The following is a 136,971-nucleotide window of genomic DNA, read 5'->3' as shown; positions in this document are numbered from 1 at the left end:
ATGTCAGCATAAGTGTCCCTAATTTGGGCCCATACATAAATTCAGCAATCGACTAAATTTTCAATAGCAACCAAAAATATCCGTTAGTAACGTCCCAATAACGCGTTCATCTAGAAAAAAAAATGAATAAATAGCACATTTTTAGCGATGGGCTCAATCTTAGATCCATAGGCCAACATTAGAGACATTTCCCCTACCAAGATTAATCATAAAGGAAAAGGAGGAGCTGTAAAATTAGCACCAGAGCACCAGAGAAATTTGACTTCACTCGAGTTGTTTGCAGATAACAGGCGTTGCAGTTCTGTGCTGTTTTCGTGTGTTTTTGTACCGTCACCACGCCTGTCATTGCTCATATCATCGTTCGTCCATCATCGTGATTCATCATCATCGTCGTCATCTATGTTTTGTGATAATAATCATGATGGGGTCGCTTCAATTTCGCTGACTCATCGACCACTATAAAAATTGGGGCGATCGAATAGTCAGGTCTCGAACGGTACCACTCTCCCGACACGGAACTCTGGCCCGCGATATAAGAACCTTACCGTCACAATAGTAGTTCCCTTTTCAAGAGTGGGAACAGTGATGCACAGAAGAATACCGAAGAAGAAGCTTAAGAAGGATATCGTGAAGAAGCATTCAGGAGATTTATTAAATCCCAGCCACTCTTAGATGTTCAGCAAATCAACAATGGTTCTGAATAAAAGGTTAACCTAAAAATCAAACTTTAAGCTTATTTCTCTTAAAAAAATAAAAATGTCTGTGCCCACATAACAAGTGACAAATAATTTCTCGGAATTGAACGAGTTCGCAAGCGTTTGGATTACGACGGCAGATGGACAGAAAACGCAAATCCTCGTTGAAGGTCATGGCGTGTTGTACGGATATGACGGTTTTGAGAGCGTGATTCGTATCACGTGCGAACCCGAAACAGAAGGAATAAGAAATCGATTTGCGAAAACAAGAAGAGATCGTGATGATCGTGATCCGTTGAGTGATGGATCTAAGAGTGACAAGTTCTACGAAGTTCCTGAGGCAGAGGGCACAAGGCGATGAAGTCGTTCAACCTGTGGAGTGGCTCCACGACGCTTCGAGGATCATGTATTGGACTGTGGAGTTGAGCAGGCGCCCTGTGCATTCGAAGAACCCAGCAGCTACATAGAAGCTATGGAAGATGACCAGTGGTGTCGTGCAATGGAGGAGGATCTGCATGCTTATCAGCGCAGTGAAACTTGGGAACTCGTGCGCCAACGCGACGGACGGAAAATCATAGAGTCTAAATAAATGGGTGTTCAAACTCAAGCGAAACGAGAAAGGTGAACCAGTGAAGCACCAAGCCAGAATAGTAGCACAGGGCTACACTCAGCGTGAAGGAGTTGACTGCAGCGATGTTTACGCGCCAGTTACGAGTCAGGTGTGTTCCTCGTTGTTGTCGCAAACAATAATCTTCATGTTCACCATTTTGATGTCAAGACTGCCTACCTCCACGGATCGCTTGAAGAGGAAATCTTTATGAGGCAGTACGGGGTACGAGAAGATCAGTCAAAAGCAGGTGGCCTGTAGGTTGAAACGAAGTATCTATGGTATATTATCGGCGAGATGCTGGAATCGGCGACTTAACGAAATTATTTCAGAGCTCGGATATAAGGTGTCAACGGCTGATCCTTGCCTTTACGTGCGAGGGGGTGATTGCAAAGCATATCTAAGTCTACGTCGATGACTACTGATGAGTACTCTAAGATCTTCAATAGCCTGAAGGTGGAACTCAATTTGACGTATCTGATATCTGTACGGCACTTCCTGGGACTCGAGGTAAAGCGGGAGCAAGGTGTTTTCATGTTTCGTCTACAGTATTATATCGAGAAGCTTGTCAGTAATCATGGGACGTCTGATGCCAAGAAAATTATGTCATTTATGGATCCTGGATATCTCCAGTCCTTTGAAAGTAGTGAAGTTATGGAAGATGCCACACGATACCGGAGTCTAATTGGAGGTCTCTTGTATCTTGCAGTAGTGGCCAGACCAGACATAGCCAACACGGCTGCTGGTGTTGATAGAAAATTTTGTGGTACAACACAACGCGATTGGACTGCCGCAAAAAGAGTGCTCCGCTATCTGAAGCTGACCAGTTCCTACTTTCTCGTAGTTAGTGGTAATCCAGGTCAACGGTTGGAAGGGTACTCGGACGCTGACCCTGATAATCGGCAATCAACCTCTGGATCCGTATTCTTCTTCAGTGGCGAGTCGAAAGCAAACAAGTGTTATTCTATCGTACATGGAAGCCGAATGAGTGAAGCCTGCCAGGAAGCTATCTGGTTTAGGAAACTACTAAGCGATCTTGGAGAAGCCCAAACTGAGCCGACAGTGATTCGTGATGACAATCAAGGGTGCTTAGCCTTTGTGAAATACGTATTCTCACCACAAATGTTCTGAAGCTTGACAGCCCTGATGTAGAGAAAATTATAACTTTGGATAGTCGAGCCAAGCAAATGCGATGAAGCGACATGCTCGCCGATCGCATTTGCTTTATCCTGTGGGGGTGATTAAAAGCCGATCGTCATCATTTTCCAGAGTCCCTCCAACGCTCGGTCAATGTCCTCCATAGTGTCAAGCGGTGGCTTGTCTACCTGTGCCCACTTTACACGGTGGTAGTCCTTGCGCAAACTTGTAGCAGGGGCCACGTTGCAGCCCGTTTGGTTGTCGGAGCTGAGTTCATTCAAGGCTACCGGCTTAGACAAGCCGGTATTTTTCAAGAACAGGTCAAGCGTCGATGGGTTGCCCGCCGGTGAGATGAATGTTGGCTCATCCAAGAATCAAACGGAGTACAGCCCATGCTGCGAATGGTCGAACAGCAGACGACCGTTCTGGTTCTGCTTGTAGTTCCGCCAGGCCTCATGGCGAGCATTCAGATCTCCTCCAACAACGAAGCGGAACCTGGTACGGGTGATGAAGGACAGGTTCTTCATGAATTTAGTCACTAGTCCACTGCTGGCGGCACACTGTCGAGGGCAGTAGACGGCGATGAACTGGACGTATCCAGTCGACGACTCCACCTCCCCACCAAGGGCCACGATGATAGAGGTGGGGATATGGTCGATGCTGTGCTTGCGGACGATGTCGGCAAACTGGATCTTTTTTGCTCTTACAGAGCAAGCATTCCAGTATACTTAGTGGCTTAGACGCCATACTGGATGATGAACTTACCGAGGACTTGGATCTGCTAGGGCTTGTTGTGGCACTTACTAAGAGCAGCGGTCATGTTGACAAAGATTTCCATCAGTTCATCTATTGCACCCGCGAATTTTCTTGCCTGTGCTGGGGAGGCCGAAGAGGCGAGAAATCCTCCGTCTTTCTTGCGTCCTGGTTGATGTTCCTTGTCGCCTGCTTTCGGATGCGTTTGAATTCCTCGCGTTTAGAGAAATTGCGTGTTCTTGAGCATAGTTGTTGCAGCATGACTTGATGTTACAGTTGCGGGTACCGTGTCCAAAATGTAGGCACTGGTGGCCTAATGTTCAAAATCACAAAAAGAAGGGAGTTTTCAACCAAACTTCACTGAAGTCACCAAATAGGGGATATGGCTCTAATGTTGGCTTATGGATTTAAGATTGGGCCCATCGCTAAAAATCTGCTATTTATCAATTTTATCTAGATGAACGCGTCATTAGGACGGTAGTAATGTATATTTTTGGTTGCTATTGAAAATTTAGTCGATAGCTGAATTTATGTATGGGCCCACATTATGGGGCATTTAGGCCAACATTACATCCTTTTCCCCTATATAAAACTAAAAATAAGAGTAATAGATCTTCTATCATGCTTAGTTCCCATTCTGGACCACTGTGCACTGCTATGAAGGTGTTGAATGACTTGGAGGCAAAGTAGCTCCAGATCTGGATTCATATTATAGTTTTGAAAGACAGATATGTGCCACTAGTATTTTTAAATAAAAAACGATGAAGAAGCACACTATTTCATACCGGAAGACGGAATTCCATACCTGTTTGATTCGCAACATTCATCGAACGGAATGAATCACAATAAAAGAAGCCTAATTTCTCCAAAATACATCAAACGAGTTCTTTTTCGTGACAGTTTTACGAAAAATTGATTCATCACACAGAGGAATAGTAGAGGGACACAATTTGGCGGAAGCAAATGTTCGCACCTTACCGAAATGTGTGAATATAGAAGTATTCAAACACAAACCACGACATGTGCCGATATCCTTGTCGGTCTACCTACTAGGAACGTGTAAACCATGGGTTTGGAATCACTGTCGGTACCAAAATGTGATGGTGAATTATTTCTCAATTTGAAGTTTAGTCACGATTTCCCTTCGGAAAATATCTTTTCATCAGTGCCATGTGTATCCAAACGCTGAATTGACAAAAGCGAACAGTTTGCCAGAATGGTTGAACAGATTGTCAGAATAGAATGAAGGATTACAACAGTGTTAAGTTTATTCAATGAGTAGCATCATGTCTCCCGTTCTTTTTATTGCATTTCAGTCGTGAATTACAGAATCTGTTATTTGGTCCATGTTCTAGTACATCATTGTAATCAAAAACAGATGCTGCATGTTAGTAAGTTCGTGCACCTTTTTCGAAAAAAAACTCTGATTCAACAAGCATCTTAACTATTAACAATATTAATAACTTGGAATTCTCAGTATATCAAATGAAATCATGTTTTTCTCTGTGAGGAATTATGATTAAAGTGCCAATCACAATTGACCCGGTTGTGTTGCTTTTCGCATATTTATAGGTAAACTCATGGTGATCTGACAAATTTACTGCAAAGTATCACAACTGTTTAAACAAGCAGGGTTTAATAATGTTATTTTGATAATTACTGTTCATTGCAAAAAAAATTTAAAAAGTTTAGAGTTGTGTCCAAGATAAGATCGCATTATTTGCGCAGAACTGTGCTCCATTTAAACAAAATATCAAAAGCTTCAATTCAAATTTTGGAAAATTTACAACATTCTATATCACGAAATGAATCGGATTCAACGTTTGGTAACTGAATAATGAATTACTCAATTCATAAAATACATTTCAATTAACGAATACCGTACATCAATCGATAATTGAAATGCATTTTATGAATGGAAGCGGTCGATAAATGCTTTTAATATTTATCTAAGAGCCACAAACTGTAATTTTCATATTGCAGAATTTCTACAGACAAGTGTTAAACATAAATTTATTTCAGTTTGCGGACATTAATTAACAATTATTTCTAATAGCGAAGATTGAGTGTAATTCAATAAAATAGATAGTAATAGTAAGCGGCACTGGTGGTGTAGTGGTAAGCATGATTACTTCTCACCCCAGCAGGCCTGGGCTCAATCCCAGTCGGCGCCGCCGGGATGTTCTGAGGCATAACATCTCTGATCAGGATCACGCCTTCCTTCGGAAGGGAATTAAAGCCGTTGGTTTTAAACCCAATATAGAACTGTTTAATGGGCTGTTAATGGGTGTTGTTCGTTCGGAGACTTACATGTTTGTTGGAGTCGCCGGATAACACGCACAGAAACACACGGTGGACTGTATTGACACTTTCAGAAGGTTGTAGAGATGAACTAGCCTAAGGCTAAAAATCTCTTCAATAAACCCTTAAAAAAAAAATTTCAGAAGGTACAAAATAACCACACGCGTCACATATTAAAAAAAAAACTAGTGTTCCTGCGAAAGGTTTATTGCGGAATAAATTATATAAATTTCTCGGGATCTACATACGTATGTGCAATGTTATCGGTTTCCTACTTACACTCGGCCCTACCGTTAATAGACTTTTAAGAAACATAAGCTTAAATAGATCAACCATATCACCTACTCAATTGCGTACTCGGGTCACTCATGATCGAGTGAGTGATTTTGCAGTGGAATTGTACTTGATAGGTATAACATATTAGCGGCGCCGGTGGTGTAATGGTAAACGTGATTTTCTCTCACCCCAGCAGGCCTGGGTTCAATCCTGGGCGCCGCCGGGATGTTCAAAGGCATAACATCTCTGATCAAGGGTTCATCGTTGGTCCCGGGTTCTTGAGTTGATGGGTCGATAGGTAGGGTCCAGGTGTGGGAGCTGCCTCCCTGGCGTCGGTAGCAGTGGTGCTCAGCACAGAAAACAAGATCGACGGAAAACAAATCAGGGAAAAAAGGTATAACATATTAAATTGATACGATCGGTGACCGACGTGAACAGGTGACCAAAATGTGTTTTTAAAATTACCATAAATGTTTCGGAAATAAAATCTTGAAAACTGATTTAGTTTAAGCAGATCGTATGACTCTAAGATTATCCAATACAAGCATCCAAAATGAATCTAAGCATCGATTTTCATCTGTTCTGTTCATCAACAGCAAGCATGGGAAAATTCATCCATTCATGAGCCCCACAGTAACAAAATAGCCATTCTCACCTACAACCAGATTGCCGAACGAGTGTAAATTCTTCCAGCCAAGTGATTCTGTATGTAGACTCGGAACTGACAGCAGTAGAAGGAAAAACCCGAATTTATCCACCTATGGTGTGATCAGACCCTTCTTACTTATTCAAGTTTATTTATTTTATTGTCATTATCAGTGACCAAGCCCCGGGTACCAGGAATATATCCGGGTGTAGTCTATTTGGTGATGGTAGCCTCACCTTATCATCGTATTTTAATGTGATTTAATGGGTTTTAATTCAATTCATATTCAAGCAACTTCCCCGGGGTACCCGGAACATGTCCAAGTGTGTCCAATGTGGTCTGGAACACTTAACACGACTTGCATTGATCTTATTTTTGAATTCTGTAGTAATTTGATGTGTCGCATGATGGTTTTAATACGTTTTCCGTTAAATCCAGCGTGAAGGCCCATATTCACCGGATCTTATTCCGGCCATATCTCCGGAACCGGTTCACCGATTCCAAAACCGTTCAATAGCGTTCAATGGGACCCCAAGACCTATCATTTGGCGCCGAGTTTGTCCAAATCGGTTGAGCGGTTGCTGAGAAACGTGAGCGCATTCATTTCGTTACATACACACAAACACATACACACATACACACATACACACACACACACACAGACATGTTCCGATCTCGTCAAGCTGAGTCGAATGGTATATGATGGTTTTGATACGTTTTCCGTTAAATCCAGCGTGAAGGTCCATATTCACCGGATCTTATTCCGGTCATATCTCCGGAACCGGTTCACCGATTCCAAAACCGTTCAATAGCGTTCAATGGGACCCCAAGACCTATCATTTGGCGCCAAGTTTGTTCAAATCGGTTGAGCAGTTGCTGAGAAACGTGAGCGCATTCATTTCGTTACATACACACACACATACACACATACACACATACACACACACACACACACAGACATGTTCCGATCTCGTCGAGCTGAGTCGAATGGTATATGACACTCGGCCCTCCGGGCCTCGGATCGATAGTCGGTTTTTCAAGTGATATCTATACCCTTCTTTGTAAGAAGGGTAAAAACGATAAACTGAAAGGCAGCCAAACTGAATGAATGCGTAAAAATCGTATGCTAACGATTTAAATTGCCGAGCGAGATACTTTTTGGCTCAGCGATTTAAATCAATTGAATTGGCCACATCAGTTTTACAGTATTTACGTGATGCTTACGTTTATGTGTTACAGTATAGTACTTTTCTCCATGTTAATACCAATTTAAATGTGTCAAATTATGTCTAAAGCTAGAAAATAAAAAGTGACTTTTTCTGCAAGATTCTTACTCAGCAGAAAGCAATCGTAAATGGATCAGCATGCAAAAAATATAAGTGAAGAATCATCCACACTACTACACTCAAATTCGTGTTAGGCAGAGCTGTCTGTTTTGCTCAATGGGCCCATGCATGCCCTAACATTATTAGATACTACTCTCTATATGATGCTGTACCACTCTACAGGCGTGTATGAGAGCAGCGTAGAGCAACTGAAGTGCCTAATTAATGGAACTATCTCTGAACTGAAGGGTGAAACGTCGAGATAGGTTTTAAAATGTTCTAGACTAATAATCTAGAGAGTCCGATCTAATTTTTGTATTTCTACATAAAAAGCTTGTTTTTAAAATAATTATTTACTTTATTTGTGAATTTGGCTCAATCGAATAACCTTTACAGAGTTCCCTTGGGAAGGGAAGTAAAGCCGTTGGTCCCCGGCCCATGTGTGTTGATGGGTACGATATCCTACGCAGGTGTGGAAGCTGCCTCCCTGCACATTCGATTGGCGTCAATGGATGGCAATTGATGTGAGCGTTGGTGATTGGCACTAGACCGACGTTAAATTAAGGAATTAAAAAGAAGAAGAAGCAGAAAAATAAAAAGATTTCACTTCACGAGAACTGTGAACTGTGAAAAGAGGAAATTGAAAAAGTTTCACAACCTTTTTCGCTATCGAAATTTCATTATGTTTCACTTGTTTCAAATTTACTTCGCTTCGATCTGTATACTAGGCTTTTACCGAAAACTGCAACCTTCTATCTATTAGAACAGTCAAGTTAAGTAATTAGCTAGATACCAAATGGCATATTAGCGCCACGTGGTAGTGGAAGTAAACTCCACCACCCAATGCATAGTGAAGAAAAGTGATCCAAAATCCATCTTACTTAAAAGCCGTTGCAGAGCCCTGCAAAATAACTGATCTTATGTAAAAAAAAAAACGGAACATCGAATGCGGATGGTTTTATCTTGGGCAGACCTCGATAAGTGGCTCATTTTGCACGATTTACTCCTCAATCTTTATTAAAAATCGAATAATGATAAAGTAATCATACCTGTTCTAATCATATTGAGTCCATACTTGCTGACATATTGTAAGCATGAATGGAGAAGATATCATCTTAGGTAGACCTCTGTAATTTCCATATTGCGCCAATTTGCCCACATACTGATTTCAAGTTAAAAATTGAATTTAAAGCAAACAACATGGTTTGGTTAAGGACAAACAACGAATACTAATGTATTCAATTTTGTAACATTTTATACTAACGAAATGTATCAAAGAAATTATGTTAAAGCATTATATACTGACTGTAATAAAGCATTTAATAGAGCGGATATCCTTTATTTGCTTTTATTTTTCAACTATATAGAATACATTTTTAATTTCCTAAATGTTCCAATACAATTCAATTCCATTTAGTTTACAAGATATAAAGCCATAAGGCAAGAGGAAATAACTATAATAATAGGTGCAGTCAAGTTTGAGACTTAGGTGTTATACTCGTATCTAAATTACCCTTTCTTGATCGTTATAATAACAGTATCTATAAGACAAGTAACATGCTTGGGTTTATCTAAAGATTTAGTTTTTACTTCAATCAAAACATTGTATGCAGGCTGGTAGCAGGTCACGTTTTAGTGACTGACATTATATATTATATTATATATTTACTGTCGTCAATCATATGAAGACTGTTTTGTTATATTAATAATTACATTCTTTGATTTTAACAGTAATAATGAATATAAAAAAAAACATCTAAAATAAATAAAGCAGCGTTTGCCTTACTAATATTGCATTTTTACGTAATAAAAGTACGAAGTAAATTGAAGTGGTATTTTAGTTTTGTCATTGTAAAGTCAACAGTTTCGCAGTGCTTGTTGTAAGTAGCCATCATTTGATTTTAGGGTACAAATTTAGCATAATTTGTACTATGGTGTTTTGTAAAAGAAATATTCCGATTGCGCAGTTGTCGGGAAGGCACATAAAAAATTAGTTTTGATAAGAGTTCTTCTGAATCAATACGATGTGAAACGATATTGTTGACAAATGAGACCATTGCAAATTCACGGCACTTTTTTAATGTTTGAATGTTGATTAGCATGCAGCCTGCTTTTAAGACGGAAGAGGTAATCTTGTCCAACCTAATTTACGAAGTACAAACAATAAGAATTACTTTTGTACCGATTCTATTCGTTCCTCGTGCTTTATTGAATAAGGTGATCAAACTATGCTGCAGTATTCCAGTATTGACCTCACATAGGCAATGTACAGTGTTTTCATTGTGTACGGATCATGAAAATTATAGCTAAATCGTTTAATAAAGCCAAGCATGTTGTATGCTCTGTTGATCATTGTATTATAATGACCACTGAATGTTTGTTTGGAATCTATGTTAACTCCCAAATCTCTAACTCTTTCACACTTTTCTATCGGCTGATTTCTTAAAAATATTGTAATATCTGGTATACTTCGTTTTCTACTAACAGTTATTGAATTACATTTTTTTACGTTCAGTTGTAAAAGGCTTTTGTTGCACCAAATATAGAACATGTGTATTTCATTCTGGAATGTTCTGATGTCTTCCTAGTTCCTTATTTCTAGAAAGAGCTTCATGTGGTCGGCATAAATTAAAACTTTTATGTTTTTAAGAATGAAGGATATGTCATTAACAAATAGTATAAACAAAAGGGGGTCCAAATGAGCCCCGCGCGACACTCCTGAAGTGACTTGAATGGGATTCGATTTCTTCCCTCTGTATCTAACTATTTGTTGACGATTAGTTAGATATGAATGTTGGCCTTTTGAGAAGTCTTGGCTCAATTCCCATTTTTGCAATTTGAAGAGTAGCAAGGGTATGTCAATGCGATCAAATGCCTTACTGAACTATGTATATAGAGCTTCAACGTGGTTTCCATTATCCATTGCAATCAGCGAATAGTTAATAAATTCGAGTAAATTTGTACTATTTGAACGGCCTTTGTTGCATGTTAGTGATTCAGTTTTTGATTTGATGAAATAATTTTTCATTAACGATTGCTCCAAAAATCTTTGGAATGCAAGAGATAATGGGAATCCCACGGTAATTAAGTATGTCAGATTTGTTTCCGCATTTAAAAATAGGCACTAAGAAAGAACTTTTCCATGTTTTGGGGAAGTTCCCAGATTCCAGCGACTTATTAAAACGCCAAAATAGTGGAGCCGTAAGTTCTATTGCTAAGCTTTTTATAAATACTGGTGAAATACCGTCAGGTCCTGAACCTCTGGAGATGTCTAAATTTCTTAAAGCCACCATTATGTCCTCCACTTTGATTTGATTGACACTAATGTCTCTTGTAAATTCAGGGAAGCATGAAAAATATTCTTGATCGCGATCTTCATCAGAGAAAGTGGTGTAGATTTCTTGAAAAAAAGTTGCAAATTTTTTCCGAGTTATCATTTTCCTTTTTGTCCAAATTCAAGACATTTTTTGGATAAGTTTATAAAATTGGAATCATATCTTTCCGATCAATAGATGTCACTATTTGGTCACTATTTTCGTTATTTTGGTCACTAAAGTCACTACTATTACATTACATACCAACTACCAGCCCTGTGTACGTAGCATATGTGAAGCCCCTCCTTGAATATTGCAGTAAAGTTTGAGCTATACATGTAAACATGTTTATGAATCAGTTCATAAACAGTTTCTACTGTTTGCTCCTCGAAAGTTAGGTCGTCCAGACTTTACCTCTACCATCTTTTAGAATAATTTAGAAGAGCTCAAAAATCGAAGAGAGTTCACAAAGATAGCTTTCATAAACGATGTTATTAACGGCGCCGGTGGTGTAGTGGTAAGCGTGATTACCTCTCACCCCAGCAGGCCTGGGTTCAATCCCAGTCGGCCCCGCCGGGATGTTCTGAGGCATAACATCTCTGATCACGCCTTCCTTTGGATGGGAAGTAAAGCCGTTGGTCCCCGATTCATGAGTTGATGGGTCGATAGGTAGGGTCCAGGTGTGGGAGCTGCCTTCCTGGCACGTCGGTAACATTGGTGCTCAGCACGGAAAACAAGATCGACGGAAAAAACAAACCAAAGGGAAAAAAAAAACGATGTTATTGCTCAAAGAACGGACAGTCTTCGGAACCATCTTTCCTCCAAGATTGTGCACAGACTCCCTGAAGAGATTTTCTTTACCGGAACAAGCAGGCAGTACTTAGAGAAAACGTCTAAGACGACTAATAAGTGGGCATTGCCCTGCTTGCTTCTAGGCAAAGACTGTATGTAGTCCATGCACACAATCTGGAAAGGTCTGGACGCGATACGTTGATTTCCCATCTCCGGAGCAGTTGATGTCGTTGAATGCTTGTTCTCCTTGCAAGCCTCGCATTTTCCTACGTACTTCTTAACGTCAGTACTCATCCTAGGCTAATAGTACTTTCGTTTGACACTCACGATGCACTTCTCGAATCCGATGTGCATCATGCCATCGTGTTCCTAGTGCATGATTCGTGAACGTTCGGACTCAGGTACACACTCCTTCCATTCAAATCTGTAGTCTAATACATCCGATTTGGAAGTCGATGTATTTTTCGGGTTCGTTTTCAACTGATTCATACAGATTGTGGTACCATGTGTCCGCTTCTATCACCTCCAATGCTTCAATGGATCGAGATAACGCATCTGGGACAATGTTCTCCTTCCCTTTACGATGTTTGATCTCCGTATCGTATTGTTGCAAAGTAATGCTCCATCGGCTCAAACGCGAGGAGGATCTCCATTTGGCTCTCATTATAAAAGAGAGTGCCGATGAATCCGTTACGAGAGTGAACCGAGTACCCTCTATATAGCATCGAAACTTCTCAATGCAGCGAAGGGCAGCCAACCCCTCCTTCTCTGCTGCATGATAATTAAGTTCGGCTCCTTTTAGGTGTATTCAGATCTGAGCGATATTTCACGCGCGGAGAGAGATTTTACGAAGGTACAAGAGGGAGAAAAGTACTAGTTGTCTCTTTCATTCCAATGCAAATTTTGCTCCGCTCCGCTAATGTACGCTTAGATCTGAATACACCTTTTAGCTTCTCTGAGTGGTATGCTATCACTCTTTCCACCCCACTGTGTACCTGAGTGAGAACACCTGCTAGAGCGGTATCACTAGCGTCTGTCTGCACGCAAAACGAAAGACTGAAATCGGGATTAGCCATAACAGGGGCAGTAATTAGCCTCTCCTTGATAGCTTTAAATGCATTTTCTGCTGCCTCATTCCACCGCACTTTCTTGGGTTTGTTTTTCAACAAATCTTCTCAGTGACCTTACTGACTTCGGGACCTGGTATCCCAGAGTCGCTTGGACTCGATCCGGGTTAGGCCGTAATCCTTCTTCCGAGAGGATGTAACCGAGGTAAGGCAGTTCGTAGCAGCAGAATTTGGATTTCTCCAGATTTATAAATAAATTCGCCTCTTTTAATCTTCTTGCTAATTCCCTTAACTTCTGTACGTGCTCCTCAAACGTGTGACTCGCTACCACAATGTCATCCAAATACACGAAAATGGCTGGTTCTAGTTCTCCATGCCCCAAAACTTTGTCCATCGCTTACTCAGCGTTGCCGGACTATTCAACAGTCCGAAGGGCAACCTGGAAAAGTCCCTTCCCTGGTACTGAAAAAGCAGTAAATCTACGGGATTCACGGTTCAAGGGCACCTGAAGAAACGCTTGTGATAGGTCTATCGTGGTTAGGAATTTGAATGGACCCAATTGGCTAAGAATTCTATTCTGATGGGGGAGTGGATATGCATCTCTCTTTGTTCGCTCATTGAGCTTTCTTGCGTCGAGACAAAGTCTCACATCCTCACTGTCTCGCTTCTTGACGGGAACAACTGGCAAAGCCCACTCCGATTCGGATGGCTCGACTACTCCGTCCCTGATCATGTTATCCAGCGCTCGATGGATCTTCTTCTGAATCTCTGGATTCCAAGGGTACGGATTTTTACGAACTGGATCAGAATTTATAAATTCGTCCTTTTGCTCGATTTTGTGTTCGATGAGACTAGTTTTCCCCAAGTGGCCTGGACTCGCTCATAAAAATAAACTTTTTACCTCCTTCAGTTGCCGTTTTTGGTTGTCGCTCAGCTCACTAACACTTTCTACTGATTCAATTTCAGCTTCATCGACCGCGTCGACGGATTGAGAAACTGTTGGACGAATTCCAAAGGCCTGCCAGAAGTCATATTCCAAGATGCAACGACGATTCAAGCTGGGAGCAACCAAGACCGGTAAGATTTTGGTTTCTACATTAAATGTTATTGGAATGTCGGTGGTCGCTATGACATCTAAGTCCTGTCCTCCTGCTGTTTTTAAGTTAACCCTAGTGGGTCTCAATTTTAATTTTAAATCACTCACTAGTTTCCTACCACCTATTCCTAACACTGTTCTAGCAGCACCACTGTCTAACAGTCCTACGATAGAAATGCCCCACATTTCCACTCTCACGAATGGTCTTGCGTCATCGCTGAGTGTTACCAGTATGGTTGCTATCTCCTCAGTTGTATCTCCACTCACTCGCGAGTAACCCAGCTGTTCGAGAGCTTCTGAAACTACTGGTCCTATGTGAGGTCTTGTGGAGTTGATTTGAAGACTACCTTGCCTCTCTAGACAGTCTTCGGACCGTTTTTTGACTGGCAATACGGGCAATCTCTCGTTTTAAAGCCCGGAAAACCACAACGTTCACAGAACATCTTCCGTTCCTTCGTACAATCCTCGAAATCGTGAAATCCTTCATGGCTATTGTAGCATACATTCTTTCTCAATGGAATTTACGCATTGATGATTCTCTGCAGGGCATTAGTTCCACTAGGACCTGGAACAGGATTGCTGGTTCTTTGTCTAGTGTCCGGCTTCGGATTTGGTTTGATGGAATAGATCTGCTTTTGGTGGCTTTGGTCGACATTTTGTTGCTGTTTCCATGGACGCTTCTGAAACTGTTGGTTATCACCTGGTCTAAACTGGTGATTTGAATCTCCCCTATTCTGGTTTTTGTCCTGATACCTGCCACGATTGTCTTGGAACGTTTGCTGTTGTCTAATTTCATCGATCTGTACAACCTCTTTTCTCGCAAACCTAACATCCTTCCTCTGATACATGTGCCAGTTGATCGAATCGAACCGCTTACCGAAATCCTTCATTCTAGGTATCGAATCAACGTTCGCAGCCAGCATTGCAATACGGAAATCCTCTCGAGTATTGCGAAACAGAACATCGAACTTCCGTTTCTCATCCCACGGATTCTACATGCCGCGAAAGATCCGAACAATGTCCAAGTAAAAGTCCTGGAACTTCTCCCTGGCACCTTGCTTCCGGTTTTTAGCTTGCCGTTCGTAGACGTAGTCGATGTCGACAGGTAGAAACTCCTTTTTCAACTCATCTACCAGCTCATTCCACGATCCTAGTTCCCTAATAACTTCCATAAACCAGGATCTCGCCTTCTGTGTAAACAGATGGTGAGCTCCCTGAAACAGCTCAGTGTCCGAAAACCCTTCTGACTTAGCGTTAAATTCCACCTCCTTAAGAAATTCATTCAACCTGCTCCCATTATCCATCCCATCATATCGAACTGTCCATTTGTGAATTGGAAACCTACTATGCATTGATCGATTCCTCTCTCTTTCCCTGTCATTCATTTCATTTACTTTATTTGCTACCGTTTTCCTTTCCTCTGCGCTTTTCAACGAATCATTCTTCTGTTTAATCCACTCCAGAAAATCTACTGGTTTTGGATGAGCCTTTTCTACCCTTTTCTCCTGTCGTACTCTTTCCTCAATTCGAGTGCTGTTGTTGGTTTGAAGTGGGGCATACTGTGGCTGACTTACGGATTGTTTTGATTCCAGCACTGTGATCCGTTGGAGCAACAGACTCATAACTGACGTCAGCTGCTTGATCTCATTCGCCAATTTGTTTCTCTCACTATCCACCTTCTCAGACTCACTACCACCAACAGACTCTACTACAACACTCTCCTCTCTAAGCTCAGTTATGCTCTCCTCAGCAAAACTCTGGACTGGATTTTCATTCTCGTTTTCCTCTTGCTCCTGATCAGCGTTCATGTTCTCTCCCTCGTTACGAAGCTGGATCAGACTTTCATTGATGACCGCCAACTCAGCCTCTCTCGATTTTATCGGTTCTAGAATATGGTAGTTTTTGTTTCCAGTCGGCAGCTAAAACGCACATCATCAAGCTGGAACGGATCCAGTATCGTTGTCTTCGTATCGCGTTAGGATGCATGCACTCGACTCATACTATGAGTCTCGAAGTGCTGGCGGGCATGTTGCCACTATCCGTCCGTTTTTCAGAGTTATCTCTGAGGCCAAGACGGTTTTATGACAGGTGGGCAGGAACTCACAGTCTCCCAGTGTTGGTGAGTTCTTTGCCGATAATTTTCACGAAAAGTTCACTATTTTGCTATACAGAAATTCAAAACAAAATTTTTGATCTGCGGATTTGAACAGTTTTTGACCTGTTTCATACTACCGGAAGGTGTATGCTGGTCACAAATGCCGTGCCAAACTGATTTCCTACTCAATTAATCAATCTTTGATGTGAAATTCGCTAATAAACACGAGGCGCATTTCTTATAGCAAACAGGCCATAACAAAATGGACATGGTTCATTTAAGTAAACAAACTAACACTTCTTCCGACTGTGGCACCTATGTATTAGCCGTCTCGCTCTGAGGCTCCTCACCCGTTGCGAAGTAATGAACCCACTGGTGATCGAAAACTTTGAGAAGCTTCTGGAGCTAAATCCTCAAACATGTTTTATGACTTTGTACTACCTATATTTAACACAGGATGTCAGCCCTTCAAGAAATATTCCCAATCGTGAAGTCTTCTCCGATTTCGGCAATTCAGTGAATTTTGATTTATCTATGACGCAGGAAATCCGCGGAATTCCAGAGCATCATCGTCCTATGACTGCTTCGTCATTATACGCTGCAAAGTTTGGCTATGTTGATTCTGCTAGAACGTTTTTCACAGATGGATCTCTAATAGAGGAGTCCGCTGGTTTTGGTGTATTTAATGAATTTCATAGCACCGCTCGAAAACTTGAAGCTCCTTGTTCTGTGTATGTGGCTGAACTGGCAGCAATTCACTACACTTTGGAAACTATTGCTTCACTTCTTCCACATCACTACTTTATTTTTACGGATAGTCTCAGTTCTGTCGAGGCTATCCGTTCCATTAGGCCGGTAAAGCACTTCTCGTATTTTCTCTTGAAAATACGAGAACTGCTTAGTGCTTTATCCGTGCGCTCTTTCATCATCACCTTCGCGAGGGTCCCTTCGCATTGTTCAATTTTGGGCAATGAGAAGACGAATTCACTTGCGAAGGTGGGCGCTATGGAAGGCGACATTTATGATCGACAAATCGCCTATAGTGAATTTTTCTCTATGTATCGTTTGCAGTCGCTCGTTAGCTGGCAACATCAATGGAGTGAAGGGAGCTTGGGACGATGGCTACATTCAATTATCCCTAAGGTGTCGAAGTTTGCATGGTTCAAAGGGTTGGACTTGGGTCGAGACTTCATACGCGTGTTGTCTCGTCTCAAGTCCAATCACTATTGTCTAAACGCTCACTTGTTCCGTGTGGGGTTGGGAGACAGCAATCTCTGTGAATGTGGACAAGGTTACCAGGACGCTGATCACATCCTTTGGTCTTGTGCGGAGTATCGTGGAGTCAGATCACATTTTTATGATTCCCTTCGGGCTCGAGGTAGACAACCTAATGTTCCAGTTCGGGATATTTTGGCTAGACGCGATCTGGAGTTTATGAAACTCATATATGTTTACTTTAAGGATATTAACCTTAGATTGTAAGTTTGATTAACCTTGTGTTTAGTTTGTATTTTGTACGTGTGGGGTTTTTTTTTCAATGTTTGTTTTCAAGATGAATAGAAATAATTTCATGCTTTAGGATTAATTAAATAGTTGTATCGTAAACCACATTTCAAACCTCCTTCTTCCCTTTTCCCATCCAAAAAATTGTAAATCTCCACTAACCTCGAGACAACTGCGAGTACTCGGTCCAGTTCCTTTAACTTTAAATTTAAGACAGTAATAATGTATAACGCAAAGGATAACTCGGCTCTGTAAAGTTTATTCGATTGAGCCTGTACAAATAAAGTAATTATAAAAAATAAACTCAGCCTCTCTCACTTCTGGAAGATGGGAGGTTGCTGAAAAGTACACATTGAGCAATTTCACACACTCTCCGGCTATCACAGCTAGACTGTTCAATTCATCTTCTTCTTTGACGTTGAGAGTTAACCGCTGCATTCGAAAGAGAATATGAATCAGTCTGCTTTTGTACAGCTGATCTGGGGCTTTCTTCGATCGTCGCTTTTCCAAATGGTTTTTTATTCCATTCAGCTTATCATCACAAACCTCTAACTCGTCTACTACCGATTCACAAACCGACGAAATCATAACACCTACTTTCTCTTTTTCCTCTTTCAGATGACTTCTCAGTGTTCTCTCTGATGCGCTCCGTGAAGATACAATTGCGAGACCACGGATCCTCAGCTCGTGTTCCAGCTCATCTATCGTCAGATGGCCAGGATTCAACGCATGGTACTGTGCCGACAAAAGAGACATGCTAGTCTCCGCCATGATCATTCAACAACACAGCAAAATCGTAGAATAAAAATTGAAAAGAACCTAAAATATTGCTCAAGTGGAGCTACCACTCAAAATTAATTGAAAAATCCTATTGTTGCACACTTTTGTTGCTTGAAAGCAGATTATTAAAAATTTTAATCCTAAAATTTGTTCACGCTCCCTATTGATGCAAATAATTTTAAAAAAACCTAATTTTAGCCTGTTTTTTTCTTTCAATAAACGTTTTTTTTTTGGTGTTTTATTCAACAGTCGAAATTCACACAACACTGATATATTTCCGGAATTTACCGCGAAAACTCCAACTATTTATTCAACTTATATTGTTTTAGTAAGTTTTTTTCTATGTTGGTAGCTATTCATACCATTGACTGACATCCAAGACCCCTCTTAATGAACAAATTATGTTGAATTTTTATTCATCAACCAGGTTACCTATTTTGTGTGTTTTGGTTAAGTTTATTCGCGAAGTCTGGATGTTTTCCCAGAGACTTCTGCAAAGACACGCAAATGGTATTCAAGTGTACCCGAGCACTGATATTCTACGCAAATTTTCAGTTGGGCGCCAAGTGTAACAGATGGGGTACTCCCTGCCCAGCACTAATGAGACCCCCTCTACACTACCTCAAGGTCGGCATGCGCGCTCGAATATCACGGCCAAGGAAACACTCAAATATCCAACACACACAACACTTGTTTAGCTATAGGTACCTTTATTGTTCCCACTTTCGTCCCACTTTCTTATTGGCTATCTCCTATCTCGTTTCGCCTGACGTTTCTTCTTATTCTTCAGCGCGGGCCCGCTGTTGGTCCTTCGACAGCCACTCCTTCACCTTCCTCAGCTTCCTTCTGGGCACTTTTCACAGCCCAGTCGGTTGCTTTCCTTCGACTTTGAACCCTCGACTTGGTTCGCAAGCCGGTCGCGTACTTCGGTACTTTCCGCGACGGCTCTTCGATCTCTTTCTCTCTCTCTCTCCTCACTATACTCGTGGCGATGGGCCGTTGGTTTGTATTCCCGGATACCTCCGTATCGGAAGATGCTCCGTGTCTAACCGCGCCGTATGCTGAATGACGGACACTACGGGGTCTGACCACGCCGTGGATGAATTGCCAGCGGTAAACTACGGGGTCCTGGATGGTTCTGCACCTCACTCTCCTTCTTCACTTTTTTTCACGTCCTCACGGTTTTTTTACTAGTTTTCGAACTTGCTTGAACTAGCTTTACGAAGTATCGCTGTTGAGTATCGCCAATCAAATGATTCTCAACGATGGCGGCTGATTCCTCCTCGATGAGCCATCGTCCTTCCGCCCTATTTCGCCTCATCATGGCCCCATTATGCCACCTCCTAATGGTCTCCAAATCCAGTAAACAGTGCCATCTGGTGGTAGGTAGAGGATCTTCCTGTCGTTTAGTGGTGTGGCTGTGTACTGTCCAGTGGGTGATTTTGTGGGCGATGGGTGGTGTTCGTAGCTTGTAGTCAAACCTTTCCTTGGCATATTGTTATACATAAAATACGAAACACTAATTGCGACAATCTCACTAATCTCAGACAGACAGACACACCACTGGTTACAATTGATAATCAATTATAATTTTAATAACATACAAATCTTACATCAAATGGCACATTAACATTGTAAATCCATCAATAAGGAGATTTTTAGTCACGGGTCAGTTCATCTCCGCGACGCTGCTGCGCTGAAATTCTGTGGTGAAGTAGTACCGCATACTTTCGACAAAGCTGTTGCTGTTGTTTTTCATTTGAAGAAAACTAAACTAAACTTCATTTTTTTTGTGTGAGAACCATCGAAAAAGGTCTAAACCAGGCATGGAAAATCATTTGCATTCATTTCATACATTCATTTACATTCATTTGCCTCTAACTTTTTTCATCAACAGCATTCCGCAAAATGAAATATAGAGCTTTTGTAGGTTTTGTCATTAGCTACAACTTTTGGTCATAACTCAAATCTTTATCTCTTATGCATCACGAACTAGAGCGGGCAGAACTTGTTACTGTTTTTCAGTGAATGTAAAATACATTCACTGAAAAAGAGTAGTGGCTTCTGTTCGATCTGGTTCGTCATGCATAAGAGATACGAATTTTACTTGTTTACAAAAGTTGTAGCTAATAACAAAACCTACAAAAACTCTATACATCATTTTGCGGATTGCTGTTCAAGAAAAAAATTAGAGGCAAATGAATGTAAATGAATGCACGAAATGAATGCAAATGATTTTCCATGCCTGATTGCCTGGTCTAAACCGTATTTGAAATGTAAAAGAAAAAAACGTAGGAGTTAATATAGACACAGAGAACTCTACGATCCTACATAAATGCGACGGCAAAGGTGAGTAAGGAAGGTAAGCCATAGGATACGACAGATTGTTCTCAGCAAGCAATTAATTAAACTTGATGGGCCTAAATCAGTCTCATATCATTCGCAAAATAGCTGGAACCAGCCCAACATTGACCCTACACATTAACGCACCGTCACCGTCTTATATTGACCCTACACATTAACACACCGTCTTTAAGTTATCTGGTTGCGTAGTATGGTGGTTTTTTATTTTAATATTTTAATTAGATTTAGATTAGATAGTGGTGTCCCTATAGTGGCCGTAAAGGGGTTATGCCGAAATAATGGTGGAAATCCCGATAAATTTCATTTTCATCGGTAACCCTCCTAAAATAATGTAGATTTGTGTATTTGAGTCTATAAATTTGTCTAAATATATCGTTAATTATCCTAAAGGTTTCGACTCCTTTGCGCATATAGTTGCAGTACTATTCCTATAATACTTAGTGGAATCCATTAGAAATCAATGCGTTCCACTATTATGCGAACTACCACTTTATTAAAGTGATTACCAGCCGTGGGAAGGTTCATCACTAAACAATGTTATATTTATCCAACAAAATAGAGATTTGAAGCTATAGATTGACAAAATTCTGGAAGATCGTTTATTTGTGTTTTAATAAATAAAATGTCTTATATAGTTCCTCCATTACTGGCTCACCCACCATATTCTGATGCTATGTGCCGTTCAAACGAGCTAAATACGGAATCTTTGCTTCTAACCGAAGGACCAACCGACTATTAGGTCCGATTAAATTTTATACGATTTATATTACCGATTGGAAAGTTTAACAGCCTTATGGTGACATAAATTCATGGTTTTCACAGTTTGGAGAAAAATCGTAGAGCAGAGGCATTAAATACTATTTCCAAGCTGTGTCATGATAAGTGATTAACATTTAATGTACTTATGGCTAAAAACAGGAGCGGATTTTTTGCTGGCAACGCTGGAACTTCATTTGCCGATAGTGGAAATTTGACGCCGCAATTCATAAGTCGAAGTGGTACGCTACTATATTTAATTATACCGCGTAGTTTCATGCTCTCGGATAGTTAGTGGTACTTTGTACTTGTACACGCTAAGTTGTGGACAAATTTTCCCCTCCTCTCCCCTTTCTTCAAATTTTTCTATACCTAATGCATTGTTTGTCACAGAATATTAACCCTTCTTACAGCGTGACATAATATACGCATGGACCGCCAAACAAATGAGTGATTATAAATTTGATATAACTCCAGTCTCTGGTGAGTTTTAACGTTCCGAACATCTACCAGGAATTATGCAGCTGGGATTGACAAGTAAAATTTGCAACGTTTAAGGTTAAAAGTGGCATTATACGGGAAGCTATTTAACTGAGAATAAAGAAAATAAAACTTTCCTTCTATCAGTGGAATCCGGAACCGTGCTGTGCAAAGAGTGTTTTATATATTATGTATGTAAATATCAATGAAAACAGCAAAATTGGCAAAAAGCAAAGGAAAGGGAGGAGAAAAGTTTAACGATACTTGCTAGAAAGAGCAGATTCTTGTGGTGTCGGAAGAAAACTTGAGCTATTCACTGAACGTAAAATAAACATCATAAAGGGGAAATTGATGTAGTCAATCGTTCGGAAAATTATATTCTGCTGGATAGAATTAGTTGCGCCCGGAATCCTGTCTATCAGCTTACTATGCTTTTGATGGCAAGTGTTTTTCATTGTCGTACAGTGTTGTAAAACTACATTGCCATTGATACTTAAATATTTGATATAGGGGACTATTTAATTTTTATTAACTTAAGTATCGCTAATAAGGGTTCAAGGTGTCCTTCCAATCTTCAACAAAGCTTTTCAGAAATTAATGAATAACAACTTTGTAAAACATTGTAAGCCCCTAATATGGTATCCAACTTAGTTATTATTTATACATTCGCTCTCACCCAGACGCGTCTTGGATGCCACTGGGGGAACTTATATTCATTGGAACACTCATTGAAGCAGAAACGTCCCAAATCCAGCACATCTTCAATTAGAGTTTAACCAATTATTAATCAAAAGACAAATTGATTTTGGAACGGCAATGACAACATTGTAGTCAAAACATCAAGTGTATGATAGCGGCGCTGGTGGTGTAGTGGTAAGCGTGATTGCCTCTCACCCCAGCAGGCCTGGGTTCAATCCCAGTCGGCGCCGCCGGGATGTTCTGAGGCATAACATCTCTGCCTCATGCCTAGTAAATAAAGACGTTGGCCCCAGGTTCATGAGTTGATGGGTCGATAGGTAGGGTCCAAGTGTGGGAGCTGCCTCCCTGGGGTCGGTAGCATTAGTGCTCAGCTCGGAAAACAAGATCGACGGAAAACAAATAAAGAAAAAAAAATTACTTATATGATGCAACATTGTAGAATTTATGTTAACTTGCATGCACATTAGCAAAGTTCAAACGTGACGACGGAGTAGGATAGTTCGCGCGTGAATAGGCTGTTATCCTGCATCTAGGTTCTAGTAATATACAGTATATATGATGCATATAGTACTGGTATGTTGAGACTCTAATACTTAAAACACTAACAGGAATATTTATGATCAACCAATGAAATCCGATTTTACTATTTATACAAGAAGTAAATACCATATAGATTAATGTCGCTAAAGTTGAAAACTGGAATAACACACAAGCGAAAACTGATTTTACTCTCATTCAATACGTTATACACAGTTTCAGAAGTAAAATCTGGTCCACTTAGAATCTGGACACACAAGGGGCTGCTCATTAACTACGTAGACAGTTTTTTGGGATTCTTGACCCCCCTCCCCCCCTCTCCCATGCGTAAACAATTGTCCATACTTTTTTTTTATTTGTATGGGCCGTGGATATCTTCAGCGTTCGCAAAGGTAATAGTACGTTCAGACTACAGAATTATAACATGTTATAGCGCTATCTTGATGGTGGTTTCTGTGTTGCAATTAGTTGACAACTGTTATAGCATGTTATAACTCTCCAGTCTGGACAGCGTTTAAGACTATTTCCTCATACAAGGCAACAACAACGCTGAGTGATTCCTAGGTCTGAGCACCACAACTACGTATAACGAATAGAAGAAGAGTAAAATCTATTTTCGTTAGTGGGTTATTCCAAATTTCAACTGTAGAGACAGGTTTGTTTTTTTTCTTCGCTTGCGCACCCGTTACAGAAATTTTTGGCGTCGCGAGTCATAGTTTTTGATTTCAGTTTGTTTACGCGTTGTATGATTTTGTGAGCGGTCGCTTCGTGTTTGCGTCATGGAGCAATCGACTACATTCGACCAGAGTATTGATCCCCGTAGGGCGGGTCTATGATCGGAGCTACTACACCAAGCGTGACAAAGCTGCTTGCAAGGGATTCAGATTGTTCCCTTTTTCTACTTAATTTCTATGAATGCGTATCGTTTGGAATCATTTGATTCGGATGAGACTCTTACTTTTATTTTTTTACATTGTGTTTCAATCGGTATTCTTAAGAACTTCACAAAGTAAGGTCCCAATATTTAAATTGAGCAGCTCGACTAGCCTGGTAGCTGCCGCTTTTGCTTACTGAGTAGAAGACCGTGGGGGATCCACATTGTAAAGATTCCCTATTTTCAGCTTTTCTACAGGCTGGAGTTGTTGTGTGAACCATTTAGTTTATCAATTTAATTTATCTGTATAACAATTATTCACAAGCATTCTTCCAGATTAATTCAAGAATAAATTGATGATGATAAATCTTCCTAATATTCACATTACAGTTATGACCCGATCCTGTCAACCTCTCCGAGTATCAGACTGTTATTTTTCAATAATTCCACATAATTGTAATTTCATATTTTCCTCTTTCAAGATGAATGTTTAAGGTACACATACTTTGCTAGCTGACAAAATGGGGTCATTGCTGTATAATTATTCTCTTTTTGCAGCCTTCATTCAGACTGGATCTATTGATTTAAATTATTTGAGTTTTCTTCCAGCTCTTTGATGACGGAACATCATTAGATTTATACTTACAGCTTTCACCCTGGTTTTGTCTGTTGATTTGATTTGTTTGAATTGGTTTTCAGCTCTTTGGTGTTGGCAGTCGCGGGCGATCAATTTTGCTCATGTTCATGCTCTAAGTTTATTTCCAGCATTTCGATGATGGAACGTCTTCAGATTTATATTATAATGGGGTTTATTACGGGTGTCACATCACGGTGAAAAGTTGTCACTTGTCGTCACGGTGAAGTGATTCCCATTTGATTTGTACGCTAATCACGGCTCTTATTCTGAGTATCACTTGCTTATCACCGGGTAGTGACACCCGTAATAAGGCCCATTGATACACCATTTGGTTTTGGCTTCGGGCAAAACCAAGTATAATGCATGATAACACTGATTCATTTAAAACCATGGTCGCATCACTTATCAAGGTGAATCCTGATCCAACGAACCCAACTTACTAACAAAATCTCCTTTCCTGTGTCTTTTGTTGGGGTGCAGAGGTAAACACGGCCCACAAACAACAAAGGTCACTCTAATATTCCTTCCCTACTCCCACCTGATTGCAAGGACGTGGCCGGCGCCATTATTGATCTACAAAATATAGAGTCACTGAAACTTGTACAATGAGAATGGACGGTCACTTCCAGCCCCATTCAATTGATTCATTGTACAATTTCACTGATTCTGATCAATCACAGAGTAGCAACCATTGATATGTGCAGTCAATCTAAGCGAAGCTAAGCTATTTCAAATTTCAACTGTAGAGACAAAAGACGAGAACTTATATGATTGAATATTTTAGAGTGGGAGAAAAACCCCGAACATTGAGCATGTGAAACATTTTTTTTTCCTTGATTTGTTTTCCGTCGATCTTACTGTGACCAGTAATTTAATCTATTGTTGTATATCCCGTGTTTAGTGCATTTTGTATTACTCCATCACTATAGAGAAATTATGAAGTTCAGTTTTGATTCATATTTCCGACACTTACGCTTGTTCCTTTAATTACAATCTGTTATGCTATTCGCGTCAGTACATGGGCTGAGCTGTAATTTTATTGCAGCGAATGTTCAATATATTAAGTTTTCTATAAAAACAAGAAAATATGTAAAAGAGTAAAGTTGTCATACTCAAATAGGAGTAGAAGTTGAATCTGCATAGCTTTTTAGTACTCAAGCTTCAAGAAGGCTAGATGATGCTGTGTTCCCATTGCCACATTCTCCTTCTGATTGTTTTAATAATATTGAATATATAATAAGAATATTGTATACTTGAAAAATGAAATTTAAAAAACTTAAGTATGAAAAACAAAATTTAAGGGAACTTCCATAGAAAAAGCTCCATAACTCTGAAAAAACAAGATTTAGATTTTTTACGTCTTGAGTGAAGTTGCTTGTTTTTATATTGTCTACAACTTTACTGAAGATATCGTTCCCCTATATCCTCAAAGAAAAAGTCAGTGTTTTTATTTTTTGCTTAGTAAGTAAAAATTAGTAGACTAATTTTTGGCAGTTTTATATTATGGAAGATATTCATATAAACATTTTTTTCCAAGACACTATATGGCTAAAATGTAAAGGCTAGGCTCTAGGAATAAAGTTCCACTTTTTGCCGTTTGAACCACAGTGTAATGTGTTGATGGGCTCAGGTGTGGAGTCATCGCCTTGCTGGCGTCAGTGATTGGCACTCACTTGCGAAACAGAGAGCGACAGAAAATAAACAAAAAATAAGAAAATTATTCGACTTCCCTGTGTACTTTCCACAATACACGATAGCACAAATGATAGTCTTAGAAAGTTCTAAACTAACAACTATGGAAGACTAAACTGAGAGCAGGCAAGTCCCTGTTGGAACGTAACAGAAAAAAGTAGATGAAAAATTCATCGTATGCACATTTTTAAATCCAGCGTTTGCAATAAAAAATTTAATGGAGGTTGTGCTTATCATTTTTATGGCAAGAAGTTCGGTTTAGAATGCAAGAATAATCATCAGTTTTTTCATACCTACTTCTGAACATACTACTTGATCCTATAAAAATGAGACCCTTAATTATGTTCAGTAATGCCCAGTTTGTACCAGACATTGTTGCGCTGCGAAAAACTGTTTACATCATGCTAATAACCATGAGTTTGCGAACGAAAGTCTCACCAGCACGTGAATCAGCACAAGTGTAAACACCCCATAAAGGATGTACCAGCATAACTTGAAAAAAATAATTTCGAAAAATAATCATTAACACCATAAGATAATGCTAATTTAAGTATACCCTGCAGTCATCATTGAGCAAGCAAAAACCGAGCAGAATATTTATTTCAATCAATTTACCGAAAAGGATGGCAGCCAGAATCATCCATGGAATAAATTTTCTCCATCGATAATAGCAATTACGAAACAAAATTAATAACGATTGTTCGAATCATTTTATAATAACAATAACGATGATTTATTCACATTATCTACCTAAATTGATGTTGTTTTTCTTGCTTATTATTTAGCACGTGGTCCAATGCGTCTATTGTTTCGAAGCGGTTGAATTGAATTTCCCATGTGTGTGTGCATAAATTGTGTCCCCTCAATTTAGTGCTAATTAGAAAAGCTTTTCGTACTCGGCATTCCATACGACTGACGAAAATCAATAAAATGCCATATCGCTGCAACACGCTCTTCGGCCCAAAACCCATTTAGATAGGTACAGCCGCACATTAGCCAAAACTCGCACTTTATGCAATTTAAATTACAAGGATAAATTTACTGAAAATTTTTGCATCAATTATTTAGAAAACGACCGGGAATCCCATTTTCGGAAGCTAATTGAGCATCGGAGGGTGACCGCTGCCAGGCTGATTGGCTCGCTGTGGTGCGTGTTTTTACTGCTAGGTCGGTGGCCGGACGTCATCAACAGCCGCCTATGGCACGCTCATATCGCACTGCGTTCTGCAAAATAGAACTCCGCCGGAAGGTTCTATATAGAGACTTACCATCACAATTTTCCAAATGACCGAATTTTTGACCACCACTAGAAATAATTGTGAATAATATAATGGCAATTAAATAATAATGAGATTTGCCTAATGAGTTATTAATCCGTTTTGATTTTGCCAGTTGTGCTAGCAATTTTCCTCTAATCTTTATGCGCACATATGTATACATGGTCTTTATGTTTCATGTGATCTTGATATTTCCCGTATCGATGAACATCAATTCTTACTCTGAATTTCAGATGGTTGGCTTTGTTTTGCATAAATGCTGCTGATAATTAACTTAAACAGAGACAGTTGCTGAATGAAAGCTAGGAGTATTTCAAAGTTTTTGTTTTGATACAATGTATTTCTCGCAAATTTGTATCTTCTTTGTGTGGAAATGAATTATTAAATATACAAATAATTCAATTAGCAGTTGCCAAACAAATCCACAAACAAACAATCCACTTTACGGCATGCTGTTTCGAATCATTGCATTGTTTGAAATTCGGTTTTCACCATCCATGACCTATCCAAAACTGACAGCGCCAACAGCATCCTTACCTGCCTGTGGCAGCAGAAAACGTTCCATAAAAAGCAAAAAGAGAATCAATTTATTTTTGAGGATTTGTGGTTGCTATTTTCTTTCCTCACGATTGAATCTGAAACGGGCAGATTTTTCGAGCGCCTCTTGCGGGTGTACGTGCACAGAGCGGCACTGGTATATGCATATTTTATATCCGCTTAGCCTAGGACCTTCGTAAGCCGCACACAACGTATGGAGAATGCATTTGAATACATAATAAAGGCAACTTTACCACACTCCGAAAATAAACCGCACTACTGGGTACACATACCAAATTCGGCATCTCTTCTAGTTGAGAACAGGCGGAACAACGTTGAAGCATATTTCCACAGTTTAACCCGTGTGGCTCGCGAAGTTGTGACTCATTGGTGTAGAACAAATTATGGAAGTGTGCAAAGCGGGTTTGTTCTGCGCAAGGATCAGTTGATCATAGGTTCAATCCCATACTCGTCCACTTCAAAACACAATAGGGGTATTCACTATGCGCATCGTAAACATACACACTCCCCCCTATTCTGCGAGTCACGTGACTCTCTCTCACCGGTGAGGTGACAATAGTCACCTCGTGTGAGGTGACTCTCCATTTGATTTACATGGAGAGTCACCTCACACGAGGTGACAATTGTCACCTCACCGGTGACAGAGAGTCACGTGACTCGCAGAATAAGGGGGACTATCGTAAAAATACCAAGGTCAATTGGTGTGTAATGGAAGTTTACGCATTTACGAGGGTGTATACTAGACTGACGCAAAATTTGAAATTTTCGCTCCACAGTGTTCATACGGTTTCAAATCGGGTCCTGATTAGCCTCTGAAAGTTTAAACTCATTTGATAATAAATAAACTGACATGGCACAAACCATTTGAAGTTTACATGGAAATTACTATGGGAAAACAAAACTTTTTGTTCATTGTCTTCTAGCCTTTTTTACATATTATACTGTTAACAAATTCCATTGCTATTCTAAAAAAAATCGTTTTTGAGCCAAACTTCAAATTAAATAGTTATTAATTGTTTAAGAGATTGATAATCTTATGGCAAGATTAAGCAACTGTATTGTGGGCAACACTGTATTCTGCAGTGTGACATAGTAGCCATGATTTTTGTTCTCTATTCTACGCGCCATAAACATCAATGTTGCCTGCTAAACAGTTGATTGAGCATTATCATAAGACATCAGTGACTTGAACCATTAATAATTTTTGTTCCTTGCATTTGATCGAAAAGTGGTCTTCAACAAAGTTGTAGCTTAGCTATCTATCATTTTCTAAAGTAGAGTGAACTGCTGAATTTTGCGAAATTATGGTTTCTTCATAGTAATTCCCATATAAACTTCAAATGGTTTGTGCCAAGTCAGTTTCTCACTAAATGAGTTCAAATTTTGGGAGGCTAATCATGGAGAAAGAAAACATGATTCATCATGTTTGCAAGCAACAGTAGATTTGACGCTATCTTTTTTTTTTTTTTTTTTTTTATATTAATTTATTTGTACAGGCTCAATCGAATAAACTTTACAGAGCCGAGTTATCATTTGCATTATACATGATTCATGTCTTAAATCTAGAGTTAAAGGAATTGAACCGATTACTCGCGGTCGTCTCGAGGTTAGTGGAGATTTACAATTTTTTGGATGGGGAAAGGGAGAAGGAGGTTTGAAATATGATTTATTATACAAATATTTAATTAATCCTAAAACATGAACTTATTTCTATTCATCTTGAAGACAAACATTAAAAAAAAAAACTACACGCACAATACACAAACTAAACACAAGGTTAATCAAATTTACAATCTAAGGTTAGTATTCTTAAAGTAAACATATATGAGTTTCATAAACTCCAGATCGCGTCTAAACAAAATATCCCGAACAGGGACATTAGGTTGTCTACCTCGAGCCCGAAGGGAATCGCACAGCTCAGATCTGACTCCACGATGCTCAGCACAAGACCAAAGGATGTGATCGGCGTCTTGGTAACCTTGTCCACATTCACAGAGATTGCTGTCTCCCAGCCCAACACGAAACAAGTGAGCGTTTAACGAATAGTGATTGGACATGAGGCGAGACATCAGACGAATGAAGTCTCGACCCACATCCAACCCCTTGAACCAAGGACTCTTCGACACCTTAGGGATGATCGAGAATAGCCATCGTCCCAAACTTCCTTCACTCCATTTATTTTGCCAGCAGGCGAGCGACTGTTGACGATAAATGAAGAAAAATTCATTGTAGGCGATTTGTCGATCGTAAATATCGCCTTGCATAGCGCCCACCTTAGCAATTGAGTCCGCCTTCTCATTGCCCGGAATCGAGCAATGAGATGGGACCCATGCAAAGGTGATGACAAAAGATCTTAAAGATAAAGCACTCAGAAGCTCTCGTATTTTCATGAGAAAATACGAGGAGTGCTTTACCGGCCCATGGATCGAATCGAGGGGGGCGACACATCTAAATCTCAATTCTAGATGCTCAAAAAATCTCACACTAGCGAATCAATCTTCGAAAAATCATCTTTCATTTCTCGCATCTACTTGCATCTTGCTTCATCTTTTTGCAGGAAATCTTCAAAATCGACATAAATCTTCCTTCTATCTACTCAGCGTGCGTGCAGCTAGCCACAGCAAAACACAATCTTTTCTGCATCGTAGATAGAGTCGCCCCCCTCGGATCGAATAGCCTCGACAGAACTGATACTATCCGTAAAAATAAAATAGTGATCTGGTGCAAGTGAGGCGATCGTTTCTAGCGTATAGTGTATTGCCGCCAGTTCAGCAACATATACCGAACAAGGAGCTTGAAGCATTCGAGAGGCGCTATGAAATTCGTTAAAAATACCAAAACCAGCGGACGACTCTATTAGTGATCCATCTGTGAAGAACGATCTTGCGGAATCAACTTGGCCAAACTTTGCAGCGTAAATTGACGGAACAATCATGGAACGATGATGTTCTGGGATTCCAGGAATCTCCCGCGTCATAGATAAATCAAAACTAACTGAATTGCCGAAGTCGGAGAAGCATACACGATGGGGATTATGCTGTGAAGGGCTGACATCCTGAGTTATGTACACGTAGTACAATGACATAAAACGAGTTTGAGGGTTTAGCTCAAGAAGCTTCTCAAAGTTTTCGATTACCAGTGGGTTCATAACTTCACAACGGGTGAGGAGCCTGAGGGACAATTCCGAAAACCGATCCGATAGTGGCAACATGCCCGCTAACACTTCGAGACTCATCGTATGAGTCGAGTGCATGCATCCTAACGCGATACGAAGACAACGATACTGGATACGTTCCAGTTTGATGATGTGAGTTTTAGCCGCCGACTGGAAGCAAAAACTACCGTACTCTAAAACCGATAAAATCGTTGTCCGGTACAACGTTAGAAGATCTTGCGGATGAGCTCCCCACCACGTTCCGGTAATTGTTCGGAGAAAATTGATCCTTTGTTGGCATTTTCGTCTCAGATACTCAATGTGGGATCTCCAGGTGCATTTGGAATCGAACCAGACCCCAAGATATTTGAAAGACATGGAATGAGTGATCGGTTTACCCAAAAGTTGAAGCTTTGGTTGTGCTGGGCTATGCTTCCTAGAAAAAAACGACCAACTCAGTTTTCTCCGTGGAGAATTCGATACCTAGCTGGATAGCCCAAGTAGACAAATTGTCTAAGGTATCCTGTAAGGGTCCTTGCAGGTTGACCCCTTTGGGCCCTGTCGTAGACACTACGCCATCATCTGCAAGTTGTCTCAACGTGCAGTTGCCACTTAGACAATTGTCAATTTCTCTGACATAGAAATTGTACAAAAGGGGGCTTAAACATGAGCCCTGGGGGAGACCCATGTAACTAAATCGAGAAGCTGTAGAGTTTCCATGAGAAAAGCTCATATGTTTCTCTGACAGCAAATTGTACAAAAAGTTATTAATTAATGGGGAAAGGCCACAAGCGTGGAGTTTGTCTGAAAGGACTTCAACCGATACTGAATCAAAAGCCCCCTTAATATCCAAGAACACAGAAGCCATTTGCTCTTTTTTAGCAAAAGCCAACTGGATTTCTGTGGAAAGCAACGCGAGACAGTCGTTCGTTCCCTTACCCCTACGGAAACCAAATTGAGTATCTGAGAGTAGGTGGTTCGTCTCAACCCATTTGTCGAGGCGAAAAAGGATCATTTTCTCCAACAATTTTCGAATGCACGATAACATCGCGATGGGACGATACGAGTTATGATCTGACGCGGGTTTTCCAGGCTTTTTAATGGCTATAACTCTCACTCGCCTCCAATCATCTGGAACAATATTGAACTCCAGGAACTGACAAAACAAGTTCAACATGCGCCTCTTAGCGACGTCTGGGAGGTTCTTTAACAAGTCGAACTTGATCCTATCAGCCCCCGGAGCCGAATTGCGACACGAAAGGAGCGCGAGTGAGAGCTCTAGCATTGAAAAAGGCTGACTGATCTCGTCTACCGAATTCGTCGTTTCGCGAGGAATCATCTGTGCCGGCACGGAATCAGGACATACTTTTCGCGCGAACTTGAGAATCCACCGATCCGAGTACTCCTCGCTCTCGTTGTTTGAAGACCGGTTACGCATCCTTCGCGCCGTGTTCCAAAGCGTATTCATCGACGTTTCACGCGATAAACCGTCCACGAATTGCCGCCAGTATCCGCGTTTCTTGGTTTTGATGAGGCTCTTGAGTTCGTGTTCAAGAGTCGAGTACGCTTCGAAATACTCGGGTGTTCCGCGTTTCCGGAAAAGCTTAAACGCGTCGGACTTTTTACGATAAACCTCAGTGCATTGCTGGTCCCACCAAGGGGTAGGAGGTTTCCTACGAAAAGACGTTCCTGGAACCGGCCGAGTTTGAGCACGAAGCGCGCTGTCCAAGATCAGATTGGAGAGGAAGTAATATTCCTCCAACGGTGGAAGCTCTTCTACCGACGACACGGCTTCATCTATCGCGGTCTTGAACGTTGTCCAATCGATATTACGGGTGAGGTCGTACGCGACGTTAACGGATTCCGACGAATTGAACCCACTGGCAATCGAAATGCCGATCGGCAAGTGATCACTACCGTGGGGATCCTGGATCACATTCCACGTGCAATCCAACGATAATGAATTAGAGCAAAGTGTGAGGTCTAATCTACTTCCATTTGAGGATGGACCAGCCAGACGTGTTACTTCTCCATTGTTAAGAATTGTCATATTGAAGTTGTCACAGAGGTTATATATCAAAGTAGAACGGTTGTCATCATACAGTTCCCCCCAGCCTGTACCGTGGGAATTAAAATCTCCCATAATCAACCGTGGAGTAGGAAGAACTGAACAGATATCTGAAAGTTGTTTTTGACTAATCGAAACTCGGGGAGGAATATACACAGAAGCAATACAAAGGCTCTTGCCTTTAACAAAAGCCTGACATGCGACAACTTCAATACCTGGAAATTGTGGAAGATTCACTCTATAGAAGGAATGGCACTTTTTGATCCCCAAAAGTACTCCTCCTCCACGCGAATCCTCACGATCCAGTCGAATAATGTTAAAATCATGAAAAGGAAGATCGATATCTGAAGAGAGCCAAGTTTCACATAGAGCAAATGCATCACAATCATTATTGTGAACCAAAAACTTAAACGATTCTATCTTAGGAATAAGACTTCGACAATTCCACTGTAGAACAGTGATCAAATCCCCGACCTCGTTTGGAAAATTATCCATCGAAGGAGATGATTGCTGCAAGAAGGGGCCACTTCAATGTCAACTGCTTCAAGAAGGATTTCACAGTGGGAAGCAATGTGAGGACAATGCTTCTCAGAGGATCAGAAATGTTGAGGTATTTGAGAATACCGTCCACAATGTCATCAAATGAGAACAGCCCAGATGAAGAAGGGGCTTCTGTTCTTAAAATTGGGGCATCAGGGGTTTTGGATGTCCCCGGAAGAGGTGGAAAATCCTGGGTATAATCAGTTCTGCGGAATCCAGGAGGAGTAGAAGTCTCCTTTTTTCCACCACTCCTTGATTTGGGCAAGCTGATTTGGGGTTCTTGATCTGCAACTTTCCGCGAACGGATGCGTTTTCGTTTCCGGGCAGAACCTTCCGGAAAACTGAAAGAAACTCCCTCCTCAGCCAAGTCAGAGCCAGACTCGTCATCTGACAAAAGAGCGAAGGGATTTGTTTCGTTGGTCGATGGCTTGGCTGTCTTAAGCATTTCTGCAAAAGACCGCCTGGAACGTTCTTTCAGAGAGCGCTCTAGTTTTTCCCCGCGTTGTTTGTACACCGGACACGACGAGAGACCATGAGGAGGAGATCCTTTGCAGTACACGCATTTTGGTGCCGTGACTGTGCAGGCGCCATCCTCGTGCTTCTCCCCGCATTTGGAACAGCGTGCCTTGCTGCCACAGTGAGAGGCCGTATGTCCCAACTGTTTGCAGTTTTGGCAGATCATGACCCGAGGAACAAACAAGCGCACAGGTAGCCGAAGTTTTCCCAACTCGATGTACTGAGGAAGGGCTGAACCAGAAAAGGTCACGCGAAACGAGTCTGTGGGGGTAAAACTCTTTTTACCCTCGCTGACAGATACTGAGCCCAGTTTTTGGACATCCAGTATCTTCACCGGGGGGAGCAAGGGGTTCTTGAAACGGCCAACCGCCTGCTTCTCCAAGATCTCGGGGGTCAGACTCGCTTCGGTGACCACACCTTCGATCTCCACATCACGAGCTGGTATGTAAACCCTGTACTCAATCGTAAAGAGCTGGGAGGCAGCAATCTCGTTAGCCTGCTTCAGGTTAGAAACGACAACACGAAGTTTATTATGCCTAACCTTCGTGATTTCGGTCACGGCCGAGTATCGCTTCGTCAGATCAGTGGAAATTTGCATCAAGTTCAAAGGTTTGTTTTTGGGCTGAAAGTAGACAACCCATGGCCCAGTCGAGTCATCTGGATAGGCTCGCGATCGAGGGCTTTTATGAGACGAACCATGAATGACAGGACGTTTTCGTCTTTTCTTGCCATCGAGTGGCAAACTGGTGTCATCTTCCGACAAAATGTCCATATCGTCTTCTGACGAGACGTCCATTTTGCCGTACTAGTGGGAGCGGTAAACGCTCTACCACTGAAACGATGCTTAAAACCACACAGACACAATAAACAGAAAAAAAAACTACAAACACAGAAACACAAAATTAAATTTAACTGATGGGCGAGAGAAAGAAACAGGAAAAAAACTTATCTGCTATACTACTACCACCGAGTGATTACACAGCAGCAGCGGAGCGACGCGCAGCGTGGGTGACCTTCGATGCGCGTGTGCGGGCGATCTTTGTAGTGGTGTGCTTGTATGAGGCTCGGCACTCAGCTGGACACACGATGATGGATGACCGGTATAAATGCGGAGGCAGATGCTGACACTCGATGACGATGACCTGTGTGCAGGTATGCGTGATCACGCACCGATGAAGCGCAAATTGGTTTGCGAATATCCAATTGCAAGTAAACAATTTTCTTTCCGATGACGCCGAAAACCACTTTCTTCTCAGAAAAACTCACTTTCAGATAATTGTTTAGCCGGGTACTATGCCAGTAATCACTAAGCGAGAAAAAACTGATAATTTAAACCAACCGAATACCGAGAAAACTTCCGAAATACCGGAGCGCGAAACAAGTCGACTGTACTTCTTGCTAGGTCGCAGTGGGATGATTTGACGCTATCTGCGTTGTTTGATTTTTTCTCCCGGTCCAGAAATTTGTGGCATCGCGAGCGATTAATTTAATTTCAGTTTATTTACGCGGTGATGATGTTGGTTCACTCGCAACTATTTTTGAAAAAGTGTACCAAAAGTGCTTCTGAACGTGTTTCGTAGTTGGTTGTGGTGAAATTCGTGCATTCCCGGTTGATTTTGGAAATCCGTATCACAAAATTGCCCACCGATTATTTTTTTTTTTTGCCGTTCGACGACGACGGGTGTGCTTTCGCGAGAGTGACCGTTTGATCCGTTTCTTTGCACGGGTGTGTTTTTTTTGTAACTAGCGTAAGTGTGCCTGCGATTTGCATTGAGTGTCGGAGATTGTAAGTAATCTGAAGGATGCCTCGCTGGATACGCCCAAGACTGGACGGGCAGTGGGTTTCGAGCTAGGGAGGGGCGAAAAAAAAATTACCATGGAAAATTTGGCCGAATGCCATTTCACCGAACGCCATTTCCTCGAAAGCCTTTGTGTTGCCGAGTTTAGGGGGGGGCAGTCGCCCCCCCCCCTGCCCCTATCTGGCTACGCCTATGGGCAGTGTGGCCGTGAACGGTTCCTGGGGAAAGCACTAGATGTTGCTCGGGATTTTCGGAATATTTTCTCTCGGGAAAATATTTTTGATGATTCCTGGGGGACTGATTTGGACGAAGTAAGGTCTATAACTAAAAAATTCCAAAATATGAAAGCTCCAGGTGATGATGGAATTTTCTATATCCTCATCAAAAAACTCCCAGAGAGTACCTTGTCTTTCTTGGTAAAATTATTTAACAGATGTTTCCATTTGGCATACTTTCCTGATAAATGGAAAAATGCAAAAGTTGTTCCAATTTTGAAGCCGGATAAAAATCTAGCTGAAGCTTCTAGCTACCGTCCAATAAGTTTGCTTTCTTCAATAAGTAAACTTTTTGAAAAAATAATTTTGAATAGAATGATGCTTCACATCAATACGAACTCAATTTTTGCAGATGAGCAGTTTGGATTTCGCCATGGGCATTCAACTACTCATCAACTTGTTGAAAGAGTTACCAATTTAATTCGTTCAAACAAATCTGAAGGCCACTCAACTGGAGTTGCTCTTCTAGACATAGAAAAAGCATTCGACAGTGTTTGGCATGAAGGTTTGATTGCTAAATTGAAAAAGTTTAATTTTCCACTTTACATCATGAAATTAGTTCAAAATTATTTAACTGACAGAACTTTGCAGGTAAATTATCAAAATTCCAAATCTAATCAACTACCTGTTAGAGCAGGAGTTCCTCAGGGTAGCATTCTTGGGCCTATATTGTATAACATTTTCACTTCGGACCTCCCTGATTTGCCTCAGGGTTGCCACAAATCTTTGTTCGCTGATGACACAGGCATTTCCGCTAAAGGAAGAAGTCTTCGTGTTATTTGCAGCAGACTTCAAAAAAGTTTAGATATTTTCTCTTCTTATTTACAAAAATGGAAGATTTCTCCCAACGCTTCCAAAACTCAACTTATAATATTTCCACATAAGCCCAGAGCTTCCTTTTTGAAACCTAGTAGTAGTCACATAGTCACTATGAACGGTGAAGAAAGTGAAAACAATGCTTACGCATTCCAAGTTCGTCTCGGCACGCGCGACTGTGTGAGTTGCTAGCAAAGCTGGCAAAATGAAACGGAAGCTGTTGGGCTCACTCACCAACACACTCACATAAGCAAGCAAAGCTGCAACTGCTTCAAAACGAGCACAGATGAGTGTCGTGATTGTCAGGAATGACCAGATCAATGATGGATCACCACATTCATCAGTTGCTGTTTACTTCTTTCGTCAACTTGATAGATGGTCTTGAAGAGTGCTTCGACAAGCACATTTATAGGAATGTACCAAGCGTTACAACAATCAGCTGTTTGACGATCGTGATTGTTATAGGTCGCAACTCTGCAATACGCTACGAGACGGAGCGTGGCTATTTTCTGGTCTCCACAAGTGTACCCAACACGATTGCTTTTATTGACAATAATTGTATTGTCAATATATTCTATATTGACGTCAATACATCGGTATTAACAATATGTCTATATTCACACCATCAATATTATTATCAATAATATCCGTTCACGTCAATATATTGACACGTGTGGGGGTTGCTTAAAGTGCACCCTACACGACAATTTTTATTGATAATAATCGTATTGTCAATACATTTTATACTGACGTGAATACATTGATATTGACAATATTTATCATCAATATTATTGTCAATACAATACAAGATGACAATATTTCTTACCATGCGGGGTTCACTCAAGGGATAGCAGCAATCAAACACGGAGATGAAAAACTACCCAAAATTAAGTACTTTTCCCTCAATTCCCGGGTTCAGTCCAATAACCCAAATTTGAGTAAATCCCATATAGTAGTTTACATTTAATACCCCGGACAGACTATGGCTTATATCATGTAATATAGGCTGGCTTGCAATGAGCACTAATACATCTAGTTTTCACTGGAAATCCTATATGTGAGTGCTCATTGCAAGCCAGCCTATATTACATGATATAAGCCATAGTCTGTCCGGGGTATAACACCAGGAAAAAAATTACTTGCTTACTATACACGGTAACCGAAAAATACCCAATAATGACTACAAAAAAGCATTTTCGAGGGAGACTGGGACTACCCATTAAATGAGTAAAAATATTACCCATTTATGAGTATTTGTTATTCAAAAATGAATACTTACTACTTGTTTTTGTAGTTGTAATTACACTGGAGTCGCTTTTTACGCGGGTGATACGTCCCGCGTAAAAAAAAAACTGCGTAAAAAAAACCGCGTAAATTCCGGAATCCGCGTAAAAAAAAAACCGCGTGAATTCCGAAATCCGCGTAAAAAAAAACCGAGTAAAAAAAGACCGTGTAAGAAAAAACCGCGTAAAAAGCGATATACCGCGTAAATTCAGAAATCCGCGTAAAAAAAAACCAAAATCCGCGTAAAAAAAAACCGCGTAAATTCCGGAATCCGCGTAAAAAAAAACGCGTAAATTCCGAAATCCGCGTAAAAAAAAACCACGTAAAAAAAAACCGTGTAAAAAAAAACCACGTAAAAAGCGACTCCAGTGTACTCATAAATGGGTAAAATTTTACTCATTTAATAGGTAGTCCCAGTTTCCATCGAAAATGCTTACTTTGTAGTCATTATTGGGTATTTTGCGGTTACCGTGTATAGTAGGGTCGAATATCGCGTTCCTTTTTTGACAACAATAACGAGTGCAAGTGAGAGGCCTTACTCAAAATTAAGTAAAAAGAACTCAAATTTTGGGTAGTATTTTTTCTCTGTGCATACCTACGGTCGACCGACATCGAGAGCGACAGATGAGATGATCAGAGAATAACTGTTCGAAACCTCGTTCGAAACGCCGATCGTACACACTAAGAACAAAAATTGTTCCTATAAAAATAATGAAACTTCAAATTAAAAGTTTATCATATTTAGTACTTTTAATAACAAAAATATTCAAAATGAAAATTATTTTTTTGGATTTAACGTGCTTCATTCAATTTTGATTTGTAAATTTAAAAGTGCTAAATTTTAAAATAAAAGTAGCATTAATTTTAAAAATACTTCGAAATTGCGAAAATGTTGGCAGTGTTTGACCTTTGTTTGCCGCTAAATTTGAAAGCGTGAAAAATAAACAATTGTGTCTTTTATATTACCGCATTTTTCTACCGCCGGTATATCCAAAGATGAATACTAAGATGAAACCAAAGATGGTTCTACAATTCGATTTGAAAGTTTCAACTTTTAAAAGTAGAGGGAGATCAACTTTTGAATTGAAAGTCAAGTGACTTTAGTTTTGAATATTAATTACTTTCCTCCAAATAGAACCAAAGGTAACTTTTAATTTTACCAATGGGTTTTTTTTTTTAGTTTTTATGACGACTATTTTGTGTGTGTAGGTAGTTTTCCTGGAACGTGAGATGGTGCACTTGGGCTAAGCGACCACGGGTCAACCGATGACCATCTGATCGGTGATCGAGTAATTAGTTGGTTTCGGTAGGCATTTAGAATGGAGGTGCCCCCATCGGGGATGAATATTTTAATTTGTTAGCCTTTGAGTTGTTGTTAAGTGTCATTAAACGTAATGTAGTCGATTAGATTGTACACAGCAAAAAAAGTTGTTGAATATTACATCCAAACTGCTGCAACCAGGTCGTGTAATATCACATCGGTTGTGTAATATCACATTGTACGATGTACATCGATTTTGCGAACAAAATTACATCCATTGATGTAATATTGTATCTGCTTTTTGCTATTACATCATTATTTCATACATCAGCTTGAATTACGTTGATTGATATTACTTTTTTTTTTGCTGTGTAGTTCTGTACACTGTGTTTTACACTATCCGCACGTGTTTGTTGAGTGCCTAAGGAAGATATACCCCTGGAAATATCACTGTATGAAATAGGTGAAGTTGTGCTACATCTGTGGATTCCCCGCAAGGGAAACCAACAGCAGCCGGTAATTAATTACTCGGTCCCCAAGCAGTGTTGGAGTCGACCCAAATGCTCCACTGCCTACAAATCGAAGGAGGTAAGCTGACTATCCAACAGTTGTAAAAATGGTGTTGCTATATTAATATTAGTTATTTTTACGTAAGACTACGTCTTTGTGGACTATGCTGGGGTGCAAATAAAAGCAAATGTGTGACGAAATAGTGTCAGGTTTTGAACGCTTATAACATGGTCATTTATGAATGAAATTCAATTTTAATTTCATCATTTTATTCAGATTGAATGTAAGTTATGTTTGGTATAAAAATAAAAGTTGTTTATCAATGGCTAACTATTGGTATAAAGATGATAGTTGTTTATCAATGGTTAACTACTGAAAACTGATCAATGTTTTTAGCCGTAATCAACCAATCCGTACTCGCTAAATGCCATTTTTTTTTCTTTGCTTTTTTCTATTCATTGACCTAAATCAGCAAAATACAGAAAAAAAAGGTGGGGCTTAGAATGCTTATCTAAATGAGGAAACGTAAGACATTTGACTGTGCATTCTCTGCTTGACCGTCAAGCAGTTCAGTTCGGTTTTTGCTCGCACTGTCGAGTTGCTCGATGAGTTTCTAAACGTTCACAGTTTTACCATAGAGGTAACTCTAAGACCAGAAGGTCCCGAAATAACGTGCTCAACTTTTTGGCTCAGCTCTGGTACTATCTTCGGTCCCAAGCTAGTCGAATCACCCCTCGAAACATAGGAAAAACCAATAACCCCTCATTTTATCTGTCAAACTTTCATTGCGAACCAAAACAAACATTGCGTAGTACTAGAATTTCGACTAGAATGGGATACGTTAATCGTTTGCTTGGGACCAATAGGTTAGTCAAGTAGTGAGCCAATTTAAAATCGTTAGTTTCGTATTGATTGTTGGTTTTACCATAGAGGTAACTCTAAGACTAGTAGGTCCCGAAGAAACGTGCTCAACTTTTTGGCTCAGCTCTGGTACTATCTTCGGTCCCAAGCTAATCGATTCACCCCTCGAAACATAGGAAAATCCACTAACCCCTCATTCTATCTGTCAAAATTTCATAGCGAATCAAAACAAACATTGTGTAGTACTAGAATTTTGACTGGAATGGGATACGTTAACCGATTTGCTTGGGACCAATAGGCTAGTCAAGTATTGATTGTTGGTTTTACTGCGCGTTTATTTGCGTCGACAGTAGTAGCGGTCGCATCGCGTGATGGGAAGACAGCGTTCCCGGAGCAGGCTCCGAGAGAAAACAGCGGTGAGGGTAGCTCGAGTGTACCTATTTCGAATAGGTACGCTACTCTTCCCTATGTTTAACATACAGAACAAGAGTAAAATCGATTGTCGCTTGTGGGGTTTTCCGGTTTTCAACTGTGTGTGTGTGTGTGTCATCCTCTATCCCTCACCCAGCCGGGGGCGTTGGACAAGTAGAACTGCGAATAATTTGATCAAATCTCATGCTCCGTAATGGTGCCCTTTATGTTGTGAAAACTAGTACTTCAAAAAGGGTAACTTTTGAGGCAAGACAGGGTGTCCTCAACAAGTTAAGGGAACAGGATGCACTAGATGTGCACAACAGGTACAACAAAACATCACATAGACGCCCTTATTCACACTAACTACTCAGGGGGTAGAAAGTCAAGAAGAGCCACCGCCGCCAACTAAAGCTTGAACCGGGTACCTGGGACTCCCACGATATACCCGCGGCAATGGTCAGCAGACGATGCCCTGTGCGTATTTAGTATGTAATATGTAATATTTATTTACACAAAATGTTTGAAGCCATGCGTCATCTAAACCATAATTTGCATCACCACAAATACACTTGTCAACAGTCTTCAACTGGAACGTACTCACCAAATCACTTTACCCGGGAGCGCATTCCCGATCCTTCCACGCATATTTTGCTCTCCACTCCAACCACACAACAACCAAATATCACTTTTCTTCACTTTTCTTTTTCAAGTCACTCCGTGCACAAAAGCAATGCACATCGCAAAACCCTAACAATAGATCAGCGCCGTTCTCATCACCGCGTAAATAAACAGAAATTAATTTTTTTTTTCACTCGCGATGCCACAAATTTCTGGTCCGGGAAAAAACAATCAAACCACGCAGCGCCAAATCTTCTGATGCTTAGGGTTTTCCGGTTTTCAACTGTAACGATAATAAAATCTACTTAGATTAAAAGTTACGCTAAATCTAAACTCTAAGTGCCGATGCGAAGTTTGGTGTAAAGGGAGAGAATACAAACTTGATATACAAATTGTTTATGCATAGAAGGTATAAATCGTATGTGTTCTTTCGATGCATACTCGGTATTTATTTGCTTTTAGGTTTTGCTGTCGCTGTAATTTTCATTAATTTGTTATTTTGTGCTGTTTAAACAACAAGAAGAATAGGTGCAGAAACTCATAAGAATATTTTATTTTATATGTAATAAATAATTAAGATTACTGATCCATACACATAAAAAACAATTAGTTTTAATATCACATCACAGTGGATGCACTTCAATCATAGAGGTAACTCTAAGACTAGTAGGTCCCGAAATAACGTGCTCAACTTTTTGGCTCAGCTCTGGTACTCTCTTCGGTCCCAAGCTAATCGATTCACCCCTCGAAACATAGAGAAAACCAATAACCCCTCTTTTCATCTGTCAAACTTTCATAGCGAATCAAAACATCATATTTATGATCCTTTTTACAATCAAAATCAACCTGAGGGCGTGAAGATCGTTTCTGGAATAAACCAGCATTAAACTACTCATGTATATTCAAAATATATACCACAGACAAACAGACATAACTCATTTAATATTTCTCACTATAAAACATCTGATAAGTACACTGTGGTGGGTAGTACGCTGACAAGATGGTGATAGCGTGTAAACGTCAAACACAAGTGAATTGACTATGCGCGCCACAGGTGGCGCTACTACCAACTACTATACTTTTAAATTTACCGTTAAATGCTTGTTCGATGAACAACTTGCGAGTGATGTCTGTTTGTCTGTGTATATACTATACCCCTTATACTTCAAGTTTATACTAGGCTCATTTTGTTGGCAACTAAACGTAGCCTGGGGACTTTTATCGAAGACAACAAATCAAGAAGCTTGGTAACTCTTCCATTTTCTCATACGCTATGAGACAGGTCATCTTCCTCTCAAAGGTAAATGCTTCGAACGAATTTGATAGCAAAGATTACATCCTCAGAAGAAGGGTTTGTGTATTTGATAATTTTTCTATGCGTTGCTTCCACCTTCACTCAAGCGCAGCGTCACTGTATCTGTCGCTTGGATTCTGGCAAAGTTGCCAGTCTTCTTGATGTGTTGTCCTCGCTTTTATACTAATTAGCTGAGTACTGCGAACTCAGCCGATTTTATTTTTCAAGTGAGCTAGAAATCATCTTGAAAATCTTCCGACGTTTCAAATTGTTTTGCTGAAACAGCTCACGAAATTGTATATACATGCTGTCAAATATACTCTTGGCTCCTCCTCCTCTGCTCCAGAAATAACGTATACATGGTGATGGGAGTGCACCTGCCCACAAAGCTCACATGACTCCTATAAAGTTTGATTACATTCTTGTTACAGCAACCCAGTTTTGGCATTATTAATATTAAATAAAAACACTTTTTCGAGCATCACGCTCGATGATTTACATTATCCGCCTACTAAGGTTGATGTTTCGACAGTTTCATAATTATAATTCTTAATTTGTTTTCAGTAGGTGGCAACAGCTTTACTTGTGGTTCAAACAGTAACTACCTACGTGACTTATGAGCTCTTTTGAATGTTTGGCTCCCGTTTGACAGTTTGACTTGGCTCCCAGATGACAAGCATTTAGAGTTAGTTCGCTGTACTCAGCTAATTAGTTTAATTTTTTCTGAGTGTATGCTTTTAGAAATTTCCTCTGAAATTTCTTCATACACAGTAAAAAAAGTTGTTGAATATTACATCCAAACAGCTGCACAGAGGTCATTCCGCTGGTGGTGTAATATTACGTTGTACGATGTACATAGATTTTGCGAACAAAATTACATCTATTGATGTAATATTGTATCTGCTTTTTGCTATTACATCATTATTTCATACATCAGCTTGAATTACGTTGATCGATATAACATTTTTTTTTGCTGTGTACGAACAAGTAAAAGTGACTGAGTAGTTTCGTTTTCAGTGAACATTTATGCGATTTTGAGTAAAAACCACTCAATTGTGAGTTGATCTCATCGGCCGTAATCATGCGAAATTATAAGTTGTGGTTCGTGTCTGATTTATTCTGAACAAAAAAATTATTATACACGACAGATGAGATCAATCAAAATTTAATGGTTTTCCACTCAAAATCGCACAAAAAGTACAGTGCCAAAAAAATAACACACGGTTGGATTTTTTAAACTTACTTTTGAGTTGGGTATCTCTTATTCGCTCTTAGGAAAAGAGCAAAACAACCTAGCGGTGGTATTCAGTGCACCAAGTTAACGTTGAGTAAATGGTGTACAACTTAATACTGAGTAGTTTGAACTTGACGTTGGATGAAAACGACTTATAGTAAATACTACACTCAAATTAAATGACTGATATTTTTCATGTGCGTCACATAGATTGTAAGCACAGAAGAAAATTTACATTTTATGTGCGACTTATAAAAAATATGTGTGGTACTTTTAAGTAACATTATGCATTGATTGAATTTGAAGTGCACTGATATAGAAAACAAAACAATGGACGAGTGCACCGATGAATTTGAGTTCATTCACTCGAGAAAAAGTGATACAAGCTGCGGAGAATGTTTACTAATCATGATCACTAAATGTTCATGAATAATGAATAACGAACATTTAGTGTTCATGATTAGTAAACATTGCCCGCAGCTTGTCACTTTTTCTCGAGTGAATGAACTCAAATTCATCGGTGCACTCGTTCATATGCGCATAAAAATCAAAAGCAAAACATAAACACAAAACAAAAACGGCGCTAATGCAAGATAACAGTTCGCTTCCGCACATAGTTTTGGAGAAATTGAGTTACTAGAACTGTTAATTAGTAATTATATAGTAATAGTGAGTATTTTGTTTGCCCATTAATACATATACTTCAGGTTGCAGAATAAAACTACAACACCAACAGACTCAAAACGATAGCAAAGGACAAACTCATCGATGACCTGCAATGATCCGGTTGGCTTTGCGGCTGGGACGCGTTATTCGAACGCATTACCGACTGGCGGGAGTTAAACGTAAGTAACGTATGATTTTCATTTTCGAATACGCAGTTCTCATCATCAAATATTCTATGTAGGTCTAGATGTAGGTACCTATTACAGGGATTGGATTTGGTTTCATTCACAACGGTAGAAGTAGTCTAGGAAGTATACGAAAAATCTTTTTTCATCTCTCGCATCTAATCCCATCTACTCGCATCGCTCTCCACCTTTTTTGCAGGAAATCTTCAAAATCACAATCGTTTTTTCTATCTATTAAGCGCGAGTGCATCTCACAACAGCAAAGCAATAAATTTCCTGCATCTTAGATAGAGTCGCCCCCCTCGACTTTTGCTTGAAAATCTTTAACGGCCAATCAAATGTGCAACGATCGGATCTGTCAAAAACATAGAAATTATTATTATTATCTCTATTTAGGAAGTACAAAAAAAACAGAAATTTTGTAGATAGATAAACATAATTTTCACTGCAAACTAATTTTACTCAGAGAGTGAGTCACTTTTATTCATGCGTATGGAGAAATTTCTAAAAGCGTACACTCAAAGATAAATTAAATAAAATAAAATTAAAAAGTATGCAGATTCCCGCTTCACCTTATTGAGTCCGACGAGGTCCGAGTCATGATTACTTCGGTAGTAGTCATGCATAATTAAATTCGAAATAATCTTTCCTGTATTGAATTTTATTATTTTTAAATCTATATATATAAAAATGAATTTCTGTCTGTATGTCTGACCCTTATAGACTCGGAAACTACTGAACCGATCGGCATGAAAGAACCAAACGAACCGTCAAACGCTGAACCAAACGAGCAAAGTAAATAAACATTACTGTTCGCTCAATTCACCAGAAAGGAGTATTGTTCTCAATGATGATAAAGGTGTTTAATAATTTTCATGAAATATTTGATATCTGTTATTTCAAGCGTAACTATTCAAATCGACGTGTCTGCTTTTGTAAATAATCACTTCAATAAACGATGTGTCTTAACTGCTAACTCACCCACGCAAACAAACACCATCTTTTCCCTACTAGCTGATGTTGTTAGTTTCTGTGAGTGAGCTAGCAGTTGCCTCAAATCGTCGATTGAAGTGATTGTTTACAAAATCAGATACGTCGATTTGAATAGTTACGCTTTGTGGTAACAAAAATGATTGCGCTGCAAGCAAAACAGTAAAATATGACAACAGTTATACTTTCATGGAGCGACTGTCATCTCTCGCCTTCGCTTTATTTGTGCAAAATGTTGCCGCGCACTTCATTTTTATTCAGTTCCGGTCGGACGTTCAAATTTTCTCAACAGCATTGCGGTACTGTATGAAAGTCATTTGAAGCCACTCGAAGAAACATGGTTGCCAGTGACATTGTCAAAAGATCCCTCAAAAACCGTGCTGCGGTTTCGACAGAAATTTTCATTGCGCGACTCTATCAACGTCTCTGGTAAACTCCAACCGGTATTATCCTCGGAATAAATCCCGATCAAGAATGTCTAATAGACTGAGTGAAACCTCTTTCGATTTTCTTCATATTAAAAAAAAATAATTATTCTGGAATAGCCGGAAAATTGATCTCACGTTGGAGTCAGTATTTTTTACTGGGTTTTTGAATTACTGAAAAACTCGGTTGAAATTCAAATGACCGTTATTCGTAACGATTCGATAAAATCGACCAAGTTTTATTTTTCCTCATTAAACGAGGTTTACAGAAGTAAAGTCTGTAAATTTTCGCAACACATTTTCTCAACTTTGAATTTTTCCCACATTTTTTAAATTTTTCCAAACAGTTCCGCAATTCAAAAACTCGGTAAAAATTACAGACTGGATGAGTGTGCAACAACCTCTCCATTTTTGCGGTGGGTGGTACCGTTATTTCTCGGGTGTCCATCCAATTAAGCTGATTTTTTGTGTATAACGAGGTAGATAACTAGTTTATGGTCGACACTAATCACAAACTAACAATCAACGTATTGGTTGAAGGCGGCCAATAAACAGCGATCGTTTTATCCACTGCATAAATGGGGGGATTACTGTAAATCCACTATTACTACATTGAGTCGACTCGAGTTAATTTTGAATTGCTCTGATCGACCGTGAGCACAAACAATGTGAAAGCTCTGAGCTTTCGCAATTCACGCGGCATTACACCGTCGTGAAGTTCATAGCGCGCTATGAGCTTAACGACGGTGTAATCCCGCGCGGCATACTCTACCCTACCCTACGCAGTATATAAAGTAGCTTGTGCTGTGTGAGTGCTTCCTAGGACTCTTGTACTCTATACCAGCGTTGCCAACACTACAGATTTTTGAGGTCTATGCCGAAAAATAATTGAGGTCATATATCCAACTTACAGAGCAGTGCGGTTTAGTATTGATGTAACTACGGCGGGCCAGGGGGGTTAATAGCCCCCCTAGGATTCATGTAACCTCAAACCTCATCTAGAATTTTATCTACAATTACTTATTTATCTTACATAACAAAATTTTTAGCTAATTGTCTAATTGAGAAGTTCAAAAAATAAATTTAGCTCCCCTAGGATTTTTCCTAAGTTACGCCAATGAGTATTAGACGGAATTTTTCTCACTTTCACGAAACTTTTATGTTGTGGTTATGAAAACAGTATCATTGTGAAAGTTTTATATGCGGAAAATAGTTTTACGGGCCAGATTCTTCAGTTGAATACGAAGGAAGGCGTGATCAGAGATGTTATGCCTCAGAACATCCCAGCGACGCCAACTGGGATTGAACCCAGGCCTGCTGGGGTGAGAGATAATCACGCTTACCACTTATCTGATTGTTATTTCCGGAAATTGAAAATTTCGTTTAAATTCGTTAGCTTACGGACATTTCTGAAGTAAATAAAGCGAAAATTTGAATTCATATGGTCTTACAGAAGCACTTGTTTACAATAAGCAGAAATAAAAATCAAACTATGAGAGTTTGTATTTACTCTAAGCTACGGTTACCTAAAAATATCGTAAAAAATAATCTGTATTTTTACCGAGATACCGATAAAAAATCGTTACTTTTTACTCTAAATTGGCTACTTTTAACTAATAAATTAGGAAAAATTTAACGTTAATTTTTGGTAATCTATGAATACCGATAATTTAGGTATGTACACTTTCTTCGATTATCGGAAATTTTTACTGACTTTGAGGTATGTGCATCTTAGCGTGTAGTCATGAGACCAAAATGTCGTTATGTTTTTAAAATGTCGGGGTTTTATACAAATAATAATATCCTACGTAGGTTCATAACATACTAATATAAAGTTCGGAAACCCCATCTATGATATCGTTTGTGTTCGGTACCCGTTTATTAGGGTTCCTAACATCTATCTGATTTCATCACCGTTAAGCTGGGTTTAGATAGGGCAAGTCAATTGATCAAGTCAGTTGAATTCAACTGACTTGAACGCGAATTGAACGTGTAAACCATACCATTCAACTGACTTGATCAACTCACTTGAATTGAAAAAAGTTGAACCAGGCTCTACTTTTCAAGCCAATTGAATTCAACTGAGTTGATCATTTGACTTGCCTAGTCTAAACCCAGCATTAGTTAATATTAGTAAATAAATCGAAACACCTTCTTGTTCTACTTCTCTCCTTTATTTAACGTTGGTGAAAACATGATATTGATATTCGAAAAATAGTTCTGGCAGCTCTGCACTGTACGACTGTACCAGCCAGAAAGCGATTTTCGCGTTTTATGTACACACCTCATCGCCTTAGTGAATCATTTCAGTTCTGTACGTGGAAGAATGCAGTCGTATTTTATTAATTCGCTATTGAAAAGCTAATCCAATTTTTTGATCTTGATAAATGCTATGAGAAATGTAATTGATGATCATCAAGGCGTATTCAAGTGATTATTAATAGAAACGGAGAGTATCCTGTTTATGAGGCACCAGTAAGCGGAAATTAACGGAAAGAAACGAATCGCAAACATCGTTAGTATGCTTGATTTTTCGTCATTTATTCCATATTTGCCAATTTTGCACCACTCTTGGGAGCGTTACGTCGAAATTTCCAGTTCGAACCATGATGGCAGGGTTTGGATAATTAATTGCACCGACAAACCGCGTTTTAAGTGAAAGTAAATCGGACACGAGGTTCAAGGTTTCGGTTACGTCGTCAATAATCCTGTTTTAGATAGCGAAAGTCGCAATTTTTTGCATAGCTTAGGGATTTTTTCACCGAAAGAAAAAGGCAGCCATCTTTGAATTTCAATATTCAAGTCAGAAAATCGATTTCGTTGCGGCTGCGGAGATAGACAAAGTATATACATGCCCGCCTGCTATTATACATTGAGACAGCGACCTATTCGCAGTTCGGATTGTGCTTGTGTGAGTTAGATACCTAGAGCTTTCGTCGCGGAGTCGGTAAAATCGTGAAACGTGAATATTTTGGTGAAACGGACTTCTGTGAGGCTCATATTCGTATTTAAGAAATGTTCCGGAACGGTTAGTAATTAAACATCTGCTATTTGCATGTGGAGTTTTACAAATTCCATTAATTAAGCGTTCAATGCGAAATGCGTAGTAATTGGGTTCCCTTTTATATGCCTTTATTTACCAACCACAGTCATTGGAACGGAACCCCAAATAATGACGAGTGATAAATACACAACAAGACACTAGTGACCAATACATGGAAGACCATTCATGAGGATTTTTGTATAGAGGTATCTCCGCCGCTCTGCTGAGTACTACCGCGCCTCAAGGCGTTATATACCTACTGTTGTTCACCCTACCCTGTTAAACATATTTTTGAGGCTCGTTTAGCACAGCATTCCAGCGAGAAAAAAAAATTGGTTTTATCTAATTTAGAAATTAAATTCCTTGCTCTTCGATGTATTATATTATGGAGCCTAATAATCATACGTCGACTAAACAAAATTTAATAGAGAATTCAAAGTACATCACGGGGACCAACTGCAAAATTGTTTTTTTAATGTATACATTATAAATATATACATACGAGATACCATGATAGTATTTTAGAAACTTCATTGAGGTGATTGAACCTTTACCGAAATCATGGAATGGATTGTCAAAAAAACAGCTAAAATTGTTTGATAAGGTTGTATGTTTGGAGAGAGTGCACAATGGTCTCACTGTAATTTAAATCAATAACAAGAATCGCCGTTTTATGAGGGATGTTCGATGGTACTAAAAAATGCCTTAGGTATTTTTATTAGCAATGTTTCTCATCATTCATTAGAAATGAATAGTTTCTGAACGGCATCACCACTTCTGTTGAATATTACTTATTATGCATAAATAGTATCCATATAAAAACTACGATTCTGCTATGATTGAGAAGGAAATCCAGAAAAAAAAACATGAATATCCTTTCCTTCTTTTTGGTCGGGAACGTTTTGCCGTCTCAATTTAGTATATTGTGTGGCAAGCAAAAATGATACTTAATGCCCCAAGGAAGTCAGTTCCTATCTGTTTTCTGACAAACGTCAGTTTGTTTTTAAAATCAACCTCAGATGGAGGTTCGCACTGACAAAAAGCCCGGTTTCGCACTGGTTCAAACCTGGATAATAAACAAAATCACTATAAGTTAGCTGAAAATCAACCCCTAACCCCAACAAACGTTCATTTTTGCGGCAGTATGCATTTTCTATGAGTTATAGAGTTTCTATGACCTGAAATTTAAATTAAAAACATCAACGTTTTTTTTTTGTTATTTGGATGGAGAAGAATTCGTAAGTAGTAAAAACATTATTTTGAACTTTTCAATCGGACACTATTCGATTAACAGTTTTACTAAACGTACCATTTCTGTATCGCTCTGTTGTAGCTGCTGGCATATAACCTGGTTCGATGTGAATGTGTATATGTGTTTATGTATCTCTTTATATACTTGGGACGTCTGGCAGAGCGGGGTGGAGGAGAAAGAACATTGCAAGCTAAAAATATTGGAACACATTCCTACGTGCAAGAAAGATTCAACGATATTAATCAGCTAGGGGAAACTGGGGTAATGTGGCCACCCCCCTTTAAATCAACTAATAGAAAATATTTTACAAAAATCTCTTGCATGCTTAATACTTGAAGAACTATTAATTTAATTTTAGTCTAAATAAATACTATTCTCTAGTGCGATTATTCGAAAAATCAAGCAGAACAATAAATTAGATCCCAAGTAACATTGATCGATTCTCTTCGTCGACTTTCTCTTTCGTTAATAACTTGGCTACAAAACCGGTTCTTGTCATGATACGATACGATGATACGGTTCTTTACCTAAAACGGCAAAGATAAGCTTCTTTTATCGAACTATGTGTTAGAAATATCAGTAAATGTCTTTACATGGCCGTGAGGATGCAAAGATAAAATCGACAAAGAGAATCTGTCAATTTTACTTAGGACCTTATGCATTGTTCAACTTGAAGTATTATAGTACACGGTAAGAAAAAAGTACCCAAGACCAATTCACTTTTACCTACTTTTGACTAGTTTGTCTCATTTTCTTCTTCTAATGTTGTCAAAAACGGAAGCGCAAAACCACCCAACAGGGGTAGTCAAGTGTGGGAACCCAACGTTGAGTATAATCATATTTACCTACTGTTAGGTACAACTAACTTACTTTTGGGTAGAAAGCTAGTGGAAAATTCCATACGAATTGCACACAAGTAAATGAAAACTACTTTGACCCGCTTTACCAACTTTTGGGTTCCTGCACTATACTGCCGCTCCTCGCATGTCGGTCCCATTGTTGTTTTTTGTCAAAACTGAGTTCAATGCAAATGGTAGCTTACTACCCATATTTTCATAATACTGGATGAACTCATCAACTTTGTTCTGAAAAGGTTTGCAAGACAGTCACATGCCCCGTAACGTGGGTAGATCACCTTTTCGTGGTACGTTACGGGATGACTCGGCTTTGTCTACCAAGGATGATCTTGAAGCAAGGCAAAAAAAAATGAGTTAGTTGTCTTCATCTATGTGATTCCTAATCTTCTATTCGTTGTTCCCTGGTTTGAAGTGGTTAAGACTAGGGTTCTGATGCATGGTCATTATCGGTGTCATAACTTAATTTTGTTGCTAAGGAATCCAATTTTGACTGACAAAGGGGCGCGCCTTTGGAGGGTGTTTCAACACTCCGAAGGGTATAAATAGCGGGACCTTTCAATTAGACTCGGATCCTTGCGATAAATGCAAGAGTGGCAACTGTAAAAAAATCGAATGCTTCATCATTTCTCAATAGTGATGGAGTAATACGACATGCACTAAACTAAGGACACGGGATATACTACAATAGATCAATTTACTGGTCGCAGTAGTGTTAGGTCCCGAATAGAGGAAAAAAAAGACAGTCACATTGGTTGTCCCATCACATAAGAAGCAATGGTACGAAGCATACTTAAAACGCGATTTTCTCGGCTTGCCGATTTTCTCTATGGGACGGACAAGCAAAGAGCGGCATTATAGTGCCGAGATGAGTGAAAAGAATTTACTTTTCTTACCGTGTACGTTCAGATATCATGTAAGTCTAAGATTTCCGGTGATTATTGGCCGTATCAGTGCTCATTGCAGCACAGCCCATACTACCACTATTCGCATAACAGTCCCATGTAGATAGGAAATCCACAGGACATGGGACTGTTATGCGAATAGCGGCAGTACACACTAAAATTATTTTACCGAAATATCAACAGCTTCGTTCGTTCGGTGGTTTACCGAACGTTCAGCCGTTGAGATTTCGGTAAAATAATCTTAGTGTGTATATTAGATGATATCAGCTACAATCTGAACGTACTATTAAAATAGCTCAAAATGTCAAAATATTTCTGTAGTCCATTCTGGGAAATATGAGCACCCATCTTATTTTAAACATTATCTACTTAAACTCTCCCATCATGAAATCATGTTTTGAAGCAGCTGATTTGGTATAAAATCATTGATTTATTGGATTAAAAAAATATAGCTACAAATAGGCAGTAGTTTTTAAATTTAATTTATTTTACAGAAAATAACTGTTTCTTTTTTAATATGTTTATATTAAAACTGTTCAGGTTTGACCCTTCATAAATATTCATGAGAACAGAATAGTCTTTCCAGTTATTTACAAGGCACTCAAACCATCCCGATAGGGTGCTGATTTTACCCCAACGGTTGTATTTCTAACGTTCTAACGATGATCGATTTACTCTTACTCTTCGCATTATTACAGTTAAGGCCGCGGCCAGGGTAGACGCGACACGCGATGCGACTCACGCAAGAAATAATAATAACCAATAAGATTCTTTTGAATTGGTCGCGTCGCGTCGCCTGTCGCGTCTACTCTGGCCACGGCCTAAGTGAACGATTTTTCCGAAATTGTTCCAGTACAGTGTATTATCTAGCAAAAGCAACATGAAACCAAAAGATGTTAAACAAACCGAGTTATTAACAATTTAGAAAATCGATCATCGCAGTTAGGCCCTTATAGGTTACGAACGGTAGATTTCGGTTAAAAACGAACATATTTTAAATATTTTTTTCAAAAGTTTAGTTTTTATATTCGTCTTTTATTCATGTATATTGCCGTAATACGCATAACTGTCCCATGTTCTATGCAATCCTTAAGGACCATGGTATAATTATGCAAATTACAGAAGTATATGGGGCTTGGAAATATTCACTTGGTTAAAAAATTTCACTGAATTTGGTATTATTAGTGTTGATTTTCTTACGGTGGCCAAACTGCCACATGGCCCTCGCCAAAACTAATATTTATTATATTTCAGCAGATTTTTTTTAATTATATTTTAGGTATTTATTTAATTTTCGGAAAATTCGTTTCATAAAAACACTTTTTTTTGCAAAACTTTCAACGCAATTATCATAAGTGTTTACTTTCATGGAATAGATCACTGCGCGCAATCTAACCTAAATCACCTCACCCGCGAATTTCGACAGTTCTGCCGGCTTTATTTTGATTCCCGTTTGTTTCTCATTTATCCTCTTGGCAAAAAATCAGGTTAGCTTTTGTGTGCAGTGCTCTATTAGGAGATGGTAAAGTTTAATCGATATTCTTCAGTTGGTCATTTTTAAGCCGAATTTAGACGAGCCAAGTGAGTTTAATTCAACTAACCCTGATCTGGTAGTCGGTGTTCAATCATAGAGGTAACTCTAAGACAAGAAGGTCCCGAAATAACGTGCTCAACTTTTTGGCTCAGCTCTGGTACACTCTTCGGTCCCAAGCTAATCGATACACCCCTCGAAACATAGGAAAATCCGCGAACCCCTCATTTTATCTGTCAAAATTTCATGGCGAATCAAAACAAACATAGTGTAGTAGTAGAATTTCGACTAGAATGGGATACGTTAATCGTTTACTTGGGACCAATAGGCTAGTCAAGTAGTGAGCCAATTTAAAATCGTAAGTTTCGTATTGATTGTTGGTTCAATTGAATTGGCCTCGAATAGTGGAAGTCCGACATCGACCAGCTTTCTGGACGTTCAAGTTAGTTGAACGCTTAATTAAATCATCTAACCGGACTTTATCCTAGGGATTCGATTGTGAAACCGTTGATCCCCGGCAATCTGAACACTTTTTAGTTTGAACCCCACTGATCTGCATGCCATGTAAACTAAAAATTGCTCATACTTCATCTAGAACATGGAATAGAGTAAAGCGAACTGGAACGATGCAAAACGGAACGCAGAATCAACACAAAACAACAAATAAGGTTATCAGAAAATCGCTTTTCTTATGGTCGTAGGGTTGCTAGAAGTTCAAATTAAAAATGCACCCGTTACTATGCATGATTAACGATTAACCCCCGATTAACGGGGATCCACGGTAGTGTGAATTCTACTCTAATGGTGGTAAGCTTCATCTCGGATTAACTTTTGATTCCGACCCTGTTTGAATGATCTGCCAACTATTTGCTTAGAGTCGTATTGATTAACTCTGATGTCGAGGATAATACCGGTTGGCGCTTACCACCATAACAGTTTCAGTTGAATTTAACCCGGAGTTAAAAGTGACATTTTGAAATTTATGTTCCATCTCCGAAAATCCCTGGGTTATCGATCAACCGTTTTTCGATAAGAACTCAGCCACGGTTGTCAAAATCTAACTTCTTGTCTGTTAGAAATAACCGTGTTCGGATAGCAGGGTTAATCGATAATTTTTGTCTGTCACTTTTAACTACGAGTTAAATTTAACCCGGCTGTTGGGATACAGCCTTAAGGTGGGTTTATACAAGGCAAGACAATTGATCAATTCAGTTGAATTCAACTGATTTGAACACGATTTTTTTGAAAGTGTAAACCATGCCATTCAACTGACTTGATCGTTTCCTCGGTAACTAAAAAGAAACCACGAGTGCTGACCGGTTGTTGATACTCTGACTTTCTGCGAATCAACACTTTTCTACATTGAAAAAATCTTCTCGATCATGCTACCTGTATAATCTCGAAACCATTCATGCACTCTACTTCTCTAATTTCCCCGTGACTTACGTAAAATCCAAACGATGTTACATAATCGGAATTTTCATTTCCATCGATGATTTTAGCTAATAATTATTGATTATAACTTTACAACATTAGCTGAAGCGGTATTTCGGTAAAAATGCGAGAATTTTTAAATTGAGATGGAAAGCAGTTTTACCTCTCAGAATTCCGTGAAACTTCGTATAATTATTCGCTGTATGGGCAATGAACCAAGTTTGTGCTGGAATTCGGCCATTTTGAATTCCACCTAATTTTTCAAAAGGCGTATTCTATATTTTTCAGTAAATCATAGCTCGAAAACGACTGATCTAATCGAAATGACGTCTGAGACAAAGCTGTAGAAATCTAGATTGCTTTTTCAGGAAAAAAAAAATCACATTTTCGTAAAAAAAGACTTTAAAAACTTCAATAACAAAAACGTACATTTCTAAGATTTTCAAACTTAAGTTTAGTTGAAAGTTTATCAAAAATGCTAATTCGTCTGAAATGGACTTAATGACACTGAAAAATTTACCAAAATCTTAGAACATAAACTTTTAAGAGTCATCCACAATAAATACGTTTGCGTTTCATTGACGTAAATTTAATAAATACATGGATTTACTGTCAAATCCACGCAAACGCAAAATATCCATTGTAGGTGGCCCTTTAGTAGAAATTTTGAACTTTTTTCCACAAATACGTTTTTTATGCATAAAACATGTTTTTGTCCAGAAAATCGTTTCCTGTGCATACATCACATAAATATTGCTTAGTAAAAAAAAAGTTGCAATTTTGGTCAATTTTGAAGTGTTTCCATTTCAGAAAAGTTAACATTTTTGATAATCTTTCAAATGACCTAAATTAAAAAATCTTTAAAATGTACTTATTTTGTTAATGTTTTTTTTTTACGAAAATTTATAAAATGACTTAATTCTGGCACAAGCTGAGTTCACATAACAATATTACCGTGGACCCCTGTTAATCTGAACAACACTGCTTGCGCATTAACGTAGCTCATTTTTAATTTGAACTTCTAGCACAGGCAAACAGCCATAATACTCGCAAGTTGCTCATCGAACAAGCATTTAACGGTAAATTTAAAACTATCGTAGTTGGTAATACCGCCACCTGTGCGCATAGTCAATTCTCTTGCGTTTGACGTTTGCACACTACCGCCATCTGTTCAGTATACTATCCACCACAGTGCACTCCACAGATGGTGGTAATGTTTTAAGGACGATGTTTTACAGTAGTTAGTCTGCGCTTCTAGTAACCCTACACTTAAAAAATTCCACAAATTTTTATTGACAAACTTCCATGTGAAATTACACATGATTTTCATGTGACCACACATGCACAGAGTTCACTCAGAAGTACACATGAAATGTATGTATCAAATAAATAGTATGTGTGGTCAAACATGGCTTTTATGTGTACACATATTAAATATGTGTCCGACACATAGATATCATGTTGATCACATTGAAAAAAGTCATGTGGGACACACAAAAACAATCTTTGACATTTTCTTAGTGTACGATATCAGATAGGGAAGAGCGCTATACTTCGTCGTAATCGCCCATTTCCGTTCTATCGAGCAGAAATCATCAATAATATCAATGATTTCACAATGCACAACACAATAATACGTTTGTTCCGATGCGTTAGTTCATTAGCTACAACATAAATCCTATTAGAGCGCATTGTATCCATATTTACGCTCATTGTTCTCAAAACAAAAGAAGCGCTCCTAGCGCATCCCCTTTTTCTCCGTTCATCCGTAGGACGAAGAAAATCTAATGGCGTTTCAATGCGTTTGGACGGAATTGAAACGCGTAGGACGAATTTAGAAGCAAGAAGCAGTGTTACATTTTTAATAATATCTCAACATTGTTTGACTCTTTATCTAATCCAACGGTACGTATGGAAAGGTGGATAAATTTAGAAGTTATCTTTGATGAAAACATTCCATGTTTTGTTCAAACCTTTTCCAAAAAGCGTGGTAAAGTGCGAGATGTCCTTAGTAGGACGGAAATTAGATCAAAAACCCTACGCGAGTTTCTGGTAGCCTTATTTGATGTTTTGTTGTGATTCTGCGTTCTGTTTCGCAGCGTCCCATTTCGTTTTTTCTCTGTTCCATGTGCTAGATAACGTTTGAGCAAGTGTGCAGATTAAGAACGGTCACATTACCGAGGGTCCACGGTATATCGAAACTGCTGCAAACCAGGTCCATCGGTAGTGTAACATTACATTTTACTATAGAAATTGTGAACAAAATTTCATCCATGTATGTAATATTGTATCTGCTTTATACCATTACATAGCATGGATTACGTTGATTGATGTTGAAACTTTTTTTTTGTCTAGATTTCAATAGCCGAGTAGCTCTGCAATTTATTTTTCTGAGATTCAGAAAAGCAATCTCTGAGACTCAACTAATAAATTAGATTTTTTTCTGAGATCTCTGTTAGCTGAACAGATATTTTGCAGAGATATCAGCAAAAGTAAATGCCGAGGTAGTCGGCTGTTGGAGATGTTACCTAAAGAGCCTGAGCAGGATTGAGTGTGAAAACGGCTGAACTTGTTTCAAATCAAGACCTACAAAAATGTGGACAGCGAGTAAATTGTAAAAAATTGTGTGAATTTTTATAAAAAATAAAATTCCTACTCTAAAAAAAGTCATTTAAAAAAAGAAGTTTTTTTTTCAAAAACATATTTTTTAATTTATGATTTTTAATATAGTATTAAGATCTTAAGATGGTTACTGCGGACTCACTCAATATGCTTATCAACTGGGAGCCAATGTGGGCTGTCAAAGGGAAGCCAAAATTGTTGTTACTATTCTTATATATTGTCATGTATTGTCATCTCATAGAAAGGAACCAAACATTTTTTGGAACACATTATGACACTATTATTTGTAATCTCAACGATGAAACACCAACACTCAGTGAAGGAAGCTTAAAACCCAGCACAGTTTTGATAACCCAAGTGGGCTTTCAATTACAATAAAGCATACTCTTGCGAAACGAGAATATACAGAGCATTCCTTGTCCAAAAATTAAAATAAAATCCAAGTCGCAGAATTTTTGCAAAATTCAATCCTGATAACTTTTCTATGTTCGTTCTCGAAATCTTGACTCAAGTTCCCAGTTTGTATCATGTTCTAAATGTATCAACCTATGTCCTATCTCTCATAGGATGTTACAATTAATTGTATGATTCGCCCACCCTGAGTGAACGCTCATGAATCGTAAAATCGCTTATTTTGTCTCTCTGAAGGTTAAAATAATCAGAGTCAATGTTACAATAAGAGTACCGCCAAGAGTGAAGCCAGAAGAACCAATCAAACTGTCAAGCGGGGTACCAAACAAGCAAAGTAAATAAACATTATTGTTCCCACAGCCAGTGAACTACAAGTATTGCATTCATTACTGACAATATTTTAGTTATTTAAAAGAAAAACATTACTTCGCTTTATTTAGTACATTGTGGTATTTATACGTTATACCAAACACTTGTTTGAACATTTTTCAGGTTCTATAATCGTTTTTATCTCCCAGAAGCTCCATTATCGACAGGACATTTTTCACTTGTGAATGAAAGTCATCCGATGCTAACGCTAAAAATCTGGTTGCCGTTTACTCTGACGAAAAATAAATCAAAAACAGTGCTGATTGTTCGCAGCATTTTCTCTTAGCGGGACTCTTATTATAACATCGACTCTGAAAATAATATGTTGGATGTGTCAAACACATACTTCACAACCTCTTCTTCTAACATTCAAGTAAAACATAACATTATAACATCTAATGATTTCATAATTCCGAAAAACCTTTTTTATAGCGTAGTGAGTTGTTCCAATCCAATCGAACAAAGCTCTAGCAAATATCCAAATCGGAGTAAGTACTCTTGTACAGAATGGCTCCAAATGTCAATTTATCGGAACTAATAGATTTCTCTTGCGTTTTTCGTGTAAATGTGTGTGTCCATGTACATCAGGATGGTTCAAAATATTAATTGAACGTCAGAATAATTAGTAATCAATTGATTACGAAGATGATGTTCTTCTGACATGATCCATCAACTACTCAGCAGACAACATTGGTGCCGGCGCCGGTGGTGTGATGGTAAGCGTAACTGCTTTCTAACACCCCAATAGGTCTGGGTTCAATCCCAGCCGAGGTCGGTGGGATTTTTCTGAGGCATAAAAATCTCTGGTCACGTCTTCCTTCGGAAGGGAAGTAAAGACGTTGGTCCCGGCCCATATGTGTGTTGAATGCAGTGCTGTAAATTTTCATATCATTCGATTGAAGATGAACCACTACAACCATTCAATCAATTCTGTGTAAACGAATTCTCACATGACCATACTTTAATGAGCCCCTTTCTCATTCGAAGCTCATTGTCACTGTCAATTGAGTCACTCAGTATCATTTGATATACGACAGTGGAGTATGGAAGAAATCCAGGAAAATGGTCCCGAACAGACAAGTCGACCCGATGTCGGATCAATGTAAGGCTAATTTAAGGTCGATGTCGACCCAATGTCGTGTTAATGTCGGGTCAATTTTGGGTTTATGTCGGGTCAATGTCGGGTCAACATCGGGTTGGGGTTTGATAGAAGTCAGGTTGGTGTCGGGTTGGCTTAGCTTTTTCGCCGGAATGTCGACCAGAGCTCCGTTTGTGTGTAGGTTACACTCACCCCCTTATTCTGCGAGTCACGTGACTCTCTGTCACCAGTGAGGTGACAATTGTCACCTCGTGTGAGGTGACTCTCCATGTAAATCAAATGGAGAGTCACCTCACACGAGGTGACTGTTGTCACCTCACCGGTGAGAGAGAGTCACGTGACTCGCAGAATAGGGGGGTCAATCGAATGATATATAGCGTTTCTCAAATGAGAATGATCCATGCCTTCGTCAAATGACTAAGCAACTGATATCACCCATTCGGAGGAGGTCCCCTTTGATAGCGAATAGCTACTTTTCTCATTTTCATCAAAAATGGTCAAATGATTTTGAGAATTTACAGCACTGGTTGAATGGCCTTCCTGCACATTCGATTGCCGTCAATGCATGGCAATCGATGTCCGTTCGGTGATTGGCACTAGATTGCGGAACAGAGACCGACGTTAAATAAAGGAAAGAAGAAGAAGAAGACAACATTGGTGTGCTTGGCGCGAAGAGTGGGGCAAAAAATCCAGGCTACTATGACATAAGTGCAAGATGCACTGTTGCCCTGAAAGCAGACTATTAATCATATCAGAAAGTTATCGGCTACAACATAAATTAATAACCAATTCCAGCTGAACATTGCATTAGGTCCTAAGTAACATTGATCGATTCTCTTCGTCGACTTTCTCTTTCGTTAATAACAGAACCATTTATTGATGTGTTTGTCGTATTAGATGCTAGATAAAAGCTTCTTTTATCGATCTTTGTGCTGAAAATACCTGGGAATGTCTTTACATGGCCGTGGGGATGCAAAGAGAAAGTCGACGAAGAGAATCTGTCTGCAATTATCTTGCAGTCTAATAAAAAAGAAGGCCTCAGTAACGCTGTAGCTGATAAAAGCAGATTGCAAACATTCCCGTTAATCATTATGGAGAAGGGTAAGAACGATGAGAATTCACATCAAAATATTTAAATTGACAACATATCAAGCTGAACATTGCATTAGGTCCTACACAGCAAAAAAAGTTGTTGAATATTACATCGAAACTGCTGCAACCAGGTCAATCCATCGGTTGTGTAATATCACATTGTACGATGTACATCGATTTTGCAAACAAAATTACATCCATTGATGTAATATTGTATCTGCTTTTTGCTATTACATCATTATTTCATACATCAGCTTGAATTACGTTGATCGATATTACATTTTTTTTTGCTGTGTAAGCAACATCGAAGACATCATATCAAAAAGACTGGCAACTTTGCCGGAATCCAAGTGACAGATACTATAGCGCTGCGCTTGAGTGAAAGTGGAAACAAAACATAGAAAAATGAACAAATGCTCAAACCATTCTTCTGAGGGTGTAATCTTTGCTATCAAATTCGTTCGAAGCATTTACCTTTGAGCGGCAGATGACGCGACCTGGCCTTGTACCTGTCTCATAGCGTTCGTATGAGAAAATGGAAGAGTTTCCAGTCTACTTGATTTGTTGTCTTCGCTTTAAGCGAATACAACATATCAAGAAGACTGGCAACACTACCAAATTTTAATTTTTTTTTGTTTATTATTTTTTTCAAGAAATTTTTCATTGAAATCTTTCTTTTTTTTTTGGACTTTTAAAATTGTTTTCTGCGTAAAATTTCACTAAATAAATTGTATACGCAAAATGTTCAAACATTTAACCAAAAGTTGTTGTTCTACGATTTTTGTTAATTTCTAAGTGTAAACTGAAAAATTTCACAATAGTTAGCAGTTTTCATAAGCTTTTCAATAAAACATATTGAAGAGTTGCAGATTTCGAACCTGCGCTAAAAATAAGTACACAGTAACATTTTTAAAGCTGGTAATAAATTTAAAATAAATATTGAGCTTCAAAAAGCTTTCTAGAGCACGAATTCATTATTGTAGCTTGACAACACTGTTCTAAAGCTACTACGTCTTTCATATAAGTCGGTTTTTGAATTTTCTGGCCTTGAACTGTGCAAAATGCAGTGCTGCAAAGTGCGCAATATTTTCATAGGCTTAGGCCAGGCACTCACATCAGAGGTTTATCATCTACTAGCATAAAAACATGACGACGTTCGCCACACGCCACACGACTTCGACATCTTGTAAGATGCCACATCGCCGCCACACCAGTGGGCGCCTGGCCAGGCTGTGTTTCATTTGGTGAATTTCCCCTTAAATTAGACAGATATAAATTTTGCATATAACTCAGCTAAATTATTGAATGCGCCAAGTACATCAATTTAATTTAAGACGCTGTAAATTGCCTTAATTGTCGATATAGATTAGGTATTTATATCGTCAGATACCGACGGCCATTATCTAAAACAGTTTTAAATGAATCAAGAGTGGTCCCTAAATATATTAAGCTACATTTATATTATATTTCAATGAAATTTAAACACGTAGTTTTATTTATTTTTAGCACAAACTACCCGCGGATCTTGTTATACGTAGTGTGTAAGCAAAAAGTGGAAATCAGTTGTTTTTCGATAAAGTTTGAACCAACAATAGAATGAGTGAACACGAAGATCTAGAAGACGGAGAGATTGAAGATGATGAAGAAGAAGAAGTCATAGCAAAACCAGTGGTGATCATAGAAACCGTTCCTTCCATTTCCGATCCACAACCGAATGATGAAGATTGGGACAAGGAGGACAAGGCACAAGAAATTAGTGAAAAGGTGCAGAATGTAAAGAACATTAACGATACCAAGGCACGACTTATTAATGAACTCGCGCCACCCAAAGCACCCAAAAGAAGCAAGCCCGCTCCGGTAGTCGGTATGTTCCGAACAGATATGTAGTCTGCATACTCGCACATGTTGACCATTTTTTTTTTGTGATTACCTTTCTTTCAGATGATTGGGCAACGAGTGTGGAAACTGCCATTGCCAATGCACTCAAGAAAGACGGTGTTCAACCTCCGATGCCCTCAATCAGCCACCGTCACGATGATAACGACGACGATAGGCCATCAAAGCGGAAGCGGCGGGAGAAGCAAAAGGTTTGTGGGAATGAAAATTAGGGACGTGTTTTGGAGTTCATACCTTTTTTGCTTTTAGAAAAAATCTGGTACTGAAAAACCGGAAGAATTGGAAGAGATTGATTTGGAGTATGAAATGATGAACGTCCGAGGTGGCAGTCCAAGACCAACACTGGGCGCAGGTGGTAGTAGCCAACCAGATCGAAGTGATTCCGAAGACAGTTACTCATCTGACGATTCCCGTGATCGAGAGCGGGAACGTGACCGGGAACGGCGGGATCGTGACCGGGAGCGAGACCGAGAGTATAACCGCCGGAAGCGCAAGAATCGACAACGTAATAGAGCGAATCGTGACAACAGGAAACGCAAACGGGACGATTCGGATGTAAGTTTTTGGTTGTTGGTAGATTGTTGTTTTAATTGGAAATAAGACTTCCTTTTTTATTTAATAGGATGAAAAGCATCACCGTAACAGCGGTCCACGCAAGATGGAACTGTGCAAATTTTATCTGATGGATTGCTGCGCAAAGCGTGAGAAATGTCTATACATGCACTCAGATTTTCCTTGCAAGTATTACTATTTGGGTTTAAAGTGCAAGGAAAAGGAAAAGTGCCTGTTTAGCCATGGTGAACCACTCTCGGATGAGTTGAGGGCTATTTTGATGAAGCATCTGGAGACTGCTCCTCAAGAAATTCTCGGTGATTTTCCCCGTATCGGGCGAGAAAGTGCAGCCAATATGGTAAATGCAACCCACCGTAAGCTGATGGAAAAATACGGAATGACTAACAAAACTGGACCTGAAGGTGAAGCTGCAGACGGTAAGATTCCTTCATTGTTGGATATGGTAGGACAGGGTGGTAAGAATCGCCGATCAAGGTGGTGCGATAAGTCATCTGGTTCAACAGCTGGTGGTAAACCAACAGGAAATGCCAATGCTGGTGAAGAATTTTTAAGTTTGAAGTATTTGTCTGGAGTTATATCGCAGGATCAAATCGATAATCTCGAGCGAATGGGTATTCACGATCTGAATCAGATCATGACGCTTACTGTGGCACAGTTGAATGAACTTGGATTAAGTGTGACCCAAATTCACGAACTGCAGTTGAATGCGCTAAATATGCAGAAATTGCGGGAAAACATAGCAAAGCAAAACTTGCAAGCGGATGACCCAGAATATGGACCGGAATTCGGTGAGTCAACATCAGCAGTATCGTTGGGAAGTAGTAAGGACTTGGACATGCGAGTAACTCCTTCTCATACATCGCTGCCGACCAAAGAAACGTCTAATATTCCTGCGTTAGGAGGGCAGGATGTGGACATGAGATTCCTTCCAATGATCAACACTGGTCGACATGAAGCAACTGGAGGTGACAATTCCAACAGTCAGGAGGATAGCCTGGAAATCGTATCCACATCTCTAACCAGTCTCATCAAAACGCCTACAGTTGATTACTCCCAGTATCTCAAGGATTCCAACCTGAACGACGATGACGATATGGATAATACCGAGAACGCTGGCAATCTTTTAATAGCCAACGACGATGACGATGATGATGATGATGATGACGAAGAAAACAATCTCAAGATCAGTATCGAAGACGAGGAACAGTATGATAATGGCAAATATAGCAGCAGCAAGGATCAAGAGAACGCAAATAGCACAGCTCGTGCACTGCAGCCGGCAGTGTTTGATACAAAGCTTGTGAGTCGACCATTAACCACCCAAAAGATTGACTACACGAAACCATTCGGAATGTATAGGGCAGCAGATGATGAACCCGAAAAGCCTAGTGATTCTTGTATACTCGATCGTTATGGAAATGATTCCGAGCCCACGGTTAAAAAGAAACCAGACTTATTAAGTCGAAAGTCAATGTACAGTAATGTCAACATACCAGAAAACACCGGTGACAGTTCACCATCATCGCATAAGCAGACGGATTCCCCTGCCAGCACTCCAACCGTGGGATGGACACCAACGGGGGGCAGTACGGCTACTGCCACTGTTGGCAAACCGGTGCCCTCGTCGAATAAACCTGCACGACCATCGATTTATGATGATCCTTATGGCAGTGACGATAGTGGTGATAGTGATTCTAAATCCAAAGCCTCTCTGTACGCGGATAGGGATAAAGATATGAGACTGAACTTCCTTTCCTTGGATGCTAAGATGGGAGAAGATGGAAATACCGACGTTGATCTTCGGCTACCTTTCAAACCTATCATGACCAACTATATACCGGCAACGGAAATTGATGCCTCCATTACCTCTCATGTTCCAATCGTCTATAAGGTAATTATTTGATTCTCTACAAGCATACCACAGTTTACCACGTGCTCTTATAATTACAGGTTCACGAAGTTGACGTTCCTAAGCCAAACTATAAAGATATTCGACGGAATACGCCCAGGCCAGAACGAACCAAGGATCCTCGACTCAGGCGGATATTTGGAATGTACACTGAAGGCGACAGCGAGAATAATTCCAAATCGGATTTTTTACTAACTGGTTTAAGGTCCCCTAAATCAGTATCATCCTCGTTGGCAACGGTTCCCGTTGCACCCCGTGTAGATCCTCGAACGAAGCGCATTCAAGAGAGTAAAATTCAAAGTCCTGGTCATGACAGCAGTGGCAGCAGTGGTACAAACAATCCCAACATAAACCCTATTCAACTTGACGTACAAACCATCCTGCAGCGTTCGATCTGGTACACGGATCTCAGCTCAAAACACAAGATCATGGTCAACCAGCAGCTGGCAATACTAACAACGGAAATGAAAAAGTACCACAACTCCGACAAATCCACCGATAAGTTGGCAGATTTTATGCATCAGTTGGCTAACAACCAGATGCTGCAGTTTATCCTGACCAACTTGAACGTATATGTCGACGATTCGGTATCATTTTGTGAAGTACCTTTGGTACCTTCTCAGCCCCCGCCACTAATGTCGGTACCACCTCCCAACCTAGGAATGCCCCCTATGGGTCATATTCCTCCAGTGAATATTCCTCCACCCATACAAAAACCACCGTCGTTGTTCGATCTACCCAGGTTCAATTGTCCGCCAGAAGTTCGACCTGGATTGTTGGGCGTAGCACCCAATATGCCCTTTGAGCAATTCCTAGCGATGGGACAAATCAACAAAAACAACAACCCGCCACCCCTGTTGGATGAATGGGTCGATGACTACAATGATGGAGGCGGAGCTGGATTTGTTCCTAATTTTGAGAGAAACAACCCGAACAATTTCGGAAACATGCGAGGCAACGCTATGCGGAATAACAACCGACAAGGAGGGGGTAACTTTAGAAATAATGAACGTTGGAACAACTCCGGAGGTGGTAACAATCCTAATCGTCGGAATAATAACAATCATCGTCGGATGGACAAAAAGAAATAATTCTTACTCTAGTAAGCAGTTGTGTTTGGTAAATCCCAGTTTTTTGTGGATTTTTTTTTGTACTGTGGAGACAACAGGAAAACTTGAACTTGGAAGGCACTTAACAATACCGGTTGTATTATTAGTGTCGCCTGCCCTTGTTGGCATGCGTTTATCTTCCCTAGTGGTAGCTTTGAATTCTCCGCAATTAGTGAGATTGCAAGCAAGCTGCCGACGAGCTTCCATTCCTGACTCCTTTTTTTAAAATTTGTGTTGTTTATTTTACTAAAGGGCTACTTTGTAAATATAGATGTTCTTTGTTGATAGGACATGAGTAGGGCTCACCACTAAACTGATAGTTTACCGTACGGAAAGGAATATTACTCAAACTTCGAACGTAAAAGCAAATGAATAAAATTTATTATGAAATCTTAGCGTAAGACAATTTAATCCCAATGAGTATTTATAGTTCGCCGCTTTAATTTTTCTTCGGCTTTTTACTTATACAAGGTTTGACTGAAAAATTAATTTAATTGGAAAAATTGCAATTTCAAGCAGCAAAACAGTGCTTCAAACCACTACGAAATTAGTTGGCAATATTGATGAAGCCGAATGGAGAAATATACTAATAAGGATACTATTACGTTTTCAGTCAACATGTAACAATAAGAAGTATTGTAATTAGTAGCAAAATGAAGAGATTATTCTTAAAGTCAAAGATCCAAAAGTTTACACGCAATATGTACTTTGTCTGTTTCATTTACTATTATTACAACCACCATTCAACCAATGTTCACATCTTCACCCTAATTCTGATCGCTTGACCGTCCGTGTTGATCACATGGCTGCGAGTCTTACTTATTGCACGTAAACTTATTTTAAGCCTAGGCAAAACCTACACGACTAATGACACGTGTAAAGTTTTCTTCATACCTTTTCAGCAAAAATATGCTCAACAACTAAGTTCGTGTAGATGACATGCTATGCATTTGATGCCAGAGATGCAAAATGAAAAATGAATGCTTTTTCTTTCAGGTGAAAACTTGCAGATGTAACGGGTAGGTATCTCGTCGCGGCATGATTCCAGTTTGAATCATTCACCCTTAAGTATCCTTTACGGTAGCCAAACGAGCCAAACACGAGTAGGACAAAAATCATACTTGGGAGTCATGGAAAGTTATATGTGTGCCAAACAGTCCTTTTCCTACGTTTGGTTTTTTTGGTCACGATTAACGTCACCTCAAGGACCATTAAAAAACATAAGTCACATAAGGACACTCACAAAATATTTGAGATAACGAGGTGTTCTTCAGGATTTAATCTGATTTATCTATGACTGAATCGCATTAAATTCGACTACTTGTGACTGGTATTATCGATTAGTACTGAAGTATAGGGTGGAGCACTACTTCAACATATGGGACCTATTCCCGTCATATGCGTCGAAAATAATGAAAACAGCTACATCCAACATTCATGCATCACATTTTTTGCTCAGATCTACGAATGCTGTACAAATATTGTACGGGGCTGTTTGGGAGACATATGTAAGGGAGTATGCCGAAATGGAGCCGCACCCTATACCTACACTGAAAAAAGTGTTCACATAGTTTCTATTGCACGGATAGAAATCAAGTTATACCTTTGGCAAATTTCTATTGCTGATTATTCTTAAAATGTATAAGTCAACGCCTTGCAAAAAAGTTAAAGAAGATCATGAGTCAAATGAAATGTATAAATGGCCACACATAGTGGTAAGAGGGGCATAGTGAGCATCCCGTGCACCAGCTTGGACTTCCGGCCGTTCGGAACAAATTGGTTGGTGGTAGGATCAACATCATAATGATATTGAACCTACTACCAGTTGATTTGTTTCATGCAGCTGGAGATCCAGAGCCAAACTGCGGGTTGCTCACTATACCCCACCTGTTCACTATGCCCCTCCTCCCCCTACCGTGTATACATTCTTATGTCCTATGTGTTTTGTCTTATGGAATGTATAAGGCTGATGTTTAGGCAAAAATGTATGAGTGAAACACATGAATAAAATAATTAATTTTCGTTTCATGTAGGAATAGGGTTAACTACCCCATTTTCGGCCTATTAAGTACAACCCGCATTTAGTCTTTCTTAATCTAGCGCAGTTTAGCACCAAACGGAATTTTATTATTACTGATGGCTTCCAAATTTATTTACCTTTCTGTACGTACCGTAAGATTTGATAAAGAGGAACCAATCGTTGAGATATTGCCAAAAGTCTAACACTGCTTCTTGACGCCAAACTCGGCCTACGGACTCTAAACTCCTCGGCCTAACGCATTGAAACGCAAATGAATTCACTAAAAATTGATTCGGTCGGAGCGCTTCTTTTGTTTTTGTGAATTATAGGTGCAAACCTTCACATCACGCGTTCTCATTGATTTCGTTCGGTAGCACCAAATAATTTCATGATTTAAGAGTTAACAAGTCAATTATGAGTTTGGTACGATACTTTACTGCCGGTGGACGCATAATTGTCCCATGTTCTATGGAGTTTCATATACACATGGGACAATTATGCTTCCAGCGGCAGTTTAGTTAATAACTAAACTCATAAACTTGTTAACTATGAAATCATGAAATTATTTTGTTTTCTGCACGATAGGCCCAAAATGGGCGATTAGGCCGAAGTAGTTCTCTACCCTATCACATATTATAATAAATTATATGTGAATAATCATTGGACACATAAGGTTCATATGATTTCATTATTCCAATTATGGAATCAAATGAAAGTTATGTGAAATTCACATGGATATTTTCCACTGGTTATGTGATTTATTTTATGAGTGAGTTTCATTTCTAATAATAAAACTACAGCCAAATAGTGAAAAACTAAACAAATGTTAAATTGTGCCGCTCAGAATCCCATGAAACTACAGTCTAATTTTTCAAAATTACGTGTTTCAATAACCCATAGCACGAGAACGACTCATCTAATAAAAATGACGCCTGAGACAAAGTTTTAGGAAAATAGAATGGTTTTCCGTAAATAAATACACACTGAAAAAAATCAAAAATTAAACAAACTTCAATAACACAAAAGTGCCTTTTTTAAATGTTCAAACTTACGTTTATGTTCTACGATATTATTCCATTTTGAAGTGTCCGTTGTGTCCATTTCAGAAACGTTGGCATTTTTGATAAGCTAGAAATTCTTTAAAATGTACTTTTAAACGGTTTTTTTTCATTTTTGGACGAAAATTTGTGATATTTTTTTTTTAAATGCAATCCAGTTTCCTACAACTCTGTTTCAGACATTATTTTTATTAGTTGAGACGTTTTCGTGCTATGAATTATAGAAAAATATCAGATATGCCATTTTGAAAAATATAGGCGTTTTTATGCTGGCTACGAAAAGAAGGCGGTGTGTCAGGTCATTGGTAGTGCCCGTTTGTTTGAATAGCTAAAATTGTATTTAAGTGGCGGTTAATTAGAATTTGTATAACTAGTACCCCTACATAGGTGCCCAATGACGCTACGTACCTGTATAAGGGTACCGTACCTGTTAAATTTTAAGTGATCGCAATTTAATTGCTATTTTAGTTATTTTAACTAACGGGTCGGTATTTTTTTTCTGAAAAGTCTTGAAACCTATACCACAGGCAAACAGACATAACGCTCGCAAATTGTTCGTCGAACAAGCATTTAACGGTGAATTTAAAAGTATCGTATCGTCAATTCCCTTGCGTTTGACGTTTACACATTACCGCCATCTGTTCAGCGTAATGCACAGTGTACTCAACAGATGACGGTAATGTTTTACCGATGATGTTATACAGTGAGAAATATTCAATGTGTTATGTCTGTTTGTATGTGCCTAGATCATCCATTTTTGAAGCATAAACAACGTTTGATGCTTGATAAATCTAATGAGATAATTTCGTACTCACGAATATAAAACCACTAGCGGCGCCGGTGGTGTAGTGGTAAGCGTGATTACCTCTCACCCCAGCAGGCCTGGGTTCAATCCCAGTCGATGCCGCCGGGATGTTCTGAGGCATAACATCTCTGATCACGACAAGCCGTTGGTCCCCGGTTCATGAGTTGATGGGTTGATATGTAGGGTCCAGGTGTGGGAGCTGCCTCCCTGGCGTCGGTACCATTGGTGCTCAGCACGGAAAACAAGATCGATGGAAAACAAAACGAGGAAAAAAAAATATAAAACCAGAATAATGAATTTGCAATTTACCATACACCTGGCTAGTGTTAACAGCGTTTTGTGACCAGGTGCCGCTAGTGAGAAGAAGTTCGAGGATTATATTTTGCATGACACTCGTTCTGCTAAGAGACTAAGAAACCCATGTGCCATACACGTTAAATGCGATAGTAGAAAACGGTAGCGCAGATCCTATACTGAGATTCCATGAATTTCAATAAATAAGTAAACACACAACATTATGGTGTGGTTTGTTTTGATTTCACCGACAGCTGGGACATGTGATTTTTGAACATTGACCCATGAAATGCGAATGAAATTCACATGATATCATGGTGACTGCCAATTAATCTTATTGTCGAGCAGTTTTGGGACGACATTCTACCAGCGATTTTACGGAAATGAAAGAATCAATTTCAGATTTTTCAAGCATTTTACAAATAAGACTCTATTTTCTCGAGGTTGTAGAAAAAAAAATATTGAAATATTGTTCCACGTTAAAGTTCGAGTGGTAGGAAACGTCATTTTAAACTGCTCGAATGATGTGATCCATGTCCATGTCAAAATTCATATTTGAAAACACATGAATGGAACGTGTGGATTTTTTTGAGTGAAGGAAAGGATGCTGGGTTATTTATTAAACTAAATCAATGAATTTGTTGTCGTGAGTGATGTGATCAATGATTACGATTTAGAACACAAATTAATATAAAAAAGGGTTGAGCTTGAAATTAAACTCGCGACCTTCTACTTGAAAAGCGGAAACGGTAACCACTACTCTACTGATTTCGTCTTGTAGTAAGGCTGAACCAGTGTTGTGGAATAATGAATCTAATGCGTCGTTTATAAAGCATTTACAAAGCATGCAATTAAAACATGGACGCATAGTGGTATAAGAGCTATTTTGCTGATTGTATTCACCTTTATACAGTAATTCAATGAAATCTAATCTAAATCTAAGGATTTTATTAAATCAATTGGAAACAGTCGAAAGCGTCAATGTATGTGCAAATTACACTTACTCTGTTTGTTATTAGATCAAACTTCTGGTTCTGAATCAGGATAACAGTCAACGTTGATAAAGCTTTTAATAAGTAAATTAATCATTTCAGAGCGAATAGCGGAATAAAGGCGCATCAATCGATCTCAATGAGCTTTTTTCAGCATATAATTCGACATCCTGTTTTATTCATTCATAGGGGAAATGTATCTAATGTTGGCCTATGGATCTAAGATTGGGCCCATCGCTAGATGAACGCGTTATTGGGACGTTACTAATGGATATTTTTGGTTGCTATTGAAAATTTAGTCGATTGCTGAATTTATGTATGGGCCCAAATTAGGGACACTTAGGCCGACATTACCTGCATTTCCCCTATATGCTTATTTGTGACTTTGAATTGTTTGTTGGGTATACCTATAGGTAGCTATAGTTGTGAGTGATTGTGAAAAGCATTACTCAACCTTTTCCCGGTTATCCAATAATCGCTACACAGTTTTCGCTTTTTTTGGTGGTATACTCCGTGTTTAGTGCAGCGCTGCCCAACGTGCGGCCCGTGTAAACAGTTACAGCATTTGGTTATTTTTGACAGTTCAGAGAGTCTGCGATTTATGGAGTTTTGAGCAAAAGCAAAAACTACTGGGTGGATTACTGAAAACCCAGCTGTTTAAAAACCCAGTAAAATTTTACCGACTTCGGTAGTTTAAACACTGTGATTTTCACGTCCGGTTGTGTCATAGAGGTAACTCAAAGACCAGAAGGTCCCGAAGAAACGTGCTCAACTTTTTGGCTCAGCTCTGGTACTCTCTTCGGTCCCAAGCTAATCGATTCACCCCTCGAAATATAGGAAAATCCACTAACCTCTCATTTTATCTGTCAAACTTTCATAGCGAATCAAAACAAACATAGTGCAGTACTAGAATTTCGACTAGAATGGGGTACGTTAATCGTTTGCTTGGGACGTATAGGCTAGTCAAGTAGTGAGCCAATTTAAAATCGTTAGTTTCATATTGATTGTTGGTTGTATTGGTGCGATATGTAAGAGATGGTTGGTGAAAATCCGAGGCAAATACATACCTAAGAGGAAGAGATGACAATTGGCTTCTTACTCTTTAATTTCTCTCTCTATCTCTATCTTACGCACATCAAATCAGCCAATCACGAGCTGGTTCACGTTTGACAGAAAAGTGGTTCATTTTTGCCCCCGTATTGTCACCTCTTCTCTTACATACATACCAAATCGCTGTCAAACTCAATTTGACAGATCTAATTTCGTACATTTTTTAGGTTAAGTCAGAGGAAAATAATAAACAACTTCACACGGCGATGTACCCGCTAGTGTGCGTGCGTTAAACATCACTAATCTCTATAGAGCTTTTTGACGTTTAATCCGCGCACACTACTGCACCATTTAAATCGAACGAGTGCGAGCAAGAGGGAAACAGACTAGTGGGAAAACAAACAGTGCATTCATCAATGTGTGCTAGATAGAGAAAGGCAATTAAACGTCAGAAAGGTCTATAAACCTACACGCTATTTCAAAACTACCCAAATTTGGGTAGAATCCACCTAGTTCAGTCAAAACTGAACCTACCTAAAAATAGGTAAACTGTGTTGGTAGTGATAAGTTGACAAATGAACAACATTGACATGAATCTGATCGACGTTGTTCATTTGTAAACTTGTCACTCCCAACACAGTTTACCCATTTTTGGGTAGGTTCAGTTTTGACCGATTTAGGTGGATTCTACCCTAATTTTGAGTTTTGAAATAGCGTGTATACTATCTACTCATAAAGGGTTCACTGTGTACCAGCACGCAGCCACATATAAGCGGTGTTTACAATGGTGGTGTAAATATATTCACCCGCGATATCATGATGTCTTGCACATCAGATGTTTTTGACAATTTTTGCACATGGGTATTCGCATCAATCTTAAATACATGAGGTATCCAAGGCTGATGTCGAGAGGAGGCTACCAGCACAGAACAGAAGAGGAAGTGCATAAAAATCGGTGAATCGAAAAGTTGTACATTTTTCTGCTCTATTGTATACAAACGATGCGTTGTGGTAGCGTTCCACGCGGCCTTTCTATGTGTACTCACAATATCATAGCATGCTGCCTGTCTTAATTGCAGGCACAATAGGCCTTCTATCGCAAGGTGCGCTAGTGTTCGTCAATGAAAAGTGGAGCCACTTTCTGATCCGAAGTTCCACTTCTGTTCTGTGCTACCAGTCAGTTTCTGTTCTGTTCTGGCTCTAATGGTCGAGTGTGGGTCTCCGTTTGTCTTTCGTAAAAATAATTGAAATTGGTGTTATCGATATAACAGTGAGCTTAGTTGTTTTCTATTGATCGCTATCCAGCATCGTGGGATTGACCCATTTCAGTAGTCACGGTAAGTAACCAAAACATTTCAGAACACGACCAAGTATAATTTATTTATTCTAAGATCCTGTTGCTTGTATCCCAGGTTGTACATATTTTCAGGTCAAGGAAAATGCAGTCCAATAATTGCAAAACAATACAAATGTTCTCTTACTCCTTCAGTGTCCTTAGTCCATGCCTATTTTCCATTGTCAAGCCCATATTTCATTTGTAGAACAGGCGATCACCATAATACCAGAAAAGCGAATTCTATGTTTTTATCCGGAAACTTGCATTTAATGAACCACTTCGTCAAGCAGTTTGCCAGCGATTTTACAAAACTGGGCCAACAAATTACTATCAAACGCACCACTTCTGTCTGCTTTGCTCGTAGTACTAGAAGAAGAAAAATAATCTGAAAATATGTTTATTTCGACTGCTCAAATTAAATAGTTAGTTGCAGAAGGCCAGTTTTTGTTTGCAGGAAGCATAATGCGTGAAGATAGCCTGATTACGATCAAAGCATTAAATTTATAATTTTTGAAGGAGGAGAGCACTACTGGAAACCTCGGAAATGGGACAAATAACTCGGACAAACGATCAAACACGCGAAATATCGGAGAATAGGAATACAACTGTTATTTTCGTCTTTCGGTTACAGAATGTGTAGGCTAAGTGAAGAGTAGTATGAAAACGTCACCAACAACAAAATACAAGATGATTCAATATACATAGGTGACTTCATCTCTGTCGTCTGGATGTAGAGGTAGAACACTAGTGGTCATTCTACTCCCACACTCCTCCTGAATGACCACCGACTTCGCCAAAGCCGATAGTCCAATCCGTTCGATGAACTTGTTGAGCATAAGCCGACCCAACGGCTTCGTCAAAGCAATCATTTCACATGAAGGACAATACACCAATACGATTATATTCCGTTCACACAAGTCACGAATGAAGTGTTTCTTTGTGTCGATGTGCTTCACTCCTCCACTCGATCGTTCGACCTTCGCAAAGCAGATGGACCCTTGATTATCCTCAAAAATGGTAATCGCATCAGCTTGAGGTACACCGAGATCATTCAGCAGTTTGATCCAGATTGTCTTCTGACACGCCACGGTGAGTGCGTTATACTCCACCTCCAACGAAGAGAGAGCGACCGACCGAATCCTGTCCTTTGCTTATCGAGCATATCGGTCCAAATCCGTAGAAAAATATTACACCAGTAGTAGACCGCCTGGTTCTCCGATCCCAATCCGAGTCAGAAAATCCGATCAACTTCCATTCCTGTCCCGGTTCGAATGTCAGCTTCTGATCTTTCGTCGCGTTCAAATACTGCACGACACGTTTAGCCACAAACCAGTCACTTTGATTTGGTTCGGCTACCTTTCGTCCAAGCAATCCCACGCAGACAGAAATATCTGGCCTAGCATTGACAGCCAAATACAAAAGAGCTCCCACAAGGCTACGGTACGATGTCTGATCCGGAAATTGCTTATTGTCATTGTTCACAGACAGGTTCCCCGGAACCCGGTGGTTAACGCATGAACAATTCGACAGTGAGCATGCATAAGGGCGAATACGCGATGATCGATTCTCTTCGTCGATTTTTTCTTTTGTTAATAACTCGCTAGATTTAACGTTTCTCGGAGCGTTTGCTGTTGCTTTTGATAGCCAATACAACCTGTTACTACTCTGCATTGAACAAATTCTTGAAAATTGTTTCGCTTAGCTGTAGCAATGCAAAGAGAAAATCGATGAAGAGAATCGATCATCGCGTATTCGCCCTTATGAATGCTCACTGTCGAATTCTTCTTCCACTGTGCCATTCAAATACGCAGTTTTTACGTCGTACTGTTTCAGCACTAACCCCTTCTTGCCCACAACAGCCAGCAACGCACGCAACGTAGTAATACGCGTCACCGGGGCAAAAACATCCGTATATAGTCAACACCAAACATTTGCGAGTAGCATTGGGCAGGGGATAAAACGGTTGACGTTTTTTACTACACTCGCTTCGTTGTCGTGCGCGACAGCCTGTTTGTATTCGTACTTTCATGCTCTACCATCGTCTCTTACACATCACAAACGATAGAACAACATTCGAGCAAAAAGAAAATTATCAAATAACTATCATACGACATGTGTGATTTCATTCTAATTTCTCAGTTTGGTGTAAATTAAACTATTTCTGATCAGAAATGTTATTATTAGGACATCGTTGCTTGCTATTTTCAGAATTCACACAAGCAAAACATCAGCAGCTCTTATTATGAGAAAAACTAAAATTCATACATTAGCGACGGTCTTCGGCGACAGTGTCGTATGACAGAGCCTGTCATATGACATTTTAGTTTGGTACTGTAATTTGATAACTTGTTTTGTAAGCGTCGGAAGCAAAGGCAGTCGATTATTACAGAAAATGTGTCTACTACGTTGACCGCTTACAAGACTGGCCCTGGGCAACAATCCTCGCTTTATGTTTCACCACCTTTCCGTTTTCATCGCGCTTGAGTTCAAACACCCACTTCGCACTTATCACTTTCTTTCCAGGTGGCAATCTCACAAGCTCCCACGTTTCTTTTTGTTCGTGAGCCTTGAGTTCATCGCTCATCGCATTTCTCCACTCTGGCAAGGCCATTGTCTCCCGATAGTCTTCAGATTCTTCGTCGTGAGACCACAAAATCGTCATATCTTCTTGGAAGAACACCTCGCGTAGAGCGCGGTGCTCTTCTCTGCATCTGTTGTCCGGATTCGTGAATACTTTCATCATTGAAACAAAAAAAAAATTACTCTCGTCATCAGCGTCCTCGTAAATTGTTTCTTCTTCTACTTCCTCTTCAGGCTCTTCAACCGCCTCTTCCCTTTGGTTCGGGACCAGGATTACTACCCGAATAAATCACAACCATACGATTACCATATTGAAAATGGTTTATCTTCCTGTGAAAACCATAATGAAAATGGTTCAGTCAACTTCAATCGAACCATACCTAGATAAAGTTTTGACCATATTGATTAAAGTTTTTGAAAACTCAACCATACGAACAATGGGTTGCTAAGAACGTTCACCATACGAAATCTAACTTTTTCCCATACATTTTTTGCAAAGGAACTGTAGCCTAACCACATCAGAAAAGGTTCTAGTTGGATATGTGAATCCTATTCCCATTATCGTTCGAATAAGGTAGTACGGTTTAGAACCAACCATTGTTGATAACTTCAAGATATACTATGTGCGGGTAGAAATTACGATACTTATTGATGATATAATACTGTTGTACCATATGCTGAATACAGCAGATATGGGTTGTTCTTTAATTTTAATGTGATTGGCAAGACTTCATTTTGTGGATACCTCCCTTGCTCTCGGTATTATTTTTTATTGCATTCAAAGTGTTATAACACACCATCGACTGGAAATGCTCTCGCAACGTGGGGCTTACGGTAGTGATTAAACGTCGCTAGAACTATTTCACAGCCGCAGACAGTAATGAGCAAAGGCATACTTCAAATCTCCGCGTACATCGTTCGTGTTAGGCAAAAGGTGTGCGTTTGACTTTGTACTGTCGCATTAATGGCCCGTCATACTGCCGTACTCTATCCACCTACCGTCTTTTAAAGATCATTCTCTAGCTAATAAATTATCACACTAAAGCTTCATATTCGATAGCATTTCCAACCAATTCTGATTTTTTATTGATTTAAAGATAAATGGAATAAACAAATGTTTACACACTGCAAAACAAATCTCCATTCTATTTCTAGTTGATAAATATGCACCGGTAAAATGAACCCGCTTCGATTTCCTTTTTTCAAAATTCCCTTCGCATGTAGACCGCTGTTAGCCATCATGGTTGGGATTGTCAAAAACCCTAAATATGTTTGTGGAAAATACATGCACTTTTAAGGAATACTTTATACTGTAAGCTGATATTACTTACGTTATTATTTTTTCTCGACGTTAAAACCGATTAAAACAGGTTTTTCATTTGGAGTAAGGGTTTAAAAATGCAATAACTCTGAAAAATCCTCCCCTTGGCTAGTTTTTGCACCTTGATGCTGGTGGGCGGGCTTAATTTCATGCTTTTTAGTGGAGGGTTGGAGACGGTAGGTTTATGGTCGGCGTTGCTGGCTCATGCCGCGATAGAATGGCGCCATAGGCAGGCAATGGGGATTACTAAGCTTCCCCTCTCTGATAAACCACTGCATGAAAGAACCAAAGATCTAGTCTAGCAGTGATAGTATCACACTTGTTACTCCTTTGATTGAGAGCCGCGTCGTAGTACGCTTACGTATAGGCACTGACGTTGGGTGTGATACTGGCGGGTTTAGCCGTAAATCACTCTTATTTTATTTATTTTTACGCAGATAGATTTATTTGGGTTTGCAAGGGAATTATGTATACTACATATTGAAATATTTCCGAAAGTGCCCAACGGTGCTCCTTCTATTTGCGTGACAAGCTTTCATTGTTGTTTTCATTGAGGTATTACTCAGGAAACAATGTTAAACATCATTTTTGTACATGGTATTGTAACTAATCTTATATGTGCTTCATGTTGATTTGGGATAAGTGTTTGAACTATGGCTCGAGATTCCCACTGTGGCGTGCTTCTATTGTGACATACCCATACGTATTTTTGTAGTGCGACATAGTGGAAGCGTGTGAGCATAGTTGGAGCATATACCCTATATAATTTAAAAATCAGTTAGGAAACTAACTTCAAAATGAAGCATTTTAGTCACATGAAGGTGTTACCTGTGTTGAACTACGATATAATAAATAGGTATAGGTCAAAATTAAAAGTACTTGAAACACGTTTAGTTTTAGATTATAAGCACAAGTGCACTTAATAAAGCATGGGTTATGGTTGATTAGGTGAATTAGAGCTTTTAATGATTTATTAAATTAGACTAATGAGATATCATAATCATTAAAAAAAAAACTTACATAAGAAACTTCAGAAAGTCTAATGACATTAAGTAGATTAACAAAAGAATTAGGATGCGGGGGGGGGGGGTCCGCTTAGGGAGGCAACTAACCTTTAAAGTTGTAGAATAAATCTTCTTATTTAGTATTGAACTTTAATAAGAAAACGCAAGCAGACCAATAGCATTAAGCAGATTAACAAGGAGAGGAATAGTTGAGGAAATAAGTAAAAGTAGAGGTATGTGACAATTAATAGCTTTTAAACTTTTGGAGGTATTGTATTCCCCTGAGTTTGTTGTACTCGATTACTATATTATTCTCTCAATACGCGAAATCTCTTATAAATGCGGTTTAAGCATTTGAGTTAACTTATTTCTTAGTGTTCAAGTACTTACATTTGTAAACAGCAGTCAATGTTAATCTATGAACTAAACCCTACGTAAAATCGATCTTTCCTTATGTGGTATTGATGTACGTTTAACTTTTCGCGGCTGTCGGAATCAACGCGCCTACGTCTACGGAGCTCACGCAGAAGTGATTAGCAATGCGGTAGAGCTCACCAAAAGTTTTTTTGAGCTTCTGTAGTATAGAATTTGTTCGGTACGGTCGCAAAATCTTGAAATGATTAATACGTGCGGTAAAATAACTAAATTGAAACAAAGCTCAACAGTAAAATAAGTAGAATATTTAAGGAAACCAAAATTAATCAACTCGCACGGCTTTCGGAATTCGCACGGTTTTCGTAACTTACATAATTTAGATATTTCGTTCGAAACGGATTAACTTATTCAGTCGGTTTACTACGCGGATGTATCTACGCGCACACGTCACAGCATTTTTTCTATAACTATCTTGAAACAATACATACGGAATCCAGTGTTCAAGCGGCCAACATAGGCTAAAGGGTGATACGGTCAAAATTTGGTCAAGGGAAAACGCGTGTAAATCGGTGAAATCGTTTATTTAAAAAATCAAATTAAATTTCTTTTTCAAGTTCAATTAGTATAAAATACAGGAAAAATATTCAGTTAGGCTTCCGCTTTTCCAAATCCGAATTGCCGGGCCTTACGCTTGACCCCTGCCATCAGATTTTGTACAGCCACCTTGTCCACCTTCTTCGCCGCAGAAAGCCAGTTTGCCTTGAACTGCTGCTCGCCCTTAGCAGTTTTTTTGGTCTTCTTTAGGTTCCGCTTGACAATAGCCCAGTATTTCTCAATTGGGCGGAGCTCTGGCGTGTTGGGAGGGTTCTTGTCCTTGGGAACCACCTGCACGTTGTTGGCGGCGTACCACTCCATGGCCTTTTTACCGTAATGGCAAGATGCCAAATCCGGCCAAAACAGTACGGAACAACCGTGTTTCTTCAGGAAAGGCAGCAGACGTTTATTCAAACACTCTTTCACGTAAATTTCTTGGTTGACAGTCCCGGAAGCTATGAAAATGCTGCTTTTCAAGCCACAGGTACAGATGGCTTGCCAAACCAGATATTTCTTTGCGAACTTTGACAGTTTCATGTGCTTGAAAACATCTGCTACCTTTCCCCTTCCTTTTGCCGTATAAAACTCCTGTCCCGGAAGCTGCTTGTAGTCGGCTTTGACGTAGGTTTCGTCGTCCATTACCACGCAGTCAAACTTCGTCAGCATCGTCGTGTACAGCCTCCGGGATCGCGCTTTGGCCGTCGTATTTTGTTTATCATCGCGATTTGGAGTCACTACCTTCTTGTAAGTCGATAGTCCGGCTCGTTTTTTGGCTCGATGCACGGTTGTAGACGATACACCCAGCTTATTTGCGGCATCTCGGAGAGAGAGGTTAGGGTTTCGCTTGAAACTACCGGCAACTCTCTTTGTCGTCTCAGCGGCTTCCGGTTTTCGATTTCCCCCCGATCCAGACTTCCTGGCTGTCGACAAACGTTCCCCAAACACTTTAATTACATTTGTAACGGTTGATTTGGCAACTTTTAGCGATTTTGCCAACTTTGCGTGCGAGTAGCTCGGATTTTCGCGATGCGCGAGCAAAATTTTGATACGCTGCTCTTCTTGCTTGGACGGCATATTGACAACTGAAGAGTGAATTCCAAAATCAAAATAGGAGCAACATTCTACACACACACACCTTCAAAATGAGGGGTGTTCAGGTTTTTTAAATGCAAAATTGAAAGAAATACGTCAAGTTGATATTGACCAAATTTTGACCGTATCACCCTTTAGTCCTTCTGCTGTATTGTCAAAGATAGAAGCAAAATTGATTCAAATGGGTCAAGTCTTGAAAACTGAGCTGTCACGCAGCTCCAGCTTGATACCCAATAAAAAAAATGCAATAACTCTGAAAAATCACGACCGCCGTTCCAAACAAAAGCGTTTTCTTCTATTTGCGCCAAATGTGAAAACATAAAGCAACCATAAGCGAAACACGAAATCGTACAAGTTGTTTACAACTTTTATTCGTAATGTTTTGTAATAGTTTAATATAGTCTCGAATAGTTGATCAACCGTAACAAAATGTAGCTAGAACATACACAGTTCGAAAAAGTAGTGTAAATTTCTGTTTAGTATGATGCACATAAATGGAGCGTCACATATCATATAAGTTTACATTATATATCATGTAAAGTTTTGAGACATTTAATGCAATGTAGCAAATATTGTATACAAAAGCCCATTGTTGTAAACAAAATTGTTTACAAGTTGCTCGGTAGCGTTACTATTAAAATTCAGAATTTTTATCTGTGTACCAGAAACTGTAACAGTAGAAAGTAGTGTTTCTTTTATGTTTATTACATTCAGTAAACCATATCAAAACTATTTTGTATAACGTTAAAGTAGCTAGTAAGGTGTCAGTGAAGTTTTAACTGTTCAAGAAATGGTTATTTTCTATGCGGGAACAAAATACAAGATGATTTAATATACATAGGTGACTTCGTTTTATCTCTGTCGTCTGGATGTAAGGGTAAGAAACTAGTGGTCATTCTACTCCCGCAATTTGCAATTTATTTCTAACAAACACGAACCTGCCAATTAGACAACTATACATCAGGCCAAGAAATAAACATTCAACACTCATAAAATAAATCACAACCAGTGGGAAATATCCATGTGAATTTCACCTAACTTTTATGTGATCCCATAATTGGAAATTGCACCACTAAATCACATGAACGTTATGTGTCCAATTAAATCTATAAGCTTACTCACATAGAATTTCTTATGTTATGTGATATTCAGATAAAAATCAGTATTTTTTTATTGGAAAAATATTATATGCGTTCCTAATAGAAACTATGAGAAAACTTTTTTCGGTGTAAGTTGAGCTGAAGGCTATTGTTGATAGTGTTATCCTAAGAGAAAAGTAGACAATACGGGAGCGAAAACGAACCACTTTTCTGTCAAACGCGAACCAGCTCGTGATTGGCCGATTTGAAGTGCGTAATATAGAGATAGAGATAAAGATAAAAGAGTAAGAAGCCAGTTGTCGCCTCTTCCTCTAGGTGTTATCTAGAGAGGTTCTAGTATAAGACTGGCTGGTTTTGAGCCAAACGACCTCTCAAAGCCAGAGCCATCAAGCAGCGTCTATCTTGATTGCATTGGCAGTGTTGCTAGAAACCACCCAGGCATAGGTTGCCAAGGCAGATTGTTTTGAATCTGCTCCTCTCTTATACCATAGAAGTAACTCGAAGACCAGAAGGTCTCGAAGAAACGAGCTCAACTTTTTGGCTCAGCTCTGGTACTGTCTTCGGGCCCAAGCTAATCGTTACCTCTATGGTAGTACAAAAAGTTTGCTTTCCCCATAATTCCCATACAAACTGTAAGTGGTTTGTGCACAGCCATTTTTAAACTAAATAAGTTCAATTTGTTGGAGACTAATTAGGGCCCATGAAAAATGATGTTGAAAGCAAATTTTCTTACCTTTAATTTGGTGTTAAAATAATTGATATTGCTTCAATTGTAGTCGGAGATATTTGTATTTTAAACAAACTTTTTTCAGTGAAATTTCATGTTTAGCTGCATCTTGAAAACTCTTCTACTGAGATTTTTCTGGCTACATTTTTGGATTCAACACACGATTTTACATGGGGAATGACCATCAGCGTACAAAGTTCAAATATGCTGTAAACTAGTGTTATTTAATGGATACATCAATTGTTCATGAAAAACCAGCTCCACGTTCCATTAAAAACTCTAGAATTAAATCGGAATTAATTGGATTCTTTTAAAACTTTGGATTTAAATCAAGAAAAATATAATCATTTTGGCCTCCTTTGAACCATAGTGCACTGTGGAGCAAAAATTTCAAATGTTGCATCACTCTAGTAACCACCCGAAAAAAAATAACAACAAAAATACATTAAAAAACAATGTAACAACAAGACGAAAATTATTGTCCTAACAATGATTTATATTGTTACGTCTACAATAAATTTACCTTGATTTATGTTGTACTAAACAGTAAATTTCATGGTAAATGGAAAATTTACAATAAAAAAGGGGGGTTGTTAAGTATCTTAACAATGAAATTTTCGAGATTTCCTCATATAATTTTTTTTTTCAATAACATTATATATTATTGTTATTTTACTGTTGGTTGGAAAATTTATTGATTAAAAAAAATAACAGTGTACTTTAGAGTGTATGTGTTGGCTTGACAGATCTACTTTATCGACTTTAAAGAGAAATTGAAAAAAATAAAACATCGCCCCGGGAAGGGAAGGGGGGGTGGTATCGTCTTTTACGGGTGTCCTTTTTTTTTACTGGTTATGGATTGAGATTCGATCCGGAACTTGTGAGAAATGCAGGCCTACTCCCCTGCGATCGATCTCCCTAGGTCACGTCTCCTTGGTGGTTGAGCGTCGTTGATTAGTTAATGCATTCGACTGGAGAGAATCGCCCATGAAAGATGCTTCCACCTGAGAGTTCCTTCCTGACATCTTCAAGTGGTGGATTTTTTTTATTATTATTGTATGATTATTGACTGCACGGAAACGGTCTGCATTAAGCGGGATTTAGATGAGGCAGGTGAGTTGAATTCAACTCAAACCGATCTGGTCGTAGGCGTTCAATTGACTTGGCAACGAATAGAGCAAGTCCGATATCGGTCAGATTTCTGGACTTTCATTTCGCAGTTCAAGTGAGTTGAACGCTGAATTAAACCATCTTAACTCAGCTTTAGAGAGGGTCTAGGATAAGAGATGAGCGGACGCGGACTGGCTGGTTTTGAGCCATACGAGCAGCGCCTATCTATATTACATTGGCAGTGTTGCTGACCCTCTCTGCATGCTTCAATAAGATTTATTTTTATTGTTCGTGAAGTAACCCACAATGAAAACACACCAATATTTAATGTAACAACAATTTTTATTGTAATAGATTTGTTCATTATTGTTCATGGTTGAATCATGTTAACAATAAAAATAAATGAAAAATACGATAAAAATCATTGTAACAACATTTTATTATATACATTCATTAAACAGCTAGGTTGCAGTTTTGCCGTTTTCGGAAGGGTGCAACATTATAACAATCATTTTTACTGTCGACAATAAATATTAATGTTAGAGCATTGTTTCCACTGAAAATTTCACTGTAATTTTTTTTTTCGGGCATTGTTCATTTGGAAAGTGAAGTGCTTCAAAGAATTTATGCCGTTTAACAAAGGTTTTCTATACAATATCGATAATTTGAAATCCGATACGATACCGAAACTGATATTAAAACCAAACGCGATCGATAACGATAAAACTATGTTTTGCACAGCCCTATTAAAGCTCATATATAGGAATGAGAGGGGCATATTGAATAGGTGGGGCATAATGGGTATCCGGCACTACAGTCCCAAACCTCTAATTGTTCGAAACAAATTAATTGGTAGTTGGTTCAATTCCGGGATATGAAGCTGCTGCTTGTTTGTCACATTCGAGGCACACTGGCGGTGTTGCTTTTTATGTCAAAGAATCAGTTCAATTCAATCTTCGCCACAACGAAGTTATTGATGACAATTGGTTCTTAGGAAATGCAGTTGAACGTGGCATAAAGTTGGATAATTATGGTGTTTTTTTTATCATTATCCCAGGTCTATTGACCAGCGTTTTGTTGAAGTTTTAGAGAACTGGGTCGATACATTCCTTAATTCTAGTAAATTAATTATATTAGTTGGTTATTTTAATATTAATTGGCGTGACAACTATAATTCGAATCGTTTGAAGCGCTTAGCTGGTTTTTTTTTTTCAATTTGAAACAAACGGTAGATGAATATACGTGTAATTCCCGGCACAGTAGAACTTTGATTGACCATGTTTATTCTAATTTTTGTTCTGTCAGTTCAGTTACTCAAGCTTATTTGAAAATAACCGATCATGAAACTTTAAAGATTAATGTCTTAGACCATGTTAATGATAACGATAATTTTGTAAGTGCAGGAGGAAATATTCGAAGCAGGCTGTTTCGAATCTTGTTGAGAGAAGCGTCGATTTTCCATTAGTTGGTGGGACTTTAGATGAATATGCAGCTGTTCTTACTAACGCTTTGAAAACGCGTACTAATCAACTAGTTGAGCAAAAGTGTGTTTCTTTGAAAAACTCGAACAGCTGGTTCTTTGGATCTTTTGAATCTTAAACTTAAGAGGGACAAATGGTACAAAAAGTTTTGTAGATCTAATAGCGATAATCATTGGAATAGGTACACGGTCACGAGTAATAAATATTCACAATCGATAAAGAAAACTCGATGTGAATGTATTCAGAGGAAAATTGATCAGCATCAAAACAACAGCAATTGTAATTGTAAATTGTGTTCCATAGCTTTCGATGGCATATTAGAACAGTCAGAACCAGTAATAGCTTCTAAGTTTAATGATTATTTCGTGAAGAGCGTTTTACTAATCAATCAATCTATTGAACTGGTCTATGAACCGGATGAAATAAAACAGTCAATTAATAGTAACTGTAGATTTAATGTTTTTTACCCAATTACATTAGATAAACTTAAACATATTTGATTTTCTTTAGGAAAAACGGCTGGAGTAGATAATGTGAATGCAAGAGTTATTCAAGTTGCTTTCATGTCATTTGATACACTCTGCTGGACCTTATTAATCAATCATTGCAATCTGGCCACGTGCCGCAAATTTGGAAAGTTTTTTTTTTTTTATACAGGAGGGAATCTGCTCCCAAACACCTGAGAAGATAACTCAGGGTGTGGCGATGGGAGAAGTAGCACTCCCGACCCACTAAACCTTACCCTGTGCTCTAGGCCCTTGCCCTCCCCGGAACCGCCCGAAAGCATTACGTCATGGGAGGGGGCCGGTTGCGCTATGGCGCATCACTAAGTGTTGTGTCAGACGTGACACTCGCTACTGCACAGTGAGCAGCTGTGCAGGGCTTTCCTCTTGTTGTTCGCTGTTAGTTGTTCGCCTGAGTTCTAGAGCAGACGTAATAGCCAGCCAACTGTCCAGGGCCAAACAGGACAGATGTGACCGCTTACCAGCTTAGAGTGCTAAGCACTCTAAGAAGTCGGTGTCACTTCTGCCTTTGCACAACGAGGGTTTGTGCAGGGCTTATCAACCTCCTGGGACGAGCTGGATGGGGTTCCAGTGTCCTTACTCTGCGGTAGTTCGTTTAGCCGCAATATCTCTCCCTTGGGTTCGATAATTAACGTTTCCAGGGCACACCACGAGGAGGCGAACTACTTCATGTCCCAGCGGCGCCGGTGGTGTAGTGGTAACCCTAGTAGCACGCTTGTCACAAATCAATTGTAGGAACTTATATACGACTTATTTCAGTCATAAACAAGTTGCTATAACTTATTGTGGTGAAAGTGTGCTACTCGAGAAGCTTGATTACCTCTCACCCCAGCAGGCCTGAATAACTACTATGCAACATGGCTTCTTTAAAGGCCGTTCAACAACTACGAATTTGCTCGAATTAATTAATTATTCCTTGAATGCAATGGATAACGGAAACCATGTAGAAGTGTTGTATACAGATTTCAGCAAAGCGTTTGATCGAATTGACATACCCATGCTTCTTTTTAAACTTCAAAAAATGGGAATTCATTACGCACTCCTCAAGTGGCTTGCATCATATTTAACTGACCGCCAAAAAATAGTAAAATACAAAGGAATGACATCAAATCTCGTTGATGTCACTTCAGGAGTTCCTCAAGGCTTACATTTAGGTCCGCTTTTATTTATTCTCTTCGTCAATGACATATCTCTCATTATTAAGAAATTGAAAGTTTTAATCCATACTGACGACATTAAACTTTTTTTAGAAATAAAAGATGCCAAAGACATCATCACATTCAAAGAGGAAATACAGATATTCCATACTTGGTGTCAAAAAAGCCTGCTACCATTAAATATAAAAAAAATGTAACTCAATTACCATTAGTAGAAAACGAATCCTACCCGATATAACAATCACTTTAGAAAACCAGATCGTAGAAAAGTGTGATAGAGTCAGGGATCTAGGTGTTATTTTGGACTCAAAACTTACTTTCACAGATCATTATAACATAATTATTAACAGAGCTTACAACATGCTTGGTTTCATAAAACGTTTATGTTATAACTTTCAAGGATCCGTATACGATAAAAACATTTTAAATTGCTTATGTAAGGTCGATATTAGAATATTGCAGCATAGTTTGGTCTCCTTTTTCAATCACACACAAAGAAAGAATAGAGTCCGTTCAAAAGCAGTTTCTATTGTATGCACGCCGCAAGTTAGGTTGGACTGTATTTCCTCTGCAGTCTTACACAGCTCGGTGTATGCTCATAAATATCCAAACATTAAAAGAGCGTCGTGAATTTGCTATGATTTCTTTCGTAAACGATATCGTATCACATTGATTCAATAGAGCTATTTCCATCCTTAAATGTATATACACCATCTAGGCATTTACGAAATAGAAATATATTTGCTACAAATCGTCATCGTACGAATTATGCCAAATTTGGACCCTTGAACCAAATGATGGACACATATAATAAGCACTGCGATAACATTGACTTTACAATGACAAAAACCAAATTAAGGGGAAGCATACCGATCCGAAAAAAAAATTGAGTTTCAATTTTTCTAAAATTATTATTAACATATTATCACATTTTTTCTTATTTTTTAAAGAAAATTCTCGTGCAAAAATATTTTTTAAATTTATTATGGCATAAAGTTGAACTAAAAACCACAAAACATCAACTTTTCAGTTTTACTGAGAGTCCGATATTTTTTCATGATGAGATAGAAAAACTATTTTTACATGTAAATTTTCTCAAGAATCTAAGGAAGAAACTGATTTTCTTGGATTTTTGATCATTTTTTCCAATGTTTTTAGAGCAATAAAAACGTGGCAAAAATATTTTTTTTTATTTTCGGGACGGTTTTTTTTTAAACTTGTTTTCAAGACATATTATAAAAAATATAAACAAAGACAAAATTGTAAAAATAGCACTTAAGGTTCAATTTACTTTGATGCATTTTTAAAAAAATCAAAAGCAGTTTTTTTCGACGCATTATTTTATATTGCAAAAAGCTCGCGTCATTTTGTGTAAAATATCAAAAGGAATCGAATAGTGCGAGCTTTTTGCAATCTGAAATAATGCGTTGGAAAAAACTGCTTTCGAAATTTTCCGAAAAGCATCAAAGTAAATTGAACCTTAAGACAACAATTGTAAAACCACAGACAAACAGACATAACACTCGCAAGTAGTTAATCGAACAAGCATTTAACGGAAAATTTAAAAGTATCGTAGTTGGTAGTACCGCCACCTGTGGCGTGCATAGTCTATTCCCTTGCGTTTGACGTTTACACACTACCGCTATCTGTTCAGCGCAGTGCCCACCACAGTGTACTCAACAGATGGCGGTAATGTTTTAGCGACGATGTTTTACAGTGAGAAATATTAAATGTCTTATGTCTGTTTGTCTGTGGTAAAACGGTCTACACTGATTGACGACAAATAAATAAATAAATAAATTCCAGTCGGCGTCGCCGGGATGTTCTGAGGCATAACATCTCTTATCACGCCTTCCTTCGGAAGAGAAATAAAGCCGGTTCATGAGTTGATGGGTCGATAGGTACGGTCCAGGTGTAGGAGCTGCCTCCCTGGCGCGGGAGCATTGGTGCTCAGCACGGAAAACAAATCAAAGGAAAAAAAACAATCAAGCGCTTTGGAATGCAGAACCCAACATTACAAATGGTTTGAAAGCTATAGCTGACAGAACACAAAGGACTGTTTTTAATGATTTTGTATCCACTCCCGTTGGCTTAGAGAAGTGTATCAGGGTCCCTTTTATTTATTATGTATATTAATGACATGCGACGAGTTTTACGGTTTTGTGATATTAATCTCTTTGCTGACGTATTATTCATTGCAAAGATTTATAAAAAACCGTTTCACGCTTGAATGACGATTTGCGTTCTCTAAGTAGATGGTTGAAGTATAAGCTATTGAAATTGAATATAAGTCAAACTAAATCCTTGGTAATTTCGCGGAATCGTGACGTATCTGTTGTTATTGATGACGCGTTCATGAAATTAAATATCTTGGCGTGATTATTGATGACAAACTCAAGTTCAATTCTCATATTGACAATGTCATCAAGAAAAATGCCAAGAAGTATGGAATTCTATGTCGCTGGAAAAACAATTAAAACAGTTATACAAATCAATCATCTCCCCTCATTTAGACTTCTATGGTTGGCTAATGAAACACAAATATCGATATTACTGTAAGCAGCAGGGATGTAGCTTCGACGGTGGATGCTCACGGTAACAACGGCCGAACTAAAGGTGCGGGGGAGGTATTCGATGGATGTTGGTACTCTACCAGATCATCCGTTCGAGGTAGCCAACGTGCTCCTAGTGGCCTTCACGTACTCTGATTCTGTTACGCAACCACTATGGAACGGAATGAATCTACCACATCATGAATCGCAAAGCAGGCCAACGGAAAATCCTTTTGCCCCGTTTAACTGCCAGAAACTGGCCACAGAGCAGTCGCACCGGAAATACACTACGTGTACGGAAGCCGGAAGAACCGAGGGATTGCCAACGGGTTTCTAGCCCGTATAAAAAACGTCCGTAAAATGACGCTTGCTTTTGAAAAATACGTACAAAGCACAATGGCAGAGTATTCGCCTTTGTGATCGTACCACACCAAAGAACTTTTGTTATATGCGACAGTTAGAAGATACTGAGAGGTTAGCACATATCATCGGCAAGAGACGTGCGTGTGAGAAAATTTGCGAAAAAATCTAAGGGCACCGGTGGGATTCGAACCCACAATTCCCATTCAGTACACGGGTGCATTGCCAATTATACAACGGTGGACCTATGGTCTACGGATGTATTTGGCTAATGACATATGAGTTTCGAATCCGTTTCCCTCCCTTAGTCTTTTTGCGCAAGCGTTCTCAATACACAACATATGTGCTAACCTCTCAGTATCTTCTAACTGTCGCATATAACAAAATAAAAATTGACTTTCAGTCGCTAACCTAAATCGAAAATTAATTTGATGATATATCATCACTATGGCCCGGTGGTCGGAGGTGAGGCCAGCAGCTCATTGCTCTATTCATACTGCATTGGACATCCCGTATCCAACATGTGTGATGTAGAACAGAGACGAGTTGTGTTTGTTCACATCGACCGATACTGAGTGGTTGCGGTACAAGCACATATCGTCGGTAATAGACGATTGTTGTGTATTGAGAACGCTTGCGCAAAAAGACTAAGGGAGGGAAACGGATTCGAAACTCATATGTCATTAGCCAAATACATCCGTAGACCATAGGTCCACCGTTGTATAATTGGCAATGCACCCGTGTACTGAATGGGAATTGTGGGTTCGAATCCCACCGGTGCCCTTAGATTTTTTCGCAAATTTTCTCACACGCACGTCTCTTGCCGATGATATGTGCTAACCTCTCAGTATCTTCTAACTGTCGCATATAACAAAATAAAAATTGACTTTCAGTCGCTAACCTAAAAACACCAAAGAACTATTGTTAAAAAACAACTTTAACAAGGAAAAAAAAACCCAAAAGAATATCACTAGACTAACTTCTGCCCTCTAGCCGACAATTATTGAAAGTCAACGAGAAATTAATTTTAAAGAACTCTCGAACCCTCAAATTCAATATACATTGAATCATTTTGGACAAGTTCACCTATTCGCTATCTACTGATTCAACCTTAAACTAAAAAAGGGCTATTGCATTTTTTATCCTTGATTTGTGTCCGTCGATCCTGTTTTCCGTACTGAGTGTCAATGCTACCGACGCCTACCTATTGACCCATTAACTCATAGACCGGGGACCACCGACCGAAGTAATCCCTTCCGTAGGAAGGCGTGATCAGAGATTTTATGCCTCAAAAAATCCCGGCGGCGCGGACTGTGAGATTAAACCCAGGCCTTTTGGGGTGAGAGGAAATCACGCTTACCATTGCACCACCGGCACCACTAGCTATTGCATTGGAAACGGAAATTATATTTAAATTTTAAAACTGCTATAACATTATACAGTAATGACCCGATTTTGTCAGCCCCCTTTTCGATAATCCTTTCTAATGTTCTACGAAACCCATGCGCTTTTCCAGTTGTCTTATTGCACCAAAGTATATCATAAACATCCATTTTGAAGATGAATGAGAATGATTTGGAAATACGGTTATGTAAAATCATGGAAAAATAAAAGTCTGATGCGTGAAGGGGCTGACAAAATCGGGTACTGTAGCATGCGATGGATTGGATTTTAAATATAAAAAAAAAGATGTTGCATGTTTATCTTGAATTGGAAAAGAGTTCAAAACAAAAGAGGTGTTTATTTACAAAATACGAGAAAAATATTATTATGAACTAACGGAGAACGTTACATGGTTAACTATAGAAAATTGATCAAAGTTTTTAGCCGTAATCAACCAATCACGTGCTCGCTTGCTATGACTATTGAGAGAACAGAGAGACGAGCTGATTTCCGGTTGCTTTGTTCTATTCATTGACCTATTTCAGCAAAATACTGAAGAAAATGTGGGGCTTAGAATGCTAATCTTAATGCTAAAGGGAAACGTAGAAAATTTGACTGCAGTTATCGCTTCACCGCCGAATGCTGTAAAGGGGGGGGTTCGTTGCGTTGTACACTGAAATCAAACAAACACCAGAGAGTGAGTCACTTTTACACATTCGAATGGAAACAATCGGAAAAGAAAATCTAAAAGCGTAACCTACGCCTTTAGAAATTTCTCCATACGAATGAGTAAAAGTGACTCACTCGTTGAGTTAGTTTTATTTCCAGTGTTTCGACTAGATAGCAGGTTGCTGTCTTTAATAAAGTTATTCAGATGAATAAGACCTATTGTATACTGGACAGCTCAGATTAGAATTCTTATATATGTCGGCGCTTATGTACTATTTGACTTCTGATTGCTTGCTTTAAATTGACTGCTCTGCTACTTAGAAGGTTTCTGTCTCTGGAAAAGTTGTTCAGATCAATACAACAAATTCCGAATTCTATTGTTACGTTCCAACTGGAATTATGCATCTGCCTTTAAATTTAATTACATTTGCCATTACTTGAGAAATGGTGACTACACAAAGCACAAATCAGCAATTTGTTAATTGCCCATATTCTTGTGTTCTTTCGAACCGATGGTCACGATTTAAGGGAAATGGATGCGGCCTAAATGCTCCTAATTTGGGCCCATACATGAATTCAGCAATCGACTAAATTTTCAATAGCGACCAAAAATATCCATTATTGCCGTCCCAATGACGCGTTCATCTAGATAAAATTGATAAATAGCAGATTTTTAGCAATGGGCCCAATCTTAGTTCCATAGGTCAACATTAGAGCCATTTCCCCTACGAAAGAACAAAAAAAAAATAATGAAAGTTATGAAAACTATAACTACATATATGGAGATTAATCCATGCTATTGATATAAAGATTTGTGATGTCAGGTGCACTTTGATTTCTACAGTTGTTTTACCATGACTAACATAAGTAATTTATTTGAGAACCGATTTTCTAATTTCAAAAATCGAATCTTAATTTTAGGATTTATTCAACAACCGCCCAAATTTCCAAACTTTGAATGATAAATTGTTTTCGAAGTTAAATCTCAAAACCATTTATTTTGTTATTAATATATTATTGGATGGAGCAGCAACAATAATAAGTCCTACATCTACCATGCGATCGTGCTTCGGACATAGCCCTAACGTTTTTTTACCCGCGTTTCAGATCAAAACAACAGCTTATGACACATACATTGATCTTTTCTTCAACAAAATCATACCTGTAGGTTGTAGGCTGCACTCCACAGTATTAACATTTGAAACTGCCTCTTTTGTAAACAAACTTTTAAGGCCCTTTTCGCGCAAACCGAAATACGCCCACGCAAACCAAGAACACTATCGGGAGGGTATAATTTGCCGGTGTCCGATGGTGCTACTGGTTTGCATAGGCGAGCTTCGAATCGCGCGAAAGGGGCATTACAAGTGTTGACGCGAGATTTCATTACTAATACCAAAACTGGCTTAACTACCCCTGCATACAAAAAAAAAATGGTTGGAACTGTTATACTCCAGAATTAGTATGTTCAAAAACGACCTTCGAACATAAGTTTTTGTTTTTGCTGTTTTAACTAGCACGATATTCGTGCTAGTAAGGGAGCATCCATTAAGTACGTCACATTCTAAGGGGGAAAGGGAGTTTCAAATGTGATACAATCTGTGTGTATGCAAAATGGGACGAAAGGGGGGAGGAGTTTGATTTTGACTAAATTTCGCGTGACGTACTTAATGCATGCTCCCTAATGGTAGTAACGAAAACTCATACAAAGTTCAAAATCATGCATCAATATTTAAATCATTCAGCCAGAATGCTTCAAAGTATATGCTTGACTGAGGTTTTCGATCCAAAGCATTTCCTTGCTCTATTCATGTGAAAATAGACGTTCCGTTCGTTCGTTGGACAGGAACTCTCTCAACAAGAGTTGCATATAGTTGGGTGTGCTATTAGAGCTGTTATTTACGGTTCACTATTAGTGTTCGTCGGTTAGTTTGATTTCATAGTTACAACGTTGCGATGGTGTACAGAGCGGAGGGAAATAGTAAACTTATCAACAAAGGGAAATACTAACAATAGACAGTTCGGTTAATGGGCCGATTGATTGGTTCATTTTGAATAAATAATTTAGCCACCGCAGAGGGTGAACTGACCGGTATATACAAACGAAGAACGTGCATTAGAACCACACGATGACGACAATCGTCAGGGGGCAGTGTTTGAGACGTGTTGGTCAACAGAATTTCAGTCCGCTGAAGACGCGCGCGTAGTGCAGACACTCGTCTCAGAGCTCGTGGAAGGTGGTTCAACCCAAAATGCGGTCTCACTCATGTAATGATACGTAACAGTGCTCGATTTTGTATAACGTTGTATCAAATTTTTGCTCGCTAAATTGTTTTGCAAACATGTTTTGAGGTTTTTTTTTTATTAACGATAGTCGTATTTTTTTTCTCCCCCTCCATGTCGTCGTTAATGCTATGTACGTGCTGATGCTGATTTCTTCGCCGCAATGTGACCCATCAACAACAACGCTTAGGTAATGTGCTGTTGGTTATGATAGCATGCTTCACAATTTTCGCGAAAAACGGGTGTAGCAGATCAGCACAGGTCGGACAACTGATGACACGCAAGCGAGCTCTTTCACCGGCATCGAAACTAGTTTCAAACGCGCTTCTAAAGATGCCCGCCAGAGAAGAGATACCCCAACATGCCGCAGGAGAAAGTGGCATCCGTTATCTGGAGGTACCGGATAAATCATTTTCAGACAAGAAGCAATACCGGTAAGTGATGGTTATAGGCAGTCAATGCGACGATGAATGACACCAAGTAATCTGTATATTCATATTTCTATTGATTTTGTTGCTAAGCTTGTCGTGTTTGGTGTATAATTTGCAAGCGCAATGCGTCAATGATGATTTAAAATTTCATGAATCGCTTTATGATGGGAAATGTGAATTTTTTGAAAACGGTAGTGCCATTAACAAAAAGTAACCAAGCATATCTTCAATTATAACGTCCCAACTAGTGTCCTTTGAGCACTTCCATTGTTGTGAGATTTCTAAGCCTGTACCTTGTTTACATTGTGTAGTATGAGCAATGTAACACTATGCTCAGGGAAAGCGAAAAAATAATAATAGCTAGACAATTGAGCGAAATCCCAGTGCCAGTGAAATGATAATTGACACTAATCCTTGTGTCCACCATCGTTATCGTTTGTCTCAAAACGTACACCATACACTGAGCCAAACAAAATTAAGAATTCCAAGGCATGACTTATGACCCTTGAAAAATATATGTATACATATGACTTATGATTTTTTTTTATACCTGAGATTTTCAGTCAAAATCTGGTGCGTATGAATTCTCTAGACATGGCTATGCTGCCAGTGGACGCAATATTGTCCCATGTGCTTTGGACTTTTATATACACATGGGAAAAACATGCTTCCACCGGCAGTATGCATTCCATAAGCACGACTTTTGAATAATTATCGTGGTACGAGATACTATGAGTGGATCTTATACGCCTCTCACGCCTGCAAATCACGGAGTTACATTTAATTAATAATCTTAACGCTCAAGGTGCTTCCAATCTTCTACATTGTATAATGTTTTTATGTTTTATAAACTGACTTATGAATTTCATAAGCTGACTAAGTTTTATGTTTCATAAGTCAAACATATAATTTTCATGCCTAATGCTTGTGTCGGAAAGACATAAGTGGTTCTTATAGAATTCTTTAGTATGGTTGCCTCAGTCTACTCACGGTGCTAGAGGCACGCAACTGCCTTCGCTGGCCTGGCTGCCTGCGATCTCACGCTTCGTCCGGTCCTGGTACTGCACTTCACCACAATTCTAGGATTTTGGCTGCATCCACCCGGCGTGTACATAAACCGTTGCCGACTTTCCAAATGCAAGGTCTTGATCGGGTGATCAATGGTCAATGATGCAAATCAATGTTCACTGCGAAACACTAGCGTGCGTAGCAGGATGGTCCAACTTGCTACTCATTACTCTTAGGGACCATCCATAAATGACAATTGACTACATATTGGGGAGGGGGACTAAACTTAAACTAAATTGGATAAAATAATATTTCTCATTCGAAAACATACAAATTTTCCAATGCATTTAACCTTTTCCCGCCAGAATGTTTTGGCATAATAAATTTAAAAAACCAGTACCTCTGGAGTGTCTTGAGATATTGACCTAGATTTTCTTTCCGATAATAGAAGAACTAGTACACACTATGTTGCAGTAGAGCATTTCCAGCCCAACCCCTCGACCCCTTCCGATTTGAATGAAATATTGCTCACATGTTCGCTGCTATCAATAGTTGTATTTTTCATTCAAATATGATTTTTTTTCTACACAAGTAACTTTAAAAAAGGCCGTATTAAAAAAAATACTATATTTTTTCAAAAAATCATAACATGAAAACTATTGATCTGATCAAAATGACATCTGAAAAAAGTTGTAGGTAGCTAAATTATCTAAAAACATTAAGCTAAATTAAGCTAAAAACAGCCCCCCCCCCTGGTAACTAGCTAAAAAAAATCTAATTTTTTTTAAATATTTAAAGTTCATGAAATTACATTTTACATAATAATTGATTTGAGTTTTGCGCCTAATTTTCAATAAATTTACACTTATTACTTTTTTTTCGTTAATGCTAATTAATAATAATAGTAATAATAATTTTTAAAATTTTATACCATTTCCAAATGTTAGTCGTGATGTCCATAAATGAGATGTTTTTTCCATGGTTTCCAACAAATAATTCATTCTCAGATATGGTGAGGATTTCTTGGTCATCATCTTCCGAAAGGTCGAATATGTGTCGCTTAACACCCCATCCATGATTTTTTTTTTTTTGGTTTTCTGTTGAGGATAACACGCACTTCTCAGCCTCTTTGTCTTAATCGGTGATACATAGATATCCATGATGCCTTGGTTGAATGTCTCAATATTATGGGACAAACTGATTCTATTGACAACAGAATCTGCTGAAGTCGATGAAGTCAGAGACGTAGCTGATGAGATGATATTCACAATGGATTCACTCTCGATATCTACGGGTGCTATTGAGCATACACCACTGGTAGAAGGTTGTTCCATATCTTGCTGCATTCCGTCATACGAAGGCGTTTTGTTTCCTGGCAAACGATAAACTTGAAGACGGCATCTACTACAAATTTTCAAATAATTATCCAGAAGTATTTTACAACCAAAACATTTTAATTTTTCTATAACTCCATCTGACAAGTTTCTTGTTTCTGATTTAGGTAAAGGATTACAACATTTGAAATTGTTTTCCATGGTTAAAAAATAACTTGCTTTTTAACTTGAAACGCTAAGAGAGATGAACTGAATGGAACAGGTGAAGGACTTCCCAATATAGGGGAAATGACGGCTTCGGCATGACAGACTATTTTCGGAAACCCAAATTGAAGCGCTAATATCACTGGATTTTCTGAAGAAAACACTTCGCTGAATGCATTCAAACTATTCTTTAGGCTTTCAGCTTCAATTTGATTATATTTGTACCGCTGAGAAAAAGCAATCTAGCAGGATTTTCTTGAAATGAAACACACGCACTATAAAATGCTGCTGATTTCGAGTTGCCGATGAAAGCACAGCTGTTTAACACGCAGCTCAAGTAGAAAGGTTGCCGAATAAAAAGAGGTTGCCCACAATAGTCGATCTCACTAGAGAAGACTAGAGCATTGTAGAAGTGTTTCAAACCAGTTTTTTACAATTCTTTCGACTGAAATTGTTAGAGCAGCTGGCATATGTGTGCGTTCCTTAGAGAAGAAGGCTTTAGAAAGATGATCGCTGCTTAGGTTGCCGAGAATACGTAAATTTCCCTATGTGTAGCAGAGTAATTACAATGTTGTCATTATACCTATCTTTATTAGGTACAATTGATTATAGCAAACGATTTTAAGTGTGAGTGTAATAATCCTCCACGGGGTGCCTTTTTAAGTAGTTGTGATATCGCGGGATACCTGACGCGGTCTTCTTATTCTTTTATCATATATAGACGTTGGACTTTAGTATTGGTGAGATTGTACTAGGAGATCTCTACGGTAGAGAATTTATCTCAAATACAGGTCTAATGTAATATTAGTTAACCCACAGACAAACAGACATAACACTCGCACGTTGTTCATGGAACAAGCATTTAACGGACAATTTAAAAGTATCGTAGTTTGTAGTACCGCCACCTGTGGCGCGCATAGTCAATTTCCTTGCGTTTGACGTTTACACACTACCGCCATCTGTTCAGTGTAGTGCCCACAACATTGTACTCAACAGATGACGGTAATGTTTTAGCAACGATGTTTTACAGTGAGAAATATTCAATGTGTCATGTCTGTTTGTCTGTGGTTAACCTGTTTATATTTTTGCCTCTGTTATGACATACACAATTCTATCCAGGTCTACAACTAATAGAGGACTGATAAAAAGCACTTTAGGGGATTTGTGGATTGTTTGGGTATATTGAAGAGTATTAACTTATAATTGTTTAAAAATGACTAGAGAAAATTGAGCATCGGGAATGCGCTTCCGGATATATATTTATTTGGTGAGTACGTTCCAGTTGAAGATTGTTATCTCTAAATAACCCTTTTTTAATACATTTCATTAATCAAACATTATTATATGCTGGGTTTGGGGGGGCAGCCTAAGGGGTTCAAAGGATTTGTAGACTGGACAAGGGTTCGTGGATTTGCCAGTCCCTTGTCACGTGTTGATAGACGTACATCTTGTCGTTTGTCTTCAATGAAGTTGATTCACCCTGCTGCAACAAACCATCAGGCAGAACTTTACAACCAGTGAAGTGTCTGCAGTCATAGGTAATCCTTGCACTGATGGTGGGTTCTATTCACATCACAGTGAATTAGAGTATTAACTTATAAACTTGTTTCACTTCCACTGCGTCTAAATAGAAACGGGTGAGTCTGACAGCTACCATATCTGAGAATGAATTGTTTGTTTTGTAATATACAATCAGGGTCAGGGTTGCTTCCACTCAGTTGCTATAAAAAAATGATTTTCTGAATTTTGAAATCATTCGACGTTATAAGAATATTTTGTACTTGTTAGATACAAGAAGAGGATCAAAGGCAAGTGTTTGACTCATAAAACCTGTCAATTTCGCTACCACAGTGTTACCACAGACAAACAGACATAACACTCGAAAGTTGTTTATCGAACAAGCATTTAACGGACAATTTAAAAGTATCGTAGTTGGTAGTACCGCCACCTGTGGCGCGCATAGTCAATTCCCTTGCGTTTGACGTTTACACACTACCACCATCTGTTCAGCGTAGTGCCCACCACAGTGTACTCAACAGATGGCGGTAATGTTTTAGCGACGATGTTTTACAGTGAGAAATATTCAATGTATTATGTCTGTTTGTCTGTGGTGTTACAATAAGCGATTTTATGATTCGTGAGCGTTTACTCAGAGTGAGCACTCGCGAGTCGTAAAATCGCTGATTGTGACTATCTGAAAGCAAATTTGACAGGTTTCATATGTCAAACACTTGCATTTCAACCTCTTCTTGTATCTCACAAGTACAAAATATCATTATAACATCTAATGATTCCAAAATTCAGAAAATCGTGTTTTTATAGCAAGTGAGTGGAAGCAAGCCTGATCAGGGTTGCTTCCAGTCACTTGCTATAAAAAAATATTATTCGGAATTATGCAATCAATCAGGGTTACTACCACTCACTTGCTATAAAAAAATGTTTTTCGGAATTATGAAATCATGAAATAGTATAATGCTAATTAGTACTTGTAAGTTACAAGAAGAGGTCATGAAGTATATGTTTGACACATAAAATCTGTCAATATTACTTTCAGTGCGTCACAATCAGCGATTTTACGACTCGTGAGCGCTCACTCTGAGTGAACGCTCACGAATCATATGATCGCTGATTGTGACGCTCTGAAAGCGAAATTGACAGGTTTTATGAGTCAAACACATACTTTACTCCCTCTTCTTGTTACTTACTAGTACAACATATCATTATAATATCTAATGATTGCATAATTCCGAAAAATATTTTTTTATAGCAAGTGAGTGGAAGCAACCCTGCAATCAATAGATGCAATAATTCTATGTTGTACTTGTAAGTAACAAGAAGAAGCACTAAAGTATGTGTTTGACTCATAAAACCTGTCAATTTCGCTTTGAGAGCGTTACAATTAGCGATCTTATGATTCGTGAGCGTTCACTTAGAGTGAGCGCTCACGAGTCGTAAAATCGCTGATTGTGACGCACTGAAAGCAATATTGACAGATTTTATGTGTCTTACATATACTTCATGACCTCTTCTTGTAACGTACAAGTACTAATTAGTATTATACTATATCATGATTTCATAATTCCGAAAAACATTTTTTTATAGCAAGTGAGTGGAAGTAACCCTGTATACAATCATGGAAAACACACATCGCTGCTGGAGATCACGACTAACATTTGAAAATGGTATAAAATGTTCGCATTAACTTGAGAACAACTGAACTTAGGAAAAATAAAAAATTTTATATAAAAATTTATTGAAAATTATGCGAAGCATTCAAATAAATTTTTATTTTACTAAAAATAATGCAATTTCATAATCTTTAAAAATTATTTTTTTTTAAACAAGTTACCAGCCAAGTTAACTACCTACAACTTATTTTCAGATACCATCTTGATCAGATCAATAGTTTTCGTGTTATGAAAAAATAAAATCATTTTTTCAATACGCCCTTTTCAAAAGATACTGTGAAGAAAAAATCACATGTAAATGAAAAATTCAACCATTGGTAGTAGCAAACATATCAGTAATGTTTCATTCAAATCGGAAACAGTGGACATGACCGGTTTGTGTTTTGGGCTGGAAATGCTCAGTAGTTTTACAAAAATAGGTTGTAATTTCAGAAAGTTATAGCACACAATGTTAAAGGCATGGTGCTCCAGAAAAAGAGTTAATCCTCAACTTGTAATCTTATTGTTTCGAAATTTCAAAACTCCCCCGTTGGAGAGTTTGGTAAAAGGAGATGATCAAACCGATTTGTACCTTCCTTAAAAGTTGTCGGGATTTTTTGTCTGATGATTTCGGACAAATATTTCAAATCAGAGAAAATTATTTAAATCTTAGTAAACTTCAAGTCGGACAGGGTGACATATCGCTCGCAATTCCCATTTGCCACCATTCATGTAAATAAAAACAACGCGCTCAAGAAGGTTTGCATTCTACCTTCTAACGGCTTCGTATCCTACGAGCTGCAAGCTGTAACTGTGACATGCAAGCTTCAGGAAAAGTCATGTGAAAAGAGGGAAATCAAAGCATTACTGAAAATTTCTTAGAAGCTCGCAGAAGTCATAGCTTAATTGGACTTCTAGGCATTTTACGCTTCTGTAGCAAGTCTTTTGATGGTCTACATGCAAAGTAATTAATTGAAAGCTTCCTATGCCAACCAATACATGAATCTGTATTATGTCCAGGGAAGTTGAGAAAATTTACAACCTGGGAGTGGAACATACTGATTTCTTAAGGTGATACGATTCACACTACTACTTTTCTAGGGAGTTAATCTCGGGTACTATTGCGATTTGATGCACTAAATTGTCATCACAGATAATTGACTCCTGGAAAAAGCGAAGTGGAATCAGAGCCCGAGGTTCTGGATCCCCGAAAAAAAAATTACAGTGAAATTTTCAGTGGAAACAATGCTCTAACATTAATATTTATTGTCGACAATAAAAATGATTGTTATAATGTTGTACTCTTCCGAAAACGGCAAAACTTCTACCTAGCTGTACAATGAATTTACATAATAAAATGTTGTTACAATGATTTTTATCGTATTTTTCATTTATATTATTGTTAACATGATTCGTTCATGAACAATAATGAACAACTCTATTACAATAAAAATTGTTGTTACATTAAATATTGGTGTATTTTCATTGTGGGTTACTTCACGAACAATAAAAATAAATCTGATTGAAGCATGCATACTATGAGAGGGTCAGCAACACTGCCAATGTAATTAAGGTAGGCGCTGCTCGTATGGCTCTGGCTTTGACAGTTCGTTTGGCTCAAAACCAGGCAGTCCGCGTCCGCTCATATCTTATCCTAGACCCTCTCTAAAGCTTAATGGAGACCTTTTCCGTGCAGTCAATAATCATACAATAATAATAAAAAATTCCACCACTTGAAGATGTCAGGAAGGAACTCTCAGGTGGAAGCATATTTCATGGGCGATTCTCTCCAGTCGAATGCATTAACTTATCAACGACGCTCAACCACCAAGGAGACGTGACCTAGAGATATCGAGCGCAGGGGAGTTGGCCTGCATTTCTCACAAGTTCCGGATCGAATCTCGATCCATAACTAGTAAAAAAAAGAACCACCCGTAACAGACATACCACCCCCTTCCCTTCCCGCGGCAATGTTTTATTTTTTTTCAATTTCTCTTTAAAGTCGATAAAGTAGATCTGTCAAGCCAACACATACACTCTAAAGTACACTGTTATTTTTTTTAATCAATAAATTCACCAACCAACAGTAAAATAACAATAATATATAATGTTATTCAAAAAAAAAATATATGGGAAAATCACGAAAATTTCATTGTTAAGATACTTAACAATGCCTCTTTTTTATTGTAAATTTTCCATTTACCATGAAATTTATTGTTTTGTACAACATAAATCAAGGTAAATTTATTGTAGATGTAACAATATAAATCATTGTTAAGACAATAATTTTCGTCTTATTGTTACATTGTTTTTTAATGTATTTTTGTTGTTATTTTTTTTCGGGTCGTATCACCTTAAAACAATTTCTATGTTCTGCCTCCCGCTTTTCATTAGTCAGCCAAAGATCCCTTCAGATCGATCGTGTTTGTCATAGTCATAGTGGTCTTTGGTTTTTTGTTCATGATTCCGTTAAAATAAATCTGGGACTTTGAACAGTTATCTGAAGTCTATGACTTGGAAAATTGGTAACTACACTACAGATGCTAGCCTCTTCACCAATCATTCATCAGTACACACTTATCTAGTCAGTAATTTTTACTGAGTTTTTGAATTGTGGAACTCTTCGATAAAATTTAGAAAATCTGTGAAAAATTTAAAGTTTAAAAAATGTGTTACGAAAATTTACAGACTTACTTCTGTTAACCCCGTGTAATGATGAAAAATAAAATTTGTCGATTTTATCCAATCTTTACAAATAACAGTCATTTGAATTTCAACCGAGTTTTTCAGTAATCAAAAAATTCTGTAAAAAAATACTGAATTCTGTAAAAAATTCTAAGTGTGTATACAGAAGTAGCGGAGCTGCACACTCCTCCATCGAAACAGCACCGCAGCTGTGCTGCGACGCTGCGAAGTGCTATGAAATAAAAGGGACATCGACTTATTACCACTACCTACTTCTCTCCCTTCCGCTCTCAGAATTCGCCAATTAACCACTTTATTCGAGCACTTAAAATGACGTTTACTACCACTCGAACTTTGAAATAAAACATTATTTTGAGATTTTTTCTTCTAGAACCTCGAGAAAAGTAGCCAACATTTGTGCGTTTCTTAAAAAAATATCCAGTTTTGTGAAATCGCTGGTAGAAATTCACGCCAAAACTGCTTGACAAAGTTTTTTTTTTTTAATTCTTTATTAAAGAGATTTTTAGCCTTAGGCTAGTTCATCTCTAAGCTTGACAAAGTGGTCAATTCGGTGTCACTCGTTGTGTGTTCTGCTGAGACTGAGCAATACTCGATACCGCGAAACATCTGCGCAGTTATGTTTTCTTTCGGCGCAGGAGATGTGCTTTGATCGAAAGTTAAGAATGTAGCTCAACATTTACAATAACATTCTACCAAATTTTCATGTGCGTAGTCCACTGCAACAGCCGAACGTACGAACGAATAGGGTGACTATAGCGCATTTGAAGAAAACGTCACAAGTTTTTATGGCTGTTTTAAATCAATAATTACGAAGAAACCATAAAGCCTACAAGGTTACTTCCAAAGGCACAAATCTAGGGAACTGCATGGGGAATGTTTTGTAGAACAACTAAATTCACAGTAATGAAAATTTTCAACTTAAAAACACTAAAATGTATGACATTTCACCAGTTTTTTTTTTTTTTTTTTCAATATCAATGTATGACAATCAACTTTAATCGAGTTCTTTTCTAAAGAGCATTGATAGGTAAGACTTAAATATTTCATTTGGTAGGGTTTTTGATCTAATTTCCGTCCTACTAAGGACATCCCGCACTTTACGGGGGAGGTAGCTCATCGATTCTTCCGGTTCGCCTCCTAGCATCGTGCTATAAGGTACCAGGCGATAACCAGGGTAGTTGATCGATAGCTCGATGACATCATTTCGTTGGCGTCTGCAATGGGAAATTCTCATAGCAGGCGTTGACGATGGGACGTTGCGAGTTGTTGAATAGCAACTATCGTGGTAACTCACCGATTACCTGTCGATCTGCCAAATTTGGAAAGACGTCTGCATTGAATTGTCTCATATAATAATATTCCGCCCACTATATCACAAGAAATTGCGAGTAGCTGAGTGGAATGGAGATAAGTTAAGCATTGGGTACAGGACCAAGTCTCCCCTGGGTGGTGCCAAAAGATGAGCGCAATAGAATCATCAAGTTGCCATTAGGCACGGAATGAGACTATTGCATGGCTGGGTAGTCAAAGTCTTCCATTCGTTAGTCATTTCAGGTGGATTAGAACAGGTTTGGATTTTTCAGATATAAGATACATTCATACCATTGGCATTTGGTATTTGAGATGAAGACAGAGACAGGATGCGGAGGGCCCGCTTAGGGGGAGCGTAACCCATGTTATGGCTTCCATTTATTAAATAGTTCAGATAGGCTGGAAATGATAGGTTCATGGTGAGAAAATGTACCATATGGTGCCCGTTCACTGATCATTGCAACGTTGATGATTTCCTATAGTGACACATATCACCTTCTTAATGCTTCAGTATGCCTCAAACGATTAATTCTTAGTTGTTAATAGAACTTCCTTGATGAAATCGGCTGCTTCATGCAGACTGAGCAATTCTGATTATAGTGTCAGATTTGTTCTGTATACAGAGGAACTGGGAGGGCTTATTAGAAACTTATCACCAATAAAATAATGATCTTCAAGTAAATTTTGCATTTAATTTTATTAATATTTTATTTTATTTAAGCATATTATTTTTGTTACAGTCAATTTGCATTAGCATAGGATACAAGAGATTTAATATTACTTGCTCGTTTTCGCGTAAAATAATCAATATTTATCTTACTTGTAATTACCTTTGAAAGTTTTTTTTTTAAGTTTTTTTTTGTGATCTGAAAATTTACCCAGTTTGGTTAGAAGTTTCGAAGCTAACGCATGTCCACAGGCCTAATAGAAAGATAGGCAGAACAAGTGTATCATTAAGAATGGTTGCATGCAGGGTTGCTTCCACTCACTTGCTATAGATGAGTGATTTTCGGAGTTTTGAATTCGTTAGATGTTGTAATGGAGATTTGTGCTGTTGGATGCGGGTGGAGATTGGAGGGCGGGTGTTTGATGCATAGAGCCTGTCAATTTCGCTTTCAGAGTGTCGCAGTCAGCGGTTTTATGATTCGTGAGCGCTCGCGATTCGTAGAATCGTTGATTGTGACTGCAAGTGGATTTGACGGGTTTTGTGTTTCGGACGCTTGTTTTTGGCCTTTTCTTGTGTCTAACATGTGCAGAGTATCATTATAACGTCTACTGGTTTTGAGATTCCTGGTGGCGTGAAATATATTTGTGAGAATATCTTTTTGAGATTTTAACAGTCACGTTTTGTTTGTAGTTTATATTTTATTTATTCATGTAATTATCGTAAATAATAGTTATTCAATAATAGATAGTTCATCCATATATTCGTACTTTGACGCGAAGCGCTGTGGATTATGAGATGCTCGATGACCCTGGAGGGATCGATTTTGCTTACTGAGCAGAAAATCATAGATTTAACCCCAAGCTCTTCAACAGCACAATAAATCGCCACCATCATGTGTATATTTGATATTAAACATTAACCTTGGAAACTATTTGCATATCAAGCGAAAACGTAGTCCTGTATTGTCGCGAAGCGTTATGGTTCTGAGATGCTCGATGACCCTGGAGGGATCGTTTTTGCTTACTGAGCAGAAAATTATGGGTTTAATCCCAAGCTCTCCGTCATGACTCTTAAAATTCATTATCACTAAACAAAATTAATATGTTCTTTCGATAGCCGGCTATCGAGAGATTAAATAAACAACAAATAAACAATACATACTTTTGGTTGCATCGCCAACTTGAGGTGAATCCTAACCGAATACCCTACCCAACCCTCCAACTCCGTAGCACTTATGAGGGTGTCGCTAAGTCGGTGGCCTCTCGTTAAGTAAGTACTACATCAACATTTCCTTCCTTATCCCTAGTTATGGTAAAGATGGGCGTGGCCTGGAATAGCGACAGTCATGCTTCTGTTACTCTTGTTTAGATTGGAACCAATGTTTACTCCTCAGCATTATTCCTGAAAGTAGTCTAACTGAGAATTTCAGAAGAGACGTGAGTGTCGCTAGTATCCAATCTACGAAGTATATCATAACAACGCTAACGCTAACTAAGGACATCCCGCACTTTACCACGCTTTTTGGAAAGGGTTTGAACAAAACATGGAATGTTTTCATCAAAGATAACTTCTAAATTTATCCACCTTTCCATACGTACCATTGGATTTGATAAAGAGTCAAACAATGTTGAGATATTATTAAAAATCTAACACTGCTTGTTGCTTCTAAATTCGTCCTACGCGTTTCAATTCCGTCCAAACGCATTGAAACGCCATTAGATTTTCTTCGGCCTACGGATAAACGGAGAAAAAGGGGATGCGCTTCTTTTGTTTTGAGAACAATGAGCGTAAATATGCATACAATGCGCTCTAATAGGATTTATGTTGTAGCTAATGAACTAACGCATCGGAACAAACGTATGATTGTTTTGTGCATTGTGTAATCATTGATATTATTGATGATTTCTGCTCGATAGAACGAAAATGGGCGATTACGACGAAGTAGCGCTCTTCCTTATGTTGAAATCAGAAATCCACATGAAGATTAAAAAAATATAGCTAACCAAAGTTGGCAATAAAAAAAAAACATAAAATGTTGAATAACTCACTTAGCAGTCATTTCCGACCCAATGTTTCATGAGGATTTTTTCATAACTTTAGGAGCCCTATCTACCCTGAAAATATGTAAAACCCGGAACCAAACACCCTGTATATGTATATGTATATGTATACATTTTATCGACCAATTAATTCTGAAAGTCTATTTAATAAAGTAACCTACCCTAACCATTCATTTTACATGCCTGCTAATGATTTGCAACGTTCTACACATTACTGCACTGATTATTTCCGAACAAAATAACTTTTATTTACATCCATATGAGGTGAATGGAGACCCAACCTCAATCGAGGGATCCATTTAGCGTTTACCACTATTTACATCTAAGCGAATCAATTATGCCGAAGTGAATTCAATGGCGTTTCAATGTGTTGTGACTGTGACGGAATCAGCGGTGTCGCCCTAATCTCAATCCACCTATGCACCAGCCATCAAAATATTACTTCCAATGGATAAATGTTAGTAAAACTAGAAGATTATGTATGTGCATTGTTGATAGAAACATTCCATTACTTGATAAAAACCCGATTGTAAGAGAGAGATAAAGTGCGGTTTGTGCATAGTATGACAGCAATCAGATCATAACCCTACCTCTATGAACCACAAACTGTTTTTTTATCAGTTTCTTCTAGAAAAATCAAATTATAATTATTAACAAATGAGCAGTGTGTGCCAAAAATTGTGCCAGGATTTACCCCATATGGAGTAGAAAAGTGGGGCAAGATGAAATGCTATAAATGTTTCGGAAAACTAATTTGTGACCGGGATTTGCTATACTATCACTCTAAATGGCCACCATATGCTTCCTTAGTGCACAAAATTGGATAAAATACAAAAAAGAAACAACTCTTTTGAGAAAAAAAAAAAACATTTTGTTATAATTTCACAACTAATGAAAATAATTGTAACCAGGGTTACTCCACTCACTTGCTATAAAAAAATGTTTTTCCGAATTATGAAAACATTAGATGTTACAATGATAATAAGTTCTTTTAAGTTACAAGAAGATGTCGTGAAGTATGTGGCTGACACATAAAACCTGTCAATATTGCTTTCAGTGCGTCACAATCAGCTAATTAACGATTCGTGAGCGCTCACTCAGAGTGAACGCTCGCGAATCATAAGATTGCTGATTGTGACGCTCTGAAAGCGAAATTGACAGGTTTTATTAGTCAAACACATACTTTACACCCTCTTCTTGTTACTTACAAGTACATTATATCATTATATCATCTAATGATTTCATAATTCCGAAAAAACATTGTTTTATAGCAAGTGAGTGGAAGCAACCCTGATTGTAACCATCTGTTTTTAAAGTCATAGGTTGCGTTTTGGTGTGTATTATACTTAAGGTTAAGGACAGTGGAAATTTGCGATTTCGCTTTGGTGTTTTCCTTTTCTTTTATTTTAACTGCTTATTTGTTCCAAATTCAAAATAAATTACATTTCATTTTAACCTAGGTGCTCCAGCTACTACAGTAACGTATCAGCCTTAATTGTTACGATATATATCTAAGTGTTTTTTATGCCGGCGCCGGTGGTGTAGTGACTACTTTCTCACCCCAATGAGTCTAGGTTCAATCTCAGCCGAGGTCGGTGGGATTTTTCTGAGGCATAAGGGAAGTAAAGCCGTTGGTCCCGGCCCATGTGTGTTGTGAATGAGTGCGATATCCTACGCAGGTGTGGAAGCTGCCTTCCTGCACATTTGATTGCCGTCAATGGATAGCAATCGATGTCCGTCGGTGATTGGCACTAGATTGCGGAACAGAGGCCGACGTTAAATAAAGGAATGGAAATAAGTATTTTTACATTGTTCCTGCTTTGGCAATTCAGTATTTTAAACTGGTTTTCTATACCTGCATGTCGGTAAAACAATTGTCATGTTAAAACTAAAAACTAAAACTAAATCTGAATGAAAATTGCAACGATTTCTGCCTGAAATTATTAATTATTTTGTTGGACATTTGTTCTAAAGTCTCAATTCTATGTATTTTTCCTGGTAGTGCAACAACTATATCATATTGGCACAGCGTACAGCATGGCCGGTCTAAAAAACGTATTTAAATATTAGAAGTTCATTTGTCAGGCAAAGTTTGGATTTCCTGTTTATAAGAGGATACAAACATTTTATATAGGTATTTGTTACATTTGGCTTGAATGCCCTCAATGTGATATTTAAAAGTTAATTCTGGTCTGGTACTACTCCAAGATATTTCACTTGGTTTGACCAGGAAATTGGAACTCCGTTCATAGTGACTATATGACTACTACTAGGTTTCAAAAAGGAAGCTCTAGACTTATGTAGAAATATTATAAGTTGAATTTTGGAAGCATTGGGAGAAATCTTCCATTTTTTTTAAATAAGAAGAGAAAATATCTAAACTTTTCTGCAGTCTGCTGCAAATAACACGAAGACTTCTTCCTTTAGCGGAATTGCCTGTATCTTCGGCAAACAAAGATTTGTGGCAACCCTAAAGCAAATAAGGGAGGTCCGAAGTGAAAATGCTATACAATATAGGCCCAAGAACCCTGAGGAACTCCAGCTCAGATATGGAATTTTGATAATTTACGGGCAGAGTTCTGTCAGTTAAATAATTTTGAACTAATTTCATAATATAGAGTGGAAAATTAAACTTTTTTCAACTTTCGTGCAAACCTTCATGCCAAACACTTTCGAATGCTTTTCTATGTCTAAAAGAGCAACTCCAGTTGAGCAGTCTTCAGATTTGTTTGGACGAATTAAATTGGTAACTCTTAAGAGTTGATGAGTAGTTGGCGAAATTCAAACTGCAAAAATCTGCAAAAAATGAGTTCGAGTTGATGTGAAGCATCGTTCAATTTATGTTTTTAAAGTTTACTTATTGAAAAAACCAAACTTATTGGAGGTAGCTAGAAGCTTCAGCTGGATTTTTATACGGCTTCAAAATTGGAACAACTTTTGCATGTTTCCATTCATTAGGAAAGTATGCCAAATGAAAACATCTGTTAAAAAATATTACCAATAAGGACAAGGTACTCTCAGGGAGTTTTTTGACGAGGATATAGAAAACTCCATCATTACTTAGAGCTTTCATATTATGAAACATTTTAGTTATAGTTCAAAGGAATGTTTGGATCAAAGCTATATTTCATAAATGTTTGATATTGTTCCCAATCAGCTCAATGTTAATTGAAAGTAGAGCTGTTTGGATTAGAAATTATTTATTGGGATATTTCAAAAGTTACTGGAAGGTGAACAGAGTCGAAGTCAGCATGGGTAACCAATTGGCTACAAAGTTGACATGAATCAGTTAAGACCAAATCAATAGTTGAGGCGTTCAGGGATTTCTTGCTGAAGAAACGCATGTTGGGCTGTTTGGATATTGAATAGTATAATAACCTGCAGAACAATCATCAAACAGAATATTGCCATTGGAATTGTTTTGAGTGTTATTCCATGAGCGGTGTTTTGCATTAAAACCATCAATAATGAAGAATTTAGACCTATGACTAGTAAGTTGTCCAAATTTTGTTTCAACAGAAACTCCCAAAGTTTCAAAAACTTTGGTTTCAAATGTAGTAGGTATCTTGTATTTTGTTTGAGTCGCGTTTTTTTTCGATTATTGCTCGGAGGTGCTCTGCCACTTGATAACATTTTTCTAGAGAAGATCGCGAGTGCAGGATCTCATGGCCAAAGTAAGGACATTTCCATATATATTTTCAATGGAATTCCGGTCGTTGGATCTGTGATTCGGGTTGCCGCTGATTTCGGTTCCGTCGGAAGTGTACTCTTTTTTTTTTTCCTGTGTGAGCGTTTTTCACCATGCCAGCATATTTTCTGTCTACGTTTGGAGTAGGAGGGGTACCGTGATCGTTCAGTTATCCGTGTTGTAGAGTTCTGGCATTGAAACTGCAATCGGCAGGATGTGATTATAGGTATAATACGATACATATGGTGAGACCTGGTTAGTGGTTAGTGTCCCTAATTTTGGGCCCATACATAAATTTCGATGGAAAGCATTTTTTTTACAATGTGTCACTAGCAACCAGAAATATCCCATTTGTATTGTCCAGATGCCACATTGTTCTACGAAAAATTAAAGAACAGGAGATTTTTATAGATGGACCAAATCTTTAGATCCATAGGCCAACATAAGAGCTATTCTAATAATTATTATTATAATACAGTACGGTATGTTCACGCATTCTTCCACCTCTGTAGATTCACGAAATGCATCGTTGTTTGAATATTGCCATTTCAGGGGAACAATGAAATAACAATCAGCATGCTGATAATCTGACACCAAATGCTATTTTTTCTCTGAATTGGCAATAGGTATTTTTATTTGAACTCAAATAATTTCGGTGAATAATTTTTGCGGCAAATACAACGCAGTAGCCCTGGCCGTTTTGATGTTTGTGTCATATCTCAGATATTCTGCAAACATCAATATTGACAAGAAAAATGATAAGGCTTCATCTAACCTAATAATTTACTTAGCTGTGTTCTCGTACTAGCTGCGCTAGTATTAGATTATATTTGATTAGATTAGATTAGAAGCAATAGTATTTTGATTGTTTTCCAATAGTTGCACAGTTGAGCTCTCAAGACTACATATAGAACAGAACGAGCACACACGGAGCTTAAATAAATGCTGACTATTGAACACTGAATTATCATTTATGAGACGGACCGAAAAGTTGTGGATCACTTGTGCTGTCATGGGAAAGGAAGGGTTAAGTACTTCTTTCCCACATTTTGTCTAGTTCTATTCTAATGCGAAATGCGATCCATACGATCTACTGCTATAAAACAGTTTTGTTTTTCTTAAATGCAAATGAGGTACGAATCATCTTACGCTTTTTGTTTCTGGAAATTCCATTTATGCAAAGTAGCACTTGAAGATTGTTCCACGATTAAAAATTCGCACATTTAAACATTTATAGCTTTTTCACCACGATATTACCAAATGACTTGAAATTTTCAGTGAAGGTTCTTTAGTCCATATTGCACACGTGCAATTTATGTAAAGGTTAGAGAAGTGCTTTATGTTATGCGAGTTTCAAATGTAAAGTCGGTGGTTATACATCTTTCACATAACGTAATTTTAAATCTTTCTCATTCATCTTCAAGATGGATGTTTATTATATGCTTTGGTGCAATAAGACCAACCGGTGAACACTCGTGTTTATTGGCGTTGACGGCACCGTCGAAAAATTTGCTCTTTCAGCAAATATAGACAGTTTCTTATGGGAATTTTCGGTGGAGTGAAAGGATAGTACAAAGTCCGCCATGTTTCACGCACAGTCTGACGTTTGCTTATGGATTTTCTCTTAGGAGTAAAGAGCTACAGAGTCGCCGTCAACGCCAATTTCAGTTACCGTGGGGACGTAATTTGTGATTAGCCCCGGTCCCTTTCAAATTGTATCATTATTTATGTACGGTCCTTATATTTGAAATGACGTTTCACATTCATCTAGTGATGGCCGATTTTCATTTGAATAATCGATTAATCGATTAACGAACCTAAAAGTAAAATATTTGTAATCGGTTATATCATGCCGATATAAGCATTAACATCTCCAGAGGATCATCACCGATCGTTTCAAACATGTGCTGCTTTCTCATTGGTGGAAAAATGGCAGCACAGCGAACAAAAAAATAATCGATTAGTTGTTAATCGAGTAATTAAAAAATAGGACATCTCTGATTTTGGTGTGATTGTTTTGATAAAAATGAGCGCAACATTTCATCTCTACCGAGGGGGCAACAAAACCACAAAATTACCTTGAATACGGGGTATTCATTGGATGAAAGGGACCGTGAAAGAGGACACTAAAATAGAAAGTTTTTCTTCCGACAGTTTCATCTTAGTATTCATCTTTGATAAGACCGCTGAAAAAGCGCATGGGTTTTGTAGAACATCAGAAAAGATTTTCAAAAAGGAGCTGATCAAATTGGGTCATTGATGTTCAAGAAAATTCAAATTTCGACAAAAATGGGATACGTTCATCGATGTACTCGGGGCCAATAGGCTGGTCCAGTGTGAGCCAATTTATTCGAAGCGAAAACGACCGACCTCGTGAACGCAAGGAAGGTGAGGGATTACTTCAAGCGCAATCCGAACCTTTCGATTCGGGACGTGGCCAAAAAGGTAAATTCTACCGTCTGGTTCGTCCAGCAGACAATGAAGCGGGCTGGACTACATGTCTTGAAGGTAAGGCGCCTAACCGAACCGATAGCCAGGAAGCTGTACCGCGAGTGGTTGGTGCAGCCGAAATGCATCGTAATGGACGACGAGACGTACATTAAAGCGGACGCTAAGCAGATCCCCGACCTGGAGTTTTTCGTCGGCAAGTCCCGCCTGGATGTTCCGGAGAAGTTCCGGAAGAAGAAGATCGACAAATTTGCCAAGAAATACTTAGTGTGGCAGGCGATCTATGGGTGCGACAAATTCTGCAAGCCATACATAACGACCGGCACCATCAACGGCCAAATATATAAAGAAGAATGCCTCCAGAAGCACCTGCTGTCCTTCCTCCGGTCCCACTAAGGTGACATTCTGTTTTGGCCGGATCTGGCATCGTGCAATTACGCGAAACCGGTGATGCCAACGATGTTGTTTTTGTGCCGAAGGAGGTAAATCCACCAAACTTGGCAGAACTTCGCTATTATGAGGACAAGCTCCGGAAAACAGGGAAGACCTTCAAAAACGACAAGGATTTTAAGCAAGAGTGGATGAAAGTGTGCAAGAAAGATGGCACAAGTGTTGCACAGGATTTGCTGGGTAGTGTTAAGTCCAAGGTGCGGGCAAGGAGAAGAGGTTGAATAAACCAACTTTGCAAAAACATAGCTAATATGTGTTTATTTATTCCCTGAGAGTTTCAAAAATATCCGAATTAAAATGAATTTTTGATGATCGTTTTTGTCTATTGAACTTTTTTTAAATCTTTAATCCTATGAGTTTTTCTATGTTCGTGCTCCAAATTTTGTCTCTGGTTTTCAAATCAATGTCTATGTCCAATCGTTCACTACCCGAAACTGGAGTTATTTCTTCGTGCTGTGCTCGGTTTAATCGTCTGTAACGTGTTCCTAGGGATTTGGTGAATCGGGCGTCCTGAAGCGAATGGAAAGTGCTTTTATGAAAGTTGCGGTATGCTTGTGCACCCGTCTGGTCATTTTCGCCAATTATCCAAATGTCGAACTTCTCTCGATGAAAATTTCCAAGATCGAATGATTGCTCCGTTCGATAATCTAACTTTTTTTAACTATATTTGAGGCAAAAGTCTGCTGCTGCCTCGGCCCCAAGCGGCTGAACGACGGTGAGCGATGTAATGGACAGATCGGGGTTTATCTTCAAACATAATAAGACATATGTGGCACCTAGAAAATAAATTTCACTTTCATCAACGTTTAGGTCACTTGTGCTACCAAATGGCCTGCATGCTTTGTTGATATCCGACCCAACGGAACGATCACAGGCACAACAGAACACCACAGGTAAAGAAGAGGACCAGAGTGATGATGGGGCCAGTGTAACATCGGCTACAGAGGAGCCAAGCGACAGTGAAAGCGAGGATGACGCAAGCGAGGCAGGAGGAGAAGAGGTCGGAGAAAAGCTAGCGGCTGCCGCATTGTGCATCGGTGTTGGCTCGTTCAGCGACCCTCGTTCAGTACAGGGATTGGCACACTTTCTCGAACATATGATCTTTATGGGCAGCAAAAAGTATCCAACCGAGAATGAGTATGATGCATACATTAGCGTAAGTAGTTTAATATATTTATCAGTTAATTGTGTTTGAGGTGGATTTGAGAATAGTTTTATTTTTAAACAGAAATGTGGTGGGTTTGACAATGCTGTAACTGATCTGGAAGAAACGACGTTCTATTTCGAGATCGATGAGGAATACTTGGACGGTGCTTTGGATCGATTTTCTAGCCTTTTCGCTTCACCACTGATGCTGCGAGATTCCATCGGGCGTGAAAGAGACGCCGTTGAATCGGAATTTCAAACCAACATTAATAGTTTCTCTTCAATGCGAGAACAACTTCTAGCTTCATTGGGTCAAGAGCATCATCCGAGTAGTTTGTTCTCGTGGGGCAATCTGCGGACTCTGAAGGACAATGTGACACAAGATGAATTGCATGAAATTTTGCACCAATTTCAAAAGCGGCATTATTCAGCCCATCGGATGCATTTCGCTGTACAAGCAAGAATGAGTCTGGATGAGCTTGAGAAGCTAACGGTGAAGTATTTGAACAATATCCCAAACAACAGCCTGCCTGTAGAAGACTTTTCTGCCTTTAATGAAATGAACGCATTCAAACCGGATTTCTTTAATAAAGTGTACTATGTCAAACCCAAATCGAACATCTGTAGGTTGGACGTGACTTGGTGTTTGCCACCCAGCGTTGAGGTAATTACCGAAAGAATTCTTATGTAGTATCAAAATTTCAAACGTATGTCACTTTTAGGATTACAAGGTGAAACCAGTGGATTATTTATCCTACCTTCTTGGATATGAAGGAAAATATAGTTTAACCAGCTATCTAAGGAACAGGTAATTAAAACAGCTGTAGAATTAATTTTCAGTTAACGTAAAATCCAAACTTTTTCAGAACCCTTGCACTTGATGTACAAACTGGATCAAGCTATGGTTTCGAGAAGAACTCCCTCTATACTCTTTTCGCTGTATCCGTGACAATGACTGACAAAGGATTGGAAAACGTCGAAGAGATTTTGAAAGCTATCTACTCGTATATGCGACTCCTAAAGGAAAGTGGACCAGTAGAATGGTTGTTTGATGAACTGAAGGAGATAGAAGACACCTCGTTCCGTTATCGCAAGGAAAAAGAGGCCAGTGACAACGTAGAAGAGCTGGTAGTCAATATGCGGTACTATCCGTCAAAGGACATCATTACGGGTTCCGAGCTTTACGACCACTATGATGCTGATGAAATTCAAAAGGTTATCGATAATCTAAATCAGCCTAATTTCAACATAATGATATCGTCATCTAAGCCGTACAATGGAATCGTGTATGACAAGAAGGAGAAATGGTTCGGCACGGAATACACAGAGCGAGGTATGTAGCGTTTTTGATCTAATTTCCATGCTAGTAAGCACAACCCGCGCCTTACCTCTCTTTTTCGATTTGGATAAAGAGTCACAAATAGTTTAGTAATTTTAATAGATGTAACGAATAAGAGTCAAAACAAACCACCCAAAACTGTCCAAATTTACGGGTGAAAGAAAGGTGCGGTAAATCTTCGTAAACTGCACTGCAAATAAAATTCACGTTATATCCACCTGAAATGGCACGTAGATATTTTTCATCGTACTATTCAGGTGAATATTACGTATTTTGAGGGAGAGATTACAGTTAAGTGATTCACATAGAAATCAAGTGATTTTCACGTAAATTTTATCGTTGAAGTTCGCGTCACTTAAAAATTACGAAAAATTGCAACTACATGTTACTGGATTGTGTAGTAATCCCGCATAAACGCGAACCATAACTTGACCTTACCGAAAATGGTTAAACATTGTTTATAATCCCTGCTAAACTTAAACTGAAATGGTTATGGAACTTTACATGAACGTTTGTGTGATAAAATTTTAACCTTTTTGTATTATGGTTCTTTGGATGTGAACCTTACAAATAATGGTTTGTTAAGAACCATTACCATTCAAAATAGTTGTTTTGTCCATACATTTTTGGGAAAGGAATTATATTGGAAACATTTTATTTATGATTTTTAACCATTTTCGGGAAGGTCAAGTAATGGTTCGCATTTATGCTCGATGGTTAAGTGAATTGATGATAGATTAGATGTATAAATATTTCAAGTTATTTGTTTCATTAAATGAATGAGAGCAATGCATTCTTGAGAAATGTTATTTTTTTACTCAGGCAGTCTAGAAAACAATATAACTAACTAATTTACCTGTTGATCTTTAAGTTAACGCCCGTTTTCCGTAGGACTGTAGATTGTAGTTCGTCAATTGAAGATTTAATTTATAAATTATTATAATTTATTAACATTACTAAACTTAACTCCAGTGGAATTTATTCACATGCTATTGAATGTTATGTGTGGCACGTTAATCTGATTGGATCGCTATTTTGTAGAGGTTACCTGAATTTTCAGGTTAAAATTACGTTTCCCGTTTGTTCAGTGTAACGCATAGGAACCAACGTATTATTGATTGTGCACGTTGAAATCATTATTGATGTTTTGTGCTCGATAGAACGGAAATGGGCGACTACGACGAACTAGCGCTTTACACCACTACATGAGGAAAAGCATGAAAAGCGCGTCCATTAACTGTAATAGCGGTCAAACGTCTTTCTTTTATACTGTACAATGTAACGTCAACTGTCTCGGTTCGGAACTACTTGTCTCTAGTTTCTTAAGCGTCCCACACTTCCTAGATCTTGCACCACTTGATCAAACCACCTAGCTCGCTACGCTCCATTGCGATTTGTACCGACCAGATTTGAGCAAACACATTTTTGGTGGGATTGTTTTCCGGCATTCTTACAACGTTTCCCGCCCATTATATCGTTCCAGCTTAAGCGAATTTCTGTAAACTGGGCTCGACGTAGAGTTGCGCCACCTGACCTAAGCCGTTTAGAAACTTCCATTACTTGCAGGTGCTCCTCGAGCATAGTCCACGGCTCATGTCCCTAGAGAACTACCGGTCTTATCAACGTGTTGTACATGGTACACTTCGTATGTAGGCGAAATTTCCCAGACCTTAAGGTCGTGTGGAGTACGTAAAAATGAGTTTCCAAATTTATCTGCTGCATAATATCCGATGTCACCAACACAGTACCAGTAGTCAGCCCATTTTACGGTACCTAATAATATGATTTCCAATTTCAGACATTCCACAAGAATGGAAAAACTTATGGGCTAATGCCACTATCATCCCAGAGCTAAGGCTGCAAGAGCGCAATCAGTACATAAGTACGGACTTCACTATCTTTGCGAGCCAAGACGATGCTGATGCGGCCCTTATTTCGCCCTTTCCCGAGAGGATAATGGAGACCGAAAATAGGGAGCTATGGTATCGACAGGATAACAAGTTCAACCTGCCTATGTCGCTTATGTACTTCTATTTCATTTCGCCACTACCAATGCATGACCCACAATGGTATGTGATGTGTGACACTAATTGGTGAACTAATAATCAAGACATTATACAATTTCAGCGCTACTCTTATGAGTCTGTACACTTCGATGCTGAAATTTCAAATTGCTGAAGATCTTTATCCCGCCACGGTTGCAGGGCTGAATTATGAAATTTACGCTTCTGAGAAGGGAATTATTTTGAAGGTAATGCATGCAATAATGCATCTGTAACTCCGTAATTAAATTCAATTATTTTATGTCCCCACAGGTTGATGGGTACAATCAGAAACTACCAATCATTGTCGATGAAATTACCAAGGCAATGCGAGATTTTGATCAAAACATGAACTCCGAAGTGTTTGATGTCATTAAGAAAAAACTGGCTAAAGCATACTACAATGAAATCATAAAAGCCAGTAAACTAAACAGGTAATAATGCAGCATACTGCCGTATAGTTGAAGGACATAAATAATAATTTATTCTTTTAATTGTAGGGATATTCGTTTGAAGGTGGTACAGGACACATTCTGGACTACTCTAGAGCGGTTCAATTTATTGAAAAACTTAACCATTGACAATCTCAGTCAATTTTCCAAAAAATATTTCCGCCAAGTGAAAATTCAATCGCTGATACAGGGAAACACTCGGAAGCAGGATGCTTTGGATGTTATGTCAAAAGTGTTAAGCAACCTTGAGACTGGTGAAATACTCGATGTTAGTTAATTATCACAAAATTAAGATACTTTGAGGAAGCTAATGGTATGTTCTTTTTTTTTTAGAAATCTCTCACTGAATCAAAAGCACGAGAAATTCCGCTAGGAAACAACTATCTGACGGTGAAATCCTTCCGTGAGAAAGACGTCAACACGGTAACGACCTCCTTCTACCAAGCTGGACCTGTGACTCCAGCGATCAATTCACAATTGGAATTGCTGGTGATGTTAATCGAAGAACCACTCTTCGACATACTACGGACCAAAGAACAGCTCGGCTATGATGTGTCCATAACAATCCGGGATAACTTTGGTATATTAGGATATTCGGTAACGATTCACTCGCAAGAAGACAAATTCACGTACCAGCACATTGACGAGAGGATCGAAGACTTCAACGAAAGATTTGTACAAATTTTGAAGGATATGCCGGAAGAAGATTTTCAATTGGTGAAGAGTTCACTCCTGAAACGCAAGCAAATAGTTGACACTGAATTGAAGAATGAAGTAAACCGAAACTGGGCCGAGATTACTACCGAGGAGTATGTTTTCAACCGAAACAAGCTGGAAATGGAACACATAGATCATTTGAGCAAGCAGAACATTGTAGATTTCTATAATCAGCTTGTATTTGATAACCGATATCGACGAAAGTTTTCCGTTCAAGTAGTTGGATGCAGCGACAAGTCGATTCATTGTAACAGTGAGGACTCCGAAAAAGTGGATGAGGCGGAAACCGAAGATCTGGACAGGGAATTTTCAATTCACTACTTGACCACAGACGATACAGGGCGCAACTACATAACAGATATCGAACGCTTTGGAAAGACACTCAAAGTGTACCCCGTAACGAAGATACAGTTTTCGTGAATTTTTGCCTGTGATTATTGTTCCTCTGGTTTTGCTAATTGGTGTTAAATGTTGAAATAAAATTGTTGTAAACATTTTTCACTTCAATGAATGTTACACAATGTAGTTTTATTTACTTTTATTTGTTAGCTGATTGGTTTTTCGCCGCTTCCTGCTGAAGCTCTTTATGCTTTCGAACAAATGAGGTGAAGTTGGTTTCCTCGGCTTCGTCATCACCTGTAAAAAGCGATAATTACTGTTTAGCAGTCTGTATAGCTATTTTCGATGAATAGCAGAAACAAGAGTCATTTTCAAGCGTATACGTATATGACTAGGACCGGCGATTTGAGTTTTACTTAGACGATTGGAATTTAAGAACCATAAGGGATACCGCCCTTATGCCTACAGCATTATAACATGTTACAAGGGTGTTATAATAATTCAAGCTGAATAATGCATTAGGAACTAAACAACATTGACAGATTATATTGGTCTTTTCACAGCCATGTTGTTATTCCCCACTTTTTTCAGCACACCGATCGGTGAAATAATCTATTATCTATCTTCTAATACGACAAGAAACGGTGCAATACCCATGTTATTAACGAAAGAGAAAATGGATGAAGAGAATCGATCAATGTTACTTAGAACCTGTTCAGTTTGAATTATCGGCAACAAAAATAGGCTTATAACATGTCAATTGCTCAGTCTGGCCAGCATTTTAGTCAGATGTCCCAAGTTCAATCGAAGTGATTTATATCTAACTGCCAAAACTGTACTTTGCATAGTTTTTCGAAAATCTGTATCTGTATTACAGATTTCTGCATCGAAAATTTAAAAAAAAAACTGTACCATTACAGATAAATCTGTATATGTGGCATCACTGATGAAAGTTATTCTTCGAATAGTTTATTGAATTACTGTAGACTAATATTGCTTGATATTTGGAACAAGGAGCATCGTTTTTTTTTTAAATTTTCCATTTCTGGAAATGTTTAGATGCGGATTCAATAACGAATTAGTATTTGATCATAGGTGCAAAGTCAAAAAATCACTAACCTGGGCATACCGAAGCGTCGTCTTCATGGCCTTCCTCGTCCTCGGAGCTTTCGTTACCCGGATGTTTCAAATAGATATCCGCCCTTTCACGGCCACTGCTCAGCTCATTTATCAGAGGTACTTCCTGTCCTTTGCCTTGTTGGGTTATCTTCGTTAGCTGTTCTTCTTCCTTCGTTTTTCGTTCTGCCATCTTTTCTACCCGTAGCTTATCGTATTCTGCTTTATAATCGGTTTCGTATTCTTTTGCCGCTTCTTCGACAAGTTCGAAAAATTTCCCGAACCCAATCCCAGATTTGGACGACACGCCACAAGCTTTTAGATCTCGATAAAACTCGTCCAATGTCAGGGACATTGTTCGCGTCAGATTACTGACGTAGGTTGTTTCATTCTCAAGTGCTTCCTGGAATGATTCAAAGTCTTGCATCCACTCGATGGCAAAATCAAATTCTTGCACATCAATCTTGTTGAGTACAATTATGAAGGGTAAGCGGGCTTTGTAGAGAATAGAACAAGCGTACAACATGTTTGACATGAAGGTGGTAGGGCTCGCTGAACGTACAATATCCATTACATATACAACGACTGTAGGGAATGCTGTTGCCAAAGCTTCCGTTATAATTGTGCCGGATGCAGACCAGGTAAACACCTCAATCTGCCCAGGTGTGTCTATGACACAATATTTGTGTTTATCCTGCGTTCGCTCAACTAATTCTATCACTTTACCAAACTTCGTGGAGAACAAATTCAAAGCGGTTACAATTCCTCCGTTGGGTCCGAGATTGTACTGCTTCATAACCTCTTTGTAGTTGATGGTATCGCGAACGTCTAGCAGGAAGTTCAAAATTAAATTATATAGTACGTATATCTGCTGAGAACCTACCGATATTTGCAGGGTACGGAACTTCGCGACATGCTGGATCTAAATTGATGAGATACGGATTGTGTTCGTCATGTTTGTACTGGGCCAACTTGCGTACAAATGTCGTTTTGCCGGAACCCGCCATACCAAGAACTATCATACAAATTGGCTTACGTTTAACGGTAGCAGTTGTGTCGGTATCCATTTTCTCGCTAACACTAGACATTGTTGATTAAGATAATAATTTAGATTTTTCCAGCAAAAATATGGTCCCGAGTCAGTCACACCGGAATGTTTACTCACAAACCTACAAGTTAAAACAGGTTAAAACTAAAAGAAAAAGTTGAATGTCAAACCGATTTTACCGACTGCGCAGTCATTTACACCGCATAATATGGCTGAGTTCGTTTATGGTTAGAACTAAAGAGCCTGTATAATTGGAAAAAGTAAATTTGAATTCACCGTTCTATGTTTTGTGGCTATCAGCAAACTGTTGATGATGTCGGTGAGTTCCGAGATGGAAAACTACACTCAAAAGATTTTCAAACATAAAATAGATTAAAAGTTACGCTAAATCGCAACTCTCCTGACCGACGCATAGCTTGGTATAAAGTGAGAGAATACGAACTTAGTATAAAAATGGTTTATGCATAGATAGAATAAAGTGAATGTATTTATTCGATTCATAACCGCTATTTTATTTGTATTTAGAGTATGCTTTTCTGTCAGTTTCATTTGCTTTGTTTTTTAATGCAAATCAAAAATGCTGCAAAAACTAACAAAAATATGTTTTATTTTCTTGGTACTACCGTGGAAGCACCATACTTGACGCAGTTAAGACAATTTCAAATTCAAACATGTTCTAAAAAATGAGAGTCTTACCAATTCAATCAATATTTTACACAGTAATAGCATAGAGGTAACTCTAAGACTAGAAGGTCCCGAAATAACGTGCTCAACTTTTTGGCTCAGCTCTGGTACTCTCTTTGGTCCCAAGCTAATCGATTCACCCCTCGAAACATAGAAAAACCAATAACCCCTCATTTTATCTGTCAAACTTTCATAGCGAATCAAAACAAACATTGCGTAGTACTAGAATTTCGGCTAGAATAGGGTACGTTAATCGTTTACTTGGGACCAATAGGCTACTAAAGTGGTGAGCCAATTTAAAATCGTTAGTTTCGTATTGATTGTTGGTAATAGTTCAGTAAATACAGAATGTAGGAAAAATAAATAAAACGTAAATATCTGTTAATTTCTTGATGTTATAATAAATTTCTGTTTGGTACTTTGGGTTCCTAACTTGACGCATAGAATCTGTAATGTGCCTTATTTGACGCAAGGTGTTCTTTATTTGACGCACTTAAAAAAATAGCTTAATTTCAACAAAAAACAAGTGTTTATTGAATGGTTGATGAAATATGGTAAATATACAAATCATTAAAGATCAAACAATCAATTTCATCTTCTTTGGAGCAGATTTAGGTTTATTTTCAAGACGTTTTGCTGTGGTCAATTTCTTCGCTTCTCTGGCTGCCTTTTTCTCCGTTCGAATTTGTTCTTCCTTCTGTTTGTCTGCTTCCATCCTTTCAAACCACGCTCTATACTCGTCGCTTGTAGCGACAGCAGGAGGATTAGCTCGTCTACGTGAAGCTTTCGGCATCTTGGGCTCCATGTTTCACATAGAAAATAATAAGGGCCACTGTGAGCCTAAATTGACGCAAAACATTTTCGTTAAATAATGTGCTCTAAACATACTATATATTGCTGAATCAGCTGTTAAACGTTAAAAATACTTACAGTTTAATAGTTAGTAACATATTATTACACGAAAACTGATTTTCTGCGTGAAAACTAACAATAAACATTAAACTTGCTCCTTAGCGTTGTTGCTACGAAGAGAAAAAAATGACGCATTTGACAGATGGCTTTTTCGTTTTGATTTTGATTGCTCTTATTAGCAATAAACAAAGTATGTTTTTTGTTATGAATGGGTGGCATGAGTGTAAACAAAGGACAAAAAATTACAATTTCGGTGCAATTCAAACCGAAACAGGAGTTATGATCGAATTGATTGGAAAGTGCGTCAAGTTTGGACCCGCGTCAAATATGGTGCTTCCACGGTAGGTACCTATCAACATAGAAATAAATAAAGATACCCGCATAAACGCGAACCATCACATGACCTTACCGATAATGGTTATAAATTGTTTATAATCCCTGCTAAACTTCAACAGAAATGGTTATGGAACTTTACATGAACGTTTGTGTAATAAAGTTTTAACCTTCTGTATTATGGTTTTTTGGAAGCGGACCTTACAAATAATGGGTTGTTAAGAACCATTACAATTCCAAATTCTTGTTTTCTCCATACATTTTCGGAAAGAGAACTATATTAGAACGTTTTTACTTATGGTTTGAGAACATTAATGGTTATGGTTATGGTAGTCAGTAAGGTCCATTAATGGTTTTGTATTATCGCTCAACTTTACGTGAAATATATCGTGAATTGGTAATCAGTAATTTAAAGGCAACCAATTCGTGATATATTCCACATGAACTTGATCGATGTTACAAAACCATTCATGGACCTTACTGGTTACCATAACCATTACCATTAATGTTCTCAAACCATAAGTTAAAAGGTTTTAGTATAGTTTTCTTTCCGAAAATGTATGGAGAAAACAAGAATTTTGAATGGTAATGGTTCTTAACAACCCATTATTTGTAAGGTCCACTTCCAAAAAACTATAATACTTAAGGTTAAAACTTTATCATTAAACGTTCGTGTAAAGTTCCATAACCATTTCAGTTGAAGTTTAGCAGGGATTATAAACAATTTATAACCATTTTAGGTAAGGTCAATTTATGGTTCGCGCTTATGCGGGTATTTATTTTTAAATTGTTCTGATCCCTGCGCCGTACAAAACCGCTCGAGTTAGAATCCGGTTCACTACCGGACATGGTACCGAGTTAATCAAGTTTAGCCGCATCGCCGCATCGCACTTGTGGACCACCACCTTTAAAATACTAGTCAGCACTAATTAGTCCGGTGCAGTACAGGTTCTAGAACGGGGGCTTGTTGAACAAAGCCGTTAAAATGACCAACAGTCACGCGTCTTATCGATTCCCTCGCCAATGAAGTCAGCCGGTAAGCTGTTGCTTAGGAAATTCGCAGCATTCTCAAACGGATAGTGATTCTGTGTGAAGGACATCGAACCAGCAATCACTGCTGAGAATTTCCCAGGAAATTCGACGGGATTTCAAAGTGGTCGATGGCTCTACACACTTATTTTTTTTCGCCGAGATTCCAACAGCCGAGTGATTCTGCAATTTATTTTGCTGAGATTCAGTAAAACAATTGCCGAAACTCAGCTAACAAATAACATTTTGCTGAGATATCAGCTAACAAACAGATATTTTGCAGAGATATCAGCACAAACGAAGTGACAGACGGAGCGGCTCGAAAACTTTGGTGACTAACCTGCTATTTCAATTTTTCAGTGTACCACACGGCAACACCACTACTACTAGATTGTACCACATGGCAACACTACTACTGGATTGTACTAGCATTTTCACCAAATGTATTAGAATGTTTTGGTTCTATCTCTTTCACTCTACTCAAAACTGAAATGCATAAAAAAAATGACAAAATGATACACTCTTTACACACTGTCAAAGAATCATTGTACACAAAATCAACATTGTTCAAATCAAAACAAAAAAACTAGCCCATCTGGTGGATGATGGCATAAGCTTCGAAGAAAATTCTATTACTGTGATCCACATTATTTTAATGGATTTCTTCGCCAGTTAGTCGTCTGTCACTTCGTTTGTGATATCAGCAAAAGCAAATGCCGAGGTAATCGGCTGTTGGAGATTTTACCGAGCTAGATTAAGTGTGTATGGCGAACGCTCATTCGCACACATGAGTTCTTATCCAGCTCTTCAATGCTTCCGATGCATGCAACTGGCTGGCCAGCGGAAATAAAATCCACGGTGATGTCAGCGATCCTGAGTATCTAAAATTAAGAACCTTGCTAAAAATAAAAAAAAACTGAATTGTAATCTTAAAAACTAACCGAACAATTGCAAGCGTCATCCTGTCAACGTTGCAATTTAATAAACATTGGACGAATTCCTCGCCATTATTCGAACTTAGTATAATTATGGGATCAAATTTTAAGCCGATCTATGCATAAACATTGCTTAACCATAACATGTTTAAATTTTAATCTTTATTCGATTAGTTATATTTTTGAGTGTAGTCACAGTTTCCAAAACCCTCCTCCCCCCTAAAAGTGCATGTCAAGTGCAACACAATAAGAACAACGTTTAGCATTTTTTTTAGTGTAGTAAAGTACGTTACGGGTTTGTTTGGTAAATTATGCAATCAACTTTCTTGCTACACTCCAGCTCTATAGGAGCTTCATCAATAATAAAATGATAAAACCATCTAGACTCCTGCTCATCTCGATCTTATTGTCCTTATGCCGATGGCTAAATGGATGCATCCTATCGAGCACAAACGAAGTGACAGACGACTAACTGGCGAAGAAATACATTTAAATAATGTGGTTCACTGTAATAGAATTTTCTTGGAAGCTTGTGCCATCATCCCGAGGGGGGCGACACATCTAAATCTCAATCATAGATGCTCGAAAAATCTCACGCCAGCGAATAAATCTACGAAAAATCTTCTTGCCATTTTAAGCATCTAAATCCATCTACTCGCATCGACTTCCATCTTTTTGCAGGAAATCTTCAAAATCTTCATCAATCTTCTTAAAATCTACTCATCGTACGTGCAGCTAAGCACAGCAAAACAAAATCGTTTCTGCATCGAAGATAGAGTCGCCCCCCTCGCATCATCCACCAGATGGGTTAGTTTTTTTGTTTTGATTTGAACAAAGTTGATTTTGTGTACAATGATTCTTTGACAGTGTGCAAAGAGTGCGTATCATTTTGTCATTTTTTTATGCATTTCAGTTTTGAGTAGAGTGAAAGAGATAGAACCAAAACATTCTAGTATATTTGGTGAAAATGCTAGTTCAATCTAGTAGTAGTGTTGCCATGTGGTACAATCCAGTAGTAATGGTGTTGCCATGTGGTACACTGAAAAATTGCAATAGCAGGTTAGTCACCAAAGTTTTCGAGCCGCTCCGTCTGTCACTTCGTTTGTGCTAGAAGGTCCCGAAATAACGTGCTGAACTTTTTGGCTCAGCTCTGGTACTCTCTTCGGTCCCAAGCTAATCGATTCACCCCTCGAAACATAGGAAAAACCAATAACCCCTCATTTTATCTGTCTAATTTTCATAGCGAATCAAAACAAACATAGTGTAGTACTAGAATTTCGACTAGAATGGGGTACGTTAATCGTTTGCTTGGGACCAATAGGCTAGTCAAGTAGTGAGCCAATTTAAAATCGTTAGTTTCGTATTGATTGTTGGTACAACGGTACTAATTTGTATGTCTGTCTGTGGTATAAAGAGATTTCCCTAAACCGGTTAGCTAAACCACGTCGAATTTCGAATTTCCTTCGAATAATTTCTTACCAATACAGTCAAACGGTTTTGTAAACATAACATGCAACAACACTAAGTTATAACATCATGGAAGTCTTCCATGATGTTCCGAGATGTTCATTTTCTTACTATAAGAAATCTAGATGGCTTCATGTTATTTTCTATGCAATATTACTTGTATTCATTTTCTTGGTATAAGACAAAGAAGGATGTTCATAATTTTGCTATACACAATTACATTTGTTCATTTTTTTGCTATAAGTAAAGACACTGTTCATTTTAGTAAACGAACTAACACTTCTTCCTACTGTGACACCTTTATTACCCGCCTTGGGTGAGTTCAGTGATTTTGATTACATCAAGAACAACAAGCACGAGCACTGACATATCACTGCATCGAACTGAAACCGAGTTAGTTCGGTTCGCATCGCCAGTCGCCAGTTTACTTTCAACCTGTTTCAACGATTGATTAGCGCTGTTCTTGTTCACTATCAGTGCTCTGTAGTTGTCAATTTCGTGTTTACCAGCGATTCCTGTTTTTGCTCATCCCATAATTATCTTAATTACGTGAGTAAAAGAAGATCACCGCTTAATTGCAATAAATTTAAATGTTTTCCTATGTTTATACAGCTCCCTGCAAAATGAATCCTTCCGAATGGTTCAGCGAAATATCTGAACAGCTATGGCCAAATCAATGTTTTTCTCTGAAGGTGAAAAAAGTTCTCCACGAAGAACGCTCCCGATTCCAGGACATCAAGCTGCTTGACACGTAAGTATTTCTTTTGTTTGATTCTTTTTATAAGGAGTTTTGGAAACACGTGGCTCTATATTTTGTGGGTCAAGTACTGACATTATTTTTTGATAAGCTGCTATAATGAGTGATAGTGCCTGGTTGTACACATTTACATTGAGATTAAAAAGTAGTAAATTTTATTAAATATGTATAGGTACTTATTTCAGCTTCAAATAAAACAATGGGGCTTATTTCCTATTTTTCCTAAGTTATCCGTAATTTTAGACAAAAATCAGAGAGTTGAACGATATCATTATTTTATTTTGTTCATTGACGTTGAGCATTTGTAGATCACAATATCAAAATTCTTTCTTCCAACTAAAACTTTTACATGAACCTTTCCAGCTATCAAGCTTTGTATGGGTTTGTGTAGATGGTTTTCGGCGTTCTAGGGTGCCTGATAGTGAGTGTTAGGACAAACTGGTCTTTTGCGTATCCCCACTGAACAAGATCACATAGGAAGAAGTGGGACAGAGCAAACTTTAACTCTCGGTGAGGTTACTTTGGTAATATATTAAGGGTAAAGACGGAATTTTTCGAAATTTCACAAAACTTTTATGTTTTGGCTCTTAACAGCATTATGAAAATTAAACACGTTTTTGTTTTCCAGATCCTTCTGTTGAATACAGTATTCACTGAATCTGATTGTAATTGTAATTTATTTAGTCAAACATGTACATGAACCCTTTATCAGGACAAGACAAACATTGGTCAGAACTAAATTTATGATTATGGATAGTTCTAACATTAAGCGAAATTTTGAATTCATAGGGTCTTACAGAACCACACGTTTTTCTAAATTATGAGATTTTTTCTTTATAGATGTTAAGGAGGCGAAGATTTCGTTATGGTTAGCTAATTTCGGGTTTTCATACTCAATCCGAGTCGGCGCCGCCGGGATGTTTCTGAGGCATAACATATCTGATCACGCCTTCCTTCGGAAGGGAAGTAAAGCCGTTGGTCTCCGGTTCATGAGTTGATGGGTCGATAGGTAGGGTCCAAGTGTCTGGGCTGCCTCCCTGGCTAGATAGCATTGGTGCTAAGCACGGAAAACAAATCAAGGGAAAAAAGTGTCCCTTAACTGAGATTTCAACTTAAAATCAAACTGAACAAAAGTTCAAACGAAATAGCACCAATAAAAGTTCGTTTTTACGTTAAATCGTATTGGTGTCCGTGCACTTTTCCTTGGTTCATAAGGAAAAAGTGCACAGAAGACACCAAAATAATGCAACGTAAAAGCGTGCTTTTATAAGCGACTTTGACGAGTCCAGTTAGAAATGCAAAATAAAATATTTGATTTACTTATTCAAAGTTTTGAGCTGTGAAAATTTGATACGTTTATGTTGAATATTCAAATGTTTTAAACATTTTTCCTGATTGCTAAAAAAATCGAAGGGAGTGAACACATAAAAACTACCCTTAAAAATAATGCCACCATACCATAACCTTCCGTGCTAGACAAAATTTTGTGGCAACTAAATCGAAAAAAAAATACTTCTCCGGAGTGTGCAGCTCGATCCGAGCGCCTGTTCTCGATGTTAGAGGCAGTGTATGTTCTCCATGTTAGGGGCGGCTGATCATCGTCCTCGTGCCAGTGTGGAACTATAGACAGAACTATGCACGATGGTCCTCCGGCAAAACAGGTAGTTGAGACAGGCCCAACAAACAAAAAACAATTGTTGCAAATAATACAGAAGGAATTTCGGTAACTTCTTCTTCTTCTTGTTCGTCGCATTTCAAACTTATTATATTGCTTATCGCATATTAGCTTATTGCGTGCTCTCAAGTTAGTGTTCTAGATGCACTTCCACAGTTAAATTGAGAGCTTTCGATGCCAGTACCATTTTTGCATTAGTATTTTGTGTGGCACAATCATACTCTATGCCCAGGAAAGTCGACAAGTTTTCCAACCCGAAACAATTCGTAGACCGGACCGGGAATCGAACCCAGCCACCTCCAGCATAGTCTTGTATATAAATTGCACGCCATGACGATTGTATATGGCAAGTTTTGTTATAAATAAATCCTCCTCGTGTTTATTCGCGAAATTCATATCACTTGCGTATGAAATCAATTTGGGGAGGCATTTGTGAACTTGCAGGGTTGCTTCACATCACTTGCTATAAAAAAATGCCTTCCTTAAAAGTTGTCCTAGCTCGCTTGTCTAATATCTATATACAATCTTCACACTGCCGTACTCTAACGGAACTATCAACTCTATGCTTTCATCTACTCCATCTATCGTATAAAAATTACCATTACAGTCTGTTATTTGAAATTAGCATCTTCAACTATGTAAATCGTTGACTTCACGTAGAAGTAATACTAAAAACATATAGTCAAAGTACATAACTCTGGATGGGAGCATACCATCAATTACTGTCAATGGTCGAAAGGTACAGTAGCAGCACCTACCCCACCCGTGTCCCCTCGAGATCGTCAAGTCGACGATGACAGGAGCACATATCGTGGTAGGGGTAAACAATAGTTGCAATTTCCAAACCTACGACTGGATGCCTTCCTTCAAATAACAACTGAAGTGCGGTAAAAAATCGGTAGAACTGTTTCAAACACACAGTTGGTACATGAGCGGGTCGGTCTTCATCTCTTTTTGCCAGTGGTGGCGGGGGGGGGACACCCCTCACCATCCCTCTCCAAAGGGGGAGTTTGGTAAAGAGAGATGAAAAAACCGATTTGTGCCTTCCTTAAAAGTTGTCCTAGCTCGCTTGTCTAATATCTATATACAATCTTCACACTGCCGTACTCTAACGGAACTATCAACTCTATGCTTTCATCTACTCCATCTATCGTATAAAAATTACCACTACAGTCTGTTATTTGAAATTAGCATCTTCAACTATAAAAAAATTGTTTTTCGGAATTATGAAATCATTAGGCTTTATAATGATTCAAAAATTCAGAAAATCATTTTTTTGTAGCAAATGAGTGGAAGCAGTCCTGGTTCTTGACCACCTTTACATCACTCGTAAGGTAAGAGAACAGACTAACAGACATAACACTTGTATGTTTTTTATCGAACACGCATTTAACGGTCAATTTAAATGTTTGTTAGTTGGTAGTGCCACCACATGTGGCGCGCATAGTCAATTTTCTTGCGTTTGACGTTTCACACTACCGCCATCTATTCAAAGTAGTGCCACTACAGTGTATTCAACAAATGACGGTAGTGTTTTAGTGACGATGTTTTACAGTGAAAAGTACACAATGCGTTATGTCTGTTTGTCTGTGGTAAGAGTATTTTGTAAGTTAAATTGTGACCAGGGGTTGAAACTGTTGACGTTTTTTACTACACTCGCTTCGTTGTCGTGCGCGACAGTCTGTTTTTATTCCTACACTCATGCTCTACCGTCGTCTCTATCACACAACACAACCGGTAGAATAACATTCGAGAGAAAAGAAAATTATCAAATAACTATCATATGACATGAGTAATTTCGTTCTAATTCCTCAATTTGGTGTAAATTAAACCATTTCTGATCAGAAATGTTATTCCTAGGATATCATTGCTTGCTATTATCAGAATTCACACAAGCACAACATCAGCAGCTCTTATTATGAGAAAAACTAAAATACATACATTCGTGACGGTCTTCGGCGACAGTGTCATATGACAGAGCCTGTCGTATGACATTTGAGTTTGGTACTGTACTATGATAGCTTGTTTTCCAAGTGTCGGAGGCAAAAGCAGTCGATTATCATAGAAAATGTGTCGACTACCGTGACCGCTTACAAGACTGATTGTGACTCTCTGAAAGCGAAATTGAGAGGTTTGATTTGTCAAACACATACTTTATAACCTCTTCTTGTAACTTACAAGTACAAAATATCATTATACACAGTAGTCGCATAATACTCAATAATGACTATAAAGTATGCACTTTTGAGAGAACATTGGACTACCCATTAAAAAGTAAAATTTTACCCGTACATGAATAACTGTTACTACATAAAACAGTAAAGATTATTAATTTGTGATTTACAGCTACTCATAAATGGGTAAACATTTTCCTCATTTAATGGGTATAGTCCCATTTTCCCTCGAAAATGCATAATTTACATGATTGCGTACTTTATATTAATTATTGGGTATTTTGCGGTTACCGTGTTACAACTAATGGTTTCATCATTCCGAAATAACTATTTATGCAACAAGTTTCAAAAAGAAAATATTTTCGGCTCGCCTCGTTGAATAATTACGACAAGTGCTGAACAACAATCGAATTTTGCAACGACTTGCATACAACATTTATTGCACTCAAAAGAGTTTCTAAAAGTAGTACTTTTTGGCACTACCGTGAAGGCACCATATTTGACGCATTCAAACATTTTAGACTATTTTCCATTAATATTTTTGAAATGCGATTAAAAATAGACAAGTGCGTCACCATTAGGAACCACGTCAAATATGGTACTGGCATGGTAAGTGAATATAAGAATTCTTGGCTAAGCTTTTGCTTATGGAAAATAATTCATAAAGCAATCACAGGTATATTCTTTTAATTTAATGTATTACCAGGGAATCCAAACACGCAAAGCAGCCAACGATAAAGACAAAACGCTTGCTACTACCGTGTGGTACCCCTTCACAGCTTGACCTCCATTCGTTGTTCATTTTGTCAAAATTTGTTGAAAAAATTCCCAAAATGAGTTCTAAACATGCGTTTAACCGACTAATTCACTCGTTTAAAATGCCTGCTGATCATATTTAACCTTCGGCACTTTTATTTCACAGCTTATTTCCGATAAAAAAAAATTGTTCACATCCATATGAGTGGTGAATGAAGAACCCACAACTATCAAGGGTTCGCTTTACCGCTCACTCCAAAAATAAACTTAAAATATACATTACTACCAATAGTTCATAACAAAGGCGTGTTTTTAATCAATATCTAATACCTTAATATCTTACAAACCATAAATATTATTTGTTAAATGGTCAGAAAAGATAGACAATTCAAAAAGATAACATCTTCACTACGACTTGAGCGGTGAATGGGGCCAGTAGTTATATGTCTCGAAATCTATTTTAACTGTATTGTTTTGGATGTTTTATATTTTATCCACAATCTAATTATAATGAGCTTCAATATTTATTTTGTGATTTTCAAAGGCAAAGGCAGGCTGTCATGAAAAAAAAAGAATATTATCTCATTATTGATTTCCATTTCTGACAAAGAGCGTTATATTGATCGCTTGCCATTTTTTTCATTTGGAGATATTTTTGATTCCTTGCGTATTATACAAAAGCTCAAAGATTCTTTGTTAATTCATTTCCAGTTATTCGCATGGAACCGTTTTGGTACTGGACGGAATCATCCAGTGTACGGAGCGTGATGAGTTTGCCTACCAGGAAATGATTTCATTTCTTCCACTATGCTGCCATCCGAACCCCAAGAAGGTTCTCATCGTTGGGGGTGGTGATGGTGGAGTAGCTCGAGAAGTTGTGAAACATCCACTAGTGGAGGAAGTGCACCAGGTAGAAATTGATGACCGTGTCGTGGAATTATCCAAGAAATATCTACCTTTTATGGCATGTGGCTTTGATTCGCCTAAATTGAAGCTGACGATCGGAGATGGATTCGAGTATATGAAACAACGAGAGGGTGAATTCGATGTCATCATCACAGATAGCAGTGATCCTATTGGTCCAGCCGAGTCCCTGTTCCAAGAATCATATTTCGCTCTGGCTAAAAAAGCGTTGCGACCGAATGGAATAATCTGCTCTCAAGGAGGTACTTTCTGGATTGATATGGAACATATTAAAAGTACACTGGATCACTGCAGGAAACATTTCCCGGTGGTAGGATATGGATTGGCATCGGTACCGTCGTATCCAACAGGTCAAATAGGATTCTTCATTGCCAGTCTGAATGAGGTACAGTATGAGTAAAATGTGCACAATTTTCATAAATCAGAGGATTCTTTGTTATTTTTTCAGAATTCCAAGTTGAATGAACCAACTAGAATTTTTACTGACGACGAGATCGACGAGATGAAGATGCGGTACTACACTACGGATGTACATCGAGCTGCATTTACCTTACCAAGATACGCTGCTAAGCATCTGTCCTAGACAGCTGCTCTTGGGTGGTAGTTGACCAGCATTTCCAACATGGTACAATTTAAATGTATGCACCTCGGAATCTTTTTATTCTTGCTCGTCTTATGCAAGTTTTACATATTTTATAATATACCTAATCAAAACGTTATAGTTTTGTTTTTATGTTTTTGAAAAATATCACAATTATATCCAAATGGGCGGAATTTGGCGGTTCGTTGAGTTATGTCGGTGTTTGGAACTTGTAGTTCAAATATTCTGCAGCAATATCTGGTTACTTAGAATCGCTCTCCTACTGGTTTGATAATCAGCTCATGAACCTAAATAAGACAAAATACAAAGCTTAGCAACATGATTTGTCGAAAACAGCAAGTAATGCTTTTAGTATGCTTAAAACTAACCCGTTTTTGAGTACGTAAGTAAGCTCAAAACTCTATAAATGTACCTAGCGAAAGAAAATAGATACCTGGACATGTGGTGGGGTAGATAATGCATACAACACAGCTTGCGCAATGTCTTCTGGATTGAGTAGTGGAAGTTCAACATTACTGAAATCAGCTATCTCCGTTTTCACTGCTCCAGGACTTATGCTCTGAAAATTGATTAATTTAATAGTAAGGGTGTTATACCAGCTAATCGAACAAACATACAGTAATTTTCACTTTAGATTTTTCTCCCAGAAGCTCTTGGCGGGTTACTTCTGTAATTGCAGTTACAGCATACTTCGAAGGAGCATACATATTGTAAGATGAAAGTATAGCTTCTACTGAATAGGGAACACTGTGGCCAACAATGCTGTTAATGTTGATAATATGTCCCGCAACAGATCTTCGTTTCATCGACTGGTAGGCTTCTCGGCTGCACAGCACTAAGCCCATGACATTAGTTTCCCATGTGTCACGTATAGATTGCGTATTGTTCAAATCTATCAATTTGGTGTCACGAACAACGCCGGCATTATTGATTATAACATCCACACCACCAAACTTTTCGTCGATCCATTTGAAGATGGAAACTATCTCGTTCTCCTTGCTCACATCGCAACGTGCGGCATGCAAGTTATTCCTTAAGCTTGGTGACACTTGTTTTTTCAAAGCTTCCGTACGCTCAGTACGCCTGGCCAATCCAACCACAATCATCCCGGCGTTAGTTAGCTGAATAGCTATGGTTGCACCGATGCCTGCACTGGATCCTGTAACCACGGCAATCTTTCCACGCCACTGTTCCATCCTTGATTTCAACTGTCCTCAAACGATACTGCAAATCGCAACTATATCATGAAACCTTGCGCAATCGGCTTATATTCATTTCCGCACATCAACTATCTGTCATCTTTTATTTATGAATAAATAGGTAGGAACTATCAATGAACGAACACATTAGATTCTCTTTATTACCAACGAATAAAAAGCAAATAAGTCATCAAACATTTGATATTAATGTGCTGCTAGGTGCTAGGTACGTATTTGCAAACACTAGAACAGCGGCATGGTACAGTGATCAACGATGATGAAGTGTGTGTTATTATTCAAATATCGAGAAGCGTGATAACGTTCAAGTATGAGTACAGAGTTAGGTAGGTACTTAAAACATGCATCGATTATTAGCTTTATTCTAACCGCGCACTTCGTTCACATTATCGTTAAATATCAATTTGTTTATAGGGTCACCTTCATGTTCTTTGAAAATACATTATTCTCGGCCTCCCAGAACGACTTCTTAACGATTTTATTCAACTGCATGCTTTACAATACTTGTACTATTTTAAATAATAACTTCTGTTCAGGCTTTGTTCACACAAATCTGGAGAATTTATTCAACCACTACATTAAACTGCTTGTTGTTGTATAAGGTGTTTCGAGAAGCTTTTATTAGACTTACTTGAGTTGTAACAGAGCTTATTCGATCAATTATTTGATTATTCAGCGTTTATTAGACATCATTGCTTCT

General features: G+C 38.6%; 5 protein-coding genes across 7 annotated transcripts; 3 read left to right on the top strand and 2 right to left on the bottom strand.

Annotated features, from left to right (window-relative positions):
• Positions 1-63,379: 63,379 nt before the first annotated feature.
• Positions 63,380-67,970, top strand: LOC135717240 (protein suppressor of sable-like). Its single transcript, XM_065239225.1, has 5 exons — positions 63,380-63,647; positions 63,725-63,870; positions 63,929-64,234; positions 64,302-66,143; positions 66,203-67,970. Exons 1-5 carry the CDS (start codon positions 63,380-63,382, stop codon positions 67,250-67,252), a joined length of 3,612 nt encoding a protein of 1,203 aa, XP_065095297.1. The 3' UTR covers positions 67,253-67,970.
• Positions 67,971-74,727: 6,757 nt separating this feature from the next.
• LOC135717235 (nardilysin-like) lies at positions 74,728-120,807 on the top strand. 2 transcript variants are annotated; one of them, XM_065239221.1, is made up of 11 exons: positions 74,728-74,826; positions 95,325-95,568; positions 115,419-115,764; positions 115,837-116,418; positions 116,477-116,562; positions 116,621-117,087; positions 118,892-119,162; positions 119,221-119,344; positions 119,409-119,569; positions 119,636-119,855; positions 119,921-120,807. In XM_065239221.1, the coding sequence occupies exons 2-11, from the start codon at positions 95,342-95,344 to the stop codon at positions 120,722-120,724; spliced, it is 3,288 nt and encodes a 1,095-aa protein (XP_065095293.1). In that variant the 5' UTR covers positions 74,728-74,826; positions 95,325-95,341; the 3' UTR covers positions 120,725-120,807. The 2 variants fall into 2 exon arrangements, with proteins under 2 accessions (XP_065095293.1, XP_065095292.1); XM_065239220.1 differs by lacking the exon at positions 74,728-74,826 and adding an exon at positions 95,034-95,119.
• A 10-nt stretch (positions 120,808-120,817) lies between these two features.
• On the bottom strand, positions 120,818-122,874 carry LOC135717236 (GPN-loop GTPase 1-like). Its single transcript, XM_065239222.1, has 3 exons — positions 122,643-122,874; positions 121,763-122,587; positions 120,818-120,940 (listed from the first exon to the last, which is right to left on the bottom strand). Exons 1-3 carry the CDS (start codon positions 122,845-122,847, stop codon positions 120,843-120,845), a joined length of 1,128 nt encoding a protein of 375 aa, XP_065095294.1. The 5' UTR covers positions 122,848-122,874; the 3' UTR covers positions 120,818-120,842.
• A 5,735-nt stretch (positions 122,875-128,609) lies between these two features.
• On the top strand, positions 128,610-135,172 carry LOC135717232 (spermidine synthase-like). Of its 2 annotated transcripts, none has more exons than XM_065239217.1 (4): positions 128,610-128,716; positions 128,780-128,918; positions 134,241-134,838; positions 134,902-135,172. In XM_065239217.1, exons 2-4 carry the CDS (start codon positions 128,791-128,793, stop codon positions 135,034-135,036), a joined length of 861 nt encoding a protein of 286 aa, XP_065095289.1. In that variant the 5' UTR covers positions 128,610-128,716; positions 128,780-128,790; the 3' UTR covers positions 135,037-135,172. The 2 variants fall into 2 exon arrangements, with proteins under 2 accessions (XP_065095289.1, XP_065095288.1); XM_065239216.1 differs by having other exon boundaries at positions 128,616-128,720.
• LOC135717233 (farnesol dehydrogenase-like) lies at positions 134,946-136,273 on the bottom strand. Its single transcript, XM_065239218.1, has 3 exons — positions 135,672-136,273; positions 135,488-135,613; positions 134,946-135,341 (listed from the first exon to the last, which is right to left on the bottom strand). Exons 1-3 carry the CDS (start codon positions 136,248-136,250, stop codon positions 135,300-135,302), a joined length of 747 nt encoding a protein of 248 aa, XP_065095290.1. The 5' UTR covers positions 136,251-136,273; the 3' UTR covers positions 134,946-135,299.
• Positions 136,274-136,971: the final 698 nt, after the last annotated feature.

Source organism: Ochlerotatus camptorhynchus, unplaced genomic scaffold (assembly GCF_037179485.1).
Source record: "Ochlerotatus camptorhynchus isolate MF236.1 unplaced genomic scaffold, CSIRO-AGI_Acam_v1.1 ptg000053l, whole genome shotgun sequence".
NCBI classification, from domain to species: Eukaryota; Metazoa; Arthropoda; class Insecta; order Diptera; family Culicidae; genus Ochlerotatus; species Ochlerotatus camptorhynchus.
This window is presented reverse-complemented; position numbering and strand designations above follow the sequence as displayed.

What these genes read in the sequence shown, in the direction of transcription:
- LOC135717240 (XM_065239225.1), top strand. Translation starts at nt 63,380, where the DNA reads ATGAGTGAACACGAAGATCTAGAAGACGGAGAGATTGAAGATGATGAA. An exon ending in AGCGGCGGGAGAAGCAAAAG is followed by an intron (nt 63,871 to 63,928) that starts GTTTGTGGGAAT and finishes TTTTGCTTTTAG; the next exon opens with AAAAAATCTGGTACTGAAAA. An exon ending in GCAAACGGGACGATTCGGAT is followed by an intron (nt 64,235 to 64,301) that starts GTAAGTTTTTGG and finishes TTTATTTAATAG; the next exon opens with GATGAAAAGCATCACCGTAA.
- LOC135717235 (XM_065239220.1), top strand. An exon ending in AGTATGATGCATACATTAGC is followed by an intron (nt 115,765 to 115,836) that starts GTAAGTAGTTTA and finishes ATTTTTAAACAG; the next exon opens with AAATGTGGTGGGTTTGACAA. An exon ending in AGAAGGGAATTATTTTGAAG is followed by an intron (nt 119,345 to 119,408) that starts GTAATGCATGCA and finishes ATGTCCCCACAG; the next exon opens with GTTGATGGGTACAATCAGAA.
- LOC135717236 (XM_065239222.1), bottom strand. Translation starts at nt 122,847, where the DNA reads ATGTCTAGTGTTAGCGAGAAAATGGATACCGACACAACTGCTACCGTT. An exon ending in TCCGTACCCTGCAAATATCG is followed by an intron (nt 122,588 to 122,642) that starts GTAGGTTCTCAG and finishes ACTTCCTGCTAG; the next exon opens with ACGTTCGCGATACCATCAAC. An exon ending in CGACGCTTCGGTATGCCCAG is followed by an intron (nt 120,941 to 121,762) that starts GTTAGTGATTTT and finishes CGCTTTTTACAG; the next exon opens with GTGATGACGAAGCCGAGGAA.
- LOC135717232 (XM_065239217.1), top strand. Translation starts at nt 128,791, where the DNA reads ATGAATCCTTCCGAATGGTTCAGCGAAATATCTGAACAGCTATGGCCA. An exon ending in GACATCAAGCTGCTTGACAC is followed by an intron (nt 128,919 to 134,240) that starts GTAAGTATTTCT and finishes ATTCATTTCCAG; the next exon opens with TTATTCGCATGGAACCGTTT. An exon ending in TCATTGCCAGTCTGAATGAG is followed by an intron (nt 134,839 to 134,901) that starts GTACAGTATGAG and finishes TTATTTTTTCAG; the next exon opens with AATTCCAAGTTGAATGAACC.
- LOC135717233 (XM_065239218.1), bottom strand. Translation starts at nt 136,250, where the DNA reads ATGGAACAGTGGCGTGGAAAGATTGCCGTGGTTACAGGATCCAGTGCA. An exon ending in AATCTAAAGTGAAAATTACT is followed by an intron (nt 135,614 to 135,671) that starts GTATGTTTGTTC and finishes ATCAATTTTCAG; the next exon opens with AGCATAAGTCCTGGAGCAGT. An exon ending in CTACCCCACCACATGTCCAG is followed by an intron (nt 135,342 to 135,487) that starts GTATCTATTTTC and finishes TGTCTTATTTAG; the next exon opens with GTTCATGAGCTGATTATCAA.